The sequence below is a fragment of the Dromaius novaehollandiae genome, chromosome 2 (genome assembly GCF_036370855.1).
Source record: "Dromaius novaehollandiae isolate bDroNov1 chromosome 2, bDroNov1.hap1, whole genome shotgun sequence".
NCBI lineage: Eukaryota > Metazoa > Chordata > Aves > Casuariiformes > Dromaiidae > Dromaius > Dromaius novaehollandiae.
In genome coordinates, this window is record NC_088099.1 from 88,970,270 (window position 1) to 89,084,286 (window position 114,017).

At 37.1% G+C, this 114,017-nt stretch overlaps 1 protein-coding gene across 1 annotated transcript; it reads right to left on the reverse strand.

Annotated features, from left to right (window-relative positions):
- Positions 1-17,481: 17,481 nt before the first annotated feature.
- On the reverse strand, positions 17,482-86,858 carry CDH9 (cadherin 9). The gene is made up of 11 exons (XM_026115582.2): positions 86,631-86,858; positions 63,028-63,322; positions 42,435-42,554; positions 40,560-40,727; positions 36,497-36,684; positions 34,375-34,628; positions 32,872-33,008; positions 31,348-31,469; positions 22,491-22,608; positions 22,151-22,402; positions 17,482-18,407 (listed from the first exon to the last, which is right to left on the reverse strand). The coding sequence occupies exons 1-11, from the start codon at positions 86,853-86,855 to the stop codon at positions 17,920-17,922; spliced, it is 2,367 nt and encodes a 788-aa protein (XP_025971367.2). The 5' UTR covers positions 86,856-86,858; the 3' UTR covers positions 17,482-17,919.
- Between the last annotated feature and the right edge of the window lie 27,159 nt (positions 86,859-114,017).

Below are 114,017 nucleotides of genomic sequence, written 5' to 3' on the forward strand. Positions count from 1 at the left end.
CATTGTTGATAACCCCATCTTCCTGAACCATCTCCATAGCAATCCTAGTTGTCATGTAGTTACTTTCCTAACAATCTAGCCCATTTTTGTGTCTTTCAAATTTTGGCTGCCTCTCTGTGCTGATAACCCTTCTGTCTGTAGCACAACAAGATTAGACTCATGATCTTCCATTTTCTGTGTTCAGCTGCACAATCTTCCTCTTATTCCCTGTCTACGCTAAGTAGGTTCCCAATATTGTATTGCAATAGTGAATTCTAAATGGTTTCTCTTACATGTTTTAAGGAGAGAAATAGCAGGTTAAGAATTTAATTGTTGGCATTAGAATTGCTGTTAAGAGGTGATTTCAAGAGGAAATTTATCTTTGGGAACATGCAGAAGATGTAAAGTATCTGCATAAAAGGTGGCTTTTTAATTTTTTAAACAATTTTAAAGGAAAACAATTTTAGCATAGCTGTATTTACCCAATGGTGTAAACCAAAACACTATGCTGTCTATTTTTGCCTAGATGCATTGATTTGCTGTGATAAGATATAATTAAATAGTAATAATACTCTTTAAAATAAGTTGTATCTGGCAGTAGCATTTATGATAATACAGAGTCAGTATTTTCAGTGGTTGAAAGAACAACTCTTGACTCTGAGACAAAACCATGAGGGAGATTGATGGAATTATTGCTGAACTGGTAAAGACTAACAAAATTATTGGTGCACCTGAACATATACAAGCCTTTCCTGATGTACAGGCAGACATTATCATATACAGGAGAAATCTAACATTCAATTTTCTCTAATATTAAAGTTAGTCTAAACCTATACTGAATAATGATGGGAAGGGTAGCCATATGGTATATATGAAGAAGGACATTGCTCTTTTGCCTGTATGAGTGTAGAAAAATTCAGAGAAAGTAAAGAATCAGGAATTCTAGAATCAGGCTTTACTAAAGAAAAAAGACTTCATACTAATTCATTTTATTCTTACATAAGGCTTAAGTTATGTAACACAATTTGTAGCTGAATTTTAACAAAATCTTAACTAAAGTTTAGTAAGGATTCAGAGCATGCCTATGTTTTACATAAATATATTTGCATTTCGATATCCTTTGACATTGTTTCTAAATTATTAGCTATTCAGTGAGCATAACTGATTAATTAGATGAAATTCTAAAGACAAGGCTGAGTATATTTTAATGTAGAGATATGAAACAGAAGGTTTGATTAATAATGAAAACTGCAAAATATCATCTTTCTTTGGAAACATGGATATAGTCAATCTTTGAAACGAGGAAAAAGACTCTTGTTATTTCAGATCTCCAGTGCTCAAATAAACAATGTTTTCCAAGATATTGTTATTAAACCATCTTCACTATGGAAAATGTGATGCCCAAATAAATCAGTTATTTTTGAAAAATAGGCGAACAATCTTTAGAAGTAAAAGTTGATTTTGAGTTTTTTTTCTAGGAGTCATGGCTGTACCTGTTGAGGTTAAGATCTAGTGATACCCTATTACTATTGTCAGCATATACTGACTTAAGACAACAAAACCCCTAAACAAAGAAACAGTGCAAACAAAAACCCCAGTGTGATCCACTTGAGGAAAGATGCTGAAAATTACAACTCAAACTAGTATAGAATAAACTTTAACTTATTTTTACTTATAGTTGCTGGAGAATAATGTTGCATATGTAAGGTACTGTGAAAAATTCAGTTCTTTGCATCTGTGCGATCCATGTATATTTAGTTGTGGTAACCTTTTAATCTTTTGGAGTCTAAGTTCTGTGCTGTCTGTACCTGAAAAATGTGGGTGTTTTGTAGAATGTGAGTACAGAGATTCTGCATATCCCGTTCATAACAGGCCTTCCCTAATTATTTAGCTTTAAAATATTGCCTTAAACTGGCTCAGGGATCCCAGAATTAGACAACAGGGTTGAATCAGCACTCTGAAACTGATTGTGCACTCATTTCCAGTGGTGAAGTGGCATTGGCTCCAGTGCATTTTCTCTCGGATAATTCACATTCTGTCCATAATGGTCAAGGACAAGTTGACCCTGGAGACTTCAGACAGTTTGCCACTTTAACATGAGGCTGGAGTCAAATGTTTGTTTTGAAACAGATTTTTTTACAGGCCCCCACGAAAATCTGTCGCATTAGCGCAGGGAGAAGGTCCATCACCTTCAGCCATGAGACTTCTCCCACTAACTTGTGCTGCCTGGCTGTGCTGCGTGGCACGCTCTAGCCCTCGCGTTGGCATATGCCCTTGCTTTCGGGGGACAGGGCAGGGCTGCCGGCCCCAGCTGTGGCCTTGCCTGCTGGGGCTGTGGGGGCTCCCAGTGTGGCGAGGGGGCCCTGTCCTGCTCGGTGTCCGGGGCCTGCTGAGAGCTTCTGAGGTTGCCTCCTTATCTAAATATTCCCCTAGCTGCAAAGCAGGACAAAGGGTTATGGTATCACATTTTACACACAGAAGTAATGTAGAAGGGGAGGGAAAGTGACAGTCTGGACTTTGATATAGATTAAAACACGGCACCTTACTGAAATAACCTAAATGCATTCGATCTGGTTCACAGGTGATGTATGAGATCTTGTCCCTGTTTTTCTGCGTGGCGGTTCCATGAATATATGTGCAAACAGCAAGTTTGCAAGTGCATGGTGCACAGCTCAACACTCGCTTCGCGTTAGAGTAAACCAGTCTGCAAAAAGCATGCTGTAATTCGGTGATCTCCTGTGATAGGCAACTGCCCTAGAGTGTTCTTCACAGCTATAGAGCATTAAAACTGCTATGTTGCTAAGGCTTAAGTTTAGAAGTATGTATTGCTGTTGAACTACTACTATTGTTTGTCTGAAGAACTTTCTGTGGGGCCAAGTTAACAAAGCATAGATTAATAAAAGCTTCTTGGCTTCTTCCTTATACTTAGGGATTTATTTTAAAAAATGGGAGCAGGTTATGAGAAACTAAATGAATTTTTTCCATAACCATATTTTTCCTGTGCTTGATTAAAAGAATCATTTAAGGGAACATGTTTTAAAAGGTTTTTTGTAATCTTTTCTATACAATAGATTTCTAACTTGCTGCATAGATATGGCATCATAATGGACCACACATTGGTATTCCAGAAGGAATTTTGCATTTTTTTATACATAGAAATGAACAAAGCATAAATTTGAAACTTCTATAAGGAAAAAAAAAAGAAAAAATGTTGGAATAATTTAAAATGCATTTGTGATAATAGTCAAACATTTTATTTTGATAACTTATCTTCCCTAATTTTATATGTTTGTCTTGTTGGTTTTATTGAGTTTAACTTTTAGGTAGAATAAAATTTGATGAAAATTAATGTATTCAGTGTGCTCAACTGGTAAATTTCTGATCTGAAGCATGAAATAGGCTTCAGACTTGAGGATTTGACCTAAAATATTCAGGCTGCAGTATATAACAACAACAACAGAACTAAAGATGATTAGCTTCACAGACTTTTTTATGGCTATAAACTAAGATGATGATTTGCACATCTTTTCCCTCAGCTTCCAGTGTGGGAGTCCTGACAGTGGAGGATCAGTCCCTGTTCCTGTGCGTGCGTTTTAGGTTCTGCTCTATCCCCATTCCCAGAGGTGCAGCCCATGGTCCAAGGGCACGTGGAGAGCCCTGGCTCTCCCTCTGTGTGTGCAGTAATTCATCCCCTCTTGCCATCAGGGTTAGCAGTTCTGTCCAGGAGTGGCATTTTGGCAAAAGTGGTAGCCTTCTCGGGGGCAAGGGGAGTGGGACAAAAGCAGTAGAAACTGGTCAGAAAATCCCACTCCCTGCTAGTACTTTCCTACAGAGAACAAGAAGGTACTGGGTTCCCACCCTCCCTCCCCCTTTCTTTTCTTTCCCCAATATTCTTTTATTCTGTATGTATCCCAGTATGGTAATGGCAGTACATCAACTATACTTCAGAACTGCATTATACAAAAAATGGGGAAGAATAAAGAAAAGGTCCACACGGGAATGCTAATATTTGTATATGAATGTAGGAGACAGAATGTGTATATGCTACGGAGATTTAGATTTCCAATCTGACATATTGGTGATTTGTTTTTCTTTGATTACATCTTGAGAAGCAGCGTGAGAAATGTATGCTGCTAGCAACTGATACATTGAACACCATGTTTAATAATTTTCAAAGATAATCAAAATACTTAATATTTTCTTGTGGTTTCTTCAGTATAATGCTGAAATTAAGGCCAATGAAACACTTTTTTTTGTTTGTTTTTTGTTTTTTTTTAATGTTCCTTAGGATGCAGGAGAACATATAAATGACACATACTGGGCTGATTCAAGCATTTTGCTATATTAGCATAAGAATTTCTTTTTGAAAACAAACGCATAAAAAGCACAGCAGGATTGTAAATTTGGCATTACCATGCCCCAGAGGGTTTAAGCTTATGTAGTAGGGTTAGCAAATGAGAACTTTCTTCCAAAAAACAGAACTTTGCCATATAAAGACAATTTGATAGGGATATCTTATGGATACACAAAGGTTTGCCAGCGGAGCAGCTCTAAAGCACCAGGTTCTGCCTCTCATTATGTCATTAAAAAGAAGGAATCTACATACAAGTATTTAATATTGCAGATGCTACTGCTGTAAAAGAAGAATATGGTCTTAGTTCATTCTCCTTCCATCCCTTATGCCTTAGCAGAATGGTTCTCTACTACGTTATTGTTTGTTCTTTGCCTAGTTAATTTAAATTGTATCAAGTAAACGAGCTCCTGCATTTGTCCTGGGGAGATAATTCTCCAGTATTTGGATATTGAATTTCCTCATAGTCACTCTGTACTTCCCTATTCCTGATTTTAAATGGAAAAACCCTAAGTGGTTTAAGGAATGTATCTTGTAGACCATACCAAATATTTAATTTTTTTCCGTCAGTCTCCTTAAAGTTTATGGTGCATTTCTACTGTATAAAGCTGCTTGTTTTTAAAGGACATTTCCTAATTTTTGTTTTTTTGTATTTTATTTTTACATTCTGTGCATCATGCACAGGGCATTAGCTGGATTATTTTTTAATCCATGCAACATCACGAGAAGCTTTAACTTTCAACTTTTTTTTTAATAGCGTAACATATTCTCCTTCCCTCTCTTTCCCTTTTCCCTCCATCAGTTCTAATTGCAGAACTGCTAGTGATGCGTGAGCAGAAAAAGAGCACAGCTTGACTTTCTGAGTCCATGCTGTGTTTGAGGCACTGGTAAGAATGAAAACAATATTTTTGCTAGGAACCTGAGCATATATGATCTTGAAGTCACTGACATTTAATAAATTTGGAACCCCTGTTTTTGTAATGCTGTTTACTACGATAGGACTGTATTTTTTGTTAGCAATTGGAATATATGTAAGTTCACATCTTAGAAGGAGGAATCATGCCTCAAATTATTTTGAAGATATTGCATGGTTTTTAAAATATGAACAAACTAGTTTAAAAAGTAAGTTAGCTTTGGAAATTAGATTAATCATATTTTGAACAGAAATTACAAAATATTTATGGAGTTTGTGGCTGAAAGAGGCTGCTGCCATCCAGCTATCAACAAAAACTGTTCTAGAGGTTTATCCTCTTCTAGTTTTCTGATTCTCATCACAACTAAAACCAGTAGTATGCTGCAGACCCACAGACTTCAATATATCCCTCTTCTGTTCTTGATCACTGGTCAGGTCTCTGACAGATCTCTGTCCATCCTTTTATCAGTCTGGCCACATTCTGTGACCCTAATGTTGTTTAAAAAGTAGTCATAATGATTAATTCTTCTGACTTTTGCTCCCAGATTTCCATTACATTTCCCCCTTCTACATCAATCCTTTTTAATTTTATCATTTTGATATCTATGTATCTTTCTCTTATGATATATTTGGTGTTTACCATGCTGCAATCTGAGATCTGTGATCCATAGTAATTAGTAAAGAAGTGGTATGCAAATATTCTTTGTGTCCTTCTCTTCCTTCAATTGTCCAGTTATTGCATTAAATTTAGACAAAAAAATATATTTTCATCCTTAAGCAATTAGTTGCCATAAAGATGCTTTATAGCCTCTAATGAGCATATGTAGTTTTTTGGGAAGCTGAAACAACATTACATTAATCATCTGTGAATGAAATGATATCCTTCTAAACTTCAGTGAGTTGCCAACACCATTTAACCTCCAGATTTTGTTCAAATTAACTGTTCAAAAACTCTTCATGCGGTGAAAGAAATATTCAGATAAATTAGAAAACATGAATTTTAAAAACTGTACAACCTGAGCACATAGTTCTTTGGGAAAATCAAGTAGCAAGCTTAAAACAAGCACAAGCTCAGCTCATAATTAAATAGCAGCTATTCAAAGTATCAATGGAATCAAAAGAGATTAAAAGCTTCATGAAGGATAGACCTATTTAGTGTCTATTAAAATGATGGTCAAGAACAGAGTAGGATGAGTAATGAATCAGGCTCTCCTTTCATTTATTGAGGTGGTTTGTTAGAGCTTAGGGGTATTACTGTTACACAGAGGAAAGAGAACTCATATCCTTTAGCAAGAAAAACAACCGTAACATAGGGCTTTTATGTTCTTGAAATGAGAATGAATTGATCTTTCACAAAGGAACACAGAGAAATGGAAACATTTAAGATAATGTAATTATTGTCCTACAAAGCATCTTTATGAAAAATAATACTGCCCTAATATCTACACAAACCTGAAAGGGCTGAGCTGCTGGAGGAATCTCTTGCTGTGCCAGGAGGAGCAGAGAAAAAGCATTAGTTTTTTCAGTCTGTTCTATGTTTTTACAGCATGCTGGTTTGGTTGCTTTAACAAAAGAGTATTAGTAGCAAATCGGCACAAGCAGCAATATTCGTGAGAACAGAGCCCCATCCATGGCTGCTTTTGCAGTTTACTCCAAAAGAAAATCAATGCTACAAAATTTGAAGGCAGCAGTCTGGGACCATGCAACATTGCTGTAAATGCATGCACAAATATTATGTAACAATAAATCATTTCCTCTGTAGTCAGAGACTGCAGACAAAAGTTCTGTGGTTAATGACAAAGGATGGGGAAGGGCTAGTGGAGAAAAGGAAAAGCATTCAGATAGGAATTTGTTCTTGAACTTGGCAAGAGATGACAGAGTTGTTCAGCTCTGTTGATATATGCTGTATAGGTTCAGTGATTTATATATTACCTAATGCCCAGTTTTATATTTTTAAGCAGCGTAAATCCTTTATCAGAGGAACTTTGTACAGGTTGATCATGACATCATTCATTTTCACCATGCTCTGTAAGGAAGGGATATGGTGCTGTGGTACACACAGAAGTGAAATACTCTGTCCGAGTCCCAAATGTTTTCCTTTGGGGCAACACAATATTAAATCTGGAACAGCTAAGTGTCATGTGATGCTAACTTTACCACTTTCTTCTCAAACCTGGAACCCAATAAAGCGGTATCAATGAACTTTCATTTTCACATCTGTATTCAGACATATCAGTAGTATCCTGGTTCGCCTTGGAATAATACTGTAACTAAATGGAATCACAGGAATCCATAAAATCATTAGGGAATAAATCCTTGATGTTGTTGCAACTTGAGAGATTTGCCTGTAACAGTGCTCTACATCTGGGCACTGTTGGGAAGCGTGGCTTGGATTTAGATCCTACCTTTATTGAATTGGAAATGCAACTAACTTTGGAACAATGAAGATTCAGGGTCAGATGTTAAAGACACATCTGTAACTGACACAGAGGCATCTTAAATTTGGTTCCATAGGTAGAATTTTTTCCCCCACCCCCTTTCCTCTCTCTTGCTTTTGCTGAGAGAGGCACAGAGAGAAGTTCTTGCTTTTGACGTTCACTACCTGGGGCTGCATCCTGCAAGGTCAGGGTTCCCTTCTTTGGCTGCTGGAACCCATAGACTTCACGAGGATTATATGTGGTACCTTAACTGCATATATTGCAAGATCCGTAGGACGAATCATCACTCAGTAAAAAGTAAAATGTAGAGTATGTATTATACACATGAAAAGTGTACTAGTTTCACTTTGTTGCAAACTGGTTTATCTATTCATTTTGAACTATCAGCTTTTGAATTCTGCTTTTTTGCATCTCTGGGTGTACTGACAGTCCTGTCCTACAAAACTCAGGCAGTGTGTTGCCCTGCTGGCTGAAAAGTGAGATTAGAAGAATGTTCTCTCACAAACAGACTTGCCATCATCTTTATGCACATGGGACAAAAGTGAATTGAAAAGAGAAAAGTACCAACTGGCAGATGTCCCTAAGTGTAGCTATAGGGCATGTCAGCACATCTACCTTGAAAAATGTTGCTTTACAAAAATACTAAACATTTGCAATGTATAAGAAGTGAGAAGTTCTGATAATAAAAAATTTAAAAATTAATTTGGCACCTGGACTTAAAAGCTTATGGTCTATAGTGGCACTGGGGATTTTTCTGGTCTTTGTCAGACCTGATGAAGGTAACCATAAGCCCAAAAGCTTTTATGGTTTTATTAAATCAGCTAATATAGCTGGATAAAAGATACTACCTCTCTCTTCAGACTTTTCTTCTTTTATAAGTATATACCTCTTCTTTTACAGGGAAGTCCTCATTTGCTAGGTAGAAATGTATCTTTTTTTAATCTTACTATTTTATGTAATATAGAATCATAGTTATTGTAAGCTTTCTGCAAATTATATAAAGACCAATACTACTGCACTTCTCTAAATCCTATTAAAATCTATTTAAATCTGCTTTATAGGATTGTTAGGATCCAGCTTCTAATTTATCTGCAATTATGCAGTTTAAAACATTGAAAGATATTTCCTTTAAATTACTCAAATGCATGTGTAAATTGAATAAGGTTAGACTGCATCATTTTTACAGGCATCTGTTAATATTCACGATGCAGTACAAAACCTATTTTCATTTTGTTTTTAAAGGTTTTTCATAAACTCAGGAAATAAACCTCATTATTGCAAGGTTTTTGTTTCCTCTGACAAATTACGGTGTGTGAATTGCCCTGATACTCTACAATGACTTTGGGGTTGTGGAGTACAGCAGAGAGTCACTGACGTTAGAAGAAAAAATGCAGTGGGTGAAATCTGGCCCTCGCTGGTAGTGCTGAGTAGAAGTTGGCTGTCAAACAGTGCAGGGTTGGCTGTACATCAGTGACAAAAATTATTCTGGCGGTGCCGGACAAGATGGCTCAAGGCACTCAGCCACAGCACAGCAGAGAGCGTGTACTGCCATTCCTTTGGAAAAGATCAGACTTCCCCCTTGGTCAGCATGCTGCAGATGGCAGCATATGTGTTAGCAGGTGGGGAAGCTGTTTACTCCCTTTGGCTCCCGGTCCCGATCCCCTTGGATGGTGCCGTGCTGCTCAGTGTCCGCTCTGTATCCTAACTCGAGCGTTAGCTGAAACAGAGCCCTTCAGTTGCGTGGGAGATGGGGCTGAAGAGCCTCTTTGTGCCTCGTTTCCTCCCCACTTCTCTGCTGAGTGCTGGTCAGGCTTGTTTCTGAAGATCTGTCATTAAATTACCAATCTGGCACCGCTGGGGAAAAAGCAATTCTATTCCGCAATCAGAAGATAACCTCTCACTGAGAAATCAAATGTAAAGACATGGAAGAGATCCTTAGTAATAAAATATATATATATATATATTTCTGGAGGAGTGGAGACCAGCTGGTGTTGGGTACCACAGCCTGATATTCTTCCGCTGTCTGGCGCTTCTGCCCCACTATCATCTCTTTTAAATTGAAAGATTAGCTTTTGGGCTAAAGCTGCTGCTTTGCTGAAGCCGGGTATGTTGCTGCCATGTCGAGGCAGCAGCTTACTCCACGTTTCATTGTCTGTCCTTTTCCCTTGTCCCTGGAATTAAAAGCTTCCTTTCCCCTGCCTGCAGAAAGCGCAGCAGGGTCTGGTCCTGCAGCCAGCTGGGGCCTTTCTGGAGACACGAACTTGCCCAAAGCACAGCTTCCACTTGCAGAGGGCAATAGTCTCCTCTGACCCACACAGTGCCCCTGGAGGGGCATGTTTATTTAAGACGGCTGAAGTTTGGGGGGCAGTTAAAGCTCAATGAAGAGTAGCGCGTTATGGTCAGTTGAAGCAGTGAGGGTCCATACCCTAGCGTCTCCCCAACACTAATGCTCTCTTTGAGGCCACGCAGCTCATGAAGAGAAGAGCTGGGTTCTGCCCCCAACCCCAGCACTGTCCTGCTGGGCCACCCTGGGGAAACTGGTTCAGGCATAAGAGCTTTTCCTACCTGTAAAATGGTGATAATGATACTGACCTTCTTTGTAAAAAGCTTTAAAAACTAGGGATGAAAAGCATTATATAAGAAGTAAGCATTATTATCGTTGCTCCTAGCAACTAGCAGCCTGCTTCCTGACAGCTGCAGGAGCAATTCACAAGTGACAAAAATCCTTCTCCTAATTTCGTTCTCCCCTTCTTTTTTTTCTTGAGAAACTCTTCCTTTCACTCCTTCTTCCAGTAGTGAGTGCCAGCTACACGCCTATATGATGCAGTGTTGGGGGGAGAGGGGTGAGTCCTTCCGCCTCCTGCTGCTGCTCTGAATTTTTTCTGGAGGGAAGGGAAGGCTGTCAGGGTCCTGGATTGTATTATAGAAATAAGGTGTTTTTTGGATCCTTTGCTGCTCCAAAGATATTCTTGCACTACTCTAATGGATAATAAACTGATTTTAATGTGGTCTAAATGTCTGCCAGTAACGCAAAAGGTAAATTGAAGGACAGAACTATAAGTACAGTGAACAGTGTTATTATCATTTTACTCCCACCAGAAAATCAAAATCTGTGTTTGTGCAGGCTTACTTTGTACAGCTTGTCATTCCCCTGTGAGGAGTGATGGGAGAAATGCTTGGCACACTGACTCTAAAAGCAAATGCTTTTTAAAATCATGGAGTGCAATCCAAGCTTGATGAGGGTATATTAATAAGTGTTATGACAGAAGCTGTGTCAAATTCCATGGTAAAATGAACAAAATTAGGAATATGCTCATATTGTAAGTCATGGGGCTGCTAGGAAAATGTATTTCCTGCTAAAATAGTGCACACCAGCAAGAGGAAAAACCTATTGAAGTTCTGACAAGACACTCTCACTTCTTGGGCTTTTACTGGTGATCTGAAATTTGTTAAAAGGTATTCTAATGAATTTTGCTGGAGTGGGAGAAGGGTATTGTAAAGTGGTTTGCTTTCCTTGTGGATGGTGGAGGAGGGTGGAGGGAGGGAAGTAAAAGTTCCCGAGTCTCCCCTGTTACACGGTGCCCTGTGGCAGGCAGTGGGTTGAATGCACAGAGGCGCTCGGGTCCCCACAGGCGTAATGTGGGCATTATTTCTTTAGAGTGCGAGAGCACTGGTGTTCACAACCCTCCTTTTCCTGTTTTTCTTTCTGTGAGATTTTAATGAAGATATAAAACTGAATTTGGAAGTAACTTTTAAGCAGAGTTCAGGCCAGATCTCTCCTACTTTGAATTATGATTCATGAACTGAAACTTGGAATTGTAAAATATACCCTCTAACAACAGCCTATGATAAGACCACGTTCTCTTATGTCCTTCAGTGTGCACGTAGTTGAATGTCTCTTGTACCCTGCCATGCTTTTTCTTCTGTTAGGTGAACATTGCTGTTTGAATAGAAGTGGCACTTACTGTTCTTGCTTGCTAATCTTTTATATATAAAATAACTTGTCTATTTTTAACCTTATATGGTTAAAATAACTTTATTCTCTATATTTATCTACATATATATGCATATATATATATACACACATCCACGCAGACATATAGACACTTACTCGTATGCATACAAGTCACATCTATGTTATGTTCTCTGGAAAAAATGCTTGTGGAATTTATCTTTCTCTCATACATTGTAGCTAATCATATAGAAATAACCATTATTGCTATTTTTTCCAATTTTAATAACAGAGGAAAATGTTTGATTTCCCCATCCTGATTAATTTTTTTCTGGAACTGCTTTAGTTCATTTACCAGTTCATTCTTAATACAGTAATAACATAACAACACTCCAATGTGCAATGACCCCGACCACCCTCATCAACTCTGCTTAGCACAAGTGAGGATTGAAGAGCAAATGTGACTTAAATTCTGGTGAAAATTAGACAATTAGTTATTGAAATACTTTAGGCAGACAGAAGGTGTTAATGCTAGTTGTCATCAATGAATGAGAGTACTAAGGGAAGGCTTTAGACAGGTTTTTTGTTTGAATAGTCTACTCTGAAAACAGTTGTTTCATGTACTGACTAAAAGTTTCAGGCATGTTTACGTTTGGTGGTAGTTGCACTTAGGTTGCTTAACCTGGCACGATGAGCAGTCTGTTTCAATACTTCATTGAAAGGTGCAGCCTTATGTGGAAGAGTATCTCCAGCAATCTTTCACTGATGAGACAGTTATTCAGGATAGATTCACATAACAGTATGAAGCTGTTACAAAATGCAGTTAAGTGCAAAGGAATAGAAAACGTAAGCATTACAAAACAAGACTTTATCGAAGTTTTACAAAACTTTATCATGTGCTCCTTTTTTTTTTCTTTCTTTTCTGCTTCCAAGATGGAATTGCTGTACATTGTTTATTCTTCTCAAAATGTTCTGCCACTTGGAAATTTTCCTTTTTCACTTGTATTTCTTTTCACTCATTTTTCTCAGCCTGTTTGCTTTCAATCCTAGAGAGAGCCCATTCAAAATTGATTTAAGCCTCTGTTTTGCATGAAGATTTAGTATGTTTATTTTGGACCTTAGCAGTCACAACCAGTGTGACTGCAAGAGACCCAGAACTGACCTTGTATTTCCTAAGAGTTTCCAGCTACTTCCACTCCTTTGGAGAGAACCACAACAGATCTGAGTGGAAGAAACTTCCCCAGCAATAGATCCCTGGTAAGATCAAAGATATGAAAAAATGATCTTTCTCCTCCTTCCTGAGCCTGCTCTGAGACCTCAGGGCTTTGAACTTCCCAGTGAGACATGCCTGAGGTTTGAGGAAATCCTGCCGACCTGGAACATAGCTAAGGGTGGATGATTTTACAGAGGATGAAGATGTGCATACACATAAAGTGCCCTGGCACTTCTCTGCCTCACTTCCATCATGTGAGAGAGGAACCTCTGCAGAACCGTCCCTGGAAGGAATTCTTACTTCTCCTTCTTCACCTCCAACCTTCTCTTTCTTTGCTGCAATTTAACCAATATTGCATATCCCACTACGTCAATCCTAAGGTGGGACCAATATCATTCACATGTCCGGCTGAAGCTCAGTCTTTCTTGTTGGAGCTTTTGTCCATTGTACCTGTCAGTGTCAGAACACTAACCCTGAAATGCCATAGGAAGGTAACTTCACTGGTACCAGTTTATATATGAGAGATCAGAGGATTGTTTGTGTGTTAGTGCTCACACAGGTCTGTTTCAGCTCCTTCAACTGTGCTAGATTGGTCCATGCTGGACCTCACCTTACTCCTCTGGATGTGGATCTGTGTAACTAACAAGTGCCAACAAACTCTGCAGGGCCTCTCAGGACCTTCTTTTCCTTCAATGTGGCTTCAAGAATCCAAATAGAGGCATCTAGGTGTGATGCCGCATTAGGATTTCAAGAAGTCATATAGCCATTTCTTAAATGACAGTAAAAAGGAGATGATTTAGCACTACCTGATTTCAAAATGAGTTGTTTGCATTCACAGTTATTATCCACTCTCCTTTCCTTCTCCCTCAAAATTCATGTTTATTCAGGGAATAATGAAACTTTGCTAATGGTTTCTTTCACAAAAGTATTGTTTAAATAATCAAAGAAATAGTGCACATAACCACATCAGGCTGAACCTATTACTGGAAAAACAGAAGTTAATCACAGTGATCTGCAGTTTTTATGCCACCTTTGTAAGGTAGATTTTTGTTTCTGCTGATGCCATGCAAATAGTCACTCATTCCCATATCTGGCCCTCTGCCTGTTTAGAGTCATCGAAAACTTGAGATTTATTTGCCTGCAATATCCATGCTGAGCATGAGGATGCTGGTACGACATGAGCTTTACAGATATAACCCACTAGCCTTTCAGGCAGGCAGACTCGGAGGTAGTGTGACCGCTCTCCTGACTACGCAATACAGAGAAGGCCCTCACCTCCCTCATAGGCAAAGATGGCAGGGATACCCTTGAGGGATACTGCTACTGCTGTGGAAACAGACTCCTGCGTGGGGAGTACTCTGGTTTGCAGTCTGGTTTATGGCATCGGAAATATCTCACTGATGAAGATACTTAGAAGATCATCCTGTTGCATATGGCTGTCACTCATTGGATCTGTTGTAGGAAATGTATTCAGGAAGGCCAAAAAATACCTCAACATATGTAAAGAGATAAAAATGGTACAAAGCAAAACAGAAACACCACAGTAGTTCCATTGTGAATACAAATGCCTCTTCTGTCTTGTGCTGTGTTGTTCTAGATGTAAGAATAAAAGAAGATTCATTTTTTTGAAAACAAAAATAATGGAAAAAATTTCGGCAGCCCATTTGACTGAGCATGCCCACAATCACTACAGGTTAGGAATGCCAGGTGATAAACCTGCCAATCAGTTTAGGTCTTTTTAAGAAGGCTTGAAATTTTTAGTAATTTAGAGAAATGGCTTGTTTCATTATATTGAATAATGTGAAATTCCGTGTGTTGTGAGTCTGTGTAGGTCAGTATTTAAACGTGTTGTTTTAAAGGGTACAGAGTTCTTGGGCTCACCACTGACATAATGAGAAAGCATGGGAGAGTCTTATTCCCTTGCTGAAAACACAGGATAAAACTCCCTCTCTCTTTGCTTTTTTGGCAATGACACATCAGATGGGAAAATCTAGAATGAGAGAAAGAGGAGCTGGCACCTTTTTTGAAGATTTTTTGGGGATTTTCTCAAAGTACCACAGTACAGCATACAATACTGAGGATATATCCCTACCAGAGCACTCTCTGAGGTAACTTTAACAATATTTTTTTCCTTCCTCTCGGTCCTCTCTGGAGAAAAAGATAAATAACAATACATAAATGAGTGGATTTCTTTATGGAAAATACAATTTCTAAACTAAATTCAAATGTATTCAGAGAAGAAGGATGCCTTGCATAGTTTCTTTCATCCTCCCTTCACCAGTAGCTTCTCTCACATCAAACTGATAGCCTTTGATGTGTCCTGCACCAATTCGTAGCGTCTTAAACCTTGCTCAGCTCCACCAGCATGTACCTTGTCTGTTTCTGGCCTTGCTTGAGGACAGATGCATTTCCATTTTCTTCTCTCCTGTCGTACTGTATCACTGTGTGATATTCAGATTTCTGAGGGCAGCTTACAAAATTGCTAAGAGCTCTCCTCTTAGTCCAATCTATTTTGTTTGTCACTGAAGGTAAAGTTGGGTGTACAACTTTTTCAAGCCTGTGAAGTTTTCCCCAAATTATTATTGTTTTTCTTAATTTGAGTCATTTCTTTCAGGAACATGGTTGCTTTATCACCTGCTTCTTTTCTCCCATTGCATCTTAAGGCAGTGCCTTGAAGGTATGAAGACTGCATTGAAAGACTAATGAATTCCTGCGTACTTCCACTTTGCCAACCGCACTGTTAAGAACACAGATACCATAAGGCTTCTGCTTTCACTCACATCTCCAAAAGACACAAAAAAGAAATATATATCTGTATGCCATCAAACTTACATTACACCTTTACAGTGATGTCTTGTTGCAACATCACATCCATGTACATTGGCTGCCACTTTTTATGCTTGTTATTTTGCTTTGTTTGTGTTGGTGATGTTTTTTTGCATGTAACCTACTGTTGTAGACTTGAGACACAACTCACAGTGAACTACTCAGTCATCTGCTTGGAAACCTCCCCAGAAATTTCAGTATTGGAAATCCTGAGATGCATCCTTTGAGCTGGGAGGAGATAAGCTAAATAATTGTAAAGAGAGATCTTTGAGGAAAAAAATCTGAAAGACAATGTAGTAGAGAGGAAAATACTAGGCAGGAATGTGTTCCTATGCATGGGGGAAGTGACCTTGTTTTAAGGCCTCTTTATTAGCTTTTCAGCAAGAGGAGAGTGCAACTGTAGCTCCTGTGCAAATGTAGAAGTGGAAAGGTTGCTTAATATAGAGTCAGCAAAATAGGTAGGAATGTAAATAGTAGAAGAGTTTTGAAGTCCTGTCTCCCAGATTTCATCTCCTTTTATGTGAGATTCTTTCTTTTGTCAAAGTTCTGGGCATCTGTACAGTGACAAATATTACTTCATCCATGAAAAATATAGAAAGTACGTATTTATGAAAAAATGCAGCTATTTTGAAGCATTAAAAATTATCATAATGAATAAGTGCTATGCGCTTACAATACTTTTTTTTTTTTTTTTTTTTTTTTTTTTTTTTTAAGAATTCTGACAGGTAGCACAAACCTGAGGGTGTGTTTTAATTTTTTTAAAAAACAATCTGAAAATTAACCAAGTAATCTAGAGAAAACTTTTAAATATGATTATTTTGGATATCTATATACGTGTATTTTCTTAAAGTCAGTATCAAAGAAAGAATGCTATGAATAGTATTGTTGATCCTGTACTGTTGATTTCTTTGATTCTTTTTCTTATATTTTGAGGGAGGGTGGGGAGGCTGTTGTTATTTTTAACAAATGTGGCTTGTAACTCTCAGTTCTATCGTAGGTCTATCACTCTTAACTTATATCATAGAGGAAAATGTACATTGCTTAAAACTTGATTGCGTAGTCGATCAAATAGATTTTAAACACAAATGTACATAAATGTCTACTAACACTTTAAAATATATGCAAATGTATATACATTTGGGTATTTTCTTTGGAGGAAAAGAAGACTGAAATTTTTAATAAAATATTAGTTTGACTTTCTTTTTTGTTGCTAAGCTCACTTTGATTTAAAAGGAAGCTATTAGTAACAAAAGACTGATTTGCCTAATTGCATCAAAAAATGAAAACGAAACTAGAATAGAACAGGATTCTTTTGATTGTTGATGTTTGGTTACTTATTTGAATTTTTAAAAGGCGTATTATAAGATTATTTCGTGTCTACTGGAATAAACTTTTGTGGTTCCTTAAATCCCCAGGAGCATATCTGTTAAAACCTCTCACTGAACAGCTGCTCAAAGAAGAAAGTATGTACAGGGGAGCTACATAATCAAACTATATTCCTATGCCATATAGTCATACACATTGCAAGTCAGACTGCATTAATTTATAATCACTTTCTCAAAATCATTCTTTTCTACACTTCATTCTCATCACAGAGAACTCTATCCATATCGTTCTAGCACATACATTTCAACCATAAATCCAATCTAAGGAGAAACATTTGAAAATGAAGTATTTCACGACAAATATTTTCCTGTTTTTCAAAAAGATTGGACAGTTCCTTGTGATTAACAAAGTACGTAAGTAGTGTTTTTATAAATACTAATTTATTTCATAAAAATACAAAAATATAAATATACATATATAAAAATATCATGATGAATCAACACACAGACATTCTTTAACTCAATAAATATGGCAGTAATATTAATCTTTTTTAAGTATACATTTGTGATTATGTTACAATGCAGGTGCACTATGTCCCAGCTAGTAGGAAAGGTAATGCAAAGCAATTAAAAAAAAAATTAAGTTTCCATCTCATTGTTAAAGGCACAAAAAGCCTTTTATTGTATTTTTATTGTCAATGAAAACCTTTCTTCAGAGGTTTTCAGGCAAAGAGGGTGAATTCTAGATTTTTAAAAATCTAAATCATTCATATTCATTCACATTGACTTATTGATTAAGCAAACCCTTACTAAGACAACACCTATTTTTTGTATTTTTTTTCCCAAGTAAGAGAGTAGGCCACTTTATCTAGTAACATAGACATTAATTCCACTAACACTGACCAGGTCACAGATTACTTTCTCAGTCTCGGTCACTTTCCTTTCCACCATACATATCTGCTAGTTTTTTAAACCGAGGTCCCCAGTCACTGAGGTAATCATAATCTTGGTTGCCATCCGTGGTAAGTGATTCCAAGGAGCTGAGTGAATTTGCTATGGAATCATTTCCTTCATAGGCATACGTTGCTAACGAATCATAAGGAGGTGCACTTGGGTCTAAATCATTTTCCTTTAGCCTTTGATGAATGAAATCTTGGACATCAATGTTTTCCCAAAGAGGTGCAGTCCGTCTTATCTGAAATATAGTTTCTGGGATGACATCTCTTCTCATCTTACTTTCCTCCCTCGCTTCTGGATTTCTTAGTGTGCCAATGTCAAAAGCCTGGGTATCTTCTTCCCCACCTCCTTCATCATTGTAGGTCACAATGTTATCCCGAACATCATCCTTTGAGATAATCAAGGGCTCTTTCTTTCTCTGTCTCTTGAGGGCTGCAAACAAGACAACTAATACTGAAATGAAACAAAAGATGAATAGAGAGATGGGTAGTTAGCAGTGAAAAAAAGGATCAAAAATTTTGCATTATCTGTGGTTCATGAAAAGTTTTAAGGCTAGGATAAGATGTTTAAAATAAGGACAAAAGCTATCTCCAAGTTAAAGTGAAAGGAGAAAAATATTATTGTATGTATAGAAGTCAAAAAGTCTACTCTTTTATAGCTATGGGACTAATAATTAAAATATTATGTATTGGATATAGATACCCATATTACTATTAAGCTGAAGTTGAAAAGCAGAGGAAAAAAAATGTCCTACTAATGCTCGACTTTTATTTAGTTTTGTGCAGTGCTGCCTTCCTGGCAGTCTGCAAGGGTAATTTTATCAAAAGTAGTTGTATTTCCTTTGCAAAAGTAATTTGTGCCTTTGAAAGCTAATGTTTTAGGTATTCCTAAGTGCTAAATTCACTTTTGAAAGTGGAATCCACAAGTCTTTCTGAAAATAAGAACCTGAAGGCCTTCAGCTCTCACTCTTATTGACAAAACTCTATTTGGTTTTGATGGCTGCAGGAACAGAAATCCAATCTCTACTGCTGTTTCTTTTTAAAAATGTGATCTCCCTAGTTTAAGAAATAACCCTTTAGGGACAGAGTGCATCCTCAGCAAGTTTGCTGATGATACAAAACTGGGAGGAGTGGCTGAGACACCAGGGGGCTGTGCTGCCATTCAAAGGGACCTGGACAGGCTGGAGAGGTGGGCGGAGAGGAACCTCATGAAGTTCAACGAAGGCAAGTGCAGGGTCCTGCACCTAAGGAGGAAGAACCCCATGCACCAGAACAGGTTGGGGATTGGCCAGCTGGAAAGCAGCTCTGCAGGGAAGGACCTGGAAGTGCTAGTGGACAATAGGTTGACCAGGAGCCAGCTATGTGCCCTTGTGGCCAAGAAGGCCAATGGTCTCCTGGGCTGCATTAGGAAGAGTGTTGCCAGCAGGTCGAGGGAGGTGATCCTTCCCCTCTGCTCAGCCCTGGTGAGGCCACATCTGGAGGACTGTGTCCGGTTCTGGGCTCCCCAGTACAAGAGAGACATGCAGCTACTGGAGGGAGTCCAGCGTAGGGCTACAAAGATGATTAGGGGACTGGAACATCTCTTGTATGAGGAAAGGCTGAGAGAGCTGGGCCTGTTTAGCCTGGAGAAGAGAAGACTGAGAGGGGATCTTATCAAAGTATACAAACATCTACAGGGAGGGTGTCAAGAGGATGGGGCCAGACTCTTTTCAGTGGTGCCCAGCGACAGGACAAAAGGCAATGGGCACAAAGTGAAAGACAGGAAGTTCCATCTGAACATGAGGAAAAACTTCATTGTGAGGGTGACAGAGCACTGGAACAGGTTGCCCAGAGAGGTTGTGGAGTCTCCTTCTCTGGAGATATTCAAAACCCGCCTGGACGTGATCCTGTGCAATGTGCTCTAGGTGACTCTGCTTGAGCAGCAGGGGGGTTGGACTGGATGATCTCCAGAGGTTCCTTCCAACCTCAAACATTCTGTGATTCTGTGATTCCTTTTGGAGAAGCAGGGATTGAAGCTGAAACGAGCCTCTACAGAGGGACATGAAAAACTGGTGTTAAGATCTGTAAATACATTCTGGTACCTAAATGCTATTGATTTCAGCGGCAATTCAATGCTTAAATGTGATTAAGAACTTGAGCCTAACGCCAGTAGCTGGAATAAATAGTGGGGGGCATAAAATCATTTGTGGATGGGGCATAATGGCGAATGCCAAGCCATACTTAAATGCATTACAACACTTGTGCTCAGTCTTAGGAGCAAAGTTTTTTACCCTAAATAACTTGAGTGCTGGTGAATAAAAGGGAAGAATGGGCATGCTGAGGATAGAGCAATGAACCAAGCTCTTCTGTATACAATGCTGTGAATGTAAAGGCTGTTCTGTATTTTTGTGGTTTTGTATGTGCATGGGAGCCATTCTTTTGAGGTTTTTCTAATGCTAGACGAGTAATAACCCACTCAAGTATATTTAAGACCTTCCTATGAAAGAATAGAGGCAACTGTGAGGGCAGATATCGAAAAGGTTATTATGAAAAAGTGTCTTTCACAGCCAGGTACGTAATGCGCCTCTCCTAATCTGTGCATTGGTGACACCAGTCTACCCTACTAACACACTTCATCTCTCTGGACTGTAGTTAAACAGAGCACTGAGATCCACACCAACAGTACAGCAGCTATTCTGTTTAGCCCCTCTTCAGCCTTATACCACTCTGGCTTTGGCTATTTCTGCAACACTAAATAAATCAGGGTCTTTGACCCTGAGGCAAAGAGGCACAGGGTGGTCTCATTTGTTTTGCGTAGCATGCTGGTCCCTGAGTTTGTTCTGAGTCTCATGCTATATTGCTGTGGTTCTAAGGCATAATTGTGTGTTATTCTTTTCTTTTCTTTTCTTTTCTTTTGAAGTTCCTCTAATAAAGCATTTCAGCCCATCAGAGTGATGTTTTCATAATAAGAGAGTAGGGGTAATAGTTTCATAGCACATGTCTCATGCTCTGTGTTGCGGCATGAAAGGGGCCTTTGAAGTCACAGACCCCACTGTGATGGTGTTAAGAGCTGTGCAAGGCAGGGACCAGATGTGGCACTGGGTGAGCCGTAATGCCCACTGGGAGTGGTGCCCTGCAAGCACTGCTCCTCAGACTGTGCCTACACACCGTCCTGTGTGATCCGGGTGCACCCAGACCAAAAGCATGCCTGGGAGGTGCTCAAACCTCAGCTGCATGGACAACCAGCTCAAGTTCCCTCCCTCCCCTGTGCTCCACAGAATAGATGTAGTTCCTATATATTGTCCTGCTCTTCTGATTTCCTCTGTAGTTCCTTGAATATTTACTATAAGTAGTCTGAGTCCAGCTGATTTTGCTAGTAGTCTAAAAACCAAAATAAAGTGCTCTCCTTAGAAATACATTAACTGACGTGTATGTTTGTCACTGCCCCCTTGGTGAGCTTTTTGCTGTGACGTGGAAGAGAAAGAGATCAACCACAAAATTGGGCAGGAAAGTAGAGAGGGCAGACCTTTCAAGGACTCACTTTTCCAGTAATGAGAGCTGCAGTTTTTATGTCCTTAACGCCAGGTATGTCCGTAAGGCCAGGTTATCTGCTAGCATTTATTCTAGGTCCTTCATTTATGCCCACACCTTTCTAGTGCTTCTGCCTGCCAACCACCCATCTCACTTCTGTGCTCACACTTTATGCAATCAGCTGAGCTCACTGCCACTTGTGAGCACTTGAATGTTTCTCTGCTATGCTTTTCAGCTAAATATTTCCTGAGAATAAAAATTACAAATGATTCATGATTAAATAGCTAGTATAATTGATCATCTTTTAATCGCTCATAAAGGTACCATGCAGCTTCAGGAATATGATTTTAAAGTCTTAGATTTAAATGAAGCTCTGTCTGTAATGTATAATATTACTCATATGAGCATGGTATCTAAAACTGGTCCTAGATTTTCAATTTTATTTTATGTAAATAACACTACTTTTCACATTTTTGTGATTACTAAAAATGACAAACAGCCTCTAAGTAACTTCCTTTCCCACTCTGCTGCCTCCTCTCCCACTTTAGAAAACAGGGTTAAAAAAAAATACCATATTAGCTACAAAATGTTTCTCTGCAGTGTCACATGAATAAAGGGTTGGAGAATATCAGGAGTCTAGAAGTGACCAGTGCTTTGCCTAGGTGATTAAACAACGAGGGCGCTTACCTAGCAGGATAACAACGCAGAGGAGGATGGCAATCAGCGCCCCTGTGCTGAGGCCAGCGGGGAGCAGCAGGGCCTCAGCATTGCAAGACTGCATGTTGCCCTGGCTGTCGCAGGCACACACGTGAATGGTCAGCGTGCCCGTGCTGCTCTGGATCGGATAGTCATTGTCAAATATTATGACTGGCAAGAGATAGGTATTTGTCTTGCTGCGGCTGTATCCATTTCTTCTAGTCATAATTCCTGCTGTGTTATCTAGAATGGAAAAGCAGAATAAACGAATGCTAGGGGATGAAGCTGTATGTCGCATGGGGCAGAGGACAGGGTATTGATCAGCAGTTACCTTTGTTGTCAATGATGGAGAAGTTTGGATGAACAGCAAATTCTGGCACCAACTCAAAGAAAAATTTATGTCCTCGAGCAGGCTCATCCTTGTCAACTGCACTCACAGTCTGTATCAGCTATAAGGAAGACAGTATTTCATGAATTTTAGAAGCCTTGTTTGTTTGAAATAAGCCCTCTGCTTTTCGAGTACTGTAAAAATCGAGCAAAGTTCTATCTAAAGGCACAAACTGAAGTCCTAAGCCAAATATTCTCCCCACAAACATAGGGAATTACAGTAAAAAAAATTGTTATTTTATTGTTTAAACACACAACAGAGGACAAAAAAGGGCCCAGTCCTCATTGCAAGACAGCCATCTGCTTTGATTTGTAGTCAGTGTCTTGCAGCAGTACAGACACAACTGCCCTTCTGAATAAGCCATAAACCTTCTGTGGCCCTATATAGCGAAGACACAGAGTTGGGTGTAAACCAGATGTTAAGTGGGTGTGAACCAGATGTTAAGTGGGTGTGATTCCCAATTCACCTCATCTGCTCCTGGCAATAAATTGAAATATTGCACTGGCAGGATGCTTGGCTGTCCTGAGGTAATAAAGGGAGATGTTTTACATCCTCCTCAAGTGAAACCTCTGGCTGTGGAGCTTTATAGCTGCCCTAAAAAGGGCTGTCAAGTCCAGCTGGGAGAGAATTATAATAGTACCAGCCTAGGTTCAGAGTAGAGTGGATTAGAAAAAGAGAGGCCTTAGCAGTAATTCTGTATTGGGCAGTCTTCCCTGTTACATGAAAATGTGTGCAAATGCATACCTGTGTGCATACATCCACATGTACACTAAGGATTTGACTTTTTTTTTTCTGATTATTTTAAGCCACTGCTAAGGAAAAAAAGCTGCAGAGCTGAGGAAAGAAAAGCTAGCCAGGAATAGCTGTAGGTTATGAAATGACTTGCAAGTTAACATCACCTACTACTGCATGAGTAGTAGTAACTTCAGGGTGCAGTGTGACAGACTGCTATGTGCTTTGCCTTCCCTAGGAGGTATCACACTGGAGAGTGACCCATGCTCTACCTTGGCTTGTTGGGGGTATGTCTGAGTTTTATCAGAAGATGACGAAGCTTAATGGTATGGGAAAGGGAGTAAACTTCCCTTTAGGAAGCTGCAATTCAATATGGCCCAAAAGAGAAGTTCCTATAGTGCCTGACTGTAGAAAAGCGCTCAGCAGTCAGACTTGCTTCCCTGGAAGCTGTGGGGGAAACCTGCCTTGAGGTTTCTAAGTGCTTCCAGCATGTCAGTGTCCTAAAATCCCACCGATATCAAAGCTACTTGTTATCAAAGGCTTACTTTGCTGCTTGTTTCTCTGATATTTCCAGGGAACATGTAGCATGAGTTCTTCAAGAAAAACAGCAATTGACAAATAACATTGATATGACTTTTAAGCTTTGCAGCAATCAAGTTAGGAATAGCTTTTTCTCATGTGCTTCTCTGAACATCAGTTTGAGTGGGGCTTGAAGACACAGTTAAATTTTTGGAGGTATTCGGCATCTCTCAGGATGGAACACTTTATTGGACAAACATAATTAAAGGGCTCCCAAAACTACCAAAATGTTTTTATTACTAGAACATTCAGAAGCCAGAAACCTGCTGTTGCTAGTGCTGTACTGCAAGATGAGTGAAAAAACAACAGTAAAGAATGTCTCCGTTTGGTTCATTCCCTTCTTAGGAGTTCCTTCTAAAATAACTGCAAGAGCAAGAGCTCTTCTACCTCCCCCGACCCTCCACCCCTTTTTTTTGAGATATATTCCTGGATAGCCTGTCATCAGTGAGGGACTTGAAATTGAATTTGCAAACATCAGCCTTGTACAAGAGGAAGAGACCACGCAGAATGCAGGATTTTGCTGTTTTTCTAAGTGTGATTAGAATCATAACTACTTATTAAGGTCTGTTCATTTTTAAAGCATGTGATGAGTAAGGCACTTGAGAAAAATTTTTAATCCATTTAGCAGGTTCTCAAGCTTAGACAAATCATTGTTTATTGCAAAGCAGCCTGCTCAGTATGTCACTCATGCTCTGATTATACCAACATTTCTCAAATGTCACATTGTTCTTCTCTTTGCTACAATATCTTTTGACAGTAGCCCTGTATAGACTAAGACCAAGATGGTGCTTCAATTTAGTCTTGTGTTCTTTAATGTAAAAATGTATTACTACAATAAAGCATCCATTTGATAGAAGTAAAATAACAAATTGACATGAGAAAATTTTCTTCTAGTGTTTTTAAAAGTTTGAAAAGATGGGGAGAGAGAGTAAAAGCACCAGATATAAGAGAGAAAATTAAAATGTGTGATAATGTTTGTGCAATTACTTGCTGAAAAATTCAAGGAGAAAATATCCTGATATAATAGCTACCAGAAATTGCAGCTGAGTATCATGGGGCTTTTTGAGATGTGTCAGTGGGATGGTTGTAGGATCTGGATTTGATACCCTTCATGTGCAAATCACATGGAGGAGAGAATTGTGCCAGGCATAGAGGAACCTAATTACATTGAAAATTTATTGTTGAGTGTAAGGCTGAAGGAGGAAAAAAAAAGTTATTACCGGCTCTAGCTATTGGCTGCATAAATTGACAACCAGCTGTTCTTCCACCAGGAAAGATGGAAGAATAAAAGAACAATGAGAAAGGGAGCTTGCAGGTGAATTTTTCCAAATGATGAATAAATGAAAGAAAAATTAGAAATATTATCTATTTAAGGTTTTTTTCAGCTATACAGCAGTAAATAAAAGAGACGGTGTTAGCGATAATCACTGCAGAAATTAAAGAGATGTGGCTATTTTTGAATACGGCAGTTTTAAGGGTAAATTAGTGCTGCTTTGTGTACATTTTGTAATTTCATGTTGGAAATGCATTCTTCGTCCCTTTTGAAGCAGTTCTGGACATTGAGTTATGAACACTCTTCACCAAGACTTCAGAGAAAGATCTCTGACACTGTAAGATTTATGAGGGAAGAGTTATTTCAAGAAAATGACTTTTACTCTAATATGATTCAAGCATATCAGACTTAGAGGAGAAAAAAGGTACTCTCTTTTTTTTTTTTTTTTCCTTCCATAACTTCCCATGTGACTGGGCTCAATTTGGAAAATGCAGCATTGTTGTCATTCCTTCTATTGCTCTGCGTGTGCGTGTGTGTGTGTGCGCGCGCACATGGACGCACGCATGCACATGTGCTTCTGTGTGTGTGTTTGAAGACAGAAAATCATACTCTTTAGTGGATTTTATCGGGTAAACTCAAATTCTTGGGGGTCACTTATCTTTGACAATACTGAAAATTCAATCTTAAGCTTTAACATAAAGCTTTCTCTTTTATAATCCAGAGGAAGTAGTTTTATAGTCAGGCAATATAGGGGGAGTTGTGAATGAGGAATTATTCCCCCTGAAATTGGAGGATTTCTTTCATGGTAGGGCCAGGGTTCCATTAAAGGCTTTGTGCCTATTTCCCAGCAGCATCCATATGTTTTGGCTATAATGCTATTTTGTCTTTTTCTCCAGACTGCTATGTTCTTAAGGCCACGGCTTACGCTGCAGTCAAACGTGATTTTAGGTTATACTGTGGCTCTTTTATTGGTATTTATATTCATATTTATATTCCACTCTGAAAAAGTAATCTGGAAGAGTCAGAAGCATGGTATTTACTGATTTCTGTCCACAGGGCTGCCTTGAAGACTGCCTAAAAACAGATGCCCTGCTTATATCTGGTACTTCCCTAGGTATAGCCTGTACTCTATTTTTTTTTTTTTTTAATCTCTTCAAAAGACAGAAAGTGGTAAGAGCTAGTTGGGGGCCTTTTGAAATAATAAGGGTCCCTGAGCACTTCAGAGCATGTCCTTGCTTTTCCTGAGAGCACGCTCCTGGGCTAGGCGAGCTGCACAGCTAGGCATCCTGGGTCATGGGCTCAGCCTTGGGCTTGCCCCTAAAAGAAAGCATAGGGACCATTAAAGTAAGGTTGAGTTAACAGCATATCTTTAACAGTATAGAGATCAGCATTAGCTAGCTGCTTTTAGGCGAGCTTTTCAGCCTGCACTAGCTTGGTATATCTTGTGTACAAATCACAGCTGCATCTTCACTCCAGGGTACACATTTTAACGATGCAGCAACATGCTTCAGATGCATTCTTAAAAGGTTTGTTGAAGAGAGTGGAAAAGATGAGGAGTATGGGAGGACAAACACTATGTTTTCAGGTTAAAAATTTCTTCCAGTAAAACAAAATCTTAGACAATTAGAATGTCCACAATGCAGTTTGCTACTACTTCTTTTCAAGATATCAGCCAGCATAATTAGTCATTGGTATCTATTTTTAAACCCCTTTTTTTCCAAATTCCTTCTTTTATAATTCACTTTAAATAAGACAGTGAAAAATAATGCCACTTTCACAGGACTTTAAAGAGTCTGTGCTGTTTTAGATGGTGTCTTTCTGAAGCTTTAAAACAATGCAGGTGTCATATAGGATGAAATTTGTACTTCCCGTGTCAGAGAAGTAAGACCACTGGAGACTGGCATTGCTAAGCTAGAGATGCTTAACAGTAACAGCTGCTGAATTTTGTTCTTCTCCAAGTATGGGATTATATAGCTGCAGAGGCATAGGCCTTTGATTCATTTGAAGTGTTTGGGCTTTGATTCTTGTTGTTATGTCCTTAGTTAAACCTGGATATTGTATAACACAGGGCAATTTTTCAACTGCCATTTTTCTCCAGCTTTGCCAGCTTCTGAGATAAGACTTAAAAAATACCACTAGTCACTTGCAAAAGGAATATTTGTGGCATTTTGTTGTTTAGTTTTGTTTGTTGCTTTTTTTAGAAGTGGCTTAGGAGAGAACAGAACAGGTCTCAGATCATGGAGCAGTGTCTTTGTCATTTCTTGCAATTTATTAAGCTAGTTTTGTTCTGCAAATATTTTTTTTCAGTGAATCTGAAAGAAAAGATTTGCAGAAGCCCCCTACACATGCTTTCTCTGTGATAAACTGTGGAAAGCATTTTGTTGGCGAGCCCATGCTTTTAACCGTCATGAGGATGTAGTTGTTAATGGAGGCTATGGGGAGAAGGGTGGGAGAGTGTCTTTCTGTTTCTCTTGTTCTCTCTTCCCCTCAGTCCTTTTTCCATGCTCAGGCAGGGCCAACCATTGAGTAGTCTTGAATATGATCATAACATAGCACAGTGGGAAGCTTGTGAGATGAAGATTTTGTAGAAGATTTGGAAGTGGCTACACTTCTCTACGAGTGAAGTGATAATATGGTTTAAGGCTCTCCCCTACAGAGGCATTTCGAGGTCAATGCAGTTGTAAGTGGATACCTGTCTTGTCGCTTAGGAGGCTGAGAGATCAAACATATTCAGGCGTATTCTAGCCTGTGTTGCTCTATGGTGTTAGCTACAGAAAGCAGCAGCAATCATGCTAGTGCCATGTGTGCAAGCGCAAATAGACCTTTGATCTTGATGCTTTATGCCTTATGAAATGTTTAAAATACCTGTCATTTAATGGAGTTTCATGCTTGCTAATGAAAAATAATATGTTTCTCAAGTATTGACTTTGTTCCATACATATCCTGGCTGTTTTAAAGCAGGACTGAATACTTGTCAGAAGTTGGAAAAGCCTCCCTTGAACTCTGGTTCCTACTTTAAGAGAGAGACAGAGTATTAACATAGGTCTCTCACTAAGCCAATAGATGTCTACCTAGAAAAGGCGGCTATAATGTATAAACAGTTTGAGACTGATAACTAGAAATGGCCACATGAAAAATGTGATCTCTGCCTGCCCCGTCTTAAAATGGGAGTGTATGCAGAGTAGTGAAAAGAAAAATCTGCCAGCCTCCTGAGTGACAAAACAAACTCCTTCTGTGTTCTGATGTTTGGGAGCCCCTGAATGGCGGGAAAGAATATAGCATCAAGGAAAAAAAAAAAAAAACAACACAGGTAGTTATTTTTCTTTTTAAAAGTATTGTTATTGATGGATATTGAAATCAGCTGAATTGTTACCACCAAATTTTTCACTTGATTCAGTCTCCTATTTGAGTCAGTCTTCCTGGTTTCCATGGAGAGTACTGATCCTCTAAAAAGTGCAGGTTAATTCCCATGACAAGGGCATGAGAGAAATTGTATGGGCGTGCTCCCCTCTAAGAGTCCCTTGAGGCTCTCGCCGGCCACCCAAGGATTAGGGATTTCTAAACTGTGCGAGGGGATGACTGGATTGTATTCCTCTTCAGCCTGTGGATTAGCCAGAGGAATAGGGCTCACGTGGTGACAAATCTAGTGCAGCTGCTTATGTATCTCTAGTGATAATATTTCTCCTAAATTATATTGTTGTTTGGAGACAAAGGAGTAGCAGGAGAAGAGGAGATACTCTGTAGGATTCTTCTCTCCCCTGACCCTCCTAAGGCTATGTTAAAAAAAACACAACTGGAGCCTCTAATAGCTGCTGATGTTGAGAATGAGTAATGTTACTTAGTGGTGGAGAGCAATATTTGATCATTCTGACTGCTTCCTGATGCGACTGAGATTTAGAGAGCAGTGTGATTAGTAGCTGGGCCCGATTAAAAAAAAATCTTTCAAAAATTAACTAAATATATTTATCTTCTTGATCTGGCCCTCCTGCTGTGGGCACCAGAGGTAGAAGCACTACTGTGATGTGTCAGGAAGCAATTATGACACTAATAAGCCAGCTGCTTTAGCTGGTCTCTAAAATAAGGAGGCACAGTACTAAAGGCACACAACACGGTTTAATATCTTTATGCTATTATAGGAGGACTGATAAACATGAGCAGTATAGAGTACAGGCTATCTGGAACATAGCATCTGTGCCCAAAATGTTCAAGTTTGCATCTCTATATTCATTGCTATATTTAGGCATCAAAATAAAAAGTAGTCTCATTTATTGAAGGTTCTTTGTTTCTGAAATATTAAGTCAACTATGTGCCAGTGTCCACATATGAATTCAGATTTTGAGGAATCCAATTGTTAAAATAATAGAAGAAAACCTGGATGTCCCATTCTTCTGCTGCTACAAGCACCACAAATTATGTGTGACTACAACATGAGTAGGAATGAGAACCGTGGGGAATTACACCTGATGCACACTGTCTTTCTAGTATTACAGATTTATTTTCAGTTAGGTAAAATAATTCCTGGAATTACATTGACATGCCAGATGGACGGGAGATCTGAACAACATTAGATCTCTCTGACTGATGTGCTTCTGTCATCCGTGTATTTAGAAATGTATAAAGTTAACCAGAAAGGTAAATGAAATGCTATATATTATTGGATATTTCATCAAGTATGCTGGACTACCTGGAATTTAGGTTAAGAAAACTGAAAAGCAATACACCTAGGTTGAACTTGGTTCGAATATACAAGAGGACTTGTGTTTGCTGGTTCAGAATATTGCACATGATTAATTTCATTGCAACTTTCATTTGGAAGCTTTGGAACCTTTCTTCGTATTGTGCAATTTAAGTATAACACTCCTGATATCAGTCATTATACTAAGATTTCCAGATTTATTTGTTTCCAATTTCATGTCATGCAAAGAGATTTTGTTGCACAGAGAGCATCTGGGTCACTTGCCAGTTATTCAATATAAATGGCTAGAATTACCTGAATGTACTCAAGCTAGAAAAGCAGGTTATAAATCATAAAATGAAACTATGAGGGTACAATAAACAGAAGTTTGGGGAATAGCTTTGCTTGTTTTGTAAGCCTTGAACTGTATGCTTATGTGATAATTTATATCACTGGTTAAGACACTGTGTTCTTATGATAAACTGTAGTTGTTTTGAAAGGAGCACCCTGCTCATTTTTCTGATGTTATAATTCTCTCCACTGTTTAAATTTAATTTATCACTGCATTTTGATACACATATTTCTCTGTATATGTCATTTGCATGAAAAATAATAAGACTCATAAAAAAGAAAAAAGCTAGGAACCTTTCCAAAAGCCAACTGATTTCACTCAGAGTATCTTGTGCCTTTGTAACCCACTTGCCTAACTGCCAGAATTAGTTGCGCTGAATGAAAAATGGGTAGGGTTGAATGTAAATTCCAACATTTCACCATATCCTCTTTTCTTCCTTATATATACATATATATATATGTATATTTATATATTTATATGTATGTATATATATGCATATATAAATATATATATGTGTACCTTTTAAATAAGTGGTAAAATGTCATTTGAATTACAACTGGTAAATTACATGTACTTCCTCTTTCTACAGTTCCACAGGACCTGAGGTCCTCCATCAAGTTCAGGTGACATCCATGTTATTTTCAGTACAGAACTGCTGAGATAGTTTAGAAAGGGATATACACAAGCTTTGCCTAAATGCAGCCCAAACCCAGGCTGAATTTTAATTTACAGTCAGAAGAGTTGCATTCTCTTTTAATTTTGTAAAGACTTTTTTTCATGTTTCTCCTCTATTTAAGCATAAGAAAGTATTTTCCTGGGTTTTTTTTTATACCTCAGGACATGACAACATCAGCTAAGGCTTGGAAAAAATCCCAAAAGGAAACAGGATTGTCTGATGATATAAATTTTTCTGGCATTATGCAAGACTAGTTCTGAAAGATATTTTCTGATATACGTGGGAAAAAAACCCACCTTAAACTAAGGTTTTGTTTTGTATTATATTAGTGTCAAATCCTACGTCCTTTTATCTCCTAAAACCTTCTTTGCATCAATCGGCATTTCAGTAGAAGGCAGGAAATAAAGAGAAGGGGTTGGTGTTCATCTGTTCAAATTATGATACACTGAAGCCTCCACAGTATTCTAGGATAGTTTCATTACAAGTTCTCTAGTGACAGAAATATGTGTTTACCTGTCCTGCTTTTGCATTTTCACAAACAAATGTTTCATAGTATTTGGCAAATTCTGGTGCATGATCGTTTATGTCTAAAATCCGGATGAAGACAGGTATCTGGCTACTTTGTTTAGGATTATCTGAAAAAAAGAAAATAATTCACGGTTCAATGTAAAGATTAACAATTTGTGAAAAGACCTGAAATTATCAAATCTGTTTTTTCCAACACATGCCAGAAATGCTCATTCATCTTGATCATACTGAAACAATTATGTTTATTTTTCTACTGGCACACATTTGATATGCTTAAGAGCCATACTTATATTTGAAACAAGTTATTGTAGTACATTTATTTTGAAATAGTGCAATGTCTATTTAAACTGATTTGCATTAAAAACAGGCCACTGAGTTATTATTGATGTCTGACTTATATTCCACACATCAGTGCAGTAAATGAATCATTTCAGAGAGCTGTTTCCTGAGGTAGAGCTGTCAAGAGTAGCATTTACTGGTTCAAAGCAGAAAAGCAGTTAAATTGTGTCAGTCAACTAAAAAAATAATAAAATTTGTCCCTTGTTGCCCCTTTGAATGTTAAAACAAAAAATGGGTATACATAGCTGTTATTGTCAGATGGTATTCACAAACTTGACCTCCCAGGTCAAGCTATAGCCGGAGATGAATCTTGCAACAGAAATATTGAAAATGGAGACTGTATATGACAAAACAATGAAAAAGTATTGTACGAAGAAAAGGTATCAGTCTTCCTGAAAATGGGTATATAATATATCTCTCCAAATACCTCTCCCAGCCTGTTAAGCTCATAGATGCCTGGGGAGTCCATAAAGGAGTATGAAGAATGGGATAAAGAAGGAGAAAAGCTGTAAAAGCTGTTCTCTGCAATCAGGGAACTCTCTCTGTTCCCCCTCTGATGCCTGTTATTGACCAGCTGGAAATGAGAGGACAGGCAGGGGGCATCCAGATGTGTCCAACAAAAGCGTCCAACAAAACAGTAAAGAACCTCGGTGAGAAACGCAGGGCCAGGGTTTGCTTCAGGCCTGGAGGGGAAGCAGTTTTCTCTAGTCTTGGCATCAGCTGAAACTGTCTTCTGAGGTAGGTTGCAGCAGATTGAAGTTAAATATAATTTTTTTCCCCGGTTTGAAGGAGTCATTCTGCCAATGTTTTATTTGTCCAGCCATGGCCTCTTTTTGCCAAGGATTTCCCCTGAACTAAAGACTGAGTTTGGGATAAACCCAATGTATCTCTGCAGCACCTAATTAATTTCTGGGAATTCACAGGGAACCATTTAACTTGTCTAATACCTCCTCTACACAGTTTTGTTGAGCCTGAGAATTTTGAATGATCTTTTCTCCAGTGGGCAGAGGCAGTCCTAAAGTAATAAGCTGAGCTTAAAGATATTCTGTCTATTGATAATATTTGAGTAAGGGCAAACTTAATGACACAAGATAAATCATAAATACTGTAAAGTTTTACATTTTTTTTTTAGTTGTAATGTTCTTCTTAGATAAGTAGTCTCCAACTTACTTATTTCAGTTGCTATGACAGTGATATTGTGCCAGGGAGTTTCTTCCCGGTCAAGTGGCTTGGAGATGAATAAGGATCCATTTCCTGAATAGATGTTGAATATTCTGTCAAGGTCAGTGTGTCGATCCACAGAATATCTGTCAAAATACAGTACAACTGAGTGTCAATACCTACTGCTACACTTTAGCTTATAGCCAGCTATAAAATTTTTCTAATTTTACCTGTGGTTAATAGGAGATGTTTTCCTAACAAGTACCTAAGCTTCCCTGCAGTTGCTTAAGGAGCGCAGCATGTTGCAAATTCTGAGAAACAGGTTTTAAAACCAGTAAGGGGGATGAAGGCAAGCTATGTAAGAAGTTTATTAGAGATTGGTATTCAAAATCTTATTTTAGCTTATAATGCAAATTCCAGAGTAGCAGTGGCTTAACTAGAAGTGAACATCCTTAGATAGTATTTTCACAAGTTAATTGGTTTCTGGAGAACTTAGCCATCAAAGGACACACATTTCAGATATAACTAAGTATCACTTGAAAACCAGGTACTTTTGGTATGTCATAGGGACCATCAAAATCACTGGAAAATCTTTGAATTATGTTGTTGTTTAAGATGGGAGTCCTTACAATCTAATTTTATGACACTTTCTCTTGCTTAGTTCTTTCCTATCAAGGAAAAAGCATTTTTATAGGTGTTTTCTGATCTAGAGGCTAATAATTTACATCCATAAACAGGTTAAATTAATGTTTTTTTACATTGATTACTTAAAAAGATTTTATTCCCTTTCTCCACTCATAGCTCCTTCTCCAGATTGTACTGCTGCAGGTCATACCCATTTTGTTCAGAAATGTAGAAACCAGGTTTCCTAATCAGTTACACGGTGAATATACAAATTTCAGTGTCGTATTTGTCACTGCAGATAATAATAGCAGATGGCTAACAATTACAGCAATTTCACAGCACTGAACATTTACCTCTAATTGTTATGAATTTCTCACAGTCATTTCTTATTTAATATACTGTACAAATGGGGATCATTAAATAGTTAAGCTATGGAACAGGGTAGGCAATCTAATGTCTAGGGGGCTATTTTCCTCTCTGCAGCTGTGAAAGGTGTGATACAGAGGGTTGACTGCTATCAACCAGCAGGGAGGTAGAAATACACAATTTGAGTATCTTACATAAGTTCGACTTTCGAAACAGGGCATAAAAGCATAATCCTGTGAAAGGTTTGGTGAAGGCATTGGAATATGATGCATGTTAAAGGCTGACCCCTCCTTTCTTTGTATCTGGTGCCTGTAGGCTTTCTTTCAGAAACATCTCCTCTACTGTGTTAACTGTGTTAACCATGTTAACAAGCTCTTACAGGTATTTTTCTGCTTCACATTTTTCAGTGGCCCCTATGGGGTGAATTACACAAATGTCTCCCTCCTACTTTGTGCGCTTATCACATTCTGTGTGTGAGATTCAATCTACATCTAAATCACTTTATTTTGTGTGAGAGCTTACTTTATTGCATTCTTGGTTATATCCGGATCTTGGGCTACAACCTGCCCAATAATGCTTCCTTCCTTGGCATCTTCGTCTACCTCTATTAAATAAGAGGGTCTGCTGAACACTGGAGGCTCATCTATGTCTTCCACGGAAATTTTGACCAGAGCTGTGTCTTTAAATGGCCCCAGCTGAAGAAAGCGGGAATCAGGATGAGTGTTGGTTGCTTCCACTCTTAAGGTGTATAACATCTTGTTCTCAAAATCCAGCTGCTGGGGAGCAAATAATAATAAGGAAAATAATGTCATTTTACAAGAAATGTGAGTCAGTTTTATAATGCTGAACTAGAAGCCTAGACATTATTAAGGGCAAAAGTTCTAAAATTTAATCCATCTTGGAAAAGATGGAGTACATTAGGGCTTGTTCTAGGCAAAATTGGGAGTTTTATAGTACAACAAGCTGATTATTGTCCCTCTGCCTACTACTTGTTCAGATTCCTGGAAAACCAGGTTTGCTGTTATGGGAGGGATCACACTACAGAAAAGTAGGAAGACTCCGGAGGTGGGAGTTACTCATAGCCTTGTTTTTCCCATCTCTATGGTAGTAACACAAATGGTTTTCCCAGCTCCTAGAGGTTCTATGTTCACTTTCTGCCCTCCCTTACCATCTACCCTTGCCTGTTCTGTGTCAGGAGCAAACCAGATTTACCCCTGGCCTCCATATTCCAGAGGGAGAAGAAAAACTTTGAACTCTGATTTCCAACGTATGTGACATTTACATTATAACCTTATTATAAGGTTACCTAATTATAATCCACACTTATCCACATGCTTAATACTTATTCAAGATGTTACCACTAGGAATTTAACACTCAAAAATTGGGAAATGCCAGATTTAAGGTAGAGCTCTACAGAAACTGCAGAGCCTGTGATCCTTGATGAATGACTGACACTGACATTCCACTATCAGGAGAAACATTAACAAAACTGTCCTTTTCATTTTGAAGCTTGTGTCCCAATGCATATTTCTTTCTGTTTCAGTAAAACCACCTGTCAATGTTTCCTAGCACATTGCCCAGACTTCTAGTTTTTTAGAGATGAGGAATAAAGTGTGTAGACTCACCAAAACCTTTACCTGGATTACAGAAATTCCATGTGAACCAGACATTCCAATTTTGGGGCAGTTCTGCTTATTAACTAATCTGGATGATCCTTGAACTATTCAGTTTTTTCCCATATATGCATAAATATATATGCACCTATACGTTCATGTGTACACAGGTATACATGCGCACACACAGAAATACGCATGCACCTCTCAAAAAATAGGTGTAAATAAATCCATGTTCTCTATAAATATACATTTTTCATAACTGTCACCATAAGAATAGAACTGAACATAGTGTTCATAGTAGATATTATCAAATGAACCTTCCTTATAGGATCCATTCTAATGTCTAATGTAAAATAACAATAGTTTGGTAACACAATCACAGCTTTTTGTAAGTTTAATAGGCTGAACTCTAAAAAGCAATCAATAAATCAATCGGAGATGGTATTTTGAATTAAATTTCTGCCTATTCCTTTGCTCTTCGGGCCTCCATTGACTTGATATCCAGCAACTTAAGTTTCACCAAGGTTAGAGTTAAACCAACAGAGTTTTTCGATGTTGAAGGTTTGAGCTCAGCATTCTAGACAAGAGACTCCTGTAGATTGCCAGACAGATTAGAGAGGAAAAGGTTAGCCTTGGGGGTATAAGTTCAACAAACTTAAACCTTCAGGCAAGCCTCTGACCCTTGTGAGCCTCACTGCAGCAGTCAGCTGATGGACCCCACTGCGAACTGAACCCCTCCAGATTTTCACAGCCCTAATTCAAAACTACTGTATGTGAGAGTATACACACCGAACAGACAGCAGCCACTGAAATATTGCTTTACGTGAAGTGATATGCCAGGAAATTTCCCTCAAGACTTGAAAGTAACAGATATATGCTGAAGAAAGAGAAGAACAAAACTAATACAACAACTCCTTGGCAACCTGACCTCTTGTGAGATCTACCCTCCTTCCCCCTAGAAAAAGATAAAATAGCCATAACACCTGGAGAGCTAAGTACATATAAAAAAGAGGGAGAAAAAATAAACCTTTTTGACAGTTATAATCCCTTCCTGTGTGTCCTTGTCAGTGATGATGTCAAACATGTCTGATCCATCCCCATTGGAGATGCTGTACTCAGTCTCTGCATTTTCACCCACATCGGGGTCATTGGCTTTAATTCTGCCTAGGAGAGTCCCGGGTGGTGCAGATTCAGGAGAGCTGAACTGGTAGGTGCCTGGAAGATTGAAATCAAGCATTTATTATTTTGAAGACCTTTGTCCATCTGAATAATAAACATCTTCAGTTTCACCTGGATTTTTTAAGTAGCTTGGAATTTGAAACATTTTAAGAAAAAATCCATTAGTCATCACAGTAAACTTTAAAACAGGTTTCAGAGCTGATTGACAAACTGTCAAATAATTTTCAAGTGATTCTTCAAAGCCATTTAGTACTGTGCTTTTAATGCTCCTTTTTTCCCCTTATTCTTCAGCTATAACAAACACAAAAGCACAATAGTATGGTACTGACTCTAACATTGATTATTTAACACTGTAGGGTTTTTTTTTTCTTCTCAGCCTTCTAGAAAAGTTCCCAGATAAAAGTAGTGGGGGATTTTGTTTTGTTTTCCCAAGACACCAGAGTTTTAGAAACCAGTGTGGATTTTGGAAAGAGGCTAAAATAGAATAGGATTTTTTTTTTCTCTTTTGAAATATGTATTCAAGAATTTTAGGTGTTTTATCTGAAAGTAATTCATTCAGCTGTTATTGGTAATACATACTAAAGAGTCATGGTAAGGAGCATTTGGATACATGTTCATGTTAATTTCTGTAGTTAATTGAAATGCAGATACATCCAGATATTCTCTAATTTACTCTGCACATACTTTTTATGCTGTTTTAATGGTTGGTTTCATTTAATGTTTTTATAATCAGGTTTTGCTAGAAAGAATTCTGATTACATAGACATTTTAATCTTGAATGTGTGTATGAGAAGTGAATTTATATGTATTTTCTGACAAGATTTGCAATAAAAATGTAATTATAAAGACATGCTGTTGCAGAAAAAGAATCAGATGGTTTTGTTGACCAGTTAGAACTAGACAATGAAGACCTTACATCACTGGTAAAAATCAGTATGTTTCTAAATTAGTATTTTCAGTTGTGTACTAGAGAGAAAATGTAAGAATTTTCTGATATTTTCAACATTTTACTTTCCAGAACCTGATGTTTATTTTCAGCTATTAACTTATGTTAATTAATATCAATTTACTGAGTGAAGTGGTACCATTGCAAAATACTGTAGAGGTCTGAACCGGACAAAATTGACACCTGACAAGATGCACAATCCTTACTTGAATACTCTGGAAAGGACCTGTTAAATTGCACTGGCTTGTAGTATAATACAGTAAAGTATCTTTTTTGGAGCTAGCCCATTTCCTATACTTACATGTCCTTTGCTTTCTTTTAAGGCACTTAAATGGTCCCGGAGGTTCCTTTTAAGTACAAGGAATAGAGCAGACATTTGAGTGCTGAATGAGTCTCTATCCCCAATTGCATACTCTAAGTACAAAAGAGTGTCACTGGAAATACCTTGTATTTATATAGATATGTAACAAAATGGAAGCTAATGCCTGATGCTAAATTGTATTTGCTGTTACAAATTCAAGGCTCTAAGTGAAAGCTGAGCAGTAGACTGTTTGGCTGCAATCTACACAGACTAAAATGCATGTTATTCCCTTAAAACAAGCTGAAAATGAGATGCAAGTTAGGACTCCTGGCAGCTAACTACAAGTCTGAAGGCTTGCTCAAACATGGGGGTGTGGCAGGGGAGCCAGCAATACTGAAAGAACAGATTTAATCATGCCACTTAGGACTTCTTCCAGAGGAAATAACTACTATAAATGCTTTTTGTGTCTGAAAGCATTACTTATGTTTGTGGCACTGTGTTAGTGCTGCATGTTTTTGGCATGCGAGATGGCTAGTTTATTTTAGGGTAGGACTGAATTCCAAAAATGTAAGACCTTCATTATGGTGCAGTTCTGAAGAGGCGTTTCCCCACTGCCATTACACCATTAAAAGGCTCAGGCCTTTTAATTCTGTAAGGTCTGTGTGCCTTCCAGGATACAAAATAAAGCAGAAAATGAGTTCATCCGTACTGCAGCCTGAACAACTGATGCTTCGCCCTTCAGTCTGCTACTTCCCTTGCTTCTGTCTCCTCTCAGAAACCAATCTTTAGTTCTTCAGTACCTTGGCATTAATTCCTTCTGCCCCAATTTGCAATTCACCTTCTGCTCTGGGCCACACTTTCACTTACTGTTGCCTCACATGAGAGAAAAGGGAATGTCATTGTTTTCAGGAAGGAGCGGACTCCCAGAACTACTTAGTCCTTTGAAGACACGCTCCAGTTCGTAACTATCTGAGAAGATATCAAAACCTCCAGATGTTTCTTTATGTTTGATTTACCAGGAAGTGTTGAAAACTGCCCTGCTGAGGAAAAAGAAAATGAGAGGGAAGGGTCATCAGCAAAATGAAAATTACACCTCTGCATTGGTCCCAAAGCAGGTCATCTATAGCCCATGCTATGTGTTTCAATGAAGTTTAAAGTAGTGAGCTACAGAGGGTATTTTGAGAGGCATCGAACTGTGTGAATTTCTCTACAATTAAGGACCTAAACCAAAGGTTACGGAAATCTTCAGAACTTCCATACACTTCACTGTTTTTCAGATCAGGCTTCAGCTAAACTTGAAAGAAGAGCACCAGAAGGAACAAAGGCGAAGGAGCCTGAGAAGCCAAAGTTATTTTGTAGTTCTAAGCTTTAATTCTTTTATCTTTTTTATCTCTCTCTTTTTTGTTGTTTTTATTTTTAACTCAGCAGCCAAGCTTACAATGCAATACACTGAATTTGAATTTAGGTTCAAGGATTCCTATTTGCCAAAATAATATGGCTCCTGCAGTCAAACAGGAAAGTTGGTTAAGAATTTGTGGCTTGAGTTTGCCATGTGGAGGTGACTCTCAGCAATTAAACTCTGAGTATGAATCCAAATAATGATATTTTCTTTATAAGACCCTCGGTACTGTTCTCCCCCCCCCCTTTTTAAAAAGCCATCTCTTATCAAGAAAGCAGATAAAAACATTATATGCAACTTAAAGAAACCTCTCTTCCATGCTTTCTGAGTTTTCTAACATTTTTAAAAATCTGTTCTAGGTTGACTTGTTTATGCTATTCTGATTGTACTTATTGTCATGGTACTGAAGTGCTTTTCAAGTTTCTGTAAGTCCAGGAGACCGTTTTCTAAATCAGTCTTGTTCGTTCCGTCCTTGGTGAATCTGTTAAGAGAGCCAGTCAGGTCCCCACTCAGTGCCAACAAGCAATTCCAATTTTATAACGTGGACCTTTTTCCAGCAGGTGCTGAACCACGGCTGTTAATTTCTTATATCTACAGACTATCAAGCAGTTATCAGACACTGACTATAACAGTTTGGGATTGGTTTTAAACCAGTGGCCGAGGATGAAAGGATCTGAAGTATATTGTGAAGATTTCTCTATTGTGCAGCTTTCTGTTGTTTGCCAGTTTTAGTCTACAGAGATATTTTTTAAAACCTTAATCATGTCTAATGTGGTCTAGATTATCAAAAGCATTCAACATCAAGAGCTGAATGCAAATTACAAGTACCTAAACCAGACTTCCAGCAGAGCATACCACCTACCAACTCTGACCGTGCAAGCTGGTAGGCTAGAAAATTTGGTGACTTGCTTGCCTAAACATGTGGGACTGTGTCTTCAAAGACTGAACTCTAGATGTTGTTATGAAATTTCTATAAGATCTTTCAAATCCCTGTAATTAGCCTAGGTTATTGTTACTGCTAACATTACTGTAAACAGAGGTGGGGAGTGAGTTTATTATTCCAATAGTTTGCCTTTAAAAAAAGGAGGCAGAAATTCCTGTTTGCCTTAATAATGCTGAAGCATAAACAGACACAGCAGTAGGCTTATATTTATTACAAAAAAAAAGGGGGGGGGGGAGAAAAAAGATCCCAGATAGTGACAGTGAAAAAAGTGATTTTTAGAGAAGTTCTTTGAAAAACAATAGCACTATTAGATGTTCCATACTCTGGGGGAATCGAGGCGGGTTGTCATTGACATCAGTCAGTGTGATGTTCACAGCGGTGGTCCCTGATAGTCCTCCCATCTGGCCTCCCATATCTTTGGCCTGGATGACCACTTGATACTGTTCCCTGTTTTCTCTGCTCATGTCCGGTAAAGCAGTTTTGATTATGCCTTGGAGAAAAGAGAAAAAGGAGAGAAAAAAGAGACAGGGGAAGGATAAGGAGAAAAATAACCCGCACACTTTAATTAAATGGATTTATGTAAGATATACTGTGCATAGCAAGCAAATACAATTTCAGGTATAAGGCTTTCAATCTATTACTGATTTAATTTGACTTTAAGAAAAGAGAAAGAAATATAACAAAGATATTATTCACTGTTTGTGATGTGCTAAATCAATGTAATTATTCTTTTGATGACGAAAGTATATATAGCTGTTGAATTAATGAAACTTTTCAGCTACTTTTCCCAGCTATTATTTTAATAACATATGCAACCTCCAGCCCTGGTGAGATTTTGGCATTATAGCACAAGGCTGAACTCTGTCTTGTTGTGGATTCATTATTTCAGACTCTACTAGTAGGTCCATAGATTTTAATGCCAAATGGAAGCCATGGTGATCATCTAGGGCGGTAGCTAATAAAATCACTGGATAAGCTTTTAAAACTAATGCTGGAAAATCACCTTTGGGTGTCTCATCTACAAATAAGAGTTCCATAAACATAACTTAAATGTCTCAGCAATTTATACACAGGAAGAATAGAGACCTCAGGTGGGAAAGCCAAAAATCTCATACTCTAAACAGAGAAGTGATCTCCATGCTTTTGTGATCCAGATCTCAGAAAATCTTGTCGTGAACGTAGACACTCACAGGATTTCTTTATAAAAAAGAAGGAGCGGGGCTTTTTTATATTTTAAAAGGTGGTGGCTTTGTCAGATTCAAGTACTACCTAACACTTTAATCCTGGGCTAGTTCCCTATTAATACTGTAACCATGCAATTCTTATTATCCCTTTGGCATCCTCTTGCTGGGTTTCACAAATAAATTGTTTAAAAAAGGAAATTGGATATGATAGCCATCATCCAAGCATGTCCATGGGATTGGGAACTTCAGGGACCCTGGGTACCATTGAACTTAAATTTTAAATTCTCAAACCAAAATGACTTTGTTCATGTACAGAAAGAGAACTGTTAGGCAAAACAAGGTCATGCCTACTAAAGCTTACTTGCATTTAGGATTAGGTGTCTGATGACTCTTTTTTTTTTTTTTTTTTTTTTGAATCACAATTTTGGTTATAGACATCAAAAGCTTACATAAGTTTTTCATTTATTTGTCTGATTTTTAATCTGTTTTCCAGTATAGCAGTTTCAAGGGCTTCCATTGATTAAATCTTGCTTCACTTCTAGTAAGTGTTGGAATCAGAGCATAGTTCCAAAAAATATCTTAAAAATTGCTGGTGATCAAGAATCTATCACAGACTTTTATAAATACATAATTCAGTTATCTTTGTGGATTTTTTTCCCCTTCTGATCTAAACTTGTTCAGCTCTCATTTTTTAAAATGAACAGATGACACTCCCAGAAAATGGTGTAAAATAAACCTTTAATTACTTCCATGATTCTCTGAATCCTTTACAATATTCTGCACTCTTGCTCAGCTGTAGACTCTTGCAGTGAACTTCTTCTGGAAGTCTTATCCATACCAAGGGCAGTAGTTCTTCTTCTACAATAACTTTTTTTTTTAAGTGTAAATACTTCAACAATATAAGTTATTTCATGTCATAAACCTGCTGCAAAATTGGAATACAGTTAAAAGTGTCTGGATCCCTGCATCCTATCTCTGTAATTGCAAAAAGTAGGACCATGTGATTTACTAACCTGTTTCTGGATCCACCGAGAAATATGGCTGTCCTTGGAGGATGCTGTACACAATTTTGGCACTGTTTCCGTAGTTGGCATCATCAGCATCTGTGGCTGTCACTTGAATAACAGATGTACCTAAATGGATACCAGACAAGGAATCAGTGGATTTTAAGACAGCTACTTCGTATTAACCACATAGGCTTTTATTTCAGTAAAAAAATTGAACAGCATTCACTGGAGGAATCCAGTGGTATCCTCTCCGAACAAAATATTTCCTTCCCAAGCAAACAGTAAAATAAATTCACATCTTCCTCATGACTAAATCTAAAATCATTATCACTTAAGCTCTGTGCTTCATTTAAACCTCAGTAAATGCATAGGGATTGGCACATGTCTCTGAAACCCAGTGCAGCATTAGTTTTCTTCCTGTGATCAAACAGATTTGAGGATTGTTTCCTGGTAAAAACATGACATCAGTTGTAACTGTTCACTGAAGTTGTAGGTACCTTCTGTGTGAAAAGAATTATTAAGATTTATAAGTCTGGCTTAATTGATAAATTGAAGCAAATTTCCCCACTGCTAGAATGACAACCTCCAAATACCTAATGTCAAACTGAACACAATACTTTGTCTCATCCTAAAAAATTCTGAAGATGTTTTAAAAAATTAGCTCAGTTTTGCAGTCAAAATTGATCAAAATTATCCACCTATTTGGCAAATAATTTCAGTTAAACCACAACTATGTTTTTTCAGCAAACATTTTTTTGCACGAAAACAGCTTACTCAGGTCCTAGATCACAGTGTGGAGAATATAGGATATGCAGGATTAAGAGCATTGGGAGCCAATACTTTGGATGTAGCTTATGGATTAGAAGCAAATGCAAGCATCTGTAAAGCCCTTCTTATGAGATTTATAAAAGGACAAAGCTATTCCTACAAGATTTTATTTCTCAGCAATTTTCAAGATGTCAGGATACATTTTGCTGACACAATCTAGAGCCGGTAAATTTCTGGATAAATGCAGGCAGTCCAGCAGTTAGAAGTGTAAAGGTCCTTAACTCCTTGCCATGGGGATATGGCTGAATAGAGGAGAAGCTCTTTGCCCTATTTTCGAAGATGATTTTTCTCTGTGTATCTCACTTCCCTGGTGAATGCTGTCCACTTGTAGGGATATCACTTCCTATTCCTATTTTTCTTCACCTTCAGTATCTCCAGACTAAAGTTCACCCAGATAACTTGCAGCCACGCACCAGCCTAGACTGTAAACTTAGAAGATGCTCAATCACCTGTGACTAATGGAATCTCAGTGCTTCATGTATCATGTATATGAAGGCATGGGGAAAGCAGAAATCCAGAGCAACCAAAACAAAAGAATTATGAGAGCAGGTGTTTTTATTAGGTCCTCTCAGATGCAGGTGTTTTCCCTTCGTAGTATGTCATACCAGCTTACACGTACAGAGAAGCCGTAATCCTACAGAAACTTTGGAGGTCACTACCAAAAAATTCAAGTGGATCTGATGTAGAATGAGATCCCATTACAGTGTGCAAAATATTGGTGTTTTCTTTTGTTTGTCCAGTTCTGCAGAGTGGTGAAAATGTGGTGGTGTAGCAGCTGCAGCTTCCTAGTAAACTAATAGTACATTTGGGAAAAATGAATAACAGTATTACATCCTCGGAAAAAAGTAGTGGCAGCATGCAGTTCACTCTCTTCTCTGCTAGCAGGATCTGCTGCAACATTAAGAAGGATCCTTGCAGACAATAGGCAATGCTAGCACTGTTTTTTTTTTTTTTTTTTTTTTTGAGGAAAGAAACTTCTCTGCATTCGAGGTTAGGAATTCAATCAGTACGGGCAGTGAAAAGAAGCAACTCAGAACTAGCTATGAAGTTACTGGAAATAGGATAAAAACAGAACCTGGGTCTTTTAAAGTAAAGTCAGTTATGGGCTATTCCCTGCCCACCCAGAAAATACCCAGAGAAAATGGATTTTTATATAATTTTTGGCTAGATTACCTTACCAGGAACCCTTTGCCCACATTTGCCAGTGTGATTTAAATTACGAATCAGACTGCCAGGCTAGAAATTGGAAGCCTCTTGAGATACTTCTACCACCCTTACTATGGTCATGGGGAGGATCACCTGAATCTGAAACCTTCAAGGTATGGTAGAGAGGCATGCGTGACAACTCCCTTTTGATTTTCATGTTGTGTTAAAACTAGCACACTGATAAACATGTTTGTCAAGCTTTGAGCTAGGGTCTAACTTCTGTTCCAATTAAAAGCCCTATTGGCTTTTGCACCACAGTTTACAGAGAACGAGTTATCCATTAAAGGCGAGCTGGAACAATGACCCAGTTCTCTTGCCCAGCCAGGGTTTGCAATCACCTGCAAAGATAAAGCTGTATGAACAGGCATATTGCTATGAGTCACTGGCTTGATGTTAAATAGGAAAAAGAATCTCTGTCATTTCTATCCTGTAGCTTGTCAGAAGAAAGTAGGTAAGGCCAAGAAATATAATACAAATATGGCCCTCATCTGAAGGCCACATCCTATAGAGATCCATCTCTGTGTCCTCCATGTCAGAACTGGCCAGAAAGATATCCTTATAACTAAATCTCCCAAACATAAAGATTTCTCAAAGTGTCATTCTTCATAACCATGTAAATAACTTGGCTAGGAAACCGGTGCAACAGATGCTGGAGAAAATGTGAGATAGACTGCAATAGCAGTCTAAGGAATAATAAATACATCACTTATCTCCAAAACAAAGTGAATGTGAACTCAATCCTAGGAAGAGTGCCTATTCCACCTCAGGGCAGGCACTAACTCTCAGAGTTCTCAAAAGCCATAGTTTATTTTCTTTTTGTTTCATTTTTTGGGGGATTAATTCTTAGTATTTTTTCAGACATCTTCAAGATAACATTATGGGCTTTGTCCCTCAAGATTTTCTATGTCTGCCTGCAGTGACCAAGGAATAGCAGTTTGTTGAATATGTTGAGTTTGCCAAACTTCACGAGCACTGAAGCTTCAGCATTGATTCTTGGTTTTTGTTTTCATCTTTGCTTAGGTGGTGGTTTGAGTCTGGAAGCTTAGACAATCTGATAACATGTATGTGGGAGGTGGGGTCCTAATATGAAGGTGGAAAAATGCAGAATGAGGATAATTGTGAGGATAATCTGAGAGAAGAAAAGTCTAGACTAAATATGTATGAGTAGTGTTGGTGTGTGTGAGTGCACGTGTGTGTGTATGTTTATAAGAAAGTGGAGTCCAAATAGGAACTCTGTATTAGAGAGAGCATCACTCCATACCTAGGACTGTGGAACTCGGAACCGAGTCCCACTAACACGGATCGCAGAAATCACGGGGAGTGGGACATAAAGTTGAAAAAGCATTTCAAGTGAGAATGCTTTTCTGAATTATATCTTTAAAATTCTTCGGTTACATGTGCTACCCAATCTTTGAAATAGTTCTGGTCTCCGAGCACTTTACCAAGCTGCATTAAAAAGCTGATGTAAATAGTGCACGGAAAATTGGTCTAGAGCAAAAGAGGTCTTCTACTAGATGATATAGGCACACATTTTGCTACCTTTTCATGTAAAGCCTTATTCTTCAGCATGCATCCCTTGTTCCTATTTGGTTCCTTCAGCTGATACAAATTAAAGGAGCTCCTGACAGTCAGAGGAATAGATTTTGCTGAAAACTTTTTCTGTAGCTTTTGGTTTGAACAGGAATATCCATCTTGGAGTAGTTCATTAGCATGTTATGTTCTTAGCTTGGTGTTTTTCAAGATTCCACCATGACCACTGGATCCAAAAGAGAAGCCAACGCTTTAAATGTTGTTCAGAACCATGGAAATTTTATTTCCAAAGGAAATTCTATAACTTCAAAATCCATCTTGAATGGGGTTTTGACATTTTTCAATAAAAATATGATTTTGGATCAATTCAATCATTTAATTTTCAAGAGAAAAAATGTTTTGTTCAGACTTTGGCCTTATAATATAAAGTCTTTTAAAAAGTCACTTGGAAATAAAAAAAAATAATTCTGAAAAATGTTGAAACAGGATGTTTTTGACATTACCAGAAAGCTTCATTTCTATTTTTTCTCAAGTCAACTTCTATCAAAATTGACAGTTATTGAAAAGTTCTGATTTTTCCATAGAATTTTTGTGCCCAGCTCTGTTTAAAAGAGAGCTCCACTCAAAGCTGAAAGGCTGTTTCATTTTCAGAAATAGAAGACCAGCTGGAGTAAGTGGAGAGGCAGGAAGGCCTTTGTGTCTCTAAAGGACAAGCTCTTGTGCTTGCTTCCTGTTTTCAAGCACAAAGACAATCTGCTGTTCATCAAGTTTATTCATGGTGAGAAGATTTTAGAAGTGGATTACTTTTACAAGCTGAAAAGAATCAGGAGAGCTCTGGAAAACCTCTAGAGGCAAAATTGGGAATTTTCCTCTGTTAGAAGCCTAATGAAGGTAAATGGAGGGATAGTTTTCTTAACTAACATGGCTCCAGGGATTATTTTCATGTGGTCGCAGTATAGAGATGCCCCTGCTGAAGACCTGAGTGAAATATTAAGTGAGTTGCAGAAATATTAAGGCATCTTAAACTAGTTTTCTTTTTGGGAAAAAAGTTTTCTCTTGCTGGATAGGAGTAGTCTGTGCTTACGCAATGAACTGGAGAAACTAGGAGCTAGGAGCAGTCATATGCAGCTACCCAGGCTTAAAGATATGTGTGTAGTAACACATATGATCACTGCTAGGATCTCGTTACCACATCATTTGGACTATATCACATCAGGCTACTTTCTATCCGAAAGGGCAAGACTAAACAAGGTTGAGACATAAGCCTTATGATCCTTTCAGTTTGACTGGAAGACAAGCCCTACACAAAAAGCTAGAGGACTAGGGAACTGCAAAGTGAACTTTGCTTTTTTGTACATGACCCCAATTTAGAAGAGATTTAGCTAGACTGCTTTTCCTTTGATATAGAAAAGGCTGAAAGGTTGGTCGCATAAAAGATTTGTAAGAGCAAAGGCAAAGGAAGAAGAAAAGCAGAAAAGGAGCAAGCATGAACAGGTAAACAGATAAATGATCCCAAGCTAGAAGAATATATGGGCATGATTGAGAAAACCAAATAAAATCAAGTTATAACAAATAAGGAACCTGAGGAACCAGACTCAAAGGAGTAATAACATGACATTGGAAAACCAAGAAGGAACTTCAAATGTAGTTCAGCCATATACATTGAATAGAAATGCATAAAAAAAGGGAAAAAAAAAGAGGAGTAAAAAGATGGCATAAAACAGGAGATCCAGTGTTTCATAAATTTCATTTTACCCATTTAATTATTTTCCATAATCTTCTGTATAGCTGTGATGTAAAACTTTATTTCACTTGAAAATATGCTGTCTCATGTTTTTGTGCATATAGTTTTGAATAATGGTTGTTTCGGATGTCAGCTGACATGCTAGCTGCTGTAGGTGGGTCCCTGTAATCCCTGCTAATGAGACTAAAAATAATTAATCAGAGACTCAAAAGAAAAGAAGCTATACTACCTAGGATAATCCTGCTTCCTTTTTCAGAACTACCTTTTCCTCTCTCTTTCACTTTATACTAGTAAAAACAAATGGAACTTATCCTCCCATTTCTCAAATACAAGATGCTATTTTTACACAGCTTTACTCTGGAAAAAATCCTCTGTATTTTATAGATATAATGGAGAAATAATACTCCTCACTTCTTGTGTGTGTTGTGTTTTGATGTTTCAGGGTTTTTTTTCAAAGTTGCCTTTTAATGACAAAATTAAGTCATGTTTTAGGTTATGGAGAGACACTCATTAGCACATATCTACTTACTTTAACATGAGTCCTGTTAACACATAGAAAGGTGCAATGTCACTAGGCTTCTCTGTCTTTAATCTGCCTGCAATGCTGTGTGTGGTAGAGTCTTCTGCCACTGCATATAATGCAAACGCCATTGTAAAATAGCGTCTGAGACTGAACTGGAAAAGGGTGGCTAAAGCCTCTTGCCCTTGCCCTCCTGCTGTTCAATACCTTGATACAATAACTTTAGTTTTCCTTTGTAGTAACTCTAACTGTGATGTGCATCAGATGCCCTGCATGAGAATTTGAAAAGCATTATGGACACAATAAGAAGTGGAAAATAGTAGAAAGAATAGTAGAAAGAATGAGAAGTAGTTTGAAATATTGGTGGATGAACAAATCTGTGTATGCCTATTCTTTAGGGAAGCTTCTCCCCCCTCCCCGTGCCCCCATTGTAAAGAAAGTCACTTCTGGAACAACAATTCTGGTGCCATCAAATGGCAGTGATAAGATAGAGAAAAAAAATAGTCAAACTCAGATGTTAATGTTGACTAGCCATTACTAGCCTAAAGTGACTAAAGAGGTACAGTGATCTGTAAGTGATGTCATCCATAATAAATGAACTGTAGCTTAGAAGTCTTTTCCATTTTGTCCTGTATGCCGTACATACTTGCAATTCGAAAATACACTGCTTTTAGGCAGAGCAAGTACTTGCAGTCTGTGTTCAAAAAGAAATGAAAACCAAGAATAAGGAAAAAAGAATCAAAAAAATATCCTTAAAATTTCTATTCAAAATTATGATAAAACTCACCGCTTGCACATTTCTGGCCCTGGAACTGCTGTGCATATGGTAAGGCTGTTCCAGCTTGAATTAGTTGCTAATGAAACCAATATATTGAAACAGCAACAAGTAATGCCACAATATGGCAGATAATTACCTTGGTTAGTTTTTCTCTGACCACATTAATCGTTTTACAGAGTACCTGAAAACAAGCCAGCTTTACCAACAAGCATCTGCCGTCCATGGTGCATAAGGCACACAAGCTCCACCACAGGAATCCTTGAAGGACTGTTTCCTTTTTTAAAGATGAGGCTTGGGGATCTGGGCACTTTGCCCTACATTTTAATTTCTGAAATGCTCCAAAATAGAGAAACAACTTTCATTTGTCTTTACGAAAATCTTAAGACTTTGTTCTCTCTCAGTCCTGCTAGATAGTAAGCAGATCCTAAGCAGGAGCTCTTAAAGGCTGCACTACAGCTATCTATTGATTAAAAAACTTATTTCAAAACCAGTAATTCCAATAGAGTTTTCATCTATATTTATAAGATATAAAAGTCAGAAGTAATCACAGGTTTGTTATTTCTTCACTGCACTGCTCATTGTTCATTTAGCTCAGCTTTAAGAATGCCATTTATTTAGTTATCTTTGCATGGTTGTTTTGCCCCACACTCAAAGCTCTCTGCTTGTCCCTCCCCCTTTTTTTGGCCAAAAAAGTTTCCTGGGACCTCTGGACAGTCTTTAAAGCTTTCACTTAAAAGAAAAAAAACAAGCTTAAAAGAACAGTTTTCAATAAATGCCATTTTTTAGGACTAAACTTGAAGTTTCTGAGGTACACAGCTGTACATTTTGGGGGACAGGATGCTATATTTCACAGCACAGAGAGGTTTATGTTTTGTGGGGGAATGACACTGTTTAGCTTTTCTTACCTATCTTCATTTAGTCTCTTAATTTGGGCTTGGCTTTTGTATCTCTTTTATATCTTTTGTATTATTAGATTTTGGATAATCTCTTTGCTATGGATTTCTATCTGCGACCAGGACTGGAACATCACTGTCATTTGCATCTTCAAAATTCTTTTTCAATCCAAGTAAACAGCAACCGTAACAGAGTCCCAAGCTTTTCCAAGTTCTACAAGCATGAAGTTGTGATCAGAAACTGCCTGTGAATCTCTATTATGGCCCCGAGAATGTAGTGCATTATTATCCAGACAGCAGACTGGACTCATATTTGTTTGAACTGGAGGTGTTTCTGTCATCAGTGGGAACTCTTGTTTGGGTGGTGATAAAGTCTGTCTCTTTTAACATTAATATAACTGCAGAAAGTAGTCATTTTCTATGAAAATGCAGTAAAGTAAGATATTATTGGTAAACTGAAATTTGCATTAATTTAATGTGCGATTCATGAAAGCCGCTTACTTCTGTCATGGTTGGATACTGTGGATGTCATCTGTGGAAATGGTAACAAAGCTGTAATTTGAAAGAGAAATACAGTCTAAAGCAGAGACAATGAAGCAAATTCCAGGATTATCTTAGTCATGGGCTTTTTTGAAATCGCACTACTTAGAGTACTATTTTTAGACAACAGCAAAGAAGTTCTAGAATTCACATATGTATATAAGTATAAATGTAAGTGTATGTGTACACATATATTTAGACAAAACCCCTAGAGCTTTAAGTAGGGACACTCTAGACACTTTCCTATTTTTTTTCCTGGACATTTCATTCATCTTCAAAAGTGTTCAAGTATCTTGAGTACAATCTGCCAAATGGTTCACATGCACAATCTTCTGCTAAATATTGCTGAGTTGCCAGTATGGTATCAAATTGATCTGTATATCGATTGCAGGAATATAGTGTTTTGGTCATAGTGAATGATGCACATCATGAGGACAGTCTCATTTGGACAATCTCAAATCTCATAGATTTGAAAACTTCAAGCTGGAAAATATTACATTTATTGATTCAAAATCACTACTGGAGGTAATATTCTTAGAGGTGCCTGAGTCCATTTCCAGAATTGATTTAGACACTGGGATGTCTAGGTCTCAGTGAAAATTAATTGGACAGATGGTCCTAAACAGTTTTTCAGCTTCCTTAAGTGGACACAGGTTCCTGATAGCCAAAGTGTCTTTTAAAATGTTACCCATAAATTCACTAAGTCCTAGTCTTCCAGTTCATGAAATATAAGACTTTTTCCTGTTTCTTTCTTCCAGTCTCAGTGCACTAAAGAGGTGTTTATTATTTAGGTGTTTTGCACAACTGTCACATATTTTGACTTTATGAGGAAATAAACCTTTCGATTTTTTGTTTATGTCTCCAATATACTGTGTACATGTTCCTATTTATCACAGGCTATTTATCATTTGCCTTGGGGCAGAGTGAAGTAACTGTTATTGCGCTGACTTTCTGACAGGAGGCTTTGATGAAAATTTGTGACTTATTGACAACCACACTGTTTTATGCAGGTTATTTGCACACATCCGCACATAATTCAGTGGATAGCAAGCTAGGTATTTTTAAAAAGTTACCAAACAGATGTGAGCAATATTATATTAAATGTGAAGACATGAACAGTTGTTTCATAAGGAGTAAAAGTGGTATTGCAGAGAGCTTGATCATGCTTGATCTTAATTTCACAGTATCACTTATATATGTGGTTGCTGGGAAAAGCTATTCTAGAAAGTCTTCTGAGGCACCTGATTAGATAGCAGATAATAAAGTAAACGAGAGCTTCAGACTTGTGTTTGTGAAAAACTTGGGGACACGCATTTTGCTAAATATCAAGAAAAATGTGTTGATTGCAGTGAGAAATGGTACAAGTTTATTGCTCCATGTACTTAATACATGATGAGCATCAGTGGTTAGACATGATAGTCTATGATAAGCCTTTTCTTACTTTCATTTTCTTGACTCTATGAAAGCAGTGTATGGCACAGGAAATTTCCAAAGTGACTATATGATTAACAAGGAGGAAAAAATATGATGTAATACAGAATTCAAGCTGTATCATCATTAATTGAATGAAGAAACACATTCATGCAGTAACTGCCATTTCTATAGTTTATATTCTATGTTGACAGAAACTTATTATCAATTTTCATGCCTATTTTCATGATTTAATTGAAATAAATTCCCTATTTGATTTCCATAATATTTATAAAGCATATATATAAGTATGTATGCATGTATGACCACTATTTTAAGTGAAGAAGCAACTGATTCAATGGTATTGCATCCATTACAGGCAGACACAAAAAAATCCTTCCCTTTCTTTAAGGAGCCGTTTTCTGGCCTCTTTTAGGGAGAATAGCAGAGTTTGGGGGAAATAATGTTCCTTTCTTGAGCTTGCTACTTTAGGTGGTGTTACGCTGCAGCAAAGCTATCCCAGATCATTCTGATTCACATGAGATAAATTCTTCATTTCTCAGTAGCTCTACTAAAATTGAAGGCTGGCGTGGAGGGGGATAGCTCATTAAATGAGTTACCCAAGATTAATAAGGATGTTGGAGCCTGGGCCTTTGTTTCCTGCCTGAGATTAATGTGTTTAGTAAGACCATTATCTTTTTGGAACACTGAAAGTTAAGTTCAAAGCATCTTTGTGTACACTGTGCTGTGTGCAGTGCTTAGTTACTTTAATTTTAATTGCATTAGAATAACTTGTTGTATATTGTCTTGCACCAAAGTACAATCTATTGTGTCTTATTTACACATTTTGGAAATACTTAGTAATTGTAGAGAAATTTGATGAAGAAAATTGCCTTTGTGTTCCACTTACAAAATAGACACAGTCATATGTTAGCGTGTTTTTAAAGAATAAGCCTGACATTTTATACTCAGCTGCATAACATTAGCAACTGGAATATATATTCAGGCACTCAGATAAGTACCTTTGTTTTTAAAAAGTACTGAAAAGCTCTCTTCAGAAGGAGATTACACTAAAAGTATTCCAAGGATTTGCTGTAGTGCTTTGATTTCACAGAATAAAAGAATGAAATAATAGTTCTCAATGTAATTTATAAATTTCGTTTATCATTATTTTTAACTAATTCTCAAACAGATTTAATACAGAGCTAGTTAATTCACTTCATGACTGAGATCTATGCGTCCAGTCTTCCCAGCCTAATACAGCTCCAACATTTGCAAAATTCTATTCTCAAAAATCATTTAAATGAAGAAAAGGTGTTTCTTTCAGACACCTGAGACCACATAAGTCAGCTAATTATATGGTGTGAGGCAACAGGACAGAACTCTGTGCACTAGCAAGGTAGAAATGGAGAAATAATGTTACGACTTTAAGAGCAAAATCTGCCGTTAGCCAACACATTACCTCCTCCCTACTTATTTTAATCTTTTTGTGGTGGTTTTAATATGGAATATAATACACCTATGCCTCCATTTGCCATGTTCCTTCTGATAGAGAAAGGTATGTTCCTAACATTACAAATGTTAATTAGTCCCAGCTATTCCAGTCTTTATCATGAGCTGTTCAATTCCTACGGGCTCCTATATGATCACAGAAATATGAGAAGAGGCTCACTGTACTCACTTTTCGTTGTAGCACATCTTCGAAGCAGAAAAATTATTTGGTGGCTGTACTAGCAACAGCTCGTGAAAGAATAAATTAGATGCCTGTAAGGTGGTATCATGCGTAGGAACTCTGCATTTACTGTGGCTCTGAAAACAAGCTGCACATGGCTGTGAACTGTAACACGTTCATATCAAAGAGAGAAATATTGGCTGAAGCAACATAGCTGTCCTTTAATATTTTCAGAATGGCATTGAGATTTTCACTTTCTAGATGTGAAGCCATCAAAGCTACAGTGAAGGGGCCTTGGTTTAAGATGCCACCTGAAAGGCAGCATCTCTAGCAGTGCAGAACATCTCCCATTATACTGCACCGTAGTGTGAGCAAAAAGTGCTGATGTGAAGAACCCAGCCCCATTATGTTTTTGTCCAGAGATTAGAGTGTTATAGTTGAAAAACTACTGAAATAAAAGGAAGGGAAATGGATACATCAAACAATTTTTAGTGTAAGTATGATACAGGCACTTTTAACACTAATTTCAAGCTCTGATCTAGAGAGCTCCAGACCCACTTTCTTTTTTATGTGCACAGATAGTGGGAAATAAAATGGATGCAATAAAATAGCCATGCAAACAGTATTGCACTGAATCATTTAAGAGAGATGTGAGGGGAAGCTGCATTTAACATAGCTCAGGCCTGAAAATCCCACTGGGTGAGAAGGCTCCGTCATGCCGAGGGCGCTATGACGTCCGTGGGCGCAGGGGCTGAGTGCATCTCATCGTATCTGCAGGATAGGGTTGTGCTAGTTGTCCACCGAGAGGTGGGAACTTGCAACACGCAGCAATTAGGCAAGTCCATGGTGACCTTGAAATGATATCTCCAAAGTTTAGGCCAGCCAGTTTGCAAACCTTCACGCTCTACATGCTGCTTTACCACCCCTCTGTCCCGCTTACTGGTCGCTGCGTTTGAGCTGCTGTGGTCTTATCTCTCCCTCCAGGGGACAGCTGAGCCCCGCATGCCGTGAAGGGTGAGCAGCTGGGTGTGTGTGGGAGCTCAGACACCGACATGAGCTTTTAACAGAGCCTGCTGGCAGCGGCTCAGCTCCCTCAGGACAAAAACATGAGAAATATTTAGAGTTTACTTCCCGTGTTTACAGTAAGTGCTAGCTACCCTTGCTTGCTGACTGCAGTTCTGCCCAAGCTGCATTTTTTCCAGAACCAGGCTCGAGCGGTTACTCGCCGTGGGTCAATAGACGATTCTGATTTCCCCGTCATGCTGCCTCAGACTTGTGTTTTCATGACAAGCCAAGAAGAAGGCTTGTCATGACACGCCCAAAAAAGGAAGGAAAAAGAAAAAGAAAGCATTTGAGGAATCCTGTTTATAAGATCTCAGAATTTTCTTGCTGAAGAAAAATGAATACATCAAACTATTTTTAGCTATGGCTAACTATCGCTGAATGAAACCGTTTCTCCTGCCCTTTTCTGCTCTGTTCTGCACACTCTTGTCACTCCCAGCACCAGCTCTGGTGCTTATCTAACCTCCTCGCATCTGATCCAAGGAACAAAGCTATCAGAAAAAAGAATATTACAACCAAATAACTTATTTTTCTGCTAATCTAGTTCCCTAAACTGACTTATCATGGGGTTAGACAGGCAGCGGGCAAGGCATAAGATCACACAGCTAGGAGCAGAGAGATAATAAAAGTACAGCTGCTCCTTTTGGTTGTAGATTAAAGATCTGCTTATCTGCAATGTTAAAGTATTCTGTAGCTCTTAAGTTTGTGAATTATTTGAATTCCTCAGAAACACTGATTTGAATCTTATTAGCACTGATTTTTGTCCTTTGTTTTTCTGAATGTGCTGTGGCTCTCAGTTCTTTCAAGTGTGACATTAATATACTCTGTGTAAACTTTAAAGGTACTGTAGTTCGGTGGCTGATGAGAAATTTTTCAAATTTGTTGTCACAATTTCTTTATTAAAGTTTCATCCTTAGCTTCATATACGTATATTCATATTTATCAGTTTTGAAGTGATTGCTTATAATAGTTTTTTAAGAGATTTTTTAATCTCTTCTTCTTAATTTCTTTAACTTCTTTAATTTCTTCTTCAGCAACGATTTTTAATCACTAATGGATAAAATGATTAATGTAAAGACAAAATTATTAAAGCTCTGAAGGAGAAAGGATAATATAGAAATTAAATGTATGCTTTTAATTTTATATATTATGTTAGGATGTTGAGTAGAAGTGTGCAGTGATAATCTTCCCAAAATGAAACTGTTAATATACAAGCATTAAGTACATTGCTTGATCTGATCCTAAATGGAAGCTATTGCTTTTCTTTTGAGTCCAGGGTTTTTTTTGTTGTTGTTGTTGCTTTTTTTGATCAGATAATTATTTGGGAATGTTGTAAACTCATAGAATTTCCTTTTAGGATAGTTTCATGCTGGTTCCTTAAGAGCCAAAAATTCTACATTATATATAATAATAATTTTGTGTGTCTACTTACACTCTCTCTACAGATAGATATATCTGAGGGAAAAAAAAAGTGATAGTTGTGAAGGGACATTTAAATGCTACAAAATTTGTATACATTAATCCTAAAATAAAATCCGTTCAGGAATATCCTAACATTTGTCATGTCCAGCTTTAAGTCAATGGAGCTATACAAATTCAAAATAATCTGTTTATAGTATCAGAGCCCTAGCAAGTAAGTTTCTTGCAGAAGAGACCTCCTTTTTGCCAGCAAAATGCTATCCTTATTATATACAGCACTATACAAATGATGGAGCAATTTAAGGGAAAGAAAAATCATGACCTAAATATGATTCCTTTGGAGTTTCAGTGATCCTTTTTTTGTAACTGTAAATGCACAATCTGAAAATGAAACACGCCCCTCATGCTTTTCTGAAAATATTCTTTTTCATGGCAAGCATAATATATTTATAGAGAATCCTATGTACATTTCTAACAAAAATGTAGTGTAAGCCTATTGTAAAAAAATATTCTATCCAAATATCTAACCAAATGCATGCCCCAAACAAACAAAAAACAAAAAAAGCAAGTTTCTTGGAACACTAAATCTGTATTTTGTTAAGTGTTCTAAAAAAAAAAAAAAAAAAAAAAAAAAAGAGTTGTTCATCCTTTTCACTTTGATGATTTCTTTAAAAGAAGTTTTCTGAGGCATTGAACTCTTATTTTATATTGTCATCTTTATTTTGTTGAAAGAAAGGGAAATTTCTTCCTTATAAAGACTGGTTTAGCAAATAATAAAGAAACTAAACTAAAAAAGTCAAAATAAAGCATATAGAGAAGAGAACGCTGCTCTGGCAGATTCTGACAATTATAAAGATCTTGAAATTCTTTAGGTACAGTGGTAAAAGCAAGCTGAAATATAGGAAGTATTCTAGGCACACGATTTCTGCTACTGTGCTTGGTTTGACTGAAATCTAAAAGGAATTCTAACAGCATGTTCTAACTGCAGAATGTAAAATGTCAACATGTGGAAAAATATTTATTTGTAATATATCTTTCTCTTCAAGCTAACTCAATTATTTAGTTTTGAACAGTGTATGTTAACAATTACCATTCCAAAATTTTGCAGGTCAGCAAAGTAGTTTTTGCAGCCTTGTCACAAAGCTAAGCGAGTCAGCCATAGCCTTTGCTTATGAGCGTCTGAAACCAGAGAAAATATGTAGTGGAGAAAACATAATTATTTCCTGCTGAATTATGAAAGATGAGAGCTGCCTCCACTTACTCTTTTACATACATCTGTAGGTTAATGCTTACTGCCATAAGTGAATTCAGAAATAGAAAACGTGATGGTTTCTGTATTTGGTTAAGTTTCTTTTTTTTCCTCCTGTAAGGCCCACTTGTTCTTGTAAGAGCTTCTCACATGAAATAACAAATTGTTCTTGAGGGATGCATAATTATGCTTATATGGCACTGAAAAAAGTAATGTAACTATGCTAAAGTAAATATCAGAACACAGTCTTATTGAAAGCCAGTGGTAGCTGCGATACTTAATGATTCTGGAGAGAGACTGTAGGAGTAGTGAACAATGATAATGTAGCTTCTAATATAATCATGGCCTTTGTGTAACTGACGTTGCAATATATATTACTGTATTAACAGACAGTAGTGTGGTAACAAAGATGGTAGTAGTAATGCATCTTTCCCTCTATGTTTTACTGCAGTTTCATCTTTCTTTTTCTCTTTTTCTCTCTTTGTATACATTATGCATATACATGTATATCTATTTACCTATATACATATATCTGTGTGTGCATGTATATATATATAAAATATGTATTATTTAGAGTAGCTGTTAAATACAAGGCATATGCAGGGACGCTGTAATCCTCTATGTCTACTTTAAAACAGCCACATTTGTATTTCATATATAATGCCCCTCTATCTATCCTGCTGAGAAGAAATCTTTTGTGCTGGCTGTATTTGCAGTGAAAAAAATTTAATGGGAAACTTAGTAATTTTAAATTTATCCATTTAAAATATGGCCCTTTATATTTATACATTACACAAATCTTATCATGTAGAAATTCTGCAGCAAGAGCTGCCTTTGGTTAGATCTATAAAATCCAGAGCAGCTCAGTGGAGTTGAGTAGGAAGAAATGAATGCCAAGGTAAATTAAGCATTAGCTTTCTCTTAAAAGGATCAATTTAAAGATTAAAAATGTGTTATGAAATACTTATTAGCTCCATGCTAAAGATGCTTAATGAGAACAATGGTAAACATTATCCACTAAAATTAGCAGGATAGGTAAGAGAGGATGTAATAATATTGATCCAGCAGTCAAAAGGGATTGAACTCCACAGGGCATCTTATTGCTAACTTCCCTTTTTAAAAATGTCTTAATAACTTTTTTTTGTATGTCCTGAGAAAAGTCATTTTCACAGTGAGGGTTTCTTTTTTTTAGTAAGCATCTTTTATTAGGGAAAAATAGAGACATCATAGCTTATTCCAGTGTAACATGCCTTTGACCCTTTGTGGAATGTCCCTGAAGAAAGCCTCAAAATTGAAATGAGTTTATTTTCAGCACGATTAGGGCTGTTCTATTTCTTCAGCATGGAGGGGAAATTGAAGATTCATATTCCCAAGATTCATAACTTGATTTACCATCTCTGAACTTTCCTCCCAAAGTATTTCTAAAGCATAACCGTATCAGAATACATTCTGCTTGATGTCTACCTGCCCTTCACTGCGGCCAAGATTTCATCTTATGGTTTTGGCATTCCTTAAGTTTAAAATTTTGAGCACCTTCTTTTCCTTTACTTTCTGTTTTTTGTTTTGATTCTCCTTTATGGGACTATCTTGCATTTTTTTTTCATCTTTGGAACTATTTTATAGAACTCTTCAGATTTTATTGAGCCAATTTACATAGTTCTGAATAAATCTCAGCAGTCTTTAATTCTTCCAGTCAGCTCTAGCACTCCTTAAAAATATAGTTACAGCAGTTATTATCCTCCGGTCCTTCGGTATAATAGCTGATTTTAATGAGAAATTCCATGTTATTGAGTTTCAGAATCTCTTAAACTAACTTTCTCATTTAATTTTTTAAGTTAATATGACTGTGATCATTTTGCATGATCATTTCCATAAAATTTTCTGAAATGATATTGCAGTCAATTCAGTTCAGTGCTTTTGATTACTTCTAGAACTAACTTCACTATGCAGCATTTTAGGTATACCCATAATGCTATTGGAGGCATGATTGGAACCCATTTAGGCATAGCCAAGCTAATTTATGCATAACTTGATGGCTGCAAAATAAATGCAGCAGCATGGGATTAGTACAAACTAATGCACAAATAAGCATTCATGTTTGAATTGGACTTGAATTGTGCTAAAAATCCATATTACATTTTCACTGTTCTTGCTACCAAACCAGTTAAACATGAGCAATGTTTGCCTATTGATACTGAAAATCACACATTGTGTCAGACATGTTGATTTATCTTTCTCCCTTGTGTGCTCTAGATTTAGTTATTCTAAAAAAACAGGCAGTAACACAGGCAGAAATATGTAGTATGAGTTGGTATTTGAACAGCAGATACACAAGTTGCTGGAAACATTGCTGGTGATGATTCCTCTTCAATTCCTCAATCTTAATATCATTTTCATAAGCTTTCATAAATATCTCCTTTCATATTTGTTAAATTTGAAAAAAAGTGTGTATATATATATATATATATGCACATATATAAATATTTACATTTTTAGGCACAAAAGTGGGAGGAAGGGGAAAAAAATGGATTTTCCCAAAACTTTTTGGCCTGCTCATCACGAGCATAACTGTTTCTTAAAATATATGTAGTGTACTTATACAGTTCTTTCCAGTCAGGATATTATTTGGTTAGACAAGAAAGAATCTGTGCATGCACAGTGATAACAAATAATCTTCATGATCTTAAGTGTTTATAGCAGGTAATGCAGCACTGCACTTTTCTTTCTATATGGTCTTAGTAAAGATGGTCACCTTTTGCCAGGCATTCTTGTTTTCATTTTTCCATTCCTGTTCTGCTCCATTTCTTATAGAGGCACTTTTAGAATTAAGAGGCACTTAATCCTCTATTCTGAAGTCTTCCTCTTTTCTTCAATGCACTTCTGCAATCTCTATTTTTGTTGTTGTTGTTGTTTTTTGCAGTGTATTTTCTTTTTTTGTTCAGACACACTTATCTTTACAAAAGCAATAACCCTAACAGACACTACTCTTACTCGGTAAGTCCTCAGGATAGTTTATTCTTCCTTTGTCACTTATTTTACATAACCCTCCAACCTCAAATTCCACTGGAAGTTTTACTGTTCAGGATCATTTAAATGACTTCCAAGACAGCCTTCAACATAAGCTTGTTTCTGTATCCAAATATAGCTTTTGGACTTCTATTTGACACCTGTCTAATCCACCAACAGCAGCATGTGCCAAAACCACTGAATAGATTGGGTGAGGTACGATGAACCTCAGCCTTGCATAAGGCTGATAGTACTGTAAATTTGTGATGCTCTGCAATAAATACTATTTCAAGAAAAAATCACATGGGCTGCCTATCTAGACAAAACAAAAGCATGTAGTTTATTCATTGACTCATACGTATTGAATGAAAAAGAATTATTACTACTTCAATACCATTTCCATAACACATCATGCACTAATAATGCATAATCTCAAATTCCTTTTGAGATTCTGTAGTGGATATCCTAGCCATTGTGGAAAGTTTGTACCAGGAGCTATTTACACAGCTCATTGCCATGCTGTATTGGTCTTGAGTTTATTTTTTTTTAATTTCTTTTTTCTTCTTTTCCCTTTATTTTTTTGTGTGCACTGCCTAGTGCATATTTTTTGGCCTACATTCATCTATCTTCCTTTGTCTAGATATTTCACACACCATCTTCATGCTGTATTTTGTGTGTTGTATTGTGTGTTTTATGAGAAGGTCTGGATGTGTACCACATGCTCACCTGTAAGTTGCATTCCATTTCGGGGCTGAATCTCACCCTTTCACTCCCAAGTTGGTTTTTCCAGTCATGGCATCTGCTTCCTCATCTGGAGGCATGGGAAAAGGGGCCTCCAAAGATGAAAATCTCACTGTAGTTCTCATCTACGTATGTCTTGACTACAAAGCAAGTAGTTGAGATATTTTGGATTTTGCCTAATGAAATGGATGCCTCACGCTGTGACTGTTGAATTAGCATTCTTTTGACTGACTTCAGAGTTCATAAAATTTCTGTTTCTTGAATACACTGAGCTGCATTTGGGGCCCTATGCTCTGCTACCTTGAGAAATTACAAAATTACTTGTATCCATTCAAATTTGAATGATAAAAAATGCTGTTCTGGTGTAGTTTTTATACCCCTAAATGTAAATGTCAACAAAAATAGAGTAATCAGATCCCATTTTTGCCTTCACACTGGAAGCTAAGGGCTTTTTTCCTGTTTAAATACTTTAATGCTATCTTCACAGGAAAGCTCCCCTTTACTGCATCTTTTATGGACACTTTCTCAGTTTAAAGTAAATTCAGTGTACATAATGGTATTTATATTATCATCATCCTCATCAGATATAGACTTTTCATAGACTTAAAATTTCACAGACAGTGCCAAGTCACTGGGTCTGATACTAGTCTCTTTTATTCATGCTTCTCTGTTGACTCTAATGAGGTTGGACTAAATGATAGGGTCAAAGTTGGACGGCATGCTTTTTCATCTTATCTATTCCTATATAGTTCCTTCCTTACAAATGTATTTCAAATTAAGTGGCAGGTGCACTACCAACATATATACTTCACAGCTTATCAGCAAAGTAAACTCTGAATTTGAAAAGATTTCTCTGTTCTCCATGTATCTTTAGGTGAATCACTCTTGTACTCTTTGTATCACATATAGTAGTGTAGGAATTACCTTTTCATGATTCTAAAATTAAGCTGGTCTGGCTCTTACGCTTCCACTGCTGCTTTCAGTGACTATGATTAGTTTCTGGAAATTATCTTGCAATGATACCTATTGGTCACAAATGTTGACTGGTATTTTATTGTCTCTGCAATCAATGTCATCACCTGGAGCTGATTTTGCAAACTATTAAAATAATTCTTGATAAGTAAATAACTGTTGACAATTTATCTGTCAGTCATTGCCCATAGCCTATGTAATTTATGCTTACTCATCAGAGAAATTATTTGTACTCTAAGAAAGTAAAGCACTTAGGTAATCATGGTAGCTTCTGATGAATACATATTAGTCAGCATTCTCTATCACTTTACATTATTTGAACAAAATCCAGAAAATGAAATTTTTTTGAGGCTATATTTCTTACCCAACTTCTAACAAAATTCCACATTTTAACTTTATAGTCCAGCAGCTGTGAATAGCTGTAACCTTTTTATCCATTAGAAAATATTATTTAAAAAAATAGTTATTTCATTAGGGGAGGGATTCACACGTTTACTTCTTAAAAAAAAAAGGAAGAAGGAAGAAGGAAAAAACAAACAAACAACCCTCCCACCGATTTTGAGACCAAAGAGAGAAAAAAAAGTTCTTAGCTATTTAGGGACATATTTTGCATCATTTTGATACATGGATTGATTTACTTACATGTTTAAAGTTTGTGTGTGAAGGTTCAGAAAGGTTCAGTGAATTAGACTCTTTACAAGCACATTTTATGCAAGTGATATTCTCAGTTGCTGCAAAACTATGTTTTAACTGATACAACAACCTTATATGGCACTTTACTTGCTGGTTGCAGTGGGCTTAAAATAGCAGAGAGTAACATACTGTGGAAAAAGGATTAAAAAGTGGATGAAGATGAAACAAATAAATAAAAGCAGGAACCAATCATTTAAGATACATTGCTGGCAACAAAAATTATTCCACGGATATTCACAGAAGCTTGTTTTAAATGCCTCAAATAATGAATTACTTACACGTTCCAAATCCACCCAAACCTCTTTGCATTTTACTTAAGGATAAGTTTTTACCTACCAACTCCAGACATCTCTGGAATGCTGGCGGTGTACATGTCCTTGGTGAATTTTGGTTCATTGTCATTGACGTCGTGGATTTTAATGATAAATTCAGATTCTGGCTCCACTTGTCTTCCAGTCTTTCTGTCTATAGCCTTGGCACGTAGCACATACAGGGACTTTTCTTCTCTGTCCAATTTCTTTGCAGCGTGAATATCTCCTGTATTTTCATCTATAATGAACAGACTGCCAGCCCCATCTCCTGTTAATATGTATTTTAAATTTCCATCTCCTTTATCTTGGTCAGTGTGTAGCTTCAGGGAGGTAGAAAAGAAGAATTCTATAAATATATATATTGTTATTACAGACCAAATCATTCAGCACATATGAATAAGTCTGTACAATCTTGACTGTAATTGGGGTCAGCAGTGGTTATCTTCTGTTTCACTGTTAGAAAAATTACAAATTTGAGACTCAGACATACACAAAAATATATATCTAAACAAATTGGTAAGGACACAAGGGGATGTCAAAGATAATGGAGAAGTATTTTAAATGACCAACTGATAATAAAAAAATGATATTTCTTTCAATAGTCTGTCCAGAAACCAACAGAAGTCTCCCTAATGAAGATAACAGGGGTCTAAAATTCTCAGATTTCTCTTTATAAAGTAAAGCTTGTCTTCCTGTGTTCTGGTTGCTAGTAAGGCAACCAGTTGCCTTGTAACAGCAATGAAGAAAAAGAGTTTAAAGAGCAGAGCTTTTTGAATGTCCCAAAATCATCTGTATAAGTTCTGATTTAAGAAACTATTCTCTCTCTCTCTCTCTCTCTCTCTCTCTCTCTCTCTCTCTTTCTTTTTTTTTTTTTTTTTTTTTAAAGGACCATCTTACCTCAGTTAATTACTTCCTTCCTTCTAGTCCTCTCCACACAGGAGAAATAATTTTCAAGAACACTAGGAGGTAAATTTTCAAAGCATCAAGTGGAGTTTAGCAGTTCTTTTCCTACTATTTCTCCTCACAAGAGTTCCAGACTGTATCCCTGTGAACTTACAGGCACTGATTAGTTAGCCATATATCACCATTATGAAAAAGTGCCTTAAAACAACAGCCAAAGCAAGTCAAAAAAGCTGACCCAGGCACTAGAACTTCCTACATAATGTTCTTTTCTTGAATTCTGTCCTCAGAATTTCATTTGAAGGAACATACAATTCCTTTTCATGAGCATCTTCGGTTTATTTTCCTCAGATATATATTTGCAGTCACATAAGGCCACAGTTTGATGACCTGAGTGTTTTTCAAATATGTGTTAGAAAGAATTTTATCCCCTTTTTTTAAATTTTATCCAAAGATAATGATATCATAACCTATCATCCACCTGAAAAAAAAAGATCAGTATCAGTAAAGGTATTACTCTAGAGACAGAAAACTTATTTTATGCCACTTTTTTTCTTATTTCTGTACTCATGCCCATGCTTAGCTCCATGTTTCCTACCTGAGTCATATCGTCTTTTTATTACTCTACCTGTATGAAGGGCGTTTGTGGTGGATTTTGTTAAATTCCTTCATTTTGATTTTTTTTCTTCAGTCTCCAGCCTAACACTATTCAGCTTATTGAGCTGATTCCTATTGCGGTCTTCTATAGTTAAGGCAGGATGAGAGGTCTGTTTTAACAGTTGCAGGGCTTAATGTATTCAGCATAACTCTGTAATAAATATCTACAAAAATTATTGAGCATCACATACAACGGGGTGAAAGAATTACATACAATGAGCATACAGCCCTCTATAAAGGTCCCTGGCAACTTGGCAACTCTACAGATAACATACAGAAAATAAATATAAACACTGCATGAGTATCTTCAGGCACTGATTGTGGAACATTAAGTACTCAATACAAAGAGTATTAAAATAATTCATTATGATAAATATTCTTATATATCAGGAAAAAATAAAAGAGTGGATTTATTTCCATAACAAGTACAAAATATAACGGATTTCTTTCGGTCAGCTGAGTGTGTCTCTTGCCATGGAAGACAATCTCCTATCCCTAAGAAATACTGCACATTTATCCTTGTTGAGACGTTCCTCACCTTGTGGCATAAATATCACTTTTGCCATTCTTCTTGAGGTAGAAGCTTTTTTTAACTATGCCAAATTAAGAATCAGATCTCTGGATCGATGTCCAGCACCTGAACCTCATTTTCTCCTAAGGACAGGCCAGCTTCAATTTGAGTCGCTGAAATGTCCAAGTGCGGTGTGCCATTGTGCTACGTACCTGAGCACCCTTAGCCTCTCAGGGAGGTGCTAGGGCAAGAAGCGGGGCTGGGACCTGCGTGAGGGGCCCCATGAATCACAGGAGAGTGAATCATCCGACCTGAGAGTCGGATGGGCTAGGAGGCGGGTGGGAGCAGGAGCTGAGACGGAGGAAGCATTAGCGAGGTTGGGGCCTCTGTGAAGCTAACTTCCATTCTGGTTAGGAGGAGATGCTTCTTAATTCCCACACAGTTATAAGGAGGTACTTCTTAATTCCCACAAAATATGCTCATCAATGACTTATCTGTAATTTGCTAAATTGTTTCTGTAATGCTAACAGTCAGACAAGTAAGTCCTGAAAAACTGAGTGGTTGCACATTCTGTTTCCATGTATTTACATAGTTATATCCCTTGTATTTTTGAAAGTAATTTCTGTCGGTCTCCCCAGGGTGTTTTTTTTTTTTTCCCTGCACATGTGTACGTTCCAACATGCATTGTTATTGATAGAAATTTATATAACTTGCTTATTGTTAGACGGATTAAACTGGCCCCTGGCCCACAGGTATTATCTCCATGGCAGCCTGCAGAGCAAGGGACTTAACTGTCAGGAGTCTTAGTCTTGAATTGTCAAGACTGCTACACAGTGAAAGAATGTAATCTGGCCAGACACACCAAAAATTTCCCACCTTAGAAATAAACAAAAATTGCTGAAACAAGATATGACATAGTTCTGAACTGAAAAATTAAAGGGGTGAGGGTGTAGAATGAGATTTTTCTATTGTTTTTCTTGATTTGGAACAGAAAACAAAATTCTACATTTAAATAAGCCTATATTGTACATGTGGAATTTTATCAGAAAAATAGATAATATGTATTTTACTTGAAATTGTATCTGAAAAATTATTTTAATATAATTTTATTTGAAAGTGTGTTAATAATGTAGTTTATATTTGCACATCTGTTTAGTACTTTTTCCAGCGAACTCTGCTAACGAAAGCATCTTCCAGGGAATATAAAATGAGCTTAAAGCCAACATTTTACTTATATTTCAAATTTCATTAATTGAAAATTTTTGTTCTTACAAATACTTTCTTGACTTGGAGAATGAGGCTTCTGCCGAAAAGAGATCAGAGATAATGGAGGAAGATAGTTGCAGCTGGGTAGCAAAGATCCAGGTCGTGAATGTAAATAGCGGTAGTGTAAATAGTGCTCATATGAACAAGTCCTGGGTCAATAACCCCTTGCAATGGGGCAATAATGAGCAAGTACTGGGAGCAGTGATCTCTCCTGTGCTAACAAATGGCTCTGGAAACACACATCTGTCTGTTCATAGCCATTTACTTACCCTGCCAGTCAACTGTATATCGATCCCTGACGAATAGGTTGATTTCTTTGATCTGTCTGTTAAAACTATCCACCAAGAGGGCAGGTATCTCAAACTGCGATGTATATATTGAGCCCCCTGCTTAGCTCATACTTCTACCAAATGATGAACAGGATTTTCAAACACAGCAAATTTCCATATCCTATTGCCGACTTCAAGGACCCTTCAAGTACAGTTGTAAGCTATCAGTCATTCTACATGTAGCCATTTCTAGTTTCTACTAAATGTTTTGCTTTGCTTTGCTTTGTTTTTTCACTAAACATTTAAGGAATCTTTATCAGTCTGTGATATAAATTTTAAACATGATAGTTTGTGCCAAAAATGGGGATATTTTCATAAAAAAAAAGGAAGACATGGTCCAGTGTCTTATAGGAATAAAATGCTAGCTGTGTGAAACAGATCACACCATTCATTCATGATATTAGAGTTCTGTAAGTACAAAATATGCTTTTAATTTCTGAGTCAGGGTAGTTAAATTTAATATTGCAGATCTTTATACAAAATAAATTTACAGATTTATAAGATTACAAAAAGGTGCTGTAATTTAATTTTGAACAATCTATATTGTGTTTCTTTATGACTGGTAATCTTCTGTAAAGGGTTTAAATATTTTGAATATATAACATAAAATATGTTTCCAGTGTTTCAAATTTTAATTGTTCTACAGAAAGCCTACAGAAAAATCACGTGCAAACATGGTGTATTATAGTATGTTTACAAAATATCATGCCTTTTATTCACTAAAGCCAAGCAACAAGAACAGGCTAATTTTCTTAACCCTACTGCCAGTTATAGTAAATAGTCTTATATACAAAATACTTGCATATATATATAATTTAGTAAGCTGCCTATGTGCGTAGAGGGAGCTTATTTGTTCAACCTGGAAAAACTAGTGTTCATATTTTTCATCTGAGGTAAGTTTGCAGTTTCCCTATAAATTTTCCAGAGTCATTAGGTCTGGAGAGGTCCACCATTTGCTATCAGCGTAAATTCATTCCTGTTGCAATATTATGTTTTGTCTTACTCTACATGATCCTTTTTCACTAGTTGGAGTGGGGGATTGGCAAGCAAAAAATCTGTATGGGTTGAAAAGGAAGCTGTCAATTGCCTCATTTCTAATATCATAAATTGTTCAATCTGTAGTTTCTATGAGGATCTAACAGGTCTGAGAATTGTGAAATATTTCAATAAAAGAAAAAAAGAAACCCAACAGTGAATATTAGATTACTCAAATTACTCAGTGTATAGTGACCACCTCAATAACAAATGTCTTCATTAATTCAATATTCAGCATTAAGTCGTCTGAAATATGTTGGAATGAAGACATAGCTGAGGTGATGCACTGCTGAGTTTCTTGTTTTCTTATTCTTTTGCACACATTTCCTTTTCTGTAGACTACTGTGTGCCTGGCTAAATACATTCTCAACACAATTTATGCTGAGGATCATCAGAGACAAAAACATTGGTAATGGTAATGGGAGTGACAATTAGGTGTTCTGAAGCAATAAATATGGTCATATTTGTAAATACTCTCCCAATATTTTCTTTTTTTTTCTCTCTCTATTTATATAGAAAAAGCGTGCATTTGAAATGAGCCTGTCTATCCAGTTCTGTGAAGCTGAATTTTTTTGTGATTTGGTAATCAAGATCTGGATGCTATCAGAAAATATCTTCATATAAATTTACATGGGTCAGTGTTAGTGTAAATCCTAATAAGTAAACTGGTAGAAAAACAACAGGTTATCACAGAGTAATAGTTCTGTGGCATATTTCTATTTCCTCTAAATTAAGTACCTTACTCCTTTGGCGAATACTCGACCCTCATCTAACACTTAATATTTATTAGCAAGTGGTAGTTACGACATGTACCTGCCTGGGTTCAGGAAGTATTTTGTCTCATACTGTTAGTGCGTACAAACGCTTGTCCCTAACCTCTCGCAAACTACTGTCATTATACTGAATAGAAAGGGTACAAGCATTGGTTGGAGGAAAAACGATATCTCATAAATGACCAGGTTAATAGATTGGTTTGGAAAGGCAAAAGGAGATATTTAGGAAAAAAAGTAAAAGATATAGTCACAGAAAATAGTTCCTTAAAAAACCATGTTTAAAATTAGTTCTACAGTTGATCTGGTTCTCAACTCTGTGTAATAGAGAATAACTCTTTTGAAGTTAGGCAGACATAGAATCAATGGAAAAGGGGAGAATCAATGAACACAGCTAACAAATTATACAGTGATATGAATGAATTTTCCCCATTTACAAACACAAAATTGCCAGCCTTTATTTAGGTTTCATTTTATTTGCAATTTATTTCTGTACAACTATTGTTGTAGATGAAAAAGGAAGAAAAGAGCTAGATGAGCTACTTACAGCTCTTGAGATTGTTATGAATAAATACAGTGAAAACACATATTTAGTTGCTTAGGCTCAGAAAAGAGGTATGATCTCATTGTGGAGAGGAATGCAGCGAAAAGAAGGACAAAGACACACAAAGGGAAAGGTAGATCCACACTTCTGTTGTGGCAGGTGCTGTACTAATGTTTACAGTTTAGATTGCTTACAGTCTGCCTGCGTATCGTGCTATAGAAAAAGGACTATTACTGCAGATTTCCTACCTCCATTGCCTCCACCCACACAGCTGTCTCCAGCAGAGGAGTCCTGATATCCCACACTTCTCTTGTAGACCCTGTTTGCTTGTAAACACCTTCTAGAAAGTGTGAAAAATGGTCTTTCCTTACTTTTCAAATGAGGATATGCTGGAGGATTACTGAGATCAGATGACTTCTTTTTAGTTTCACTAAATTGGTACAATTGCATGTTTTTATAGGAGAAAAAGGCCACACTGTTTTGTGTGTTGTTGCTGGTAAATTACTACCAGAATGCAGACAAACCTCTTTAAGGGTACCTATCTTAGGTGTCCTTATACTGGAATGCAATCCCATCTGGCATGCAGATGTCAGTGGAAATAACACACAGTTACAATACCAAGTTTTTAGTTAGAAATCTTATTTTGAGTGTTTCATAAGTTGACCAGATAGGTAGGCAGGTGATTGACAGCTGTTGTGGAGGGCATGCCAAATCCCAGTCCCAAACTCCTGAACTTTCTAAAATTCTGGTGACATCTTAGAGAGAGCTGAGGCTCCAATCCATCTCGGCTGTTTAGATTTGCTTTCCTGAAACCAGGGCAGGCAGGAATGGGAGGTATATGCAAACTGGAGTCTTTTCCTGACATGGAGAAGCAGTACTGGGTCCCACAGACCAGATGTAGCCATGGCATCTTGCCCTTCTTCGTGTGTTTGGTTTTGACAATGTAGCTTTGTTTATTGTGCAATGCTACACTTGGGCATTCGTCCTTACTTATTATTCACCAGGGTGTATCAGTAGAAGAAAGAGCTCCTCTGAGCAAAAATCCTGTCAATTGCATTAACAAGTGGTACTGTCTTTACAGTTTTGTTTTTTTTAAGTCATCTTGTAGAATTTTCAAGGTGCTTTTATAATTTCTGCAAATGTGCTATCATACTCCTGTAATAGTTGCGTGAAGCCACTTCTAGGGAGCCTACTGCCGTCTTCTCTATTACTTCTTTCCACTTTGACCAACAAAGCTAGATTGTGTTTATATCTACATACAATGGTGAAAATGCTAAATGTAAGATTTTGTTTGTGCTGATATGTATTTTAGAAGTTTTGAGCACTGGCTTGTTGCATGCTCTTTAAGTTTGGGTGGATCAGGTTTTGTTCCAATGTGTGTTATTCAAAGGCCTTTTGTAAAGGAGAACATTGGGGTTTGCATGCTGTCTTTGTTTTCTTTCAGTTGCTGGAGGCATAGCAATAAAAATGTAAAGTATAAATGATGCTGGTTATTCTGGTTTGAGGCTATCACAAGTTAGTCAGCAGGGGAAACTTGGAAGCTATAAAAGACAGCTTTTTGTGTTGTTGTTGTTGTTGTTTTTTCTCTTGTGAAAGTGAAAACTAATCCAGGAGTGAAATTGGTACTGTCTTTCATACCAAATATATTTCTACTTAAGGTTTTGCTGAACCATAATACAGCTGTCTGAACACATCTCTGTTCTTTTTATACTTCATGTACAATTTATGCCTCAGATGGAAAATATTTTTTTTTTCACCCAAAGCACTGTATATTCAGCCTCTTACTTCCCAGTACAGTTAAGGTGCTTTCTGTATGCCAGTCAAAATTTTGCCTTTACTACAAATTCTTTTCCTTGAGTTTACCTTACCTTTCATAACATAGCTCTTTTTATGGCTTAAGGCAAAAGACTCATGCCATGTGTAACTTTAGATTAAAAAACTGTTCCATAAAATTAACATAATGCAGCATTATATTGATAGTGTGACTGCCAGAAAATCTTGAGTTTTGGTTGTAAGATCTCCAGACCTGATGACTCTGAAAAACTTATAGAGAAACCATGGTCTGTATATGGCATAAGTGATCAAGTAGCAAGGTACCTTTGACTGCTGGACTTGGTATGATTCTTTCAAATATGCATATGGACTTTTAAATGTGAAAACAATGAGCATAAATATTAAGCAACATTAAGAGAAACATAAGCTAATCGGGCATGTCCAAAGCGAGAAGTCACACAGTGACCCTTTCAGAAATGGTGGGATGGGGGGAGTTCTCTGTCCTTCTAGGGTTCCTCAAACATCTTTTAATCACACTTGTCAAACCACAGCTCCTGGGCTGAGGGAAGAAACAGTCAAAAAACACAGAGAAACATTGGCCCATGTGTATGCTACTTCTTCAAAACCATGTGCCTGTTTACATCATTTTTTATTCATATTTGATGGTTGTACTATGCCTTCTATTCTGCAGCAGTGGCACAGCACAGTTTGAGTTTTCCAAAATCGCAGAGCATATCTTAAAGCACAAATTGATTTGAGCCCAGGTAACTGGACTGTAGTTCTCACTCTACCTTTACTCCAAGCCAAGAAGGTATGCACATAGAGCTCAGAAAAAAGACAATAGTTGAGGAGGAGGGATGAGTGTTACATAAACCAAAAGATATTAATTGATATAGAAAACACAAGAACTGCAGTAGAAATAAGAGCTTGTAGCACCACAGCCAACCCTGAAATCTCACAGAAAATATGTTGAGTGCTGGTGACAGGTAGGTTATTAACCAGTGCCCCTGCTCTATGATTTCAGATCTCCTTGCGAGATTTACAGCAGCTGGGATGCAGCACCACCAGCAGCTCAGCCAATATTTTCCTTCATTAACATTTTAACTAATTAAAAAGTCTAAAGGCATCTTAATAACTGCAGTAGCTCTTCAGTGTGGATTGCAGTAGCAGTATCTGCTTTGCCTTAATTTTCTATTCATGTGTGTTTAATCAAAAGTTTTTTTATGTATGTGCTAAATGGCAATGTGTTTACCTGATTTGAATTTGTGACATCAGCACAAACTTCTTAATTAAAACAGCCCAACTCTGTGTGTGATGGTAACCTAAGTGACTGTATATTAAACAAGGCAAATGACATTTACTTTCCTTATCTTCTGTTTTCCAGCATCTGGTCTTGTGTTCAGCTGTCTATTGTTACAAATTCTCCAGAGAATGATATTATGAAACACACTGCTGACACCAGCTGCAGTGCTGATTCCGACTTAGTAGGGAGAGGTGGGGTAAATCTGCTTTTCGCTTAGGAGAGACTGAGCAGAATCCTTAGTAGCCTTTTGGTCCTGCTGAAATAAACATAAATGGGGAAATTAATTCCCTTGGCCCATATCTCTTCCCCATATTTTGGGGATGAAGCTCTGGAAATCAGGGTTTTTCTTAAGTGTTTCCTTACACTATCTACTTTTTACTTCTCCTATTCTCTAGATGGTGGTGAAATCTGGAAAAGCGGTTGTACCTCTTACTTCTGCACAAAGAACTGGATCTCAGAGTACATGGAACTTGTTTGTTCTCCTCTCTGCTCTCTGAAACAACAGCGGAGTTGCAGGTTTTCAGCCCAAAGAGATAAGCCAAACTAATTTTTTTTTTTCACAGTGTGCTGTGAACTATCATTTGGCTGTTCCAGAGCATGAGATAACAGGTTGCAAGAAATGACTTTGGTCGTCAATTATGTTCACAGGTCAGAAATAATCACATCGCAACTCAAAATCAAGTAGTGTCACTTTAATCAATCACTGGAACGGGTGCTAAGTCCATCACTATTTTAAAAGCTTCACAATAAGACAGGATATTTTTCTCATAGATTTCCTCTGAGCAGAAATTTCTGGGTGAAATCTTCCTGTGTGTGATGTCACTTGCTGTTTTAGAGGCACCCAAACTGGTTGGTAGTGCCAAGAGAAAGACACAGTGCTATGCAAGAGTAAGAGCTCTGGCCCCGGAACAAATATATGTGTATCAAATAATGGAATATCCCTTACCCTGAACAGAACTAATTAATTGGGGCTCAGCTCTTCACTAACAAACACATAAGCCTACTAGGTCAGAGTCGATGATCCCTCTAGCCAAGTACTCTTTCTTTGATAGTGGCAGTAGGAGATGTTGTTTCGGAAGAGCATGAAAGTCTGGCCACTCTTTGCAGTTTATTATTCTTTTGCTGCCCTGGCATCTACAAGCATTGGGTTATGGCTGTTTGAGGTACCCAGGTTCTTTTTGTTCTTATTGTTTTCTTTCTATATGAAGCCGATGTCCTTGAATTTTTTTAGCTACCGTTGCTTTAACTTTGGACAAGTGCTGCAATGATTAAGTTAAACTGTTTCCAGTTGTGGATCATCCACGCTGATCTGAAGAACATATCAATAACAGGACTTTTTTCCTACTTTTAGTCACAGCACTGATTTTAATAGAGCACTGGAACAGGTTGGTCAGAGAGGTTGTGGAGTCTCCATCCTTGGAGATATTCAAAAGCCATCCAGACAGAGTCCTGGGCAGCCTGCAGGTGACCCTGCTTGGGCAGGGGGGTTGGACTAGATGATCTCCAGAGGTCCCTTCCAACCTCAACCATTCTGTGATTCTGTGGCAGTTTTATATGAGTGCATGTGTGTATACATATATATAAATTCATGCACACACACACGTGCATATACACATACACACAGACACTTGTAAGGTGATGTCTCCAGATCAAGACTGAATGTTTTTCATAAAGTCATACAGCATAATGCAAGAAAAATCGAGTAAGATGTCAAGATGTGAGGCAATGTGATCAAAGTTTTTGGCCTTAAAATCTGTAAACATGCATCCAGGTTGGCAGCATCCCACAGACAGAAAAAGACTGTAGCTCTGCTGACTCAAAGGAAATGGATACAAAACTGTGCATTTTTCCTAAGCTGTCCAACTATTTGTCCCTTCCAGAAATATTTAAAATATTTAAAATTATTTACAATCCTTAAAATACATTTACTTTTACATCAAATTTGTTTGAACCCTGAAAGCCAATCTAAGGAGAGATGTTTGGGGGTTCCAAGTTTATTGATTCACAGTCACTTCTCTAAAAGTTTCAAATTGCAGCTTAAAAAGATTTATTTTTCCTAATTCTCTGCTCTGAAGATGGATAATGAGTGCTTAATAGTTTGATCTTTAGAGCCAAAACCCCCAAGAGTGTATTGTATTTATTACATTATTCAGTATTAGCAAACTGTCTTACTATCTTTTATTTAGTTGCATCTTTTCAAGCCTAATCAAGATGTTTTTTCCTTTCTGTGTTTCAAGAATGGCAAGGTTTTTCAGGACAAAGTGACTGTTGTAGAACTGTATCCGGCTGGACCTTAGTAAATAGTTTTCACAATGTCTAAGAAAAAGTCTGCTCAGGACTAGAAAACTAAGTTGTATCAAAAACTGTATTGTCACTGAAGTAGCAGTAATGATTTTAAAAGGTATTTGATCTGCTACCTGAGGAGACAGCATTTTTGTATAGTAACAGTACACAGAATATATATATCTATATCTCTGTATCTCTCTATATCTATTTATCTGACATCAAGATGGGGCATAATAAGCCTCAAGCCTTGAATCTCTATTGTAATGACATAGCTTCCCAGGTGAAATTCTTGTTTCAGGGACAGGGTTTGATGAAAGCCAGCATTTAGGAAAGCCATATTTTCAGGTCAGTCTTTTGCTATCCTTTATTTGACACTGGTTTTATATTTACTGAAATTTGCATCATCCAATTCTATAGGTTTTAAAGATCTTGTTTCAAAATGCCATCATTGGAAAGCTACCACTCTAACGACAGCAAAGATAAGGCAGTGGCCAGAACAGTTACCAAAATAGCCCAGTTCAGGCAACCTCAGGCTTCGGATGAAACCTCCATGAAAGCCAGGTGATGCCTAGAGAAGCCAAAGCATAAGGTCCAAGAGAAACATAAAGCCCTGTGAACAACAGTGTTGTTTAATTGAGGTTAAATGTAACTTAATAACTGAATCTGCAAGCTGGAACAGATGAGAGGAATATGGAGATACTAGACAATGCAAGAGTTGTTTAAGGGTTTTTTTATATACTCAGAACAAATATTAATGAAAAATAAAACAGCAGGAGCTGCATAGAGGAGGTGTTAAACTAATGTTAGTTTGAGAACATGGATAGACAAAGTATTTGGGTCTGGTTAAAGTAGATAAAAATCTGACTATATCAATGTTAATTCTGTATTAACCTTATAAAAAAAAAACCCTGACTTTTTAGGAAACTGGGGTGTTCAGTAGTGACTGCCTACATCCTTTGAAATCCATATTTCTCTTGGTAGCTATTCGGTAGTTTGGAGAAGCACACAGCACACAAAGTACAACTGATTGCTCTGTGAAGTACTGCTGGCCATTTGGAGATAGGTTTTAAAATAGAACTTGAGATTTCACTATTTAGGATAAGGAATCAGCAGTGCTCCTTTTTTAAGTGGTTTCCACCTTCGATTTCTGCTGTCATCTCTGGCTTGGCCTCCTCTTCAAGAAGATAAACCCTGTCATTATGCTGAATCTTTCCTCATGTAGGGGCGTTTTGGTGCTGTGTCCGATTGTTGTCATTGACTGTCTCTGTAACCTCAAATCACTGCTTCAGCATCTCTGCTGCAGTTTTCTCTTCAGAAAAATAGAAATTATGTCATTGCCTACCTCACCATAGGTACTGTGAGTTCACTTAACCTAAAATACTTTGAGGTATTTTGATGAAATGTGCTTACTGAAGTGAAAATTATTAATAATCATCATTATAAGGTTTTATTTCTCCCTTCCTCTTCTATGCTCATCAAAGAGATTAAAATAAATATCTTTATGCTGAAGAGAATGCAATGTAGAGAAAAAGAAAGTATTCTCATAGCTTTAAGAAGCATGAAATTCTTTCAGACTGTATTTTTTATTGTTTCTTTTTCCCTTTTCACACTTTGAAACTAATCCAGACTTAGCCATCTGAAGTACAGAGAATTAGGTGCAGTAACTCCAGTGGAATGAAGACAGAATGGATCATTCATGTTTCTGTCCATTAACAATATTAGTGAAGGGCTAAAGAATTTCCTCTGGGGTGGATTCACACTTTGCCTTTCACTCCATGCCCCTCTGCAAATGATTCTAAATCTTTCATATGAAATGGATGGGAATCAAACTGTGACCTCTTCCACTTCAGAATCACTAGCATTTACAGAGATGAATGTACTTTCGTGATCTATAAAACTTAGAGTGAGAGTGGAAAAAAAAACACATAAATGATTTACTTTGCTGTTTTAAAACATCCTCCCTTCCATTTTCCTCACCTAAAATATATACAGAAATTTTTATTGCATGCCACACTCCTCTTTGCATCCAGTTTATTGTCCACACTTTTTGTGTATGTCTAATTAGCATCTATTTTTAGCAAGCAGCAATCCTAAAATTAAATATACACAGTTATTTCTTTTAATCACTTGTGTTACACAGAACATAGGTAATTCTTTCCAAAAGCGTATATATATTTTTTTGATTTAAAGTATCTTTAGTTCCACTATTTTTAAATTTGAATGTTACAGTGATAAAACTATTTGCTTATCTTGTTCCTCTTTATTTTATTTTTCGTTTGTTAATTCAGTCCTATCAGGCAGCTACCTGACCCAGTTATATTTGAGCATTTAATTTATGTTACCTCTTGGTTTGTGACAGTGTTTATCCATCACAAATGCTTATTAAAAAGAAAAATATACTTACTTCCAGAATCTCTATTAGATTGAACTATCAGAAAAGCATCATTTTTAAAGCTTGCTTCAGTATATGCAACATTTTTAACAGCTTGACAGAGTAATATCAATTCTCCTTCAGCCACATAAAAGTTGTAAACCACAACTTTTTTTTGTATTGACCACATAAATTCTCAATATTTATGGAAACTAAATCAGTTTCTGCCCTTAACCAGAAATATATAGCAGTAGCTCCTGTTCAAGAAGCAAAACTGGCTACGTATAGTGACAATCACAGATTTGTCACTATACATAACCAGTCATTTAAATGTTTGTCATTTTCATGCATTAAAAAAGTTAAAGCAATCATTTATACCACAAAGTCAAGCATTAAAGCACTGTTCCCGAGCTAGGTAGCTCTTAAATATTTGGTTTTATTTTTTCTCCTCCTTTTCACAGCATGACTTCATATCTTATTTAACTCAAGGCATCCAAACACTGTCCTCAATCAAAAGAACATTTGATTCATGGCCTTTTTCATGACTTTACAGAGTTTTTCTATGGGAATACCTCAAGCAAGGCCATATTCGGAGGAAAAGCCTCATTAGGATAAGTGTTGGTAATTACATTTTACAGATAGAGAGACAAAGCAAAGCATAGATAAGGCAAATCTTCAATTGAATTCTATCTCAAATTATTTTCCAGCATCGTAGATGAGTTTTACGGCAGGGGTTGGGCTAAAAGTTTATTCTTGTGGCTGGACAAGCTGTCCAAAGGGGCTCCGTGTGATTTTGTTAGGAGGTCTACAACTTAAACAGAGGGGAAGTGATGCCATTTCTACTAAACTTCACGCCATGGAAGTGGAGAATACATAATAACTCTTTCTCTTCAGTTAAAGCTAAACACATTTAATATTATCAGTCTGGTATTCATCTCCTCACGCTCTCAGTTTGGCAAAAGTGGCATGACGGCTCCTATCTGAAATTGGCATAATTTTCCTTAAGATTGGACATAGGGTGGGGAAGAATTAATAACTTCTGCCATGTTTGTGGAGGCCAGAATGCTTTCTGACTCTTTTTATTACACTCTGCTGAGGGAAAACAGGCAAAAGAGACTTCAGCAGAGTTACTTGAATGTAAATTGGTGTGAGAGAGCAGAGGTTTGCCCAGTGTGTTTGTGTTGCTATTGTAATACATATAGCAAGGATTTGACCACAGTGTTGCATTTCTACAACTCGTAAGGGACCACAGATCCCTCTTCTGATTGATACCCAGCATAGTGTTAAATTGACTGATTATGTTGGCTAGACTAACATATTTTTCAGTTTCTGAAAGGCTGAAATGTGTGATGATTCCTGCAATGGACAAGATTTGATGTATCAGACACATACAGGAAGAAAAGAAAAGATTTGCTGTTCTTGACAGTTGCTTGTTGACAGCTCCTCTTTTTCTCTTCAAGGTGACTATTCATAAACCTTTCTCCGACAGACAAGATGTTGCACAATACCATCATATGATACAGTCAAATTGCCCTTTCTAAGTAGTCACATATTGATTTGCTCTGATGGGCTTTACACTCTTTTTATCACCAGATTGACAGATACTAGTAAACCACAATATAGTCAAAATGCTTCCCCTTTTCAGAATCACTCCCATAGTGTAATCGATGCAATAAATATGCCACATCATGAAAAGTATCTTGTGAAATACATTTTCCTCACCTTCCCACTTTTTCTTGCACAAAAAATGATTGCCTGATAACAGATAATGATAGGGCTGCACATTGCCACTAGTCTAATCTTCTCTTCCTAGTGGTTTAAAGCTGCAAGGCTGAGCAATACCAGCCTAAAAAGTTTTACGAGAAGCTATGGCCAGTCTACGAATAACAATAGCTTATTGTGGCAGCGCCCTGAGCCAGGCAGAGCCTGGTGGTAGACCTGACTAGATCTGTTAGCCTAGGGAGCTTGCCAAGACCAAGAGGCTTTTAAACTCCAAAAAGCCAGTTTTTATTAAAATAAAAATGGTATTTTGAATGGAAATTGAAAGCCTGCAGCTCAGCTGGGCAAAGAGCAAGCACTATGGTGAACAATAAATGAGACACCACATACTAGCCTTAGCTGCTATGTTGGGCTCGGGTGAGTGCAATTTTAAGGGAGAAATTCCACACCTGAGAGAGGGAGCATAGAGGGAGAGAAAGCGAAAAAAATTGGGGGATTTATTATTTTGTTGTCTCATATTGGCTTCAAAAGCAGCTGTGTGTTTTGTCATATGCCCATGTGTATGCTATGGGTGAAGATGGCACTAATAGCCTTGTAAAATTCTCAAAAAAAGGTCTCTTGCAAATGCTCCATTTTCCATCAGGCACCTGTTTGATAGGGCACACGTGCAGATAATTGGCAGCTTTCTTCCCTCTCCTTTTTTTTTTTTTTTTTTTTTTTTTTTTTTTTTTTTTAACTTGAAGGTCTCAGCATCCTGGCCAGTCTGCCTCAGTTTATGGAACTAAACAGGAAAAAACCCTGGAATGAACAGTTTGGAGATTTCCTCATTTCTTGGTTTAGTTTTGTTTTTCACATGCAGCTTAGCTGATTTAACATTGAACATGGAAAATGCACAGCATCCTTGAATACAGAACAGGAAGTGACCTAAAGAAATAATCTGTGCCATCCTCCAGCCTCCAGGCAAGATCAGTGATCTGGCACATCCTTGTTTAGGCTGTTCTGAAACCTCCAGCGCTGAGATATCCCTGTCTCTTTGGGTGATCTTTCCCAGTACTTCACTGTATTTGTTGTATTTTCTTACTATCAGAAAGCTTTTCCTGATGTTGAATGTAAATCATCCTTATGACAATAGGAACGCAAATTCTTGCTCCGAACATGACATGGAGATAAGACTATTTTATTTTTTTCATCAGTCTTTTATGCAGTTGAAGAAATGGAGGAGATATTTCATGAGAGCTGCCCTATCTGTACCACAGTGACAAATCTTGTTATTGTGTGCATGTATATATATATATGTGTGTGTGTGTGTGTGTGTGTGTGTGTGTGTGTGTGTGTATGTATATTGTATATAAAACTTTTGTATTTGCAGTTTCTGATCATCCTGGTTGTTTTCACAACTGGTTCTTTATTTTGTGAAGTGTGATGCCCAAACTTGATTGTAAAATTCCAGTTTTGTCATATCAGGGCAAAGTAATTTTAAAGACATTTCACATCTAAACTCCTGTTTAGAATTAGATTATGCATGATGTGATTAGATCTCTTCCAATATTTCTGAAACTTTAATTAAAAATGTATTTAATTTGTCAGACTTGAGCAACTCTCCTTTCTCCAATAGAAACCAGTCTTGGTTTTTGAAAATGTAGCATTTGTCTTTCATTGTTTTTGTCCCTGCCCCCTCCAGCCTTCTTTTCAAAAACAGCAATCAAATTTTATTGACAGCTTGTTTTTTGATTAGAGGTTATTGGAAACCTAAGATATGGACCAAAAATAATTTTTGCCTCCAGAAATAATTCAATAAAATTTATATTGGAAGCTTTTGGAACACTAGTTGATTTTAAATGAGTAAAACTATGTCCCTTTATTGGTATTTGTACTTAATCTATGCATATAGTTGTAGACTATATTATGGGATCTTATGGATGTGTGTATGTGTGTGGTTTTTTTTTTGTTTGTTTTTTTTTTTAACAAACGGGGTTTTTTTGTCTTGGTTTGCTTCCTTTCTTGTACTTTTATTTTGGGGATGCAGCTTCCTAGAGTGGTGGCTGCTTAAAGCTAGCTCGAATGTTTGTTGAAAAAATATGCTAACTGAAGAATGAAATAAAAGAGAAGATAATCCTGATGCCATATATTTGTTGTCGATTTTGGAACCAAATAAGCTTTCCATTTCTTTATATTTTCTAAATAGGGGTCAGACTCCTTTTCTTCTTTCTTGATCTTTTCTGTTCTTATGCGGTTTTTCTTCCCATTTTGATACATCATTCTTTCTGCAATATTTATTCACAGATCACACACACACACAAAAAGGGGGGGGATCAGAGAAATGGAGGTGAAGACAAAAGGAGGAGAACCCACTTATTTTTCTTCTTTGATTTAATCTTAAAATTATGATTTTTTTTTACTTGGAGAACAGAATTTATAATGAAAAAATATTAAAAGTTCTTCAGAAGTTGTGTTTTAAAAGACAGCATTCAGTTATAGCACATCCTAGATGCTGCGTGTTAAGAATGTTCATGATGAAGTCTTCCCTAAGTTGAATTATCTGGGTAAGTGATTATATTTCTGCAAGATATGTCTGACTACAATTCTGTTTTTTTTTTTTGGAAACCTGGCATACTGCTAGGTCAAAAGATGGAGAAGAAACAGGTTGTTTTTAGCAGAGGTACACTTAGATGCTATATTGACTGCAGCAGTCTTTCAAGTAAGACAATTAGGATGCATCTACAGCTGGAGCTGAAGGGCACACCTGAAACACTGACAGGATAGTACACCTGGATTTTCTCTCAGCCAAAGAGTTATGGAACTGATTGTATTGAAGGAAAATAGCAAATATTGTGAAGCATGCCTTTGGATTAAATGCATAAGTTGATTAAAGGCTCAAGTGAAAATGTAGGTTCTCTGCCATACTCTTGAGGCAAAATTATAGTGAAATCCAGTACTTACAAAAAGTAATAATGCCTACATTAAATCCAAAAAAAGGGCGGGGGGCAGAGGGAAGCATTATGCTTCAGGATGGGGAAATGTAGACTACTGCAAAAAAGAGCACTGCAGGTGTTGTCAAGAGCCGGATCAGTGGGGCACCCTTTCAGACCACGGGGCGGGCTTCTTACTCCCCGACTGCTCAGGGCTGAAGCTGACCGCTAACTCCTCAGCAGTGTGGCTGAGATATGAGTGAACTAGGGTGAGAATATTGGGCAAGGACTTCTCTGACCCTGTTTTCTCACTGCTCTGCTGCTTCACATATGAAAAGGGAGCCTGATCTGTTTTTTTGTGGGGTGCCAAAGGCAACTTGCAGAGAATATTTCCATATACTAGGACATCTTCCATCTACATATTAGAAAGCAATACTATCCAATCCCATTAAGTAAGAAAAAAAACATACAATGTGAAGAGACTATTGAGTTAATATCTGCCTTAAATAGCAGCAGTTCTTGTGGGTAATCCAATAATGTGGATTCTAGTAATCCAATGAAGCTTCTTGCTTTGTTATATGAAGTTCTTCCAGTCTTCTCTCTTTTTTTTTTATAAGGAAGACTGCTACAGTAGGCAGCCTTTCTGGTAGATATCTAAATGCTGCTGCAGACGATGAGATATAAGTGGTTGCATTTGCAAAGATGTTGCAACCCCCCCAAAAAATAGAAAAAAATACCCTCTACATATTTTTCTTTTCACTTTCTACTTTTTAACAAAACAAATGGGCAAATGTCATGAATCAAACTCACTGGTTAACTGCAGTCAGAAAAGAGATTTTTCTTCAGTTTGCATCCAATTTAAATGGTGCTTATGACATGCAAAGCCCAAGTCATTTATTTTTATGGAAGTTATTAAACAGGAGGCTGTTCATGGAGCAGGTTAATTTTGAACAGTGTCACTTCATTTCAATTTGTATTTCCCCTTTTAATATGAAAAGAAAGGTTATGTTTCCTAAAGCCTGAGTGCATTATTGTATTTCTAAAACTTCCAGGATATGACAGATGTTGGAGCTGTTTTACATTTTATAATTTATAATTGTTCTAACATACATGGTATGGAACTTCACACATTATCTGCCAGTCAGGGGCCTTTGATTTGCAAAGTGCCCTGACTGCTATAGGGAGAGACTGACTTTCCTGTGGAGAAATGTACTTGGGTGACTGTTAGTACAAGGAGGAAAAGTCTCTTGTCCCTTGAAATCACTTATGTACCTCATTGCAAACCAAAAAGTACTACATTTTCCAAAATAGCGGATGGGTTTGATTAGGTCAGTTTGTTCTCACCTAGGGATATTTCATAAGGATTGCAGTTAAAGAGGAGGCATGTTTGGCATTTTCCGAAATTGATGCCTATTTGTGGGTGTCAGGTAAGTAACTTAGAAAGGAAGGCACATAAAATAAGTAACAGCTTTGGAAGATAAAACTAATTATCCGTAAAGGGCTATCTGGTTAGTGACTCCTTTGCTTTTTATTACCTTTTTCTTTAATTAATGAACACAATCCCCATCAGCACTTTAATACTCTCTTAATTGAATGTCCCTTTTTTAGGTTATCTTTTTTTTTTTTTCTGTATGGATGGGAAATGAGTGAATTTACATAGCCTTTCTTCTCATAGAATGTCAGTGTTTTAGATCGCATTTCTTGGGTTCTGCGTGGGGGTTCTGCTCAAGCCCTTTTCTCTCCTTAAAGCCAGCAGCAGCTCAGGAGTTGGATCTTTTCCCTAGTGAAAGGAATGGTGATCTCAGAAACCAAGGAACACTTATTTTCCTTAACCCCTTCATACTTCACAAAATAATGTCAGCTCTTCCTTTTCTTTCAAAAAAGGTACTTCACTCATATATGGAAGTATGAATGGGGTATTTGTAACGTGTTCCATGTTCTTTCCCTTTTGTGCATTGTCAGGAGGCAGAATGAGTTTCACAGTTCTCCTCACAACATTCTGTGAAAATTTCTGAGGTACAAAAGTGTTGATGATCACATACTCAGCATTCACAGAGTAAGAAACAGGCATCATGAAGTAACATGATAATTTTAATATTTTAGAAAAATAAATCTCTTTCTTTTTCTCATTTATATGGTCAAAATTTAATCGGGATACTGTGAAACTGCTTACTTCACCTCTGCTTGAAAATTTTAGTTATGAACTGTCTGGGGCATCTTCCTCTGTATTTTTATACAACACCAAGCATGATGGGGCCACAGTTTTCTCTAAGCATTTCCTGAATTTAATTTAAAATAAGGAGAAACCAAATGAAGTCCTAAGTGGTTCTCGCATTGTTTCAGGTATAAGAAACAGGAGACAGAGCAAGAGAGACTGGACCTAAGAAATTTCAAGGCTTACTAAGCATTTGTTTTTTTTCATGGAAACGTACCAGTGTATAAGACAGTTGGATCCTCTGAGTTGGGAGAAAGAAAGAGAGATGTGTAATGGAGATATTGTTGGTTCTCTGGATTTACCTTACCTCTCATCACATTCACAAGGCAATTGTTTTGCATATATATCCTATATATCCTAAAGGGTGCATAATGGTTCTTTGAGTAATTTGCTTACTACAACTGTTCTAGCCACCAAGCCTCTTGAACTAAATGTTAACTTCCTTAGCTCACCAACCAGTATTTTCTATTTCTGCTAACTGCATTAAATGTGCTGACTGGCTTCCATTTTGTGTCACCTATCACCAGCTATAGCTAAGATAGACCCTCAGATGGGCAGGGGGACACAAACATTGTGCCCTCACAAACAATGACCAAACAGAATAAAAGTGTTTGAAAAATGAATTTATGGAGGAAAAAATAATTTCTTATTGCTATGTTTATATGCTCCCTCAGAAGTATATGTCCTGATGAAGTTTCTTAGTTCATTTTATTTTATTTTTAGAATAGTGTTTATTATTCTACCCCAGTAACCCAGCTGCATGTGCCTATCCATATTAAAGAGGGACTGGATAAGAATTCTCGCTACCAGCTCATCCCCATGGGTTGGAATAAAAGTGTTCTCTCTTCACACATGCCAGTTTGCTAATTACCATCACTCTGAGCAGGAGAATACTAACCCTGAGATTTAAGCCTTTCTCAGAAATAATATTGGTCAAAAAGTTTTCTTCTTCAGAAAAGTATTCCTTAGCTGACTTCTCTTGGAACAGTATTTGGAGCTGCCATGTATGTCACATGTACTGAGGATAATTTGAACTAACTGGAACGGAATTACTGTGCTTTTATACCCCTTTAGCTGAGGACAGCCATGATCATTTTGTCATGTCATGAATTGTTGTAAAGTCATAACAACCAAGTCACGCAACCATGTGGAGGAGATCCTATTGTTCTGATGCCATCTCCTTGGAACCCAGGGTAAGGTTTGGGTCTGTTTCCACCTGTTCAGAGACTCAGTAATGCTGCCCCCTCCCTCAGGGCCTTTGTATGGTATTTCGTGGAGAAGTGTGAGAAAAGTCAGCCTGTTCTCTGAGAATGAGTCATCTCAGATTCTACTGCTATGGCCATTTGTTTTTCTTCTTGGACTCAACTCCACGTTAATAAGGTCCCATGGCTTTTAGTTAGTTTGGAACAAGTGAAGAGTAAGTTTGCAGCTGCTATGATATACAATGCAGGCATTCTCAGAGATTAATTTTCCTTATGCAAAACAGAGATGATGATGATGGTTTTAATGAAAGCTTAATTCATTTGAGATTTACGGTGGCATAAACAGTCTGGAGTCCGTTCATCTGTCGCAGTGAGACTGAAACCAGAATCAGCCCTTATGTTTCATCCTTACTTGTCCTCTGTGACAACTTTCTATTTTTACAAAGATTTAAATATTTCTGTGACTGTAGGTAGAACGTGAGTCTATGGAGATCTAGAATATTGCACACTTAATTATGTTTTCTTTGAAAGTTTATTCAATATTCCAAGATATCTTCAGCCAAATTTTGTTTAGAAATCTCTCTACGATGTTATCTCATTTTTTATTTAAAATTCCTTTGCTTACAACAAACCTCCCTATTTTATACACTGATAAACAAAAGTAGCAGCAGGATTATTGGATCTCATCTTATTTCCACTATTGCAAATCAGAATTAATTACACTGAAACAGAATTGCATGGGTGTAGTGCTGGTACAAATCAGGGTCAGAATCGAGTTCATAATTACCATGGTTGGCTTCACTGGCATTTCTGTTTTAATAATGCTTGGTTTCCAGATGATCATGCTTCCCATAACCAGAGGTATTAATAAATGTTCAAAAACAGTTCTGGCTCTTTTAATCAGAAATACCTCAATCCGCTTGATATTTAGGCACCAGAAAATGAGTGAGCTACATGACAATCCTTGCTAGTGACAGCACTGTGGATGAATGACAGAAGCAGGAATGAATGTCTACTAACTTAGTCTCTTAAGATAAATACCTGCTTAAGTCTCTGGGAATTCTAGGTGTTATACTAGGTTGCCACCAAGATCACTTAGTTTTACCAGAATGCAAGGCAGATCAGGTGGATGGTGTGGCATAGCAAAGGGCTACAAATCTGAGAATCTTTGAGGTGAACATTATCAGACAAAGTAAGAATTCAGAGAGGTGGAATTTAGAGGTACTCTTGCAGGCAGTAGCTGATGTAGAGCGGTCTCAAAGAATGGAAAATCTTTCAAGCCATTAAGTAAAGGTCTGAGTTAGTTTGTGGGAGAAATGATGAAAAACTTTTTTTTGTCCATGAAAACATGGACAAAAACTTTTTGTCCATGAAAAGCATGGAAAGTATATTCATGCTTAGCATTGTGTATAGGCAACAATTTTACTGTCAATGGATAGAATTTTATATTTGAATTGAGGACTTATACATCTTGGTATAGTGCCACAAAGTAGATGAATGAAAGCATAGCTTCTCTATTCCCTTATCTAAAATGTATATTTAGCAGTTGAAAACTGGAAATAATTCAGTGGTAAAGCCTTCATGTGCGTATGTATAAAGAAACTGGTAGTTTTTAGTCTGAACAGTTCCCTATTTTATTCATTGAACTACTTCATGTCTGCCACAACTTTGAATAATCATGAAGCCTCAAGTGGTCTGTGACATGTGCTTTCTTTGATTTCTAATGAGATATTGGAACCATTGCTGTATAGGAAGCAAAACAACTATAGAGAGGGAGGCAAAATACCAAGGTTGTCAGATGCATTACCTCTAAAGAATCCATTAAAAACAAGGCTTACCTTGCCCACGTATTGAGTATCTGGACCTGTGTACTCCTCCAGCAAGAAAAATTGATTCCACATCCAGCCACGCTTGGTGCGGTGCAGTGTTCTTCCATCACTCTCTGACAATACTGTTATCCTTTCACTGTGCAAATGCGTGTTAGTCCTTTTTTGGGATAGCATCATAGGAATTGCATGAAGCATATAGCCCCAAAGCAAAAGTGTCAAGGAGTAAGTCCTCATACTTTACAGAGATGTTGTTAGGCTCCAATTCTCTAATAATTCCCCAGAACAAAATTTTTAAATGTTGTGTTCCTTTTGTAAATAGGACCTAAAGGGTGGAGAAAACTATTTGAGTAAATTGCCATAATCTTGCTTTCCTAAGCCTGTAGCAGAGTATACCAATAGCCTAGTGGCAGAGTATATCAATAGCCTAGTGATCATGACAATGACCCATGCAAAGTAGATAGAGTTATACAAAAGGACCAATTGCATGTTTAATTGACCATTTTCCTCAAATAATTACATGCAGGAATTAAGAAGAGTTAAAAGTCAAGTCTTTTAATATCTCCCTGACCCTTTTTTATTTCTCCCTCTCTCCCATTGTATATAGACATTAATTTAAAACATAATTTAATTGAGTAGAATATTTCTTGATCTGAAAACTTTAGAGGTCTGCAGTTATTGAGGTACCAGTTTCAGAGACTTCCTAAATATCAGAGCTAGTTCCCAGCTACCACTAGTATCTTGAGACAATGCAACAATACAAATAGCAAGAAACCTTCCAACCTAATCATTTCCATTGCTCAGCCTGACATCACCCCCTCTTGGTATCTGTAAAGCAGCTTCTGTAAAACTGAATTTTTTGCTATTTCATGATTTATAAGACTTCCTCTTCCCCTTCACTAGCCCCCATCTGTACAGAGGATCTACTTTAGTTTCTGAAAAAAGGAGCTTATGACATAAGATGATATTTAAAGTGTTATTGATGCCTTCTGGAGATTCCTTGTTCAAGAATGAAAAGTACTTGCTAGATAAGTTTCTATTCATAGCAGTCCTCCCGGGGTTGACAGAATTCTGCATTTGGGACAAAACTCTCCACTGACATGTATTTTTCTTTTTTCCCACCTGAATGAAAGGGTAATTTCACGACAGAGACTTTTGTTTGTAGTAGTATGAAACTGAGATGGACGTTTTGTGTAGAAATTTGTAAATGATGTTTAATCAAAACAAAACAGGATTTTCTTTTTGAGACCCCATACTCTTGTTTCAAAAGTACAACAGGGATGCCTCGTGTCCCAGTCTCTTTCATAACCTCTTTCTGGCAAGCCCGCTTTTGTTACAGAGCATCATTTACTGAGCTGCCATTGCATATTACAGAAAACTAGGGTAATAATGCATTAGGGAAAGTATAGCTTAGCTTGGGAATCCCAGTCCATAAACAGTGATGGTGTCATGAAGCAACTTTACCAGTAACTATTTTTATTTTGGTTTTCAGGATTTTTTTTTTCCTGTATAAAAGGTGGACATTTTTGGAAATAATATGTTTTTTGTGAAAATTATTTTTCACTTGACAACCAAAACAGTTGGAATGGAAAACATTCAGCCAGTTGTACTTTGGAGGATTTAATGATTAAATAGGTAGAATCCTGCCCTTGTGTAGAGTTCTCTTTAAAATGATGATATTCTGTATGGACTCAGGATCTTAATTAGCAATCCTGAAGAAGGATCAAAGTCTTAGTGTTTTAGTAACTTCAAACAGAGTTTTATCTGAGCAAGAAGTGAAGGCTTGGAATATTTATCACTTTCTAACATCATGTTCAAAAACAAAAAGAAAACAATTTAATAGGTGTCAAATTTATGCAGAAGATCATGGATATAATGCAGGAAAACTCTTATTTTCTTTTATTTCTTTATTTTAATTGAAGAATCAAAGGACAAACTAAATTAACTCTATTTGCAGAGAATCATGCATGTACGTAGCTCTTGGCATACGTTAGAAGATACGTTTTCTTTGAATTCTGTAGGTATACTCAAAGTCTTGGTTTTTTCCCTTGTAATGCTTGATATGTTCCTGTTGTGTTCAGAGAGCCGAAGGGGAAACCTCCTGTGGCTAATTTAACACCAGTAAATTTTGACGTTGTTAACTGGAAAACACATCATGTACATGATAATACTGCCTTGCGATTCAAGCTCACTGGATTCAAATCAAGAGAGGTTTATTGAAAAAAAGCCTCAGCCAATCTTTTTTCCCGAGTGACATGTTTGTCTAAAGTTTGATGACTTCAATGACCTGTATATTGAAAATAGAGGTTGAAATATTTTTTATTATTGAATAAAAAGATTTGTCAATGTAGAACATATGATATGATCATCTGGATCCTCAAATCCATGCCATTGCTGTAGCAGGCAAATATGTTCTTTATCTTGGTCACAAACATTAAATCTAGCTCAGTGGTTTGTCCTGGGCTACAGATAATACAGGAAAGTTGTTAGGGACCTCACAAAGCTTCTGCTTTCCAACTTAAAATTTCCTTCTGGACAATTCACAACTGTTTTATTGTTGCACAAACATTGCTATTGACTTCAGATAATTCCTTTTGCTCTTTCATGTTTAGCTTATTTTGCTTTTGTTTTGTTAGATCAAATACATCAAGCTCTGCTAGTCTCCTGTTGTATGACAGGATCCAATTCCCTAATCATTTTGTTAGCTCTTCTCTGCATCTGTCCCAATTTCACTTTGCCATTATTGAATAGGTATCATAATAAGTAAACATATCATTATGTACACGTCTTATCTTTTCTTGAGATATCTTGCTTGATATACCTTAAAATAGTGCTTACTCTTTCATGGCTACATTATGTCACTGGTTCGCTGGGCTATCGTCCAAGAATTCATTTTATATACATTCTGAAAGATAAAATGTTATTTTCATATTGATCAAATTTTGGATACGATGCTTTTGCTTTGGATATTATTTCATGGATCATGATATCCATCAATCATGGTTACGATGTTGCTACTTAACTGTTCTGATAAATTTTATGTATTTATATACCTAAGGTCATCACTGGTTTATTTCTCTAATTTCTTGGACTGCGTCAGCTCTTCTGCTTTACAAAAAACTAAAAAGGGCACATGTATTTGGCAAATTTTAATGCACAGTCAATCTATGAAACTATTAAAAAACCCTACAATATATATTTTACTAACCCTCCAAGCCTTGAAAGAGTACTGTGAAAAATAAGTTATATAAAAGTGTCAGTTTTAATTTTATCTTCCAATTGTCATTATTTAAAAACTTAGAAAAATCTAACACCTCCAAAATTTAGTCTAGTCTACTTTTTCCTTTTTTTGAGAGAGTATTGGTTGGGTGAGATGGGGAATGTTAATGTATTTCTATTTGGTCAACTGGTGATGTATGATTGCACATTTAATTTTGAAATAATGTTAGATGGATAGTAGAATGCTTCCCTTTTACTTTTTCAAAATTAAATGTTTTTAATTAACCCAAACTCTCCGCGTTCTTTTCTGTCCAAAACCTATTTGCCATACTTAAATGTATGAGCAGTTTTTACTACTCTTTTCTTTGTGTTTAAGGAAATACTTCAAAAAGGTCATTGGCAAATACATCTTGGCTGGTAGCCATCTGGTCAAGAGACCAGTGGATCAGGAATTGAAGCTGATAGACTCAGAAGGGGTATCTTAATACTCAACCAAAGGATGCTGGTGCAGAAAAATAAGAGTAGCCTTTCAAAGGCTGTATACAGCTGCTCTTAGCCAGCTATAAGAAATTATTTCTGTGCAGACACTAATCTTTTAATAGAGGGTTGTTTTTGTTTGTTTTTTTCCCGGTAAGAGTCTAGGTTCCCATATTTTGTTCCAGCCAGTGCAGAACTTAATCTGAGATTGTTTAGTGTGTGGTTTTCTGTGTGGTGCTGCCCTCTACTGCTAATTAAAAGAAGGCAGTAACTACAACTGAGAGAAAAAAACAGTATTCTTCATGTAAAGAAGGACAAGCCTCTCTTTAGAATGAAAAAATATATATAGATAGATATACCCCATTCTCTCCTTCTTTTGATTTTTACAGTAGTTTAATGTACTGTCTGTGAAGAGAGATTTATTAGGCTGGGTAAGTCTGGACCTGCTGAACATTATGGAAAAAAATCTAATTTGATTTATTCTAAGAGGAGTAAAGATCTTAGGTCTGAAACTGGAGACTAGAATTTTAATGATTTTCATTCTAAATGAAGAAGAATAGTAACTGATCAAAATTTTATATATGCAACCTCTCTTGCTTCTCTTCTGCTTCCACCATTGATTCAGTGCAATGATCAATTTATTGTTCTTGTAAAACAGTGGAAAATGGATTTCTTCCTAGTTGCAATGAAAACTTCTTTCAAGATGGGCTATTCATATATTAAACATTTTAATGTCCCAGGTTGCGAAGAACCTGTATTCTTTCCCCACATTGCAAATTAGATCTGAGCAGAGGAAATAAATGTTTTTGCTTCTTCTGGTTTGAGAGATCCGTGGCGGTAGCCTAGAATCACTACAGCCTCCCCTTGCAGTAAGGACTCTGATATCAGAGTCCTACAAGATCTCCAGGTAAATGAATTACCTCTGTGTGAAAGACAGGATTCTCCTTAGCATATTAGCAATTAAAAAAAAAATGTATCTTTTAAAGTCCCTTTGAATGTAAAATATTCTATTTAGATTCTTCAGGTGCAGTGTGAAGTAAGCCCTGCTGGGATCAATACTAGGGATTTGTTAGCAATGATACCAATTTAAATGTTTCTATAGCAACTGCCATGGCAATGTTTTTAATTAGTGCAGCACAGTCACTCACAAGCATGACATGAAGGAAGGCTAACCTTTGGCAACTTGATAATGTATCCCATATCAGTTTGTTTCATTTGTTAATAGTGAAGTAAAATTCTGTTCTAAAAGAAAGAGTCTGCCGTGTTCATTTATGTCTAGAAATAGCGCAGAGTTAACTGCAGTTACAGTACTCCATATTGCTCTCACCAATCTTTACATGAAAAGCTGTAGCTGATGTTCAGAACGATTCAGGCAATCTGCAAAACTAAAATCTGTATTTAGACAGAGTAAGTGTAAATCTTGTGCAGCCTGTATGCATGGGAGGGGCCCCCTCGACTTTAGCTGTGTTTTCTTCCGCAAACAACATATCTGTGTGTAGCTTTAATCGACCTAGCCTGAATACGAAGTGCAGTGAAGCTGTAGCAACACAGGCTGCGCTATAAGCTGCACATGGCCACCAAAAATACCAAGACTTAGCTGCGATCTGTGCTGCTCTACCTTCATGTTGACTGTTCCCTTAACTAATAAGACAGTCCCGGTATGCGTATGCATGCTTCTGGCTGCAGCGCTCAGCTGCTCTCCCAGTACAGTCACACTACAAACACGAATATAAACTGTGCCTGTGTCACTGACAGCTAACTTTCAAAAAGCAAACTCCTTTTCTTTTCGCCTACCTAATCTTATCCCCCCTCTTTCTTCACGGGTAAAGGTGAGGTTGAAGGTAACAATGAAAAGATGAAAAGTAAGAGAAAACAGCCAAAGTGGATGTTGACTATCACATCCAGTGTTGAACCTGGGAGTACCAAGAAGGGCATTCTTATTTATTTCTAGGAAAGCTGAAGTAGCTTATGAGAGATCACAAATCATTAAGGGACAGATTTGCAACTGATGAACATCCCTTCTCTGATGGAAAGTTGCAGAAGTACTCAAATCCCACTGAGACACAGAAGCAATGGCCAGATTAAAGACAAAAGAGTTCCCTGTTCAGCAGCTACCACTGCAAACCTTTGGGAACAGATTTCCAGAACTGCTTTTTGCCCATTGCTGATCTGTTGAGTGGGATATACAGCAGAGGTAAATTCAACTGAAAATTTTGCCAGGAAACAGCTGAAGACTGTTCTTTGTGCCTGGGACACCACTGCAGTTTTCATTAGCTGTATGAATCACAGGAATAAAAGCAAAGTTTTAGGGAACATGAACTAATAACAATTTATATTGGATGTCTGTTGAATTAAGGTCCTAAGAAAATGAAGCTATAGTCTGTAGGTGCATTATGAGAACGATTTATCTTGTCATGACTAGCAGGAGTTTGCGTTTATTTTAGAGCTCTGCCAGCCTCTTGGACGCATGCACTGGAGATGCTGGTCCAAATTCAGCTGCGGCTCTAGCCACCCTCTCCATAGCACTCAGAGTGAGTAACGCCAGTCCCACAAGTGGGTGGATCTGGCAGGAAAATGTGTTGATTCGTGTCTGGACAATCCCCACTGGCAAAAACTCGTGTGGAGACGCAGCTGTGATTTAAAGCCACTGTCCCTGGGCAGTGAAAATACCATCTGCCTTTCTCCGGAGCAAGTCCCTTCTGTGGTGCAGATGAAACTGTTTCTGGCCTCTTCCCCCCCTACCCATCCCTCCATCAGTTAGGGAATGAAACCTCCAGCACTTCGGACCCATCCTGTATGAGGATGATTACTTGTGAGCAATGGCATTCAATTAGGCTAAAAAGAGACTTTTAAAATATCTCTTCTTGAGGCAGCAGCTCACTGGATTACAAAAGAGAACCCTGTTCTTTTTTCACATTAAAAAAACCCAAGCCTTCTTCCCCATTAATGATCCTTTTGGCAGGATCTGCTTTTCATCAGCGTGAGGGGAGCTGAGAAACACGGCACTTGTACACCCTTAATGCAAGGTCTTTTGAACATCTTTCTTTGATCTTCAGTATCGATTTTTCTCCACAGGGAGCACATTTCACTCTTATCATGTAATGAAGCTGCATTATATGTTTTTATACCACACCTTATTTACAAATGCAACACATTTATGTTTTTTACAGAATAGTCTTCAGAGCCAAGAGGAAAAATAAATACCGTCATCAAAGCAAGATTTCTTCTCTTGGCTTCCCCTTTAGAATTGTCTCATTTATTTGACATGACAAGTCCTGTCACTCATAAACTGTTTGTCTGCACTTTCATATTGATACCCTGCATTATTTAAGGCATTTTTGTGTTCTATAAACATCATAAGCTTCTATCTGCCAAACGCAAAATAAAGCAGTATCTGGAGGTGTAGAGCGCTGTTTTCCAGTTCCGTCAGTTCTACTCAGTCCCTCCGCATGAAGCAGATGAAATGCACCTATGCCAACACTGCTAATGACTCAATGTACTTATCAGTTCTACTGATAACTGGGACTGTATGTTTTTGTCCAGTGTCTCTTTCTTGCTGCTTTATTACGCAGTGGCCCACTCCGGTTACATGGCTATGTCCTAACGAAGCAGTGCGAGATTCCACATCAGATTCCTCCTACCTCTGTACATCTCCTGGCCATAACATATAGCAGGATAAAAGCTTGCCATGTTTTCTGAATCTACAGCCTGTATAATGGCCCAAGAGCAAGTCAGTATTTCTTGCAATAAAGACAGTTCTTCTAGCTAATATTTCCCCAATTTTTTGAAAACATTTCTCTCCCATCCTTTTTTTTTGCTTATGTACTTCTGAGTCATTAAAAATTCTCTTCCTCTCAAGAAGGATAGTGAAAATCACACATAATTACTACTTGCAAGCGAATATATATTCACTTTCCTGAACTGGAAAAACTCAGTTGCTGAAAGGTAGTTAGCAGATTCAAGACTGGTGACTGCAACTGGTTGTTACTGCTTTCTCCTGAAGGAACTGAGCAGCTGCTGAATCCTGTCATTTAACTGAGCTCAGCCCCCTTTATGCCCTTTCCTGTCTCAAAGTGTATCTCAAAACTGAGGAGAGTATCGTCCTCAGAGCTCAGCAGGCCCCCGGCAACCACTGGAATTGGTGAGCAGAAATAGCGCAAAGGTTTAATGCCGCTATTGCCATTTGTTATTGCAATCAATCTGAAAGGAATCTGACACAGCTGAGGTTCCAGCCTGTATTTCCATAACAAACACCCTATAATACCTACCTACAAGTGGTAATTCTACATATTACAGGAATAATATAGGCCTGAGAAATATAAAGTATGAAGATGGCATTTTCCTTCTCTATGTCTGAATCTCTATCCTAAAAAAAATAAAAAGCTTGCATGTCTTCAACAATAGCCACAAGCAGGCACCTATGAAAGCTTATATGCGTAGAGAAGCATATAATGATTTTTCCCCTGCATGTTTTCCTAGTCTCCAGCAGCATTATGTATTAGTCACCCCCAATAGCTTTTCTTTTCCATGGCTTCCTCCGCTTTTGTCTTGAAACCACATAAGCTTCTAGGAGCCACCAAATCCTGCAGCAAGGAGACTCACAGCTTAGCAACCTGTTTTGAGAAGAACCACCTCCTTTCGCTTGTTTCTGAACATTGTACCTGACAGCTTCATTTGACACCTAATCCTGTCTTTGGAAGTCACGGAGAATAGTCAGGCCCTCTTCACTCTCTTTGCCTCTCATGGATTTACAGGCCTGTACCGCCTGTCGCCCTTCTCTGAATCCCTTCTAGTTTTACAGTATCCCTTCTGAGATGGGAGATCAGCATTTGGTGCAGCATGCAAGCTGCAGGACTTTCATGGATTTTTAGACAGTAGCTTACAGTCTCTATTTAGCTTTATAATGATTCATAGCATATTGTTTGCTTGTTTAATTGCTGAAGGGCTAATGTTTTCATGGAATTATCTATTGTTCCATAAAGGTCTTGTTGCCGGATGGTAGCAGTCAAACTTTGTTATTTTAAATGTAAAATCTGGGTTTTATCATGTATATTGCTTTATGTAACTTTATCTGTCATTTTGGTGTCCAGTCACTATACCTCGTAAAATATACCTGTACTAGTAAACCACTATAGTCATATTGTTAAACCATTGTAAGGTTGAGGCTGATTGGCATGACATGGCTCAAATCCATTTGGCTAAACTCCCTTCTCCTCTTCCTCTTTCCCACCTCCCTCCAAAGCAGGATTGTTTTGTCCATACCACCTATGAGAAGTCATCCCAGGCTTGAACCTTAAACAGTACCAGGAATTTTCTGGGAGAATGCCAGCTGGTACATGCTAAAATGGTGTTAGGGACAATGAAATGGTATGGACAAAGGCCTGTGTTCTTGCCATGTGAAATATATTAGTTTAATCTTAGCCATAAGATGCTTCTGCAAGCCTTCACAAAGGCCCCTTGACTTTATTATGCCGAAAGTCACTTGCAAACTTTTTCACTTTAATATTCAAACCTGTTTTCCATTTATTTATGAGTGTGTTGAACAGTCGTGGTCCTAGCACAGATCCATGTGGAACACCACAGCAGACCTTATTTCAATGTGAAAACTCATTATTCAGTTCTTCCTTCTGGTTTCTGGCATGTAATCAATTGCTGATATATGCAAGGACCTTCCCTTCCAGCTCATGGCTGCTTAAGAGCCTTTAGTGAGCAACCTTGTCAAAGCCTTCTAGAAGCACAGCTAGACCATAACAAACAGGTCACAGCTGTCCATATGCTTGATAACATTTTCAGAGGACTTCAGTAAGTCTATGAGGCAGAACTTCTCTTTCCAAAAATTGTGCTTTTTCCCAATATGTCATGTGTCCACCAATTGTGTGCTTTGTAAGAGCTGTTAATAATATCCTTGGTGTCAGCAGCAGACTTTGTCCCTACTATTTGTCCCTCATAAAACTGAAACCCTTTGTAAAAGTTAGCATTATATTTGGAACCTTGCAATTTTCAAATATCAAGGGAATTAAAATGAAGTTACAGAAAATAATTACTATTTCAACAGTTTCATCATTGATGTCCTTTAAGATTCTTGATTGTATTCATCAAATTGCTGCCATTTACTACTATTTGAAATCCTAACATACTGAAATTAGATCTTCTGATGAGTCACTGGTGAAAGAGAATTCTGACGTTTGATCCTTAAGACCTAACAACCCTTTTTATTTTCTCCTGAAAGTGATGGATCGTGAAAAATGAATCACAGAACACTGTTTGGCCACAAATATAGCATTGACAGTAAAGTTTTTCAGGGAACTTCCCAAAAACACATTTTCCAGTTTTTATTTATAACAGTTTGCTAAAATCAAAATGTTTTCCCAGCCTTTGATGAAATGATAGAAAGGGCATCCCACAGACTCATGGCTGTGAAACTTGGGTGTCTGTTCTGTTACGCTGGTGGAGCTCCATTCTGCTGTTTGTTTCCTGAGGATTTGTGCTCTCGCCCCAGAGCTAATGATCTGGAAGATGTGGTCAGTCATACTCTCTGTGTTGCTTGACTCCTAGTGCTACACAGAAGGTGGGCTGATGCCCCACCAAGAACCTTGACCAGTAGCTCAGAGTTTGGCTTCCATGCTCAATTTCATATTGAAATTTTGACTAGTTCAAATTTCAAAGACCTTTGGGGAAAGGAATCCTCTAAAAGTTAACCTATTGATAATTTTATTTTTCTTTTTCTTTTTTTTTATGGTTGAGTTTGTTCATACTTTTGTTAATTATCCCTTTAGTAAAAGTTTCTAAAGAACTTCTTTTCATTTCAAAATGGAATATTTTTTCAGAATTTCAAGATTTTCTGTAGTGAGTATTCTCTGAATTTGTCTTCCTTTAATTTGTACCATTAGTGCAGAGTTTTTATGCGGTTTATTGTTGCTACAGTGATAGGCAACTTCAGAAGACTGAAATAGAAAACAGTGTCTCAGACCCATCTGGGACTGAGTCTAAAGATGGGGAAATATATCATCTGCATATACATTTAATCATTTAATTGTGCTCTGATCAGACAGCAGTTGTTATTGCTAATACCAGCTGTTTTACTATATGCTTCCTTTGTTTCCAGCAACCAGAAAGAGATGATTAGTTCATTTCCCTTAAAATACCAGTTAGCTTTTAACTGACAAGGAATGTGTTTCATTTGCCAGAACCTGGGCCAGAGCTGAGAGTTAAAATAGAGTATATCTCAGTATGAATTCCCAGAGCATGTAGATTTTAATGTGATTTATTTGGATTAATTTGAAACATGCACAGTGTCTTTGAGATAGTGTTCTAGCATGATCCTCTGTATTTTACTGCCCTTTTCAGTGAAACCTAGTAAGAAGCAAAAGATATGACTGAATGAAACCATATATATGGTTCCAGTTTCAGCGTAAAAAAAGAACACAAATATGCCCTCAGACAGTTGATATCTTTTGGGAGTCATCTGGAAAGTGTAGGGTTATGTTATCCATTCTAGTCTAGATGCTTTGTCCCAGCTGGCAGGGCACAGTCAACCTCTTTCCCGCACACATCGCAATGCACACACGTGCCCTGGGTGTTCCCCTCCCTGCCCACCCTCTGCAAAGAGAAGGGGAGAGGGTATATGAGGGACCTTGTCTGTGTTTGGTTCCCATACTGCTAAGACAACTCGTAAAGCATCTGACTTCACAGGAAACAAATACACACAACCACATGAATTAGGGGGGAAAAAAAAAAAAGAAAAGCACATAGGTGGTCTTCAGGGATGTGTATGTCAGCCATTTTCTTCCTCTTGTTTTATACAGAAATGAATATTTTTGTGTGAAACAAAGGTAGGCTTCCTACAAATGCATTTCCTCTCTTTTTACCTCTGTGATTCTGAACTCATTATTAGAGCATCAAAATTTGATGTCACTTTATAGCGGTATGGCTGTGGGTGCACAGTAGCGTTAATGAAATATTTTCATTACCTCTCTCAATAAAGCATGCAAAATTGTCCTTTTTCCTACCTCAGAGAAGTGGCATTGTATGAACTATCTGCAGGCAGTTCTTTGTGGAAATGAACGTACCTTCATCTAAATCTGATTACTACAGTCTTGATTTTATAATAAATATTTTATAGCAACTGTTGTTAATAGAAAGAGTGAACAACAATGGTCCAGCAAAGTCAAATGCAATTGTCCTATTGGTCACAGGTCTTTTATCTGGTTAATTCTGAATTCTGTGAAGGGAAAAGATGCTGCAGTGCTGTAATTAAGATGGGTGTCATGATGTAACAATTTGAGATTAGTTGATATAAATCCAGATAATTGTTTAACTATATAGCCCAACAGCTCAATAGCATTCATTTTTATGAATGTTGAAAAATGACTATTTTTAGTAACAGAAAGTGCTTAACAAAGCCTGCAGAACAGGTCAGCTATATACCTCTCCCCAAATATCCATGTTTTGTATAGGGATAATAAGAAAGAAATAGGAAGGAAGCTGAGTGGAATAAAGTCTGTCTTCTAGCTGACACAGTTGAGCTCATTGAATAATGCTACTGAATTTTTCATGAATGCTTTTTTTCCAAAAATTCTATTTCTGGTTGCCTCAGAGCAGCATACATGGAGACATGAAGAAAACTTAACCTGTTGTACAATGTGGAATTATGTCTAGATATTCATGTAGAATGCTGATATGCCTCCAGTACTTGGGAAAGCAAAATTGAAATTCAGAACTAAATATAAATATTTGCCTTTAAAGTCAAGACTGTTTGTTTGCTAGTCTTAACAGTTTGACTCTTTCCCCACTTTCCTCTCCTATAAATGCCTTTATTTTACAAGAATGATTTTCTTTTCTTTTAATAGCTGCAAGCCTTTTAATTCTTCAAGGATCTGTTCCCAAATTTCTCGAAGCCAATGCATATAAGTCAGTGAGCTTTAAATCAGGTCACAGTTATGCTGAAGCTTTTGAAAAAACAAACCAAATGGTCATTTATTTTATTTTTCACTCACAGTCCCTGATGAAGTAATAGTAATGTTGGAACAAAATTTGTTCCTTTCTCGTCACTTGTCTAGACAGCATGCGTTAGCTTAAGTGCTTTCCCATCAGTCTTCTGTGCATTGTGCTCCTTCCAGTTGTATTAACATCACTGCTAAAATAAGGAGCCATCCATGATGATAGAATTTTACATTTCAGCTTTTATAGGTATTTTGTTGACTAACGTTTAATATACTTTAGAAATATTGTAGTTACTGCCCTAGTTGGCAAATGTATGTCTGTTTTTGTAGAATATACAGATTCTATATCTGCAATATAATTACATTTTGCAATAAACTTATAAAAATGCTTTATTGACTTCATTTATCATTGTGAAGCAGGATCTTGCGGGAAAAACAGAGGCTTGTGGGATTTTTTGGTGTTCAGGATATACTTCATTTTCTTACTATGAAATAGTAGATATGTGCTATCCAAAAGAGGGAGCCATAGCATTATGCTATATCGTTCAACTTTATGAGATGGTGAAACTGCGTACATTCTTTTATTCTTTTTTCTTAATCGTGCTTAAACATGAAGTTTGCACTGAGACTTTTGTTCCTATATGCATAAGCTATAGCTCAGGACTAGATAACACTTGCTAATAATCTTATGAGGAGCTGTGTGAAATGGTTGTACTAAACTCAAATATGCTTAAACAAGAGAAAAACAACTTGTCGTAAAACAAGTCAGAATAATTTTTCTTGTTCTTGATTCCACCAGATTCTTGTTTAACAACTTTGAGCAAATGGTTTAATCTCTCTGTACTCATTTCCCACCTTGCAAAAAGGAAAAAAATATAAATACACACACACACACACACCCCAAAAACTTTGATTCTTTGTCTCTGTTGCAAGTGAGGTGGAAACATAAAACAGCACTCTTAATAACTGAGGAGACACCCAGTTGCAGGAAGGCTTTGTTCTGAGGAACACAGTACTCCTAAATTCCCCCTCGCCTCCGCTGCATGCATCCCTACAGCCTTATGCGAGGAGGGATTCCTGGTGCTTTTGACAACAGAGTCACATTGATGGGCTGTACCTAGAAGTTGTTTAATCTCTCTGTAATCTTTTTGAACGAAAGTATAGGTTCGATTTGCCTGTTTCTTTACAAATTAACTCTCTTGCTGGTTTGGCTATGACCATATCTCATTGTTTGGTAGCAACACAGAAGGCAGAAAGTTAATGTTAATGTTGGTATTATAGGCCTATGTGGTAGAAGGGAAAAACAGTGTCAGGTTAAAACCCTAAAGATGCAAGTCCAAATATAAATGCTATGATTGAAACTCCCACTGAGTTTATAACGTACTTGTTGCAGCTGTTATGGAATATAATTTTTAATAGTTTTTGTTATTTTTCTTTCTTATTCTTAAGTAACATTAGACATCATAACCTACATAAGGTACATAATCTAGAACATAAGGTTTTTTTCAGTGAAGTGAATATTAAGTAGATAAGAAAAGGGAAAAGCAAATGTACATTGGAGGGGAGGAAAGAGGACAACAGAGATGATACAAACACTTGAGGATTAGAAGCTGCAGGAAAGGTGGATAAGTGGTGTTCAGTGGAGAAATGTTTGTTTAAAGCTAAATGTGAGCATCCCATTCATAGCATATGTTTCTTAGATGAAGTTCAGCTGTCCTTTTAGTATCTGTCCTATTTCATATTTATTGTCCTATTTCACTTTATTTTCAATTACTCAGTTTAAGACACATGGATCTGATTTTTTCAGGGCTGCTGGGAATCAGCAGGTCTAGGAATCAAACTAGTTTTATAAATTCTCAGCAACTCTAAAAACATTATTTGTTACTCTCGGTGTACCATTTCATTTATTTCGAGATCCACTTAACTTTTCTGTTCCTAGCTTTTTCTCACTGCAGAAATATGCAATTTTAGTACTTTCTTTATGTGTTTTAAGAGCATCTGCTACTTTTTGTGGGGCTTCAAGCACACATGTGTCTGGGAACAAGCATCCTTAACAAAGGTCAGTATTTACCAGAGTGGTATCTAAAGCCATCATTCAGTTTCAATTGAAATATAGTATATAGATAAGTTCTAGGAAAACTTTTACGTTATTGTGATTATGATAAATTTTAAGAGTTACCCAAGTGCAAAGTAGAAATGTAGGACTAACTTTTTTTAAGAAAAACAAAGTCAACTGTATAAAGCATAACAGAGTAAACAGTCCATCTTGCTTCCCTCTTAGTCCTTAAAAAATAGCTTAGCTGAACAAAACATCTATTCAGTTTCTTCTTCCCTCTGAAATTCTTTGGATAGTTTTTGCTTACTCTTTTTCACATGAGGTCAATTCAGCAGATTGCGTGCCTTGTGGGAATACCTTGTGGCTTGTCCTCCTGGTAATTAGTTACATTTGGACTCAAAACTTGGAGAAAAAAATACAAGATTGTTCATAGCTGTTTGTGCTCAGCAAAACATTTTAAATGTTTAAGATTTTCCACCTTCAGTTTTAGTACAGTTATTTTATGAGCTTTTATTATATTGTTTCACAATCTGTAAACAGCTTGCACTACCACTTCTATTGTGACATGGTATACTTTAATGGTTAATATAAAATAGTTAATAAAAACATTTTAATGTATTCTTTAAATTATTGAAGGCTCTTGTTATCTAATACCAACTGAAATACCTTATCTTTACTTCCAGCTCCCATGCTTATGTTATAATCAAAGTTTGTAATTTTGCACAGAAGTTAATTTCATTGAATTAAAAATTATGTTATCAGCTACCATTAAGTCATTGTGAAAGAAATGATGAGCTTGAGGTTAAACCCATTTCCTAACCTTTTATTTGGCTGTAAGTATATTAAATATAATTATGAAAAATGAAAGTGCTTACTCCAGCCATATTTCTACTTTGTTTTTTCTGTTGGCATTTGAAAGTATGTTCCCTTTTTTACACTTGTGTTCATGGAAGTTCTTTCATGTGCCATCTGGCTTCCTTTTATTAATCCATTATCAGGAGTCTTTAGCTGTTTCTCTCACTGAATGATTCATAACTTCAAAATCATCTGAAGAGTATGATCTTTCAGTGTGATTGGCATTTAGAATTTGGTTGCAGTTATTAGATTTTTTGGGCGGAGAAGAAAAGAGGGAAGTGGTATGGGAGACCTTAGCAGGACAAGGGATAGGAGGCTTTCTTTCTTGATAGAACAATAACTGCTATTTTCTAATAACTTATTTTTTAAGTGCTTTTGATTAATTTACTCAAAAACATTTCTAATACTTCCAAATTATCATTTTGTTTTGATCATATAAGACCCCTGTTATACAATGAATTAATATTCATTCTTAATTACTGTTTGTTTTTAGGGCAGGCTATATCTGCATCTACACTAAAAAATGGTCTTAATATGAATTTATGTGATTACTTCATAGTTGAAAATCCCAATTACAGGTAATTTCTCACTGCTATTGTTTTGCTTTTGTTTTCTGAAAGTCAAGTGTATTCCAGATTTTTCTGATGTGGTTATTTCATTAGCATCTTTACTTTGGAAAGCATTCGAAGCCTAAGTGTGGTAAGGTACTCTTTATTTCCAAACATTCTTTTTTTCCTCCATCATTTACACAAGACTTTCTTTCAGTAATCAATGAGCCTATCATTGGGGTGTTTTTTTCCTTTTTTTCATGCACTGTATTTGCTCTTCTTAGGCATGCATAAGATTTTCTGCTGTTCACAGTTTTTGTGGACAGTCTTTTCAGGAAATTTTAGAACTTTTTTCAAGGTTTATAAGTCAGGAAAAAGAATCTGCTGTCTTCAGTGACTTACAATTAGGTCTTTATTGTATTCAGTAGTTTTTCAGCACTTTATCTGGCATTAGCCACTCGGTAGATCTGTATTTTAATGAAATTCTCTTTAAGTGATTTTATTGGCTTCTAAAGCAACATGTGGTCTTGATTTTTTAAACAAAACATTTCCTAGCACTGTGTACCATTTTTAAATATGTATTGCACATTTATCTATTGTTTTGTTTTTATGGTACTCAAATATAACTATTTTATTTAATAAAATAATTGTAATTGTCCCATTTTAGACTATATTAGGATTATATTTGCAGTCTCATTTGGAGGTTGAACAACCCATAATTTATCTGATTTTTCTCTCAACCTGTGCATAAAGAAGCATCTTTAACATCCCTGATTTTTCCTCTAACTTTACTGTCAGATGTGTCAGTAATCAGTATTTGATGTCATTTTACAGTATTGTTTCCTTTGACTTTCATCTTGCAAGGAGAATAGAGTTTTTCCACTTTACTTGGTCAAATCCTGATGACTTATACACAGGAGAAAATACATTAAAAAATACCCAAGTTATTTTTTTCCCCCCATACTATGTGTACAGTGGCTTTGTCATATAATATTGTGAAGCTATACACGTTATAGCTATATGCACATATTCTATACATTAGCTTCTTAGATTCTGTGCCCATACCAACCCATATGCAGAAGAGAGAGCAAGAAGGGGCTGGAAAAAGAAAATTCTTATCGCTTAACATTAGTCCTAATTTCAAAACATGTGACTATTCCCTCCCTATTTCCAGGTGGGGTAGCCCAGGCCATGTGCTATAATATCAGTCAGGCACTTCATGTGCTCTTGAAAAAGCTGGTCTTCAGCTGCAAGGTGAGTTCTGCCCTTTGCATCTCTCTGCACCTCTCATGTCATTTACTGCCTTATTGAATGGTCACGGAAGGATTTCCTGCCTGAAAAAAGTCTGGATCTATATGTTACTTCTGTCCATGCGAATGCTCATCTAGACTGTGTTGAGCTTTTCATCAGGACTATGTGCATTTTTGCTGTTTACCTGGAGCTTATACTTTCCTGCTTTCTCAGAACACTTTGAAGTGTTTCGTTGTAATTACTACCTGGTAATTGGTAATTTCTGACAGGCACCATATGAATACCAATTTACTTGGTCTAATGCGACATTGACCTCCTTTCATTTCAGTCATAGTGAGATGAAACTGTATCATTACAAAGACATTACATACAATACAGTAATATTATTTGTATAATTTTCTCAACTCCTAGTATTTCTCCTTCAAGATTTAATTTCAGTATTTTATTGCCACTCAGTGAGAATTCAATTTATTCACGTTAGAAGAGTGTCTTTTTTTCCTGGACAGTAAGCTATGTCTCTGTTTATACCCTCCTGTTGTACCAGCAATTTAACAATGTTTCAAACTGTATAATAAAATTCTTTGTTTAATCTTATCTCAACTGAAGTCAAAGACAAAACTTGAACTTCAGCAGTACAGATTTACATCCACACAAGTTAACTTAATAGCTTCATATGTGTCTGTATTAACTAAAACTAGAAGTTTTTATGCTTTACAGCATAAAACTGTGTCTGCGCCTTCATCTCTACCCCATGACCTTCGAATTTATTAGTGTTATGAAAGCATAAAGCTATTCTGAATAAAAAATTCTCCACTCAGGGCCACGCTCTCTCCCTTTGTTTGCCTCCAGTATTTCCAGTATATGAAAGCAAGATTACTTAGCCTACATGCCTTTTTTGTAAGCCTCAAGTCTGTTGAAAATGCAGTTGGCAAATTTTGTTCTAAGTTGTTTCCATTTTAATTACTGTGGTTTACAGACACTATATGCACTTTCCATCAGGAAAGCGGGTTTCTGTATGACAAATTCAAACATACCTGTAATAAGCAGATTTTTTTTTTTTTTTTTTTTTTTTTTTGTGGATGTTCCTTTCTGTGGGACTCTTTGAAACAGGCTCCTAGAAGTCAGCCTACTCACAGGCTGAATACCGCTAACTTAAAGCAGTGTGTTTCCCATGAGCTAGGTAGTGTTGTGTTGTTCTATAAGAACTGGGCTTGGTGTCTTTAATTACAAATGATAAGTTAATTATCTTTCACTTAAAGAATTGGTAATATTTTCCATATTGCTGGAATGAAGAAATACTATTTTTCATCAGGCAATCACTGTCAGTGGACATAAATGCGATAGAAGAGTATGTAATTTGTAGGTGGCTGGATCACTGACTGCCCCAATAGGTGTGCTTGTATGGATGACAAACTAGGGACACCTTGTACCCAGTGACGTGGGTGCATGAACTTAAGTCACATTGGATCCTAGGCCTTAGCCCAGTCCCTGGCCTGTACTCTTAATGTCCGAGTACAGACATTAGTGATTGTTGAGACCCTATGAATCACTCATTGTGTCAATATCAACATTAAGACAAGTGTGATGGTGATATTAATCCTTTTGAACAAGGTGTCAGTGACATTTGTGATGAGGGGAAGGATGTTTTCCTCTGCTTACTAGCCCAATTTGGCCTCCAGAGCAAAGAAAAAGGACTTTGAGACATCACCTCACAGTGGTAGGTGCCAAGGCAGCTGAGACCTCTTCGTCTTTCTTCACTTTTCTTGGAATGGGGCAGCATTCAGGCACCTCTGCCCCCTCCAACATCCATTTCCCCCTGACAACCCCACTCTGAAATAGTGGCTTAAATTTTCTGTAGGTAGGAATTTTGGCAGCACAGGTTTACAGGCAAAGAATGTATGGGTACTAGAGTAAATGCAGATGCTTCACTGAATGTCATATCTTTGTCATGCCATATCGTTGTATCTGGGTGGTTTAGTCATTAGCACCTCTTCCAGGGAATTCTGATTTCAGTATTAAGTTATTGACTTGAAGTGGACATTGCTTACTTTATTTATATATATATATGTGTGTATGTGTATATATGTGTATATTTTATTTATATATATATATTCATATATACACATATATATGTTTTCACCTGAGGCAATGAAATTTTGGGATTTCTTGATTGTCTGCTAAACTCACAAGCTGACTAGCATGAAATTTAATTTGCACTAATCAACTTGAGGTGAAGGAAGCAGAAAATTACTGTGACTCATTTATTTTCCATTCTACAGCAATGTCCCGCTATTTATGTTCCTTAAAAACATATATTTTTAGGTACCAGCTTTCACACTGAACGAATCAATGATTCCGATGCTATTTGCACTGAGAGCATAAAGACAAACTCTAGTTTTCAACAGTAGTTCATATTGCTCCCTCTATAGGGTAGCAGCCTGTAGTACTGTATTTAAAAAGAGCTCAAATTAAGCAGTCCAGAATCTTAGGCTGGACTACACGAACCTTTATCCCGCTTCAGCTTTATGAATCCACTCTCAAGTCTTTGGAGGGAAAGCCAAAAGAAGCCTTCCCTTCTCCTTTCTCCAGAGAACTGTTACTTCTTGGTGTCAAGATGACAGGCCGTCTTCTTGTGGCTATAGGCATGTTCTTTAACACTTATGTCTGGTTACTGCCATGGTTTTGTATTCTTTGGGACCCAGATTTGTAGGTCCTAGGACAGTTCCTGGTGATATGTTTGGGCCATGGCTACTGTTTCAAGCTGCCTGCACTTTCAGGAAAATATCACTTAAATAGTTATACTGAGCTTATATAATTTCCTGCCTGCCAAAAATGGTGACATTCTTTTTTAATAGAAGTTGAGATCCTCATTATATCTTGAGACCTTGAACCTTAAGCCTGAGCTGGTTAGGGCTTAAGTCTTGTTTTAACCCTGTTCAGAACACGAACTGTGAACATATACTACTCCTAGTGTGGTACACACACAAATACTGCACACAAATGATACAAAAACTACCTGGTCTTATTTGCCATTGCTAGGAAATTATTTCAGATGTATGTTTTGTTTGAAATCATCATCCATATGATATTACCTGCTATTATTGGGTGCATCTCTTGAGTAGTCAATAGTTACTGTGATCCCGTGTCTGTGGATAGCAGTGCATTTCAGTATTTAAACAAATCCTGCGTGAACTTAATCCTTGAAAGTAGTTTAAAATGTTCAAAATGTAAGCTTTTACTTTGGGAAAATGTTATGAACTAGAATCTGAACATCCTTGGACAGGAAAAAAGCAACAAAATAAATCTTTGTATACTTGAGAAATTTATTCTTTGTCGATGTATATTGTAGGGCTTTGTCAGACGTATTTGCTCTGACATGTAAATGTGAATTCGATGAATATAAATGCAAACTGAAAACAAATAATAACTAGAGCCAACACTATTCACAAGAGTGCTAAATCTTTCCCTCTCATCAGTGCTAACATATATGCATCTGGAGGTGCAACAACTTTGAATACACTCCTAAGCCTTTATTTATTAGAATTGGCATTTTCAGATCTACATCAGGCAATATGAATGAGCCTCTTTTATTCTACTTTTTGTTACATTTTTCTCTAAATACATCTATTCATGGTGCAGTCTAGACTTCCTAACCTACTCCTCTTTTTGCTTTCCATAGTGCTTTTTCTGCCTGTCCTGAATAAATACTTAAAGGAAAGGTTTTCAACCAGTAGTTTCTTGGCCACTTGTAGCTCGGAGAGCAGCTGTAGCAGCTTTTCAGATAACTTATTTTCTTTAATTGCCTTAAAGAGTAGCTAGAAGTACATTAAAATACATGATTAACATCTTTCTGTTTTGTTAGTTGTGGTGTTTGCTGAAGGGATGGTTTGCCATCATGATTAGTGAGGATTTATCAAGAGGATTATGAAAGGAAGAGCAGGCAACACCAGAAGCTCAAATTAGGTTAAAATGTGACCCATGCTACTGAAACATTGCAAAGCCTTCACTTCAAGTGGTATGTGAGTTTTCAGTCATCGTAATAATAATAATAAACAAATAGAAATATCTTCAGTATTATAGATAGAGAAGTTCCAACTTCATGAAGAAAAATGAACAAAATAATTCATTTTCTTTAGAACACAGGGGGTTCTGCTTAGTGTCTTACCCCTGCAATAGATATAAATGTAGTCCAGAAATGTGCTTTAGTTAGTAAAGAAGACATGTATCACACAAATTTAAAATCATTTGGGGCTGGATCTGGCTCAATTGCTGATAACCCATGGCATGCAGATGACAGCAAAGAATGCAAAGTCTCCATTAATTTTTAAATATAATTCCATTTTTCATCTTCTCTAAATTCTCATTAGAGAAGAAATTTCCTTTCACATTAGGGAAGTAAATGTAAGGAATATTGTAAGTCTTGCGAGAAATGAGAAAAAAATACTTTCTATAATGTAATATTTTTTATTTTTACTCTGAGGAAAATATATGTTTTTGTCAGATAGAATCATTATAAAAACACAGATTCAGCACTCATTTTTACTCTGAGTAGGGAAATGCACAAAAGTAATTTCACTGGCTTCAGTGGGACTAGTCTTATTACAAAATGTTACATTCTGAATAAGCATCTGGTGCAAGCACAAACATCTCTCCTGACAAATAAGTTTAAAAAAAATACAAGAATTTCCTTTTGAAATAACTATGTTTTTCTGATTTTTTTTATTACATAGGCAAAACATTTCCATGAGATTTCCCACCTAGGCACCTATGCCTTAAAAATCAGAACAGAAGAAAGAACTTGCTTGTTTCCAATGGTTTCCCACTGCAAAATTTTACAATTAGAATCCATTATTATAGAGAATTATGATAAGAACAATGCAAATCATATGAAAGTATTTTGATAAAGAACAATGTAAGCAGGTAAGCAAATCCAGCTAAACAGAAAATAACACTGTGAATTTCAGCAAACCCATTTTAGCCTACTGGTTGCTTTATCATTTGCCTGAATTATAATGCTTATAATTTGCCTGAATTATACTTGGCTTTAAGTAAACAGCAAACAAACAAACAAACAAATAAACAGATTCTGTCTGTGAAGTGGGGTTACTTTGATTTGGTATAGCTTATATATACATCAAATGATGTACACCTTCTGTGTTTAAAATATTTTATTTAATTTTTATTATGCCTATTTTTTCTTTCAAATCAGAAGTTATGGAACTAATGTCTTCCCTCTTCCCAGATCACTGACTTTTCCATTTACCTCTTTGTCATCTTCTCAAGAGTGTATATTGAATGATGGAAGGCAGAGGAAATAAAGAATGATTATTTTGGTAACATCATGAGCTGAAGATGTTAAATCACTATAACTTTTGCCTTTCCTTTATTGAACAATCTCACATACCCTGATGTTTTATTAAATTCTCTTTTAAGAGATGCCAGGAAATGAATGTCAAATTCTGCACCACTGATTATCAATGTAATTGATCATCAGTTTCCAAAAGTAATGGACAAACCTAATAATGCTTGTATTTGTTGCTAGATAGGCTGGTATAAATTATTAATTGCCTTCAGTGGAACTAATAAAAGGTATGTGAGTTGAGATTAACTCCTTGCGAGTTTTGTTGTGTAGTTTGTTTAATAACGATGAAAAGACCTGCTGCTTCCATCCCTGAACATAGAACTACCCACAATTTTTTCAATTTCATTGGATCTTTTCTTGGCTATCATTTATTAAAAAAAAAAAAGTTTTGATTTTGGACAAGTAATTCAAGAGCTCTTCCTCAGCATACTTATATACGATGGGAAAATGCTTTCAATGTAGCTTGGAAAATTTAGGTCTCTGAGCAATGACATGCATGGCCCAACACTGTAATATTCTTTCAGGCAGAATTTCCAGTGAAGCTAGTGGTTATTTCCCTTGACTAGGGTTTATGAGGTCAAAGCAACCTGACTAACATTTAGTGTCTACAAAATTTGTACTTACATAAACCTCTCTGACATTTGCATTTTTGTATCAGGGGATTCTAATATCAAAGCTATGTGTGTGAGACAGGGAAAACTGAGTCTAATGTGATGTTGTCTTCGAGCTGCTATTACACTTACTAATAAAAGGTGTGAAATTTAGATTTAGAAATTTGCATTTAAATGGTAAAGAAATACACTGGCCATCACTTGAGACATTCCCATTTTGTGGTTACAGAAATGTATTTCTGGAGCAACATTTGCGTTTATTTATGGTGTTATCTAAGAACTTAAGTCATATGTATTTTTATGAACATTGGAGCAGTCATATGGAGAACTTACAAGACTGGTCAAGTGGGGGCCCAGGTCTACGCCTAGCTCTGACACTGAGCTACTGCGGAACTTTGAGCAAGTCACTGTTCTATTCACTCTCTCTTCAATAACCTCTGCATGCAGGGTGAAGACAGTGCCACACATCTCTTTTTGCAGTCTTTCTGAGATTGCAGAATTAAGGTTGTAAATGACATATTTTGTTTGCTAACTTTTCTATAGTTACATTACATAATATGCATTCAAATATTATTTCCTTCTAGAACTTAACCATTTTAGAGCTTTCTTTTAAGGTACGGAATATACTCAGTCTTTTTCTTTTTTCTCTGAAGTCGGTAACAACATTTTCCTTCAGGTAACCAAAGCCTAGTTTCGCTAGAATTTTCCACTTTAAAGCACAAAGTATGATCTGATCAAAACATGTCTCTCTTGTTCAGTCATGCTAGGCAAGTAGGCCTTGATGCCATTGGATTTTTGTCATGGTTAGTTGCTGAAAGTCAGAGCAGTCACTTGCCTTTTGCCATTCAGCAATTTGCTATTTGATTAAAAGGCCAAAGGAGAAAGTTCTTAAAATGATGCTTGACTGCTTTTAGCAGAATTCTTTTTGTTCATAGTAGAGAATTACTCTCCTTTGCTTTCTTTTCCTCCTCCTATCCGCTTTTAGGGAAATTTGGGATTTATTCTGACAGAATGACTTTTCATAAACTCCTTCACTCACATGCAGAATGCAGTCAGCTTCCCCTCAGCCATCCCTATTCATGTTCAAATATTTGTGCTTCTGCAGATAACATTTGCATGTAACGCCTGCTGCAATCCTTAGAAATTCAGAAGGCATTCTGATATGAGTGGGAGAGGCATTTTTGTCTTCACTTTTGCTCCAGTTGCATTCTACAGTGAAATAGCACTGAGTGCACAAAAGAAATGTCTATAAAATTATATAGTTGATGCTGCCCTATACCCGGGCCTGTATAGCCCAGATTTTTTATAAGCACAAGCCTTGTGCAGGAATTGGGAGAATTTTTAACCAATGATCATTCCTGAGTTTTGATTTCCAGCATGGTCTTGCTGTATCTCCAGAAAGATGGAGGGGGAGGAGGGAGGGAAAGGAGAGCAGCTGTGTGTCTCTGTATATCTGTGAAAACAGCCACAACATTTTTTTCTGTGTTACCCTATAACAAATGAAAATGCTGAAATAAGAGGTTGTCCCTTCACATGCCCTGTTATCAAGTTTCGGCCAGCCATCAGGAGACAGCAGTCAACCTTGTTTTATCTTCTGGACAGAGTACTCCTCTGAGGAAACTGTGAACCCTGTTACTTTCTACTTCTGAAGGCTTCTGCCAGTAGAGTCCCTGCAACCTGTTGTGGGGCTTCAGAAACCATTTCACGATGCCAGGGTACGAGCTAATGTCAGGAGTAAGTTGTATGGTTCTTTCTGTAACATTGTGGGTAATAACTTAGCTCACCAATGTTTAAACTAGTTGTCATCAGTAATTACTTTCTGTTTTGGTAGATAAGTTGGGGAATGAAATTATCCTCATTGGCTGTTCCCATCATCAGTGAGTGTCTCTGCCAACCCCACGCAACTGCCATGGAGTGCAGCATCCTCGGGGAGAGGCAGTCGGACAAGGAGAGTGCCAGTCCCTGCGATGAGCTGGGACCTGGCAGTGAGGACAGCTCATCCAGAATGGTCACTTCTGCAGAGGGGTATGAAAAAGCTGAAACCCTGAAGTCCTCTCACCATAAAGCTGTGCAAAGCATATGGCAGTACTGTTTCATTCTACATTGTGTCTCCAAACTGCATTTTGGGTTGAGATAATACGCACTAGATACTTATGTAATATTTTCCATAATAATGGCCACAACACAGCATCTAACATGAAATATTCTACTTTATTTACAAATAAACATAGGAAAAAACTTTGATCATTGAAGTCACCCCATCAAGACTAAAAAGACTTGACAACAATTCTAGGTACAACTCTGGTTTGTAATACTGATACAGCTACATGTCCTCATTTAAAATCAACCTTATTTATCTAACTTCAAAAAAAAAAAAAAACAAGAATTCTTTCTTTCATGGGCATTTGATAATATAACGTGATCTAAAAGTTTTAAACCTTTGCTAATAGATTACATTAGCTGTCCACATATTATTCAATTCTCTATTGAATTCATACTATTAGATAGTGTAGTCAAATGACAGGACAATATATTTTATCTGTCAAATTGACATGGATAACTACATCTTTTTTTAAAAACTAATATTCTTCCAGAGAGAAGATTCTTCTTATTCTTCTTAATAATCACAGAGAAGAAATAACACAAAACATCTGAAAAATTAAGCCATTTTCACTTTTTGCAATGCAAATTAACATTTTAAACAGGGAAATGATTTGGAAACAATGATTTTTAAAGACCTGTCATTATCAAATCCTATCATTACCACCAGTGTTATTAATTAAACAAAGCATTTGATCCCATCAGCAAAGCTTTTGCAAGTGTTGCACTTGCCGTTTTATCCATATTTGTTCTTATCATGAGAAACTAGGAGTACAGTATACAGTGAGGGAGACAATCCTGCTGTGATTTGAGAAAGATGTGAGTTTTGCCAATGACTTTAATCAGAGCAAGACTGATACTTTGGTTGTAAACTTGTCTACTGCAAATGGAAGTTATCCTAACCAAATTACCATTCTGTTATTCCGACTCACTACTTATACCTGTCTATGATAAGGCAAACGACTACAGTTTGCACATTGCCATATAACTGCAAGGGATATTGATTTCTTTATAGTTTGTGTGCATCACTCTCTGCTTGAAGCTTGTTTGCTCAGTGAAATTGAATGGATATGATTGTACATTTCATGCATGTGGGAAAAAAGCAAAATGTCATCCATCTGGCAATAGCATTCTGCTGGTTACTTCAAAACCAAGTGGTCAGGTTGGCCTTTTATGCATTCTGCCTGGCTTTCTGTGCTAGTCTCTGTTTATAAATACCAGTTTAGGAAGGCTGTTCATTCGTACTTCTGGAAAACAGCCTTATACTTTAAGCCTGCTGACTTTTGCTTAGTGCTCTGAATATCCTGTGAAGCATCTCCCTCAGCTCTCAATGCTCCTGAACCCTGAAATGTCACTTTTACCCCCAGAACAAATTTTAAAAATACAAATCTCATTCTCTCTGCTAAGGAAAAACAGAACAAAGCATCAGTACTTCATTCTTATTAATAGTTGAAACATTCTCCTTTTTTATCCAGTTTAACTGTGTTTGTTTTGCCTAGACATTTTCAATAAAAAATGAGAGGAAAGACAGAAAAGGATGACAGGAGACAGGAGAAAGCACTCTGCACAAGAGCTGGGCTATATTTTTCTGTGGTATTGAAGTAAAAATGGAATAAAAGTAACATCCTGTCTAACGGTATTGGTAATCAGCATACGCATTTTTAGCTTCCTAATACACACAAGCAGTTGTCATGTATACAATAACAGAAGTTTAGGTTTCAGCAATTCAGTACAATTATTTTTATTTCTTTCTCTACTGTGTAAAAAAAAATATCCTCCCCAAACTGCTCTGTTGACCCCTTCCCTCACCTCCCATTCCCCCCTGCCAAAATGTATCTACCAGGGGTCTTTAATGTTCTTGATATTTTTTAAGAAAGCGTCTACTTTTTTGTTGTCAACAATTTCGATGCTAAAGAAAGTTCATCTACTTACCTTGTTTGCCAGCGTGAGACTAGCTCTACCCAGCGCTGCTTCTCTA

What these genes read in the sequence shown, in the direction of transcription:
- CDH9 (XM_026115582.2), bottom strand. Translation starts at nt 86,855, where the DNA reads ATGAGGACTTACTCCTTGACACTTTTGCTTTGGGGCTATATGCTTCAT. An exon ending in TGTCATAGCAACTGAAATAA is followed by an intron (nt 31,470 to 32,871) that starts GTAAGTTGGAGA and finishes TCTTTTTTTCAG; the next exon opens with ATAATCCTAAACAAAGTAGC. An exon ending in AAAATGCAAAAGCAGGACAG is followed by an intron (nt 22,609 to 31,347) that starts GTAAACACATAT and finishes TCTTCCTTATAG; the next exon opens with CTGATACAGACTGTGAGTGC.